The sequence below is a fragment of the Hyperoodon ampullatus genome (assembly GCF_949752795.1).
Source record: "Hyperoodon ampullatus genome assembly, chromosome: 3".
Taxonomy (NCBI): domain Eukaryota; kingdom Metazoa; phylum Chordata; class Mammalia; order Artiodactyla; family Ziphiidae; genus Hyperoodon; species Hyperoodon ampullatus.
Genome location: NC_136916.1, coordinates 84,569,464 through 84,713,642, shown reverse-complemented (window position 1 = coordinate 84,713,642; position 144,179 = coordinate 84,569,464). Strand labels below are relative to the sequence as shown.

Sequence of the window (144,179 nt, the reverse complement as noted above, 5' to 3'; positions counted from 1 at the left end):
TCTTTCTGGTGGATTGATCCTTTTTAATAACTTTTTAAACTCCTTTAATTGTCATTGAGCCCTTCATGGTTCCTACACCTCTTCGAGGTAGTTTTAATAATCTATATTTTCCCAGAAAATCTTCAATAGCATTGAAGTTCTCAAAATATTTTGTTATCCCAAAGCATATTATGTGTGTCTATGCATACAAGGTATTTTTATAATTACATAATATAAACAACTATGTGCAAACACTATATATACTTTATAGTATTGCTTTGGAAGATTTTATAATGTACATAAATGTGATTGTACCCTATGTATCCATTAGCCAATTGCTTTCCTCACTCAACATCATGTTCTCCAGATGTATACATGTTGACACATAAAGATACCTCATTGCTTTGAACTGCTGTGCAGTAACCTTTTGTGTGAATACACATTAACAGTTTATCCACTCCTATGCCTGGTTTTTCCTGTCTTGAGTTTTCATTATTCTGTGGGCCTGGGTAGGCTCTGAAGCTGAACAGTTGGCAGGACAGCTAATCAAGTGTTAGTCACTCTCTTCCCTACCTTCTGGTCTTTTCTCCTCTCCCCACACCACCCATCTCCCTTCTCCCTGTCCTCCCCACTAAACACCATACTCCTCCCGGGGCTCCTCTTCTTTTCTGAAATCTGTCTCTGCGGTTTTTCCATGCCAGCTCTTTATTTATACCTTGGGAAGCTTTCTCTACCCGTGTTGAATTTTCCTCACCCCAAGGACTATGATTTATTCACCTCTGTGCCCCATCTCCCTCCAGATCTACTCAGCTCCCAGCATTGTTCTAGAATCTGCTGGGCATTCAATCAACAGTTTTTTAAATCAGCACATCAATGAACAAAGCCTGTAGCCTTTAAACAACTTATAGAGACCACTCCCACTCAGCTAGGCATGGACTCATCTGAGCGTGGAATAAAATCCCACAGGGCACACTGTCTATTTTCCTGGAGAAGCTGTTCAGGGGCCAGGCTCAGAAATCCTCCAGTGCTGCCCTGGCCATGGCCCCCACTGCTTTCAGGGATGCTCGGGTGAGGGCCTGAGGGGTGAAGGCCCCTGCCCCCAAAACCCGAAGGGATCAGACCCCTAATTGGGACAGATGTTTCATGGGTGGCAAGCAAGAGGTACAGGGCTCCTGCCCCTCTATCTGGGGAGTCACCAGAGACTGCCTGTAAAGTTATGGAATTCCCCAATAATAATTACAATTAATTGAACACTTAGGGTAAGTAACCCAGGGACATTCCTTGGCACTTGACAAACACCTGGTCGTACTTGCAGCTGCTAATATTTTAGGGTTTATTAGGTCCAAGGCTCTGGGTTAAGTGCTCCTCACAGATTTTTTTTCTTAATTTCACCTTTTCAAAAACCCTATGTAGTAGGAACTAGTAATAGCAGCAGTAGTAGCAGTACCAGTAGTAGCAGCAGCAGCAGCAGTAGCAGCAGTAGTAGTAGCAGTGGTAGTAGCAGCAGTAGTAGCAGCAGCAGCAGTAGTAGCAGTAGTAGTAGCAGTGCCAGTAGTAATAGTAGCAGTAGTAGCAGCAGTAGTCGTAGCAGCAGCAGCAGTAGTAGCAGCAGTAGTAGTAGCAGAAGCAGTAGTAGTAGCAGCAGTAGTAATAGTAGCAGTAGCAGCAGCAGCAGTAGTAGCACCAGTAGTAGTACCAGTAGTAGCAGCAGTAGTAGCAGTAGTAATAGTAGCAGCAGCAGCAGTAGTAGCAGTAGTAGTAGCAGCAGCAGTAACAGTAGCAGCATCAGTAGTAGTAGCAGTAGTAATAGCAGCAGCAGTAGTAGTAGCAGCAGTAGTAGCAGTAGCAGTAGTAGCAGTAGCAGTAGCAGTATCCCCACTTTACTGATAAAGAAACTGAGGCTCAGATGAGGCAAAATATCCCGCTCAGGATCACACAGTAAGTGGCAGAGCCAGGATACAAACGCAGGTGGCTGTGCTGTCTCCAAATGCCCTTTTCTCTTCCCTCTGTCCCTCCCTCCCTTCTTTTCTTCCTCCCTTTCTGTTAAACATGATTTTTTATTATACAAAGAAAACCTGAGTATATTTTTCTAAACTTCCAGACCATATACCTAGAGTACAAATCTTTATTATCCTCCCTCTTCTCCCATCCTAATCTGTGCATAGAAATACAGGGCTTTATTTCATTTTGAAGCTTCTGACTGGTTTTCTTTTTGTTTTTTGGCCGTGTTGGGTCTCCGTTGCTGCACTCTGGCTTTCTCTAGCTGCGGCAAGTAGGGGCTACTCTTTGTTGTGGTGCACGGGGTTCTCACTGTGGTGGCTTCTCCTGTGGCGGAGTATGGGCTCTAGTTGCACGGGCTTCAGTAGTTGCAGCACGTGGGCTCAGCAGTTGCGGCATGCAGGTCCTAGTGCGCACAGGCTTCAGTAGTTGCATTGCACGGGCTTCGTTGCTCTGCAGCATGTGGGGTCTTCCTGGACCAGGGATGGAACTCGTGTCCCCTGCATTGGCAGGCGGATTCTTAACCACTGCACCACCAGGGAAGTCCCCTCTGACTGTTTGGTTTTTTTTTTTTGAGCTATATAAGTAACTGCCTTTATTATGTTTATCCTCATCATCATTAGATCCTGAGAATTCAGAAGTAAATAACCCACAGTCCTTGCTTTTAGGGAGCTGATAGACAAGTAGTATGGAAACACATGATAAACCATTAAGCCAATCAACATGCAGAACAATAATTAAAAGTTTTAATAAATGTAGTGGAAGAAACAAACAGAGGACTGGGGGAGATGATGTAGGAATAAGGATGATACAGGGAGCCTAACCAGGGATTAGATGGTGGAGAAGAGCTTTCTGAGGAGATGCTAAAACCTTGTGGTGGATTTGAACTGTGTCTACTTAGGTCTCTATTTTCCAGAATTTTCTTCCTTGCTTAGTTCTTCTTCGGGTGAGCCATAGAGACATTTTGCATAAGATTTGGAAAACCGAAGTAAAGCAGCTGCCTTTTTTTTTTTTTGAACGCTAGGAAGTTTGGTGCAGGGCTCTGGGACTGTCGCAACTCAAACGTGAAGTCACCGATCTGCCGGCTCTCATGCTGATGCGGGGCAGCAGCCCAGCCTGCAGCTCCTGCAGCACCTGCTCCGGCGTGAAGCAGCTCTTCCTTCAGCTGCTCCAGATGCTGGGCTGGTGACTACAGCCTAGTGATGAAGGGTGCTAGCTTTTCCTATACCACTTGCATTGTGGAAGTTGGTCCGGAGACAGTGAGAGACAAATGTGGACTCCTGCTCACCCCATGGGGTCTGATTGGTTTTTAAATGATTTTTTTCTTTTTGGGGGGTAAGCGATAGATTCCCACAGCTCAGAAATCAAACTCTCTAACTATCCAGCACTGTCTCCATCTCTGCCCCGCCTCATCCCACCTTCCTTCCTCACCCACAGGGGACCACTGGGCTCATTTTCCCCATGTCCTCCCAGGGCATCTTCATGTACATCCACTCATGGACAAGTGTCCTTTCTGATTTCTCCCAATTCGGGCCCCAAAGGTAGCACACTCTCCACACTGTTTTGCATCTTCAACAGTTGTTTAGGAACCATTGCTCCATACTGTGTTTTGCCTCTGGTTTGTGGGAAGGAAGGGAGTAGGGCAGGCCTCGGGCAACATTTCTCAAAGGAGGCATTTGTTCTGTGATGTTCTCTTAGCTTCCTTCCTGCAGCTCATTCCCACCCCTCTTGGTCCAGCTCCATCATTGCTGGGCCCTGGACGTCTGAACGTCCTCCCTGATGGCTCTGCACATGCCCGACCAAAGCCGTGACCCTCTTTGCCCTTCCAACACTGCCAGGATGCACTGCTTGGTACGGTAGCATGAGTGTCCCCCTGTGTCGAGTAAAGAGATAATGGTGGCGTTTCTGGCAGTGCGGGGAGAGTGCCTTTGGGGAAGGGGCTTCATGGGTACTGCCGAATGGAGCTCAGCAAGTGGCTGCAGCATCTTGGGATAGAAGGAGCAGCAAATCCGGAAAGCTTCTTCCTCAGGCAGTGCCCACACTGCCACCAGGCGAGGGCAGGACACCGTCCCGCCTCCCACAGCTTCTGTCCCTGCCCGCCCCAGCCCTGCCCTGCTCCTTTGTGCACCCAGAGCTGAAGTGATGACTCACCAGTGACCTTGATCCCAGCTGCTCCCTCAGAGGGGCAGTCTTCGCCTCCCAGCCTCTCCCTTGGGAACCAAAGCTGACAAAGCCATCTCCTGCCACAGCCTTGCCCTGGGCGGGCCCCACCTGACCCACCATTTTGGGGGAGCTTGACCAAAAATGGAAGATTTGATTGAATTTATCCAACACTGAGATCAGAAACTACTGACTTAATGGTGGCTAATACTGCCCCTAAAACTACCTGCAATTCATTCTGAATTCATTGAATACATATGTATGGAGAGCCTCCTATGAGCCAGGCACTGTTCCACGTCTGGAAATGGAGCAGTGAATACAAACCCTTGTTCTCGTGGAACTTACATCCTGGGAGAGCAGGCAGCCAATCACATCCTCCCGCACCAAATAAAGTGTGTGTGTGTGTGTGTGTGTGTGTGTGTATGTGTGTGTGTGTGTGTGTTTGTACTGCCAATATTTGTGTATTTGTACTGTCAACCAGGAATACCTATAGATGAACAAGTTGGGTTTATTACTTGTTGCAACAAAGGAGCCCACACACCATAGGGGAACTAAGGGCACCTCAGCACAAGGGTTTTAGGAAGAACCTAGAACAGGATTTGGGCTTTGGCTGGGTCGTGTGGGAGAGGGCCTAAGAAAGTGAGGCTTTGACCTGGATTGGGTGCTGCCAGAAAGCAGTGAGGAGTCTATGATAGGGTATCTTAGTAAATCTCATGTAAAAGGAGGGAGAGCAGATGGAGGTCAAAGCTGTAGTTAATAAAGAAACAGCAGTCACTCCTATTACCCAGGAGACACAGATTTGGGTATTTTGTGGCTTGGACAATGCTCATGTTTTGCTGCATTCAGACGTGATAATGGAGTGATCTTGTTTTTGTCTTGACACATCGTGGTCACAGAGGGACCTTGTCTGATGGTGACGTCCTACTAAATTGTATCCATTCAACGGGAGAAAACAGCAAAGCCTAGCTGTGTGTGCAGGGCCAGCTCCCAGATGTCAAGGCTGCTTCTCTGTCAAGCTCTCTCTCACTCTGTATAGAATATATATGTAACTCTAGGTGGAAGTAAGTGCTTTGGAGATAGAGAGGGCTAGGAGTTGCCAGCATGGGGAATGTGGTTACTTTGAAGCAGGTGGTCAGCGAGGCCTTAGGGAAGGTACCATCTGAGCAGAAACTTGAGGAAGCCAGGAGACAGCCACGTGGACATCTGGAGAAGAGCTTCCTGGCTAGAGTCAGCAGAGGCCTCCGTAGTGGGAGTGGGCTTGGCTTGATTGAAGGGGGCTTCTCTTGTTGCGGAGCACGGGCTCTAGGTGCGCAGGCTCAGTAGCTGTGGCACACGGGCTTAGCTGCTCTGTGGTATGTGGGATCTTCCTGGGCCAGGGCTCGAACCTGTGTCTCCTGCATTGGCAGGCGGACTCTTAACCACTGTGCCACCAGGGAAGCCCGCATGCAGCAACAAAACCCAACACAGCCCAAAGTAAATAAAGTAAATAAATTTATAAAGAATAAAAGGGGGTCAGTGGGCCTGGGGCAGAGTGAGTGAGGGGCAGGGCGGTGGAAGATGAAGTGTGAGGGGTGGTCCAGGCCAGATGGGGTCAAGCCTGTTGGCCAATGTGAAGAATTTGGCCTTCATTCTGAGTGAGATGGGAGCCATTGGAGGATTTTGCAGGGACAATGGACACAGTCAGATTATATTATAAAAAGCCTCCTCTGGCTGCTTTTGAGACTGGACTCTAGGCAGAAGAGATGGGAAATGCTTCAGGAGGCTGCTGAGATGGCCCAGGGGAGGAGAGATGATGCTGGTTTGGACCAGCTTGGTGGTGGCAGATAAAGTGGTATGCAGTGCTCGGACTGGACACGGATTGGAGGTAGGGTAAAACAGAATGGTGCCAAGAGTTTTTATTTGAGCAAAAGATTGAGTTGTCCTTTCCTGAGATAGGGAAGCCCACTGAAGGGGCAGGATGTCTTTTGCAAAGTAGTGCAGCGGGAGCTCAATGGAGGCGTGCTAAGGTGAGGAGGTGTCCCTAGACATCCAAGCCAAGGTGTCAAGTAAGCAGGTGCACCTGTGGGCCTGAAGTTCCTGGAGAAGTTTGGTGGGAGTAGAGATATGGGAGCTGTCTTATGTTTATCTGAACATAAGGCATGGGCCTGGATGAAATCACCTAGATCTGAGTGTACAGAGGGAAGAGGTTTTGTTTATCTGCACTCACTTCCCAGGCACTCCAATATTTGGAAATCGGGGAAGTGAGGAGAAATCAACAGAGGAGACTGGAAAGGAACATCCAGAGAGGTAGAAGAACCAAGAATTCAATCATCTATTGACAAATATGTATTGAATTCTGAACATCATCTCAGAATTTCTAAGACCTTAGATTCTGAACTACTGAAATACTGGACAGATGGCAATGCCAGGAGGTGAAAAAAAGGTGTGGGCCAAGACTGTTCGTTGACACCCGGAATTTCTTCCCTCTTTCTTGATAACAGAAACCTGACTCTGTTGGGAGAGGCAATGTACTCATATAAACGTCTACATAAGATATAAATGGAAGTATCATGTGAGACTTTTGAAGCTTGCTTCAATGGAGCTAACACGGTTGGGAGGCACACATCTGCTCTTCTACTCTTATTCCTTCCTGCTGTATGAAAGATAGATGTTATAGTTGGAGCTCCAGCAGCCATCTGGAATCATGAGGCATCAGCAAAATGAGACCAAGCATTAAGGATGGCAGAATGGAAGTACAGGAGCCCATGCTCTTTAAAACTGTGGAGTTGCCAACTAGTCATAGATTACTTAACTTTAGATTTATTTTTCATGAGCAAGAAACAAACTTCTGTCTTTTTAAAATTCACAGTTATTTTAGGTTCTCCGTCGTAATGTTGCAAAATCTGATTCTAACTGAGCTGAGATTTATTCATAGTTTTTCAAAACTGTGTGCACAACTTGTGTGAGGAACCAAGTTGCCTACACAGCTTGTCATGGTCTGTGCCCTCCCAGGACTCCCTGTGTGGTGGGAAGGATGAACAGGTACGTGGGTCATTACAGCATCGGCTGGTAGGGGCTATGATGGTGGTTGTGCTCCAGGGTCTACAGCAAGAACTGAGACAGATGGCAACGCAAGCTCCGTCCTCTCCATTCCTTTCAAATCATATCTAAATTCAATGACTCAACAAGTGTTCTCGGTCTGATCTTGTTCCCTTGCCTACATTTAATTTTAATTTATTCCAGTACCTAATTTAAGCTTGGAGTTGAGGAGGGGAAAAAATGATAATGTGGACCAGATTTTAGATGGTTGGCACTTATAATTTCACAGAGAGTCTCAATGGAATAATAAGCAATGGTTATGAACTTGCTAAGAATCAGTTTGGTATGTGGAGCTTCGTCCAACTAACAATTATATAAATACTCAAGCTCCAGAAAATTGGCAGGAGTCTAAAATTACAAACGTGATCTGTGTCATTTCTTTAATGGACCAATTATTTTGATGCCTCCTTTTCCCCTTGGAAGGCACCTTAGCAGCACACTTGGCTAGCTTCTTACCTCTGGCCAAGACTGCTCTTGACTAACAGAACCTTCGTGTCGTACCCATCTCTAGATCTAGGCCAAATGGAGACACAAATCTATATTGAGCACTTATTAGGTACCAGGCCCATTACATGCATGCTCTTATCTAATCTTTACAATAACCCTGCAAAATGGGTTCTAGAATCTTCCTTTCTCCAGTAAGAATCCAACACCCAGAGAACCTGAGCACTCTGCCTCCAGTCCTAAACAGCTCTTGAGGGTAGAGCTGGGATTCAAACCCTTTCCTCTACACCATGCTGTTTCTGCCCAAAATGCCTAGTGTCTTCCCTGTCATCTTACAGACTTTTAAGCCTGCAATCTCTTCTGTCCAATCTAAACAGCCTCCTACCCATGGGCTCTCCTTCCCAGTTTCCACGGGTCAAAATCCTACACCTCATCCAAATCTTTTGTGCAGTCACATCACCTCCCCAATAAACTTCCTGGCACCTCCCATCAGTGTGAACTGTGCTTCCTGGGAATTCTCCCCGCCCCATGCTTGGCTCTTACAACACTTATCATTTTCTGTACTTTACCAGGGCTTTTTGCATCCTTTTTGTATCCTACCTGAATTATCCATTATCAGCGGGAGGGAGGAAAGAAAGGACATTTGTTGCACACTTACTTTGTCATAGGAGTTTGTCTCCTTTAATCCCTCAGAAAATCCGATGAGGACTTTTTACCTGCCATGTTACAGATGAAGTTGGATACACCTGAAGTGGTGGAATGAGATGCAAACCCAGAAAGCAAGAAGGAGAAATTATAGATAATTTTCCCCACTCTTGAGCCTAGCCCATCGCTCAGGCATCCAGCAAATGTTTGTGGAGTGAATGAATGAATGGATGAATGAATGAATGAATATTTGAAGGTCGCTTTACAAAGGAACTTAGTGAGAAATGACACTGGTAGGAGAGCTGAAGTACCCTGGAAACTACATATTCCAAGCACAGATGGGGTTCAGTGGCTGAAGAAAATCCCAAACACTGAAAGGAGCTCAAGATAAAAAGAAACGGTTTCCTTAACACTTTCACAACTAAAGGTGTGTCTCCGCAGACCAGGTACAGAAGACGCACTTGCAATCTACAGAGCTCCCTGCTTCAGAAAGCTCTGGAACACAGTCGGGTTTTGTTCGCAAACTTCGGCCGCGGGGGCGGGCAGGGGCCTGCCGCTTTAAGAATCTGGTCGAAGTCCTTTTTCTCTCCGTGCCCCCGCGCCTCGCGGTGCCGGGGAAGCCCAGCGCCCGCCCCTTTCTCCTGTTGTTGGCTTAACTACGGGTTCGGATGCCCATCCATCACAGAGGCACCGCCTCCGATTGGCTTCGGGCCGGGAGGCGGGGCGGGATGAACGGAGAAACTAGTGTGTTGGCGGCGCCCCGGCTGTACCTCAGTAGCTGCGCGCTCAGCGGCTTTTGCGAGCTGGGGGAGGGGAGCAGCGGCGGCGAGGGCTGCGGAGCCTGGCGCGGGCGGCTAGGGGCCTCTGAGCGCGGCGGGTGGCGACGCCACGAGCGGTGAGTACCCGGGCTGGGCTCGGGGCGCCGTCCTCGGGCCGGTGTAGCCGCGCGCCCGGCCGCCGGCTTTGGCACTTGTCACCACCCCTCACCCCGGCCCGGGACCGGGAGCGCCGGATCCTGCGCGCCCCGCCGTGGGAGCCCCCGGCAGAGTGAGCCTCGCGGGACCGCGTGCCCCGCGAGCAGCACAGCGGGGCTCGAGTCCCTGGAACCGCCTCGGTCACCTCGGGGTCTCGGAGGGCTGGAGTCGGGGACAATGGTGGGGAGTGGAGGTCTGTAGAGAGCCGTCCCCTCCCCAACCCCGCTCCTCCCTCCTCGCGAGTGCCGGGGGACCCGGCGAGGGTATTTGCTGAAAGCTGTGAGCGAGAGAATGAATTGGTTTGCAAATGGATGTTGCGCGCGGGAGCTGCAACTCTTTTCCCTGGGAGTGCTTGATTGATTGAGTCCGCAGCCTGTCTTTTTAAAAAATGACTATTGATGCTGGAAAGAGGAGGCTGCCCGTCTTTGAGGATGTGAGCAGCCCGGCTTTGCGCCGCGGGCCGGGCGAAGTCCCCGCGCACTTGACGCCGAGGGCCAGATGGCTGCCTGCCTCGTGCAGAGCGAGGGCCGAGGGTTTAACCAAGGGAAAGGTCGTCCACGCGAGCCCGGCCCGGAGTGTCCTGTGCCCCGGCCGTTTACGTCCCACCTGACAGGGCCCCTCGTCTCTGTTTGGAGAGGTGTGGAGCAGCAGAGGAATGGTCACCCGTCCTAAGCCTCGCCCACCTGCCCCCCAGGGTGGCCGCCACCCTAGCAGGTCCAGAGCAAGCCTTCTCTGGCCCTGGCTGTCCTGTTGACCCCATGTTGCCCTGGCTCCGGGACCCCGCAGCACTTGGGCACGCCCCCCACTCCTTTTCCCCGTCGTGGTTGCTTGAGAAGCTTTCTGGTTGGGACTCTGTGCCCCGAGGGGCACCATACATTTTTGTGCTGGTGCTTCAAAGAACCCAAAGTTCATTTCCACTACCTTTGAGCAGAGAACTCTTTATAGAGATCTTAACAAAGGGGGTGGGGTGGGGGCCGACCCAGGTTCCCCGCAGGTTTAATGCAGCCACTCTTGATCCTGCTGGGTTGCTTTTGGGCAGGGGGAAGGCTCCCTGAGCTTTGGCCCTCCCTGGTTAGGGCAGAGAAGGCCAGGTGTCTGGGCCTTTTGGTTTCACTCTGGTTCTGGGGCGTGACTGAGGGAGGGAAGTTGCCAGGGGGAGAGGAGGCAGGAACCCCACAGTCTGATCACAGGCCCGACTCTGGTGACTCTGACTTGGTTCAGGCCCTTTGGGACCCTGGGCCTCAGTCTGCCCGTTCACAGGTGGGACCGATGCTCTTTGAGCCCAGGTGTGCTGTTCGGATTGCTAAGGGGCTGTTGGTGAAGGCTTGCATTTGGGGACTGGGGAGGAGTAGGACCCAAGGTCCACCCCACCGGGGGCAGGTTTGGTGTCCTTCTAACACGGGGTCCTTGAGTCCCCAAGCCGTGCCTTTGGAGGATGAGGGAATCAGTCTTCCGTGCCCGGCAGCTATCTCCGTTTTGAGCCATTCCCTTTGTCAGGAAGTGACTCCATGCAGGTTACTCAAAGGAAGGTAGAGAGAAATGGTAGAGACCTTCCTGCCGGGGCTCAGGCTGCAGCCGGATTTATGTATGCGGTGCAGAGAGAGGAGCTGCGGGCGAGTGGCACACTGCACCTCAGAGGCGGCTTCTGCAGCCTGATGCCCCTTAATAGCATCTTAAACCTGCGGGCGCTCAGTGTGGGAGAGGAGAGCAGGAAGAAAGAGGACGATTACCTGGGCCTTGGACTTCCTGGTCTGCAGCGAAAGCAGGCTTGGTCCTTCCCATCTGTTACCGTGATGCACCATGTGGGGTGGGGGGTGGGGGCGTCAAAGGGAGTGGTGGTTTGTTCATTCATTCGTTAATCGATTAATTGATTCATGGTTTGAAGGGGCTTGATTGGGACCCTGCCTTCGGGGAGCTCCTGGACCAGGTGTGCTGGCATGCATGTGGGTTAGAGGCCCTGAGACATGGAGGTGTGCACAGTACCCCAGTGACAAAGGCAGCAAGGGGAGCTGAGGGGACACAGGAGGTGCGCGGGTGGTGAAGGCTTCCTGGAGAGATGATGCCTTGATTAAGTAAAGATGAGAAAGGCATGTGGTGGGCTACCACCTCCCCCCACCCACTCACACTTCTCCCAGAGGCCACTTCATTGCCAGCCTCCAGGCAGGTGCAGGTTGAGGGCAGAGAGCATGCAGGTGGGAGGTGATGGAAAGGTTCACCTGAGACTGTGGTGGTCTGGCCCAGGAGTCCCCCAGGAAGATGGGTGGCTTCTGGATACAGCCGATCTGCTCAGGGGATCATGGGAGACCCCACCCCACCAGCCCCAAAGACCAGCCCATCGCCTGAGCCTTTAGTCCCAGGGTACCAGCCCTCAGTGTGAGTGTGGGCTGAAAACGGAGGGGGCTAGCAGAGCTGGCACAAGAACACAGAGTGGCCAGACACAAATGAATTGGCTGATTGAGATGCTCCTTTTCATCTGATGTGGTAAATTTCATAATTGAATTGCCTCAGGCAACCAGGGCTGTTGAAGCGTTTTCCCAGCCAGAACACACTTAGTTGGGACAGCTAGGGGCGGGGGTGGGGAGAGTGTATGCATCCACAGCTTTTCCTCACAGCATCCCAGCAGGCCTTTTCCCTTAGGAATCTGGGTCTGTCCCCAGGTGATGGAAGTCAGCCCAGCGTCCCCTCTAGGTTCCACTCCCTTTCCTAGACCATCTGGCCCCTGAGCAGCACTGCTCCCACCCCAGTGTAATATGTAGCTAAAGCTGATACCTGTCACCTTCAGGCACTCACCTTGCCAGACTTACTGCAGTTCCCTTAGCTGTTAGGAGCATGGAGGGGGGATTGTGGGATGGAGGGCTCAGGGATGGGAGGGTTCCCTGTTATTGAGTCTGTTCAGCACCAGGTTGGGGGTTGGGGGGAAGAGCATGGGCTCTTTGAACTGGACTCGGGTTCAGATGTTGCTTATGTGTCTGTGGGCAGCCCTCTCCTGGGGTCCCAGCCACCTGCACCCACCCTGCCCCCTCCCTCTGGTGCCAGTAGACGCTGTTCTTTCTTACTGCTAAAGCTTTCCTTCCCAGCCCTGTCAGTGACCTTTTGGATGAAAAATGGTAGGCGTGTGTGGCTCACTAACCTGTTTTTAAAAGTGCCAGCTCTGTGGTCTCAGAAATCCAGCTTAGTTGGGGAATATCACTGTATTTTCTGCAAATACATAAAAGTCTCCCAAGCCATTCCCTCCCCCAACGATGGTCTCCTGCACCTCTGGGACAGAGTTTAGATGAGGCTGTCTGGGCCCCACCTTGTTTCAGCGTGACTGAGGCCCAAGGCCAGCTGCACCTCTTCACCAGCTGTCCCACAGATGGAACCGTCACACCTGGACCGTGTCAGCAGAAAGAGCACTTAAGTGGGGGTCTGGGAGTCCTGCTCTGCCCCTACCTGGTTGTACGACTTCCTGTAGGTCCCCTTACCTCTATGGGCCTCGATTTGCTCTTCTGTAAAACGGGTGGATGTTCTTTGGTACAATGCTTCTATTAAATGTCTTGCTGTAAAATCTCAAAAGGTCTTGTGTCCTCTGGTATTAAGTAGTTTTATAAGGCTTGAGTTACTTGCATAGCTCTCTTGGGCAGGAAGAGGGAGTGGTGGCCGGTAGAGTGCAGAGGGGCTGAATTAGAAGGCAGGAATCTGGCGTCCTAGCTCCAGCTCCGCCTCTGATGGGTGCTGTGGGCCTTTGGGCAGGTCGCCTTCCGTCTCTGGGCCCTCATTTTTCCACCTGTAGAATGAAAGTGGTGTAGTAGGCAGGAGCCCCATTTCCTTTCCTTTCTTGGTGAGTGGAAACTGAGTCAGACGTTCCCAGTAACTCCAGAGGGACAGGGCTCTCTCCTCCCTCGGTCCCCTGCCTCTGTCCACTGCCTTGGAGTTTGGGGCCCAGGTGTGAAGGGCAGCAGGTGTGGGAGCACTTAAATTGACACCCCCCACCCAGCCCGGAACAGATGGGGTGAGACCTCGCCTGCGGAGTGTCCCCTGGGCATAGAGCCTAGGGCCACCTCTGAAAAGAGAGATGGACAAAGACTTCCTAGGGGACAAGAGGGATCTTGAGGGAGCCCAGGGGGACAGAGGAGGATGCCAGGCTCCCTGCCTCCTGCACGCAGCACTTTGCCAAGGAGGCGCCTGCAGGACCAGTCTGATGGCTCCTCCTGCGAGCAGGCGGTAGGCGGGGGCTGAGCAGGGCCCTGGGAGAACTGTGTCAGCGGCTGCCAAAGGGAGGACCCCTTTGTCGCTCCCCACCCACCTCTGTCTGCCAGGAAGTCACCTTGGACTGTCAGAGTAGGATTCAGGGATAGGATGGAAACTGAAACTCAGACTTGCTTACTTTCTGCCTGCTCGTGTTGGGCCCCCAGGGAGAGGCTGACCACAGATCAATCTAGGCTGAAAGGAATTACTTTCCTAATTAAGATAAGAAAGGCTTGGCTCATTCAAACCCCAGGATGAGCTGCCTGCCAGATTTGCAGTTGGCCAGGTCAGATCTGTCTGGGCAGGAGTGAGGGCCAAGAGATGGAGGAGCTCTTTTTCTAGAAAGCCATGGCGATTGCATCCTGCATCCAGAGTTCAAGTTCTGCTGCATCCCAGCTGGGCTTGCGAGACCCTGGGCAGCAAGTCCCTTAACCCGTGAGCACCTGTATTGTTTGCGGCTTTGGAAATGCGAGGGAGCGAGATATACAGCTCCATTCAGGCAACAGACATTTATTCAGCACCTTCTGAATGGCTCACCCTGGCCAAGAAACTGGGAAGGGAAAGTCAGGTTCAAAGAGGGTCTGTACTTGCAAGCTCGGCCTCTGGCCTGGGAGACAGACAAGTAGTCAGGTGGTTATGGGTCAGCGCTAGGCTGTGCGTGGCGTGGCCAGAGCCATTGGACACGTGAGGAAATGGACTGTCGTTTGTGTCTCGATTCCTAATGTGGCCAACGAATGTTTTCTGCCGTCTGTTTTTCTGCCAGGATCTGCGATACAGCAGAGAACAAGGCAAGGTCCCCACCCTCCTGGGGCCCCCATTCAACTGGGGGAGGCAGAGCACAGCTGGATAAAATAAATTGAGCTGCGGTTGGGCTGCAGAAAGCAGCCGGGGAGGTGTGAGGAAAAGGATCAAGGTGGGGCATCTGCTTAGACGAGGGGGCTCTGGGCTGGCGACATTTGAGCCGAGACCTCCAAGACGGCGAGAGGCAGCTGTGGGAAGATCCGAGGAAGGGGGTGCCCAGCAAGTGCACAGGCTGGGAACATGGTGGACTGGGGAGGGGGTTGAGACGAGACCCAGAGAGAGGCTGCAGCCATTCCATTCTGGAATCTTGTGATGCATAGGGAGCCTAAGGAAAACATGTTCCTTTTAAGTTGTTTTATTGTCTTTAATTTCAATCATACATCAGCAGGTTTCCTTTATAAAGAAACAATATAAGAAGAAATGGAGCATGGTATGAAAGTGGCCCCATCCTTGGTATCTGTCAGCAGTTTGGGGCATACTATTCTCATGCCCCTTTTCATATAGAGATTTTGTGCTTATGTAATTTGGATCACACTCAGTACTCCACAGTGTCTATCATTTACTGTGTGGTGGATCTCTTTCTCTTTTCACAGCAGTGTAGTATTCCACGGTGCGGCCAGACCACCATCTTTCAGCTCACAGTCTCCTAACAGGAGATGTTTCGGTTGTGTCTGATCTTTCTTCCCCCCTATACAATCCATGAAGTCATGCACATCCTTGATCATACGTCTTTCTGGTCTTTAAATTTTCATTGTCAAAACCGAGTGCCGTCTGCGAAGACTAATAAGCCATTTTTCTCTCCCGTTGATGGTGTCTGGGAGCCCACTTCCCCACGTCCTCACCACGCTTCTTATTATCCACATTTTCCCTTTTAGCTAATGTGATGGGGAAAAGGATCTCATTATTCCTTAAAAAAAAAAAGTGCTCCAGTTTATTCAGGCTTTCTCTTTTTATTGTAATCCATCGTTGTTTTTTCCAGGGGATCAAGGTTTAGCGAGCGCTGCCTCTCGCTGGTCTGACCGCGGCTGGGGACTCAACGAAGCCTTTGCCCTGTGTACTCATCTGTGAAATGAGGTCCTTTTAATCCCCGCCCTGCCCCCTGCCAGGCTGCTGCGTTTTGGGCATGGGAAAACATTCCTGAAAGTTCATTTTATGCTGAAAAGCTCTGCAGACATCATGGGTTTTACTAGTGAAAGGCAGATGTCTGGAGCCTGGAACATTTGAATGGATGTGAGTGTTTCTAAAAAGCCAGTGTGTCCAGGGGAGGGACTGGGCTGGCTTTAGGTGGGACGTCTGCCTTGCATCCCTGAGATGGGGAGGGCCTCACCCAGCCGAGTCCAAGAAATGAGCCAGGAGGGCAGAGAAAGTTCTCTAGCTGGTCCTCTAGCTGGTCTAGGGACAGGCTCAGAAAGGGGCATTGGTCACCACAGACTTGATTCCCCATTTATCTGTTGGTAGAGACCAAAGGCTGGGGCTCCTAGAACTTTGTGTATCTCCATGTTTGTTACTTTGGGGGTCCTTGTGTGTTTTCTTGTAACAGGAGGCTTTAAAATAAGCCAAAGATTGACAGAAGGGCCCTTGTACTTGATTTGGAGACAGAAGGAGGGGAAGCTGTGGGGATTGATAAAGGAAAGGTGGGATCAGGGCCAAGGAAAACCAGGCCCATGTGGTCCCTGGGCGGCCTCAGGCCCCATGATGCAGGAGCCAGGGAGCTGGCTGGGCCCCTGGAGGAATTCACCACTGCTGGGATTCAGGTGCCTGGGGTGTATATAGCTAGGCTCTCCTGTACTTCCCCAAGTGGGCTCTAACACAGCGGGTCCACACCTTGGGGAGCAGCATCCAGGCTTGGCTGCGATTGCCCTGCTGCTGCCTGGTACCTACTAAGCCCTGGTGGAGGCTTCTGTTATCCCCACCAGCCCGACCTGGTTGGGACAGATGTGGGGAGCTGGGGGGGACTAGGCCACAGACAGGAAGGTGGACAGACATGGGGGGGGCGGTGATAGCAGCGGACGAACAAGCAGGTGGACAGAGGGCTTTGGTCGGGAGGCATCCTGCCTTTGTACCTCTGCAGCCGGTGGGCAGGAGGAGAGAAGGCTGAGACCTTGGATGCAGGCACATCTTTGCATTTGCTAGGCATCCCATGGTTCTGAGGGTTGGGTTTTTCATGAAGGGAGTGAGGGGAGCATCTCACTCAGGAGCTGGCTCGAGGGCAGTCCGTGAGGGCAGGGACAGAGTGGGCTGCCCTTTCTGGGCCCCACCCCACTGCCACCCCCAGCCTAGCTTGCAGGGGTTTGTGGAGTCAGAGTGAGGTCGAGTCGCCAGGTTTTGTTTCAGGCACCAGGATTGACTGGTGTGTCCGTGTTGCAGGAAGTTGCAGCTGCTATTTCTACTGCTCCAACTAGGACTTTGTACAGGAAGGTACAATTACAAGCAAAATGTCAGGGTTTGGCTGGCCAGCTGATCCCTGGGAGGCTGCCACAGGCCAAGGCAGGGACGATGGTGGTGTCGGTGGGTGTGTAAAGCGAGACTCATTTGCACGTGGACACATCCCTACCCTGGGTGCTGGGTGGCTTCCTGTGAACTGCTTGCAGCGTCTATATAGTTTTCCTCTAGGCAGAAAAGACGACTTTGCCGGGATTTGTCCAAGTTAGTGCAGCTGGACACGTTATGATTGGCTGGTCATGAGATTATGAAGCCAATCTGGGGAGCTGTAAGCCATTCTGTTCCGGACTGCTCAGGAAGTTGAAATTTTGTTAAATGAAATTATTGAGACCCTACGGTGTGATAGCCACACTTCTAAGTGCTAGAGGTAGAGATGGATGAGACAGACCCCGCCCTAGAGCATCACCCATGCAGCATTAAGGATGCAGAAAGTGCCATCTCTGAACCCTTTGGACAAGCACCTGGTATGTTTTTAATTTATATGCCCTAGGGCCAGAGGCCACGCAGGGCTTACGTTACCTTCTGTTGTGGCCTAACGGATCACCACTAACTTAGTGGCTTAAACAATACCTATTTATTAGCTCACAGTTCTGTAGGTCAGAAACCTGGGCTGGCTCAACCAGGTTCTCTGGTTAGGCTTTCACAAGTCCAAGGTCAAGTACCAGCTGGACTGGGCTTTTATCCTGAGGCTCTGGGGGAGAATCTGCTTCCAGACTCGTTCAGGTTGTTGGGAGAAGCAAGTTCTTGGTGGTTGTAGGACTGAGGTCCCTCTCTCCTCCCTGGCTGTCAGCTAGGTGCTGATCTTGGCTCCTACAGGCTGCTGCATTCCATGCCAGATACCCCCTACCCCACCCCATCTCTAAGCAGCAGTGGAGCGTCAGATCCTTTCCTGCTTCAGATCTCTGACAGCAAGTTCTGCAATCAGCTGAAGAAAACTCTGCTTTAAAGAGCTCATGTGATTAAGTCAGGCCCACTCAGAGCATCTCCCTATTTTAAGGCCACCTGATTAGTTAGTAACATCATTAATTATATCTGCAAATTCCTTTGCTATGTAGGTAACATGGTCACAGGAGTAAGACCAGGGGTGGAGATCAGGGTGCCATCCTTGAATTTTCCTGCCAGGGGCTTGTGCCAACAGGGGCTACAACAGCAACAGTATTGATAACAGCAGGTCTCATGAATAGAGTGAATTTTGTGTGTCCCACCATACTGGGCTCTTTACATGGACCTTCTCATTTAATTCTCAGGATAGCACATTGACACTTATTCCACCCGCCCCATTTTCCAGATGAGTAAAACTGAGGCTCAGAGACTATAAGTACCTTGGGCCAGTTATACAGGTCGAAACAGCAGTGCTCGGATTTGAGACCAGGACCTTAGCGCCTAACCACCCCCTCAGGGTGCTCGAGGCCAGCATCTCCAGTTTGATTACTGTGATGTGCAGAACACCGTGTAGGACAGGGATGAGGGTTGCTCTTTCCCATCCAGCATTTAAAATACTTAAATGTGAAACATACCAATCATATTGCAGGTTAACACAGCAGACACTGAGGACCTCTCACGTGGATCTTTTTGATTCTTATTCCAGTGGGTATTTGTGGTTAATCTACTTCCCATTCAGCAGTATTATCGATCTAATGTATTCCAGGCAGCAAAGATGACACAGAATAGTGTCCTCGATGAGTTGAAAATAAAAATAAAGGCAGAGTACCCAATGCCCTGAAGGAATAAATAATGCTGGACTAGAGAAGAACCCTCACAGCACCGCGGCAAAGGGCCAACAGGTATTAGAATGTTAATTGTAGGCGACAAGACAAAAATGTTCTCTTTACTCTCTGCCGTGTTCCTGGTGCATAGCACAGTGCCCAGCACATGGTAGGTGCTCAGAACTTCCTTGTTAGGTTAATTTTCTCAGTATCTACTATGTACGAGGCCCTGTACACGTCAGACAGATGTCAAGTCCAGGGGAGGGTGTGAGCGTGAAAAGAGAGGGCTTATGGAGAGAGGGAGTGGGGATGGGAGAGCCAGAAAGTCCAGCATGTGCCCCAGTGAATGGTGGTGTCCCCAGCAAGTGGCTGGGGACCAGATTGCACAAGGCTTGGATGTCCAAGCCTCCTTGAAGCTTTTGAGCAGGAGAGAATGGTGGTTAAAAGTGAAGACCGGATTGCCTGGAGTGGAGGAGACTGGGGACAGGGCCTGTTCATAGCCCATTCCGCAGCTGTGAAGTCCTCACCTTGTTTCGGACGCAGGACTAGGTACACAAGGGACCCGAGAAGGAGGATTTAATGGAACTTGGTGGCCGAACGATATGCTAAAAATGTATGTATGAATGAGTTGCAGTTTCTGGGCACCCATGTATTTGGCTATAAATACACGTTACATATGTAATTTCAAGAGACCAAGAATCATCAACTGCGAAGTCCAAGGGCAGCAGCCCATGCGTGGCCCCTGTAGTTTGCCGTCTCAGGCGCTGCCCTCTGCAGACCACTGAGGTCTGTTATTTGGGGGAAAATGAGGGGTCCTGTGGCGAGAAGAAAGCATCCGATGATGGAGGGAGGCGCAGAGCAGGCTGGGTTCTTCGAGGGGAGGCCGGCCAGCGGGCATCAGAGGGCGCCAGCTCCTGTGCCCACACGTCCATGCAAGCTGGGGAGGGGCCGAGACCCTCCGGGCAGGTGGTTCCACTCTCACTGCCCTTCACTTTCCATGGCAGTTTCTTTTTCAAGTCCTTTTACAAAAAACATGGTTAATGTGTGGAGGATGAGGAAGTTTTGCTAACCCACTGTTCTCACAGTGTGGTCCCGGACGGTCCCTGGGACTTTTTCGTGGTCCACGGAGTCAAAACTGTTTTCATAGTAACACCCAGATATTATTTGCCTTTTTCACCCATTCCCTCTAAGTGCATAACCCCGTGACCCAATGTTTTCCAGATGACCATTGCATGAAGTTCCTAAATCATGCTCATGTAAGTGAGCCAGAGTGCAAGACAGACCCAGGAGACGGGAAGGTCATGGAGTACACAAGCACCACACGGGCTCAGGTCCCACACTGCAGCTAATCTTTAAGAAACTAGTGCTTGACAAGTCTTAGTGTTTTGTCAAAGAGGAATATCCAAAATGATCTGTAAAGGCTCTTAAAATCTGTTCCCTTTTCCAACTCCCTGTCTGTATGAGGCTGGATTTTCTTTTAGTCTTCACAATGAAAACATTTTACAATGTTTAGGACTATGGGATTAACACTTACACACTACTATATATAAAATAGGTAAGCAATAAGGATTTACTGTATAGCACTGGGAACTATATTCAGGATCTTGTAATAACCTATGATGGAAAGTCATCTAAAAATATATATATAACAATCACTTTGCTGTACACCTGAAACTAACACAATATTGTAAATCAGCTATACTTCAATTTAAAAAAAACACGGCATTTTACAACAAATTGAATGCCGAAGCAGTTAGAGAGTCTGGCCACTGTTCTCAATAAAATAAATTTTTTTTTTGGAAACTAGATTTATGAAAACCAACTGTTATTTGTGCTAACATATAATGAGTTTATTATTGTTCTTCAGGTACCTAGTCTACATGTCAATTTTGTCTCAGTTTTAATTTTGTCTGTGATAACTCTCAATAGGTTAAACCACGTAACAGAAGCCCTTTAGGGTCCTCAATCGTTTTCACATTGTAAAAAGGTCCTGAGACCCAACCATTTGAGAACAGGTGTGCTAGGCCAAGCCCTTGCAAGCTGGGGCCTGGGTGTGGGCCCTGAACCCAGCTCTGTTCATCTGTTTTCCCCTTTTAGTCCCTTGGCAATCCTGCGAGGTTGGTGTGATGATTTTCACGTCCATTTTACAAATGTGGAAACCGAGGCACTGAGCATTTGAATACCCAGCACAAGCCTCGCAGTATAGAGGTGGCAGTGCCAGCAAGCAGGGAGGTGCCAGACCGACGTCCCTGTTCCCCAGGCAGGGAGAAAGGCAGGCACCTGAGAGAGAGCTTGTAATGCAGGCCTGGTCTGTGTCCTCAGGTTATGTGCTGTTGGATGTAGTGCGAGCTCTTCAGGGTGGTACGGGCCCTGGCAGGTCGGAGGCACACTTCCACACTCTTCCTCCTTTCCTGAGGCCCAGGAAGGCAGACTCAGGTTTGCTAAGTGGCAGCGAGGCACTTGGGAAATCAAGTGTTTTTCATTAAAAACAGCATCTCTTGTTCAGGCACACACGGCGTTTACAGCCAGGAAGGTGGTTCTTTCTAAACAGCCCATGTTATGCCTTTCGAGCAGGGACTTTGGAGCAAAACAGCTTTGAATACTGAGGATGTGTGCGCATTTCTTACCTTCTCTGAGCCTCAGTTTGCCCACCTGTACAATAGGGACCGTGATGCCTCGAAGAGGTGCCGTAAGGATGAAATGAAAGAAGGCATGTACAGGGCCTGGTGCAAAAGCTCGCTCACATCCAGGTGTGAAAAAAAGTGACCCCAGGACTTCCCTGGCGGTCTAGTGGTTAGGACTCAGCACTGCACGGGGCACAGGTTCGACCCCTGGCCGGGGAACTAAGATCCCACATGCTGCGTGGCACGACCCCCCCCCCCCACCAAAAAAAAAGTGACCCTGCATCCGGCACAGCGTCCGGCAGGTTCAGGGGTGTGTGCGGTGGGGACAGCCTCCCCGCCCTCCTCCGCAGCGGTAGCTATCAACCCATTTCTCACCCAGCCTACTAGAGACAGTCTGCAACCCCAGCAGGGGGGGGTGTGTGTGTATTACGTGTCTATGTGTATGACTAGGTAGTCGGTTTTTAACAGATGTAAGAGATGGCATCCTATTCATAGCACTTCTCGTTTTAGCAGAGAAGGCCAGTTGCTTATTTTTTTATGTATAGAGTTCTGTAGTACTCCATTGTATGAATGAACCACTATTTCTTTAACTGGGCCTCTTGCCTGTGAACACTGATCCTGTTTCCAGCCTTTTGCTTGCAGCCAAGAGGGAACATGCAAGTGTGATGGAGGGCAGGATTCCTGGGCATGGAGAGGCTGGGGCAGAGGGCTTTTGTCATTTTGAAAGATCTTAGCAAAGTGCTCTCCAGCTCTCCCCTGCCCTCCTCCCTCTCCATGGGAGGGGAGAAACAGAGCTGTGTCTTGGGCTTTAGCAATCGAGGCACATTCCCATTCTGGTTCGACAGCAGCCCTGGCAGCCTGGAGTAGAACGAAGCTTCTAGAGCACAGGGAGAAAGAAATCCACGAAGAAGTAGCTGGTGCTTGACTTTTTTTTTTTTTTTTTCCTTCTGTCCTGTTGTGCGTGTGCATTTTCCTCCCAGGCTGTCACTCCAGGTGGCTCACTGAAAGTGATATCTAGGCCACAGTGCTTTTAATGACTCCATCTGTGGGCCTCTGTGACTCTTTCAGGGGACCAGACAGGAAGAGAGACAGCCTCCCTCCAGGCCCCCAGCCTCCCTCTGTTTGCCAAGGGCCCGGCCAGTCCTGCTGAAGAGGGAGGAACCCAGGACCAGGAGGCGATGTTTGCTTTGTACGGGGTCTGTTCTCTGCCCCTGCTTGTTTCTCTCTGTCTCGCTCTGGATAAATGAAAGGAAGCAAGTGATTTCAACAGATGGGTGAACCTGAGCACCAAGTTCTTTGTCCCGTCTGTGGTTAGACCAGGGATGTCCATTTCATTGGCCCCACTCCCGTCTGCAGCAATAGCTGGGCTTGCAGACCCCCAGCCTCGGGGGCCAGAGACAGTCCAGGCGGCCCCACTGAGTTGAGGGGCAGCAGGATGCGGCAGTGGAAGCCAGGTGGCAGCTTCTCTCGGCCCTTCCCTGCCGAATTTGGAGGCATCTGAGCCACTCCTCCCTTAGCTGAAAGAAGCCTCTTTGTTGCAGCGGTGGTTTCATTAAGCATGGTAACCAGAGCTTCTATGACAGTATGACGTCACACATCTGTAATTCTTCTCCAAAGATTTTTATCTCAAGAGAATACAGTGATTCATAATACACCACAGCAAAAACGTTATTTGTTCGTTGGATACAAATGCAAAACTATGGATGAATGAATTAGTAAGTCATGGTGCTTATATACTTCACAGACATTAAAAATTACAGCTGACAACCCCAGAGACGCTGGGATAAACCAACCGGTTCATCCCAGTGTCTGCATGCAGGAAACCCCTGATCAATCTGTGTTCAGTGGTGAATGAAGGATAGGAGCATGCAAACTCTATGAATGGTAAAAACAATCTGAAATTGTGTTCTATAGTTGCAACAATGTAAAATGTTTGTTATGGGATAAAAGCTGAAAATAATAAGCCAAAGTGAAAATAGTCATTGTGTTTGCAGTGCCTCTCAACCTTATCACTTCCCCCCACAAACCTTTTTGGACCTTTTATTCCTAATTGCACTCAACCCCCCTCCCCGCCATAAATTTGAATACCAGATACGCTTTAAGTCTGTGTTCTGTATCTATGTCTGTGCTTTGTACCTACAACAAGTAAGATTTTTTTCTGTCTTCCAAGAACCAGTTTTTGCCTCCTTAGGACAGTGTTCCTGCCCACCACCTCCTGACCCCCTCAACCCCCCATGAGAACGTCTGTGTCGGGGCTGTGATTCCTGGGGATTGTCATCATTTGTGTCTTGCCTTCACTTTTGTGTTGTCTTCTCAGTAAAAATGACTGAGCTCCTGGGTGTGCCTGTTGGCCTATCTCACTTGGTTTGTGGAGCTCCCACTCAGAAGAGGGGGTCCTGGGCAGAAAAGGGGGCGCCAACCATCTGTGGCTGCGTCTGCTGGGCTGGGCGTATGGCTGGGCAGTCATTACAGGGAGTCATTCCCACATCTCCCTGCCCGGTGTCCCAGCCTAAACAAAGCACTCAGACCATTGCCTAGTACATAGTAAGTGCTCAGTCACTATGACTTATATTGGTAGTAGTACTATTGTCATTACCATTCATCTCTGAGCTGCTGTTTTCTTGTCTGTAAATTACAAAACTAATAGGGCATATGGCAGGATCGCACCTCTGGTGCTGTCCTGGTGAACGAAGCCACGTGACTCGTTTTAGCTAATGAGATGGGGACAGAAGTGATGTGCGTCTTTCTAAGGCCAAGCTCCGAATTGGCAGTGCCGCTTTCCAGAGCGTTCTCTATTTTCTGTTGGCATGGTGACTGGTGACATGGCGACTACTCTGTCATCTGGGTCCCTGGGAGTGACAGTGATGAGAAGAGTACTCTCTCCTCCCCTCCCCCACCAACCACCAACTAACCCACGGTGCGTGTAGCGTAAGCACGAAATGTCTCTGTCCCCAAAGCCACCGAGATTCGGGGGTGTTTGTTGCTGCAGCACAACCTAGCCCATCTTGATTAAAACAGAGTCATAACCTTGTCAGGCTTGGTTGTGAGGATGAAATCTTCCATGTAAGATGCCCAGCAGAGTTTGGATACATGGTAGTCATGTGCTCCACGCGGCTCCCTTCCCGGCCAGAATTCCCTGTTGATTCTTTGCAGCAGGTGTTGCTTCTTCCTACAGCAGAGTTTCACAGACCTTGAGCCCTTACCCCTGTCCTCTGCCTTTTCTGGGAAGGCAGAGCCTGTTGCCTGGGAAAGGCCAGGGCAGCGCACCACCCAAACCCTTCCTCCAGAAGTGGCCCGCCCACTCCGACAGAGCTGGCATCCATCCCCATAGCATCTATCAACTCGGAATAACAGCTCTGGCTCCCCGTTGACCAGAGGCTGCTGGCAGCCTGAGACCTGGCTGTCAATCACAGGAGCTAAAGTGGCCACCCTTCCTCAAGTGTGCCTAACATTTGTGTGCATTGAGTAAAAAGGCTGGAGCGCGTCGAGAAGGCGCTGAGGCATTTGCCTGCCCCTCTGGGTCTGCTGGGACCACATTCCCCTTCCTGGCTCTGGGTGCAGGAAGTTGGGCCATGTGTAGGATTCAGTGCCCACCTGGGACTGTGTGTGTGACCCTTTTGAGAGGGTACAGTTGCACTGTTGCTCACGCCCTCAGGACAGCAGGTGGGAACCAGGCTGTCTCACACTGTGCCTTGTCAGAGGGTGTGGAAGGCTTGGGCTTCTGTCCAGAGGGGGCGAGCTCAGGGGCGGGCTCCACCTTTCGTGGGACATTCTGGCACTGCCTGAAGAGAACCCCATTTAGTACCAAGCAGGGTATGAAGCAGACACCGTCACCCCTTCCTGAACCTCACTCCATTCTAGAACCACCATCCGCATGGCCAGTGCATTCGCCTGCCAGAGGGCCCCGGGCTTGCAGCGAGGCAAGGATGGGGTAAGGCTGGGGGCTGGGGTAGGGCGGAGTAGCATCCAGCAGGCTAACCACGGGAGAGCAGGAGGCGTGCGTTACACAATTCCCGTGACTTCACTGCGGATTTGAAGTCTTTCAAAATCAAAAGCTGAAAAACAAGATCAAAATAAATAAATACACAGCAAAAAATATAAACAGTTTTAACCTGTTGGATTTTCAATAAAAATTCAGGTAATACGACTTCTGAATAAATATATATAAATTTGTTTTTTGTTTTTTTTTTTAAAAGAAAGGGCCATTGGAAGGTAGAAACATCTAGGGAAAGGACCCATTGTCTGATAATTCCCTTGTATCTAGAATGATCTGTGGCTCTGATTCAGTTACAGCAGTCATACTGATTTTACTTTCACTTAACGGTTAGATTTGTCTGCTTCATACGGTGCTTAGTTTGTTTTCCACTTGAAAATTGGACGGATGGCTGCCCCTGCACCCCGTGGGCTCCCTGAGGTGTGTGTGTCCCCCAGCCTTGGGCAGGGTGGGGATTTGAGCTGCAGTATCACGGGGCGTCCTCTCGGAACCCCGCTCCTGGGAACCTTGTTGTAGCACGCCGCCCTGCATAGCCCTGATATCTGATAGTGTTGGAATCCTTCATTATCACAGTTCTGGAGTAACCCAGATCCAGCAGGCTTGAAGAAAACCCTTAGTGTTTTTCCTGACTATAAAAATATTACATACTCATTAAAAAAAAATCAAACAACTTAAAAATGAATAGAGTAGACAGTGAAAATCCCCCTTTTTTTTTCAAAGTGGAGGTTGGGGTAATGTCTGCTGTGTTCTTTATTCAGTGACGGTGGTAATGACAACAGCAACAATAATAAAACAGCTGACCGAGTAAGCAGGAGAGGGCCAGGCCGTCCCAAATGCTTGTCATCGACGGTCTCATTTAAGTCTCAAACCTATAAAGTAGCAGCTGTTTTCGTCATCGCTTTATGATTGATAAAAATAGCCCAGAGAAGTGAATTAACTTTCTCAGGGTCACCAGTAAGGGCTGAGCTGTCTTCAGGGGCCCTGTTCCTGTGCACTGGCTTTGAGGAGCTGTGAGTTTCCCCGGGTCTGCTGTGTCACAGGTGTGTCAGTGGAGCTGGGGCAGAACCCCCGGGAGATACAGCTTCAAAATACTTGCTGCCCCTCCCCTCTGCGGGCTGGGGTTCACCTGCTGCAGCTGGAATGTCCAAGGCGAATTCTTCGCTTACACGACTGGCCCCAGGGTTCACATGCCACTGGCCCTGTGTGATAGCGGCCCTGCCTGTCCCTGGCCTTTCTCTTCCCTGAAGGGCCGATGGTTTGCACCCAGCCTTTGCACCTGCTGCTTCTCTGCCTGAACCCTCCTTTCCCCGCCATCACATCCGGGCTCCGCTCATCACTTGAAGTTTCATCCCACGTGTCTCCTCTTCACAGGGGCCTAAATGAGCCCACCGTCGTCTTGTCCCTCTGTGGCCCATTGCCATTTTATTTTCTTCATAGAACTCCCAGGAAGTGAAAGTGTCCTATTCACTGGTTTGGTTCCTTATCGCTGGTCTGTCTGCCCCCTTCTATACCGCCAACCACAGAGTGCAGCCCCATGGGGGCAGGAGCTCTGTCTCTGTGCATCACTGTCTCCCTGCCTGGCACGTGGGAATTGTTCGGGAAGCTTCTGGTGGATGATCGAGTCAGAACCACATTACCTGCAACCCCTCAGCTGGGCCCTGGGATTTTCTGGCTCCCTCTGGCCACCAGCGAAGAGTGATGGAGTTGACACCCTCATTTAGAAAATTGCTAACTCCTGGCTGGGGGTTGAAGGGGGTGAGGGCATTAGCGCTGCAGGACAGAGCTGGACCTCCCAGAGAGTGACCCTCAAAATGCAGCTTTGATTGCCTCTGGTGCTTTCTTCTCTGAGAGTGGAGGTCTTTAGATCTTAGTCACTGGAATCTTCAGAGAGCTTGGCAAGTTTTCTTCTGAAGGTCTTGCCTCTTGGCTAGTTTGTTTACTTATGTATTTGGCTAACTTTCCAAGGAGGATGAAAGGTGAGCTGGGCACCTTGCTATTTGGTGCTTTTTTTTTGCAATTTTATTTTCTTATTTTTTTAAATAAATTAATTTTGGCTACGTTGAGTCTTCGTTGCAGTGCGCGGGCTTCTCATTGCAGTGGCTTCTCTTGTGGAACACAGGCTTTAGGAGCGTGGGCTTCAGTACTTGTGGCACATGGGCTTGGTTGCTCCGCAGCATGTGGGATCTTCCTGCACCGGGGCTCGAACCCGTGTCCCCTTCATCGGCAGGCAGATTCTCAACCACTGCGCCACCAGGGAAGTCCCTTTTTGCAATTTTAAAACTGTATATATCGGGCTTCCCTGGTGGCGCAGTGGTTGAGAGTCCGCCTGCCGATGCAGGGGACACGGGTTCGTGCCCCGGTCTGGGAAGTTCCCAAATGCCGCGGAGCGGCTGGGCCCGTGAGGCATGGCCGCTGAGCCTGCGCATCCGGAGCCTGTACTCCGCAACGGGAGAGGCCACAACAGTGAGAGGCCTGCATACCGAAAAAAAAAAAAAACTATATATATATTATATTGGAGTATAGTTGATTTACAGTGTTGTGTTAGTTTCAGGTGTGCAGCAAAGTGATTCAATTAGACGTCCACATATATTCATTCTTTTTCAGATTCTTTTCTCATATAGGTTATCACAGAATGTTGAGTAGACTTCCCTGTGCTGTACAGTAGGTCCTCATTGGTTATCTGTCTTATATGTAGTGGTGTGTATATGTTCATCCCAAGCTCCTAATTTACCATTCCCCCCCTCCACGTTTCCCTTTTGATAGCCATGAGTTTGTTTTCGATATCTGTAAGTCTGTTTCTGTTTTGTAAATAAGTTCATTTGTATCTTTTTTTTTTTTTTTGGGGTACGCGGGCCTCTCACTGTTGTGGCCTTTCCCGTTGCGGAGCACAGGCTCCGGACGCGCAGGTTCAGCGGCCACGGCTCATGGGCCTAGCCACTCCGCGGCATTTGGGAACTTCCCAGACCGGGGCATGAACCCATGTCCCCTGCATCGGCAGGCGGACTCTCAACCACTGTGCCACCAGGGAAGCCCAATTAGCATGTTCTGTACAAATATGCCCTGGGGAAACACTTCTGGTGTGTTAAGAGAAAAGAAGCAGGATATGAAGCTCCAGGGAGTAGTGAAACAAATTGTATAAAACTATGTTTATGCAATTCACACTCACACATAAAATACATGTCCTGTATAAGAAAAGGCTGGAAATATGAACACCAAACATTTAATAGTAGCTATTTCTCAGTGGTACTATGTTTACTTATTTTTTTTCTTTTTTACATTATTGGATGTTTTCCAAATTTTCTACCACAAACATGTATTCCTTTTATCATATTTAAAGCACAAAAACTTAATTATCAGGCTTAGCTCTTCTGAGAATACGATTTGCCCCTCATTTCAGTTTATTCTTAATTAACAGCGAGAGGGAGAAGTCACAGCAGACCAGCTGACTCTGGCTGAGCATCTGTAGTGTATAATCCATGCTGGAATGCCTGAAAACCACTGCTCTTGTACTGTCTCTTATCTGACTCTTCTCACTAAATATGAGGGGAAAGTTGCCAGGTGAAAAAATCAACTAAGGGCTACTTTTTAAGCAGCACCAGAGCACAGCAACCTGTGTGGGAGCAGGTTTACTTCATTCAAGGATGGACATGCTGAAGGGGGTTACGATGTCAGCGTGTAGACTAACATGCCAACAAACAGAAGACAACAAACACCCTTCTGTGTTTTAGGGAAAAAAGGAAAGATTTCCTTAACCTGAAATTTCAAAAGAAAGCTCCTCAGGGATTTAAGGTATTCTATTAAAAGCAGGAAGAAACACAGAGAACACCCTGAGAGGTACACCCTAGCACCCCACTGTCCTGTGTCCAATTCCAGCCTGCTGACACAGTCACACGCTTGGAGTCAACTAGGTTTGGAGACAGTAGTAACCTTGAGGAGGATTTCCTAAGAGGGACCCAAGGAGACGGGGAAACAGTGAAAGGCGTGGGTTATCCTGCAGGGTCAGCGGAGCTCAGCGGAAGGCAGGTCTTAAGGACTTGCATGGGGACCTGATCTCTCGCTAGGAGATGACAAGGCTACTTCTAGAGTGACACAGAGCGAAAAGCAGTGCTCGAAAAAGAAAACTCAAGCTGAGTTGCAGGATAAGAAATTATTATGCAAAACTTTACCCACAAGTTAATTTGCCATGTTCCAGACTGTGGCTTTTGGTGCCAGGCTTGTGTTACAGCAAAGGTGGCTACAAATTCTACTCAGTGTGCGTAGATGGAAAGAAATCACCATGGGAGCTTCATGGCCCACGTTTAGAGAAAGCAAGGGGCTTCTCAAGGACAGAGAAGCAGAGGCAGTACTCTGGCAAAAGGGCAAGACGAGGCCCTGGGGCCAGGGAAAGGAAACGCAACTGCACAGATCAGCCAGGAGCCCAGCTTGTTCATCATGGCAAAACAGAAATGAGTATTCCTAACCTAGCAATTATAACAAACTCATATTCTTTTAAATAGCTCATAATGTTCTTACCTGTTTCTTTTAAGCATAAATACCAGGTTAGCATTACCACCCTATAAAACAAACAAAAAAAGTGCATTTAAAAACAACGGAGCTTCCCTGGTGGCGCAGTGGTTGGGAGTCCGCCTGCCGATGCAGGGGACGCGGGTTCGTGCCCTGGTCCGGGAGGATCCCACATGCCGCAGGGCGGCTGGGCCCGTGCGCCCTGGCCGCGGAGCCTGCGCCTCCGGAGCCTGTGCTCCGCAGCGAGAGAGGCCACGACAGTGAGAGGCCCGCATGCCGCAAAAAACAAAAACAAAAACAACGAAGACTCTGAGGCAAGAATGATATTCAGCATGTGTCTGAGTTATGCTGTGACTTCCCCGTTTTCGTTCTTTTCTACAATAGCTTCTCACTGCAGGGCAGTGAAGATTTGAGGCTGAACTGTTACTGAAGCCTTGCAAAGAGTTCAGGTGGGTGTGTGCATTTAAACAAGCCTCTCAATGAAACTGGTCCAGCCACGGCCACGGCAGAGCTGTGCACGTAGGCGTGGTGTCTGGAGACAGGCCCTACGGCCAAGAACGTGGGGCTCTGAATTGTACTGTTTGCTTAAAGACGTGCTTTCCTCTTAAGATAAAACAGGAAATCAAAACGGCAAATTGGGCGTCCAAAACAAAACCAAAGTAGGCTAATTTCAAAGACTATGAATTTAGAGGAAGTGTCAGGGAGGACTTAGGGAGTGTATTTTAGAAAGAAATACCTTTTTCAGACCACTATCCGATTCTGTTCTCCTAAGATCTTGGCCATCATCTCCCTCTTCCTTCTCACCTCCTAAACAAACAAACAAGGTTTTTTTGGGGTTTTTTTTTTTTTGCAGTTGTAAAACAGATTAGCCAAGGAAATACTATATACATAGCTTAGGGACAGAATATTTCTGAATCCTATTAATGCCAATGGCAGCTAAGTGACTGATTATTAATAATTTCACTGATGCAGAAGAACTAGAAGCAGAAAGGAAAAACAAGTGTTATTACCTCCCTTTGGCTATAGCTTAGCTGAGATCTCAGGAAAACCTCTTTTATTACTGAAAATGAACATGACATTCATAGCGGTTCCTGAGTGTTTTAGCAGCTAGATACTTACTAGGATCTCACTAAAACATTTACTGACTGATTGGGACAGAGGAGATGGAGCTACCAGAGTACAGATCATTTTTAGTTGTGATAGTTAAGGATTGCCCACAAGAACACATGAGTTCAAAACCACTGACCTTTTGAAGCATTCATCTGATGGCTGTCAAATCCTCCAAAGGTCTCTGCTCTCCGGGGCAAGGAAACGGGGCCTACCATGCCTTCTTGTTCAACAGGGCTGCTGACAGCCTGCCCAACTGTGCCTCCCAGGCTTCCACTCACCAAACCCTGAAGGATCTTCACTGGAAGAAAGGAAACATGCAAAACTGACATCTCCTCTTTTAATGGGAAAAAGAAAATCTCATGGTAATACACTGTATGTACAGGGAAGATGAACAGAAAATTCCAAAGTGACTACATGCCTTCCTTTGCTCAGAGAAAGCTCTCAGCTCAGGATACATGCGTTAGTTGGATTCTAATGGAAATGCAGAGATTAGCTCTTCAGCCTTATTCACATGAGACCTAGGAGATTTAAAAGGGTACAGGAAAGGCAGAGTAATTTATTGGAAGGAGCATGGCCCCTGGAGTCAGATCCAAAGCAGCCAAAAGGAATTCCCTAGGAAGTAAGGTGAGACAATTTGAGAACTGCAGTTCAAACTGGCAGGCTTTTTGCCCCTCCCATAGGGAGGTCAAGGGGCTAGAGCAGTCTAAGCATCTGAATTCTCAAATCCAACCAGCTAGGGTTCTCTTCTAGACCAGCAGTGTCCCACAGAAAGGAGAAAGTGCTGAAAGTGGAATAAAAATTGAGCGGCAGAGAAGCAACAGAGATAAAGGAAAAAGAAGGTCCAGATGGAATAAGGGAGGAAACAGAGGCAGGGAATCTCCTAAGACAAGCCATTGTTACTTTCTAAAAACACTACATGAAAACAATAGAAGAGTCCGATGAAGCAAAAAAGCTATCTGAGCCTGAAAATGTAGGAAATGTATTTCACGCAAAAATGAGCAACAGAAAAACATCAAAGTCAAATCCCACACAAAGTTAAGAAAAGGCAGAGAGAGAGAAAGAACAAGGGGCATAACTTCCCTACATATAATAAAAGCACATCAGAAGGACATGTCCATAAAATAAGTGAGCTAATAAAATAAAATGACACAAGACATGAAAGAACCTAAGTCAGAATCAGAAAACACAGAAAGGAGGTGGCAAAACTCAAGTGGAAATGAAAGGAAAAAAGGTATCCCTTTAAGAAATGAAAACAACTAGAATATGAGAGCAAATAAACCCCAAAGAAAAGGACTTAATAGATGGTGAAAGGATATTTAAACATTAAAAAGATGAAGCTATAAAAAGTACTATGGGAAAGCAAGAAGTATTGAAGACAGGCAAAGATGATCCAACATATGGATAGTGGGAGTTCTTGAAGAAGAAAATCAAAGCAAGGGTGTAGGAAAAATATGAAAAACTATAAGAATACATCTCTGAAATCTGAAAAATCTGAAACTATATGTCAAAATGGAACACTGTGAACCCAAGAACATCATTCCAGAATAACCAACACCAAGGCATATTCTAGTAAAACTACTCGGATTTAGGGGAAAAGAAATCCTTTGGGCGTCTAGGCAACGAGCACGTGCAAATACCAGAATTTCTGACATAACGGACTTGCACTCTGTTCCATTCTCCTGCCTCCTGTTTATTTCTCAACCCACACACTCTTCTCTGGCTTCTGCCCATCACTCTGCATCTGCTCTTTCCAAGGTTACCCTTCACTGCTGAATCCAGTGAAGTCTTTCATTTCATCTTTTCCAGCATGGATGACTTCCCCCATTTAAAACTGTTTCCCGGACTTCCCTGGTGGTGCAGTGGTTAAGAATCCGCCTGCCAATGCAGGGGACACGGGTTCGAGCCCTGGTCCGGGAAGATCCCACATGCCGTGAAGCAACTAAGCCCGTGTGCCACAACTGCTGAGCCTGCGCTCTACAGCCTGCGAGCCACAACTACTGAAGCCTGTGCGCGCCTAGAGCCCGTACTCTGCAACAAGAGAAGCCACCGCAATGAGAAGCCCCCACTAGCCACAACTAGAGAAAGTCTGCGTACAACAGCGAAGACCCAAGGCAGCCCAAAATGAACGAATGAATGAATGAATAATAAAATAAAACTGTTTCCCTCCCTATCCGCCTTTGAGGACACTGCTGGTTCTCTCTTCCTATCACTCTTACTCCAGCACTTTACAGACCAGACCTGCCACCTGCCGTGAATGAGTATCTGGGCTCCCCCCAACCCCCAGCCCCGGGCTCCATCCTAAACTCCTTTCTATACTTTACATGCTTTCCTCTCGGGGACCTCAGTCACTCCCATGGCTTCAATTACCTCTTATGTGCTGATAACTCACAAAAGGCACCCCAAATCCTACCCACTTTTTGAGCTCCAGACCGCTGAGTCCCACTGTCAGGCGGCTCTCTCCACCTAGACGCCTTGTTCTCCGCAGGTCAGAAACCTCTGTTCTCCCTTCTTGCCACCCCTCTTGCCTCCTCCCGGTAGCCTGTGGCCTCTTCCTCAGGCAACAACATTGTCATCCCCCAGTTACCCAGCTGGAAACCTGGGAGCGGTTTTGTCTCCTCCCTCTGTCCCACCACCCACCACAGTGGTTCCTTATTTCTTACTCATGTCCATCCCCCCTCCAGCCCATTTCTCACCAAACTTACCCCAAGAGTCCCCCAACTGGCTTTTCCACTCCCAGTGGGCTCCCCCAGCCCCCCAAGCAATTCTCCCAACTGGTGTCAATACCAATTAAAAAAATTTAAGTCTAAATTTTGCTAAAGAAATTGTATCATTCATTCCCTTTGTTGCCTTTCAAGATGTGGTGGCTTCCTGGCTTAATCTCCCATCACTCAGCCCTGACTCTCCAGACATACCAAACCTTCATTCCTTGGCAGACATGTCAAGTCCTTTTTCACTTTTCACCTAACTATTCTTCATCTGGTGAGGTAATTTTTTTCAGATGTAGCTCATGTGTCATCTCCTCTGTGAGACTCACCACAGGCAGGATTCGTGGGTCCTACACACTTTACATGTGTCTGTGGTCTAGATGGCCTGTCATTTATGTAGATCTCCCTTGCCAGAGTGTGGGTTTCCCAATGGCAGGGACAGTGTTTTAGGCTCGTTGCACCCCTAGCACCTAGCGTTATGCCTGGCCAGGTGCTTCATACATGTGAAAAGAAGGCAGTTCTTATCTCTGCCATCCCAATCACAGGCAGAGATTTAAAAATGTGATACTGGCTCCAGTCTAAATCTGTCCATCTCTTTTTTTGTTTTTCTCCCCATTGAAACAGAATGAAGTAATAAGTAAACTCCTTGGGCGCCTATATTTACTTGACTCTGGGCCTTACTTCTACCCAAAGCACAACACGTATTTACTTCAGAACACTCAGCAAGCACCAGCAAAGGGGCACGAGCACTGCGCCCTGCAGTTGAGCAGACAGGGAGCACAGCCCTGCTCTGCCATGAACTGTGTGTGTGTGACCCTGGCTTGCTTGGCCTTCATGGGCCTCAGCTTTCTCACCTATACAGTGGGGACCGCAATACAGGGCTTGCAGGGATGCCAACAAAACTACATGAAACAGTAGGGCCTTGACAGAGAGTAGTCAAATGTAACCCATAGGCACACTTCTCCCCAAACCACCTCATGACGGATTTGTAACGCAGGGCACAGTGGCGGGGGTAACTGACAAATGGATCAACTGGAAAATTCTTTCCCGCAAGTACCTTTCTCTCCTTGTTTTAATCTTAGATGTGACCATGAATTCTGGCAGATTCTTCTGTGACAAAGTACAAAGACTGTCACCAGGGTCCAAGGACACTGATACCGAGACGAGAGGCCCAACATCCCCTCGATCTAGTATCAGACACATTCCTACAGCCATTGTTCACCAGGACCTGTGCCAGCTCAGATTTGGTCTCTCTTTTGTTAGGAGCTATTCCCCTCCTCGGTTGATATGCCTGCCGGGACGGCTCTGGGATGGAGGAGCAGCGGGGACTCCATGGGACTGCAGACGCCCCCAGACAGGGCCTCAGACCGCTTCCACCAGCTTTACCTTTTAACTCCCGAGCTTTGGTGTCCAACATCTTCTTTTCTTCCTCATTCTCACTGGGAATTCCTTCATCTTCATCTCTGTTCCTAATACAACCACAACAAAACAGCACATTCTGAAGATGTCGATTAGTCTGATGGTGGCCCAACCACTATGAAACCACAGAAGTACCAGGAGGCGGGGGTGGGCCAGGGTGTGTGACTCACAGGGTGCTGATCGTGTCCTGGATGATCTGAATCCAGCTGTTCCGCTCCTCTTTGGAGCTGGCGTGGACTTCCACCATCTCTGGATCTTTCATCCCCATATTGATTAGGAACAAACCTTTCTCCTCGTGTGCTACCTCTCTTACAATCAGCTTCTTTAGGGAGATCACCGTTGACTTCTGGTCCTGGAAAATGGGGGAGAGTGCAGACGTTAAGACATGGATACAACATTCTAGCTCTTAACACAACCTCCGTCTAAGGTAAGACTAGATGCCTTTTAAAAGCATACGGCTCACTCACATTTTATGCAACAGAAAAAGATTTCCAAAAAGGAAACGAAAATTTAAGGTTATCAAGGTTCGAGTCCTGTTTTCTGCACGATGAGTCCTTTCCGGTTCGTCACAGAATCTGGTTGGCAATGTTATAAATTGGCAAGATTTGTAATACGTAATGTGTGAGACATACTCCAGTGACAGATTTCTTTTTAGATCAAATGCCAAAGGCTCTCAAAAGGATTATGAGGGAACAGAAAAATAATTGGTGGGGAGGGAGGTGGGCAGAAAATTGCAAGGGTATATAAGAAATGACTCGGAGGCATCTGTCCTGAGCCAATTTTAAGAAGGTGGGAGAGCAGTAATACAGTGTTAACGCTCACCCCCTCCATCACGAGTTTGAATACTATTAATTACAAACAGCAGAGACAAACAATTCAGCTTACCAATGACGCAAAGACGTATTTCTGGTATTTTTCTTGAAGGAAAACTAAAACGTCAGTAAGCAGGACCGCTTGAACCTCTGTAGAGGGGGAAAGGGAAGAGAGAACAATGACCACTGAACGCTGAAGCATCTTCAGCGCACTTCATTAGAGGAAAACTCAGCAACACACCCGCACAGCACATTATTACACTCCCCCAAGGCAAGGGCTTGACATTTCTGCAGGGTCCAGATATGGTCATTAGATTTTTAGAGGCATTTTAAGATGGGACTTGTCACCAAAGCCTTGTCTTGGGGAGGCTTAAGCACTCGGTGCTGGAAAGATATAACCCACAAGGCAAGATTTTTAAGAATAAATTCTTTAAAGCTGGAAAGCAGGACTTTAACAGATGCGAAATAGCAACACATTCTACAGGTCATAATACTCAGGTCATAGTATTTCTCAACTTCTGATCACAGTAATGGGAAAAAGGCGCGGGACAGCAGACAGGAAGGCTGCCAGAAGGTGATGTACAAGAATATCTCAGTCTAATGAAAGGCAGGCTTCATCCACACATCCTAGAGGACACGGATGGCTAGACAACACCCGCTGCCGTCACAGGTACATGGAGTACAGTGGCTCCGCTCCCAGCTCCAACACAGCACAGTCAACCTCAACCCCTCTGCACCGTGGAAACAGCCTTCTCTTCTTCTCAATTAAGACAAAACAAAAGCCAAATTAACATCTCTAGTTGGATCCAGGAATCAAAAGAATGCCACAAACTCTTGTTCTAATCCTCTAGGAGTATGAAGTGACATTTCCCATTATTCCCTTAAGGACAAAGTGGGACCTCCCTGGAGGTGAGCCGTCTACTGACACCTAACAGGTCCCTCTGTACTACCTTCACTCTGGAAAAGGGAGCCTACAAATCTCTGGGAAAACAACGGGCTGACTTATGCAGCCACCTCCTGGGTGGGCAGGACCCTCTTGGCCTTTTCTACCACTACTGCCAAAACTGGGGTGCCCTCTCTGTGTAATTCATTGCAAACCTATGAGGAAAAACAGAAGCAAGGATGTCTGATTCCTAGGGTGGTCTAGTTTTTCAGCCTAGACCACAGTAATTTTCCATGCACTATCACTGGTTTTGACAGGTTATTTTTTCTTAAACTTTACTTTTAAGTAGTTCAGGTGTCTGCCAAAAAAAAAAAAAAGAGCTCTAAAACATAAGTTTCAACTTTATTGAATCCTGAAGTTGACGTGATCACGGCGTCAGTAGATCAGAGAAAAACAATCCTACCCCTTTCAAGGGTTACCCGACACAGGACTGGCTGTTCTTGGCACAAGTCATTTTCACTTGGGGGTGAAAATGACTAAACACCAAATTCTTATTTCCACTGGAGACATTTTAGGCCAGAAAACCTATCGTTCTGCCATTGCTTTGACTGCAACATTATTCCAACAGCTGGCATCTATTAGTTTTTATTTCGGGAATGAATAAATAAACTGCCGTGTAAAGAAAATACAGCACTGGCAGCAACTCTAGGAAATCCATCCTTACAAGAGAGGGCAGGTACTTCTCTACCATCAGGCTACCTCCGACACGGCCTCACAGTGGCAGTGAGGCCAGAGCCCTCAACTGTGGTCTCAGGACATCACAGAGCATCAGGGCTGGAAGGAAGGAGCTGCAGGGATCGCACAGTTCAAGTTCATCATGGAGCAGTGAGAGGCACAGCTGGCTGGTGGCAGGAAGGGGCATTTCTTCTCTCTGAGATGACCCTGCCCGGAGGAGCCCTTCCCAGACCCCTGCGACAACGACTGCCCTCGTCTCAGTCCCTGGTACCTCCGCACCCCTGCTGTCCTCTACCCTGCCCCTAGCAGCTGAACTACACACACTCTAACTCACTCACCCCTTTCCTGCTCAAACCCTCCATTCTGAGCCCATTCTTCGCTCACTCCCATCACCAGCATCCCTGTCAGCCCCCTAGCCTGGAGCACGCACCCACCCCAACCTGGCCCCCGGCCGATTCTTCAGCCGTATTTCCTGCCTCACTCTGCTGCCAGAGACCCCGACTGCCCACCCTTCCCGATGGGCCAGACCCTTCAGCTCCACGCTTCCACGCTTCCTCCTCCCTTCTGCCTGGCTCCCTCCTCTTGTCCTCAGTTCACGCCTCTCTATTCTGGCAACCATCATACTGCAGAGCAAGAACCTCTTTACAAGTCTCTTCATTCTCAGCCCAACTTCTAATGCAGGGTGTCCTGCGACTTTCACCTTTGAGAGCAGCTGAATGCCTGGGATTTCTTTACTATGTGGTCTGAGCATGGTGAGACCCTAGCTAAGGAGTCCTGGGAATTCTCCCAGAGCAGCTACCTATAGCATTACTTATACCTCGGCGATGAGAGCAGCACACATTTTCACTCACCTGAGTTTTATGTCAGCGGGGCTGACAGCACTCGGCTGCTTTGTGTGCTCAGCTCACCGAGGCCAGGGAGGTGGGCTGGGTATACTCAAGGCTACTGCTGAGGTTAGAGTTACCATACAGGCCCAGAGGATACAGGTTTGATGAAAACAATTATTAAAAACAAACAAACAAACAAACCAGATGTACAGAAGAATGAACAAACCTCCTAACTTCTTTCACTTGATGGGGCTGATCATTTAAAAGGTAAAAACTAAAATCCAACAGAAAGTGAGTATCTTTTATGACCTCTTTTGCTTAGACAAAGATAAAAGATGAAAAACAAAGTTTAATAATAAATCTAGTTGCTGTGAGTTAAACTTTCGTTTCTCTAAGGTCTCGGGAGCTGAAAATTCCTCTGCCACCTCTTAGGAACGAGTGATGTATTTTTAATCTCAGAGAATCTATGAATTGTGCAACTGATGGTATTTCCCTCCTAGCAATTGTTTTGCCAGAGACCCTGACCCCAAATGTGCTGCCCCTCTTTCATAGGGAAAACACGTCTTCCTTAACACCTTGCTTTTTTGTATGAATCTTACCCTTTGCTTTGTTCTTTAAAAAAAATTATTTTTTTCATTTCCCCTGACTGCATCATTTCCTCGTTCTCTTACTGTATTCTATATGGTTTTGTAAGCCATCTCAAACCCGTCTTTTCTGATACAAGATTAAGATCAACTAAATGCCTGCTGCTCCTGTGTGACGTCTGGACATGGGTCCCTGGGAACAACCTGGTGACATCTGGATTCTGCCCGCTGCCCTCTGGCACACGCTTAGACTCTGACGAGAGTGAGCCTCACCTTTCCGCCTCCCTGTTGTGCTCTTCAGAAACACGCTCCCATCCCGCACGAGCTTCTTCCGCTTCAGATCCTCCTTGGCAAACATCTGACCACTCTTCATTCTCATGATCGACTTGCTATCTGTCTTTGTATAAATTTCATTGAGACGGACCTTCTTTTCATAACTCGCCACTTGGCTGTCCACAGCTCCAATCACATCCTTCACCAGGCCCAGGGACTGAGCTAGATCTTCCTGTTCCACTTCACTGTCTGAGAAAGAAAGAATAACTGTCTCTACTGGGCAGAAGGAGGGGCACGCTGCCTTCTTTTTTTTTCTTTTTTCTTTTCTTTTTTTTTTTGCGGTACGCGGGCCTCTCCCTGTTGTGGCCTCTCCCGTTGGGGAGCACAGGCTCCGGACGCGCAGGCTCAGCGGCCATGGCTCACGGGCCCAGCCGCTCCGCGGCATGTGGGATCTTCCAGGACCGGGGCACGAACCTGCGTCCCCTGTATTGGCAGGCGGACTCCCAACCACTGCGCCACCAGGGGAGCCCCAGGACCCTGCCTTCTTGCTCCACATCACTGTCTTCCCTCTGTGGGCATGCTGGCAGAGCGAAGCCAACACGTCGAAGGGCACGTGCCTACCCCTCGCTGTCAGAGTTTAAATCAAGTTAGATGTTTCAAAGATACAGATGACATGCAATTATGTGCCACGTTCTAAAGTGGAAGGAACCCAACATTTTTAGGGAGGGAGAGGAGCAACCAGTTTTTTATTTACGTCTTTGTTTTACCTAATCCTTAATGTAACTGTCCAGGAGCAGCATTAGCTGAGAGAGAAACTACTAAGTAGTGGTTAAACGAGAAACAGCGGTGATTGTAGCACTTGTAGGTGGAATCACCTCCCAGTCTAGGGACAAGTGACAAGTTGCTTAGGTCACTGAACTCTCACTGGGATCACTAAGTGGTTCCGTCCCTTCTTGCTCTCATTCACCCTAAGTCTGCTGATATAACACCTTATGTTTTCACTCAAGAAAACCGTCTTTAAGATAAAACACAGGCTCTCTTTTAGACCTTCTCGACGTAAAAGAGGTCTTCTACGGGGTCTCCAGTGCTGTTGGACAGACCGGAACAGTCCACTGGCAAACAAGACTGAGTCCAGAGACAGACGCACCTTTGGTACACTGCAATATTCTTTGGAACAAAACCGGGTATTTGGTGATCCGTTGGGTTACAAGCAATATACACTCTGGGATTCCAAGCCTCCGTACGACTGAACTGCTCATCTTCTTCTGCAAGGAAGTAAACCAAGTGTCAGGATCTACCCAAGGGAGAAGGCTCGAGCCAAAACTGACAGTGACACAAGGCTCTGGACAACAGGGAAATCCCCACCGTTTCACATCGATACCTTCACAAAGGCCTGAAAACGCTTATCCTTGGCATAGAGGTCTTTGAAGTAGTTTACAGACTGGTTGTGCTGCCCACAAAACTTGCCGTATGTCTTCTTTAAGCGTTCTGCGTTCTCTCCTGAAAACTGCAGAGGAAAGAGAACAGAGGTTATGCCATAACTCAGGGTGCTAAACTCCTATTACCATTTTGTCCAAAGTTTCCAGTCTACTTGTGAAACCCAAGAGAGCTCCCTCCAAAGATTGAAAGATTAAAATGGTACAGGAGCTTTGGAAAACAGTTTAGCAGTTCCTCAAAAAGTTAAATATGGAGTTACCATATGACTCAGCAATTCCACTCCTGGACATAAAAACATATGTCCACACAAAAACCTGTATATCAATGTTCACAGCAGCATTATTCACAACAGCCCCAGAGTGGAAATAACCCAAGTGTTCATCAGAGGATAAATGGATAACATATGAATGAAAAAAGCCAATCACAAAGGACAACATATTGCTTTATTCCATTTATATAAAATGTGCAGAATAGGCAACCCCACAGAGAAAGTAGATCAGTGGTTGCCTAGGGCTGGGGAAGCTGGTGGGGGTGACGATGATAAAAATGCTCTACAACGGACCGTGGCGACGGCTGCACAAGAGTCACAGATATACTGAAAATCACTAAACTGTGCACTTTAAATGGGATCACATGGCATATGAATTACACTTCAATAAAGTTGTTACATATATTTAAAAAATAATAAACACAGAAATATCTATGTACTGTGCACATAAGAAATGCAAGGTGTGTTTTAACTCCCATTTGTCATAACACAGTAATAAAACAGAGAGACTCACTAGAAGTCTTTCATGAGGTAGCAGTCTCAAAGAAGTCATCCTGATAAGTCAGAAAGACATCAGAAACGGCCGTCATTACCTAGGGATCTGTTTATCCTACTTACCTCAGGCCAGCAGGCCTAACAATTCTGCATGGCACTTACCTCATTCCCAAGCGTGTGCAATCTCAACCATTCATCTGAAGCTACGTTCACTGTGGGGTAACCGCTGAGTTTCTGTATGTAGTCCACAAGACACATGCTAAGCATCAATTCCCGCTGGACTAACAATCTCTGGAGGCAACACAACTTGATCCTTACCCCAAAACTTGAAAAAATGTTCAGCGTAGCCTTTCCTTTCCCCCTTTACCAACAGAAGAGCTGAGGCAGAGAGATTTTTAAGTGATCGGCTCCCATCACAAAGCAAGTGCCCTAAAAGGGTGACTCTGGCACTGGCGCTCAGAACCAACAAATGGACACCATGGGGCTAACATCTTACTAGAGAACATGCACAAATACAAGGAGCTACAAGGTCAGAGGAAGTACCAGTGCAGGTCTGAGGGTGGAGAGGAGGGGCAGAGGGAGAAACATGGAAAAGGACAGGAGGGGGATGTTCGGGGAGGAAGGGTCCTCACTTGCAGAGCTGACCGTGCCCACTTTGAGGCCCTGACCACCAGCGTGAACGCATTCACTACACTGCATCTGCATTTACTTCACGACATGCCTATCCTTCACTCCTAGAACATGAGTTCCATGAAGCAGAGGTCTACACTATACTTACCTTTGTGGTTCCACATGGTATTGAGTAAATCCCCAGTGAATACATGAAAAATGAATGAATGAAGGCACCAGTGAATTAATAGGGCAAGGGGTACAGACTCAAGAATACAACGAAAGGACAATATTTCCAATTCTCAGGCAAATGTTCCAGCAAGTAAGCCTCTGCTTCCACAAGGAGGCAGAGACTTGCCGGTGAGAAAGAGCTAGTCAGATGTGATGCGATCCCCTCTGCCTATAAAGGTTATACTAGCATTATTCATCTTTCAAAAAGAATGTTTTAAAAAAGAAACATTTAGAAACTGCCTATGACATATACATCTGAAAGTATCAAAACAACTTTTAGCTAAATTGCTTTTGACGTAGGATTGAAACCATACCATACCCTGATGAAAATATTAGCAAGAAATATTTTATGAATTATTTTACAGTTTCTTAGCTTCTTAGTCAAGTTTTTAGTCTCAAGAGGTTTTTAGATAAATGAGCCTTTTGATTTGAGGCACAAGTTGAAGTTGAGACTTCCAAAAACTATTTTTTGATCTCTTAAACTATAGTATCTCTGATGTTGGTACAGACTCTGAGGAAGAAAAACTGGCTTTTACTGCGTATCTACCATGTATGCTGGGTACTTTATATATACATTACCTCTTAAATTTTAAAATAGCATTGAAAGAGAAAATCTACTGGACTCAATTACAGAAGAAGAAACTGAGGGTCGGAGAGATGCAGTCACTTGCCTAAGCTCACAGAGATCGTGAGCAGTCCAGCCAGGATGTGAACGCACGGCTACAGGGCCCCCGGTGCGTGTGAGAGGCACCAGGCGCCCACCCGCTGCTCACCTGGTGCACAAGCACATCCCCAATCCTCTTGATGAGAAAGTCCTTTTCACTTTCATCCACCAGAGAGTCCTTCCTCCGCTCCAGGATCCTCTGAAAGAACTGGCTGTGGATACTGATCAGCTCATCCAAACAGGGGAAGAGCTTCTCCACCATCTGCTGCTCAAAGAGCAGGTCGGCCCTCATGCCACGGCTGTACACGTCGCTCATGATCTTGAGTATGCGGAGGTGGTGGAACTCCGTCTGCATCAGCTCTGGGGGAGGGACAAGGCTCAGTGGTCAGGAATGCTCTCCTGGAGGATTCTCCTGCAAAGTGTGTCTGCTGCTACTAACAGCCCAATTTTGTCTTAAGGCTATTTACGGCCCAATTTAAACTTTAAAACTGAGTCAACAGCTGTCTTTTCCCTAAGGTGTTTTCATCCTATTCCTCGGTTTTTCACGGGACCTCACACTATTTTCTGACAGGTGTACTGGATTCCATCACTCTTAAGTGGTGGTTTCCAATGTGGTCTTCATTGGGATTCAAGACCTTTCATAATTTACTACGTTCCTATTTCCCAGAAATGACTTGTGTTTAGTATAGTTTCTACTGTAGCTGAGGAATTAAACTGTACTGTCACAAGAGATCTCTTTTTAGGATTATCACATAAATAAGCACTCATATTAAATAAAATGTCCAATAAAATTAAAGAATATAATTTTACAGAGAGGAAAGGATAGGAATAAGATGTCTCTATACCTCAAAGTTTTCAAAAGAAAATCTTTGAGATGCTACATACTTGAAAATTGACTTGGCATAGCCCAATAAATCCCCTAATAAACAATGCCAGACAATGCACATCAAATATTAGCAGAGCACATGAAGAGTCTCACCATAAATCACTTCTTGCCGTATGACCACATCTTTCTTTTGCTGTTTCAGAAACTGGCTGTCCACTATCTGACTCCAGGACTCTGCTTCCAGCTGTTTGGACTCAATCTCAAAGTCTCCCATTAGCTGCCCTTCATTCATGTCTGTGCCTACTCCTCAAAATACAAAAAAAATCAATATCAGAATCCTGCATCTGTGACCTCTAAAAAAAACCCTCTGCTGGACATTCCTCATGGTGATAATTTCATGAGACATAAACACTCTACACTAATACAGGGATGTTCATAGAATATATATTCTATTAGAAAAGATCATTTTCTGTTCCAGAGTGACATACTCTATATTCAAGACTTCGGTTAAGGGTGATAACCGTCACATAAATCAAAGGTGATTAAGACATGATCAGGGTCCTGGTGACTTGACCTGTTTAAGAGAGTAGGCTTACAGCTGTGCCAAGAGAGCTAGAACTGAACGTGTACCAAAGTCTAGGGGAAGGAGAAGCGTTTGTACCAGAATCTGACCACATTAAAATCAATGACATCCTTCAGTGGACAAACATCTAACAACAGGGTAAGTGGGTTTACCAACTCATTATAAAGCATGTGATGCTTTACAGACAGTTCAGAGAAGTTTCACAGGAGTAAGGAAGAGGCAGGAGATGCGTTAGTGCTTGCATTCTAGGAGATGGCACAAAGTCTCTGCAGACACACAATACATGCCGTGATTTCTGCTTACCCTCATCAGTAAGGGACTCTGTTGACTTATTGACCTTGCTGATTTTATTTCGTGAGTCTGTTGAATGAGACAGGAATTTCCAGGTGTTTGATACGTTCTCATCATTGCCAACTCTGGGGGCAAAAGGAAACACATACCGTCAGATACATTCTGAGAAGCCATAGTTTCCGGTCTTAAGTGAAGATCTGAAAAACTATAAAGTGACAGCTGGCTGCAAGTACTACAACGATGGAAGACAAATTACTTAGGTCAGGTACCCAGCAATACGCAACACAAACTATTAAGGAAGGTTGCAGGCATTTAACATCACTGCAAGCATGAACTTTTTGAGCCTTGGATTTTTTTTAACGATAGGTAGCTAGGAGAATGCTCTTCCTTAAAACTGCATACACATGATATAAGAAATTTTTCTGTTTGAAACTCATGTCTAACCACTAGACTTTTCCCCTGTGTTCCCTAAATAACTATAGACCAAGCCCTTATATTAAACCATATTCTTCCAACTTTTCTTGAGCCCAACTCACCAGCTAGCACATTAGGCACCCAGTAGATGTTTGTGGTACAACACAAAAGTAAGCCAGAGTCATTTAAAACTAAATTTTATTTAAAGGCCAACTTTTAAAAGTCATAATATAAACTCATTTGGGTAACATCAAAACTTGGAAAAGAAAGCCTTTGGTTAATTACAACAGAAAGACAAAACGATATAAAAATCCCTGAAACTTTGTTTTTAATGAGGAGGAAACATTAGCCAGCACAGAGGTTAGGAAACACAGACAAAAGGAGATTTGCATCCTTCAGCTGGGAATTTTCCTCCAGCCTAGGTTAAGAGAGCTGCAAGAGATGTTTTGAGTCCTACATTTGAGATGACTTCTTTACTGGATGGGAAGGCAGGCATCTTACCCCAAACAGCCAGCAACATCATAATTGGCCCAGTGCTAATCACAGACAGCCAAGGCCTGAACAATCAGGGGCCACAGCAACTTCTGGAGGGACCATAAAAGGAACTCAGTGCAGATGAGGGATGGGGAACCTACTGTAGTACCCGGCCCATTATTCACTCCCATGACTTAAGAGTCAAGAGGCAAGTTTAAAAAAAAAAAAAAAAAAGCAAAACAAAACACAGTTACCCCCTCCCCCCAGGTTCATCTGACCAACAGAAAAGTGTGACATATGAAAATACAAGTGATTGAAACCAAACATTCAGAATTAAATCTTTTTTCCTATTCCCACTTCTTATTTTGATCTGAAAATCATCCTTTTAGAAGGCAGGTTCTTTAAAAGCAGGGCTGGGGCTTCCCTGGTGGCGCAGTGGTTGAGAGTCTGCCTGCCGATGCAGGGGACACGGGTTCGTGTCCCGGTCCGGGAAGATCCCACATGCCGCAGAGCCGCTGGGCCCGTGAGCCATGGCCGCTGAGCCTGCGCGTCCAGAGCCTGTGCTCCGCAATGGGAGAGGCCACAACAGTGAGAGGCCCGTGTACCACAAAAAAAAAATAAAAAAATAAAATAAAATAAAAGCAGGGCTGATCATGTATAAAAGCAGAGGACAACTGGCCTAAAAATGGTGTTTAAAGGGGATCCTTGCTACAAAATGGCGATCATGATGGTGCATCAAAGTGTAATCCTCACCCCACTCAGCTGTAGCACTAACCCATCACGTTATACATTTCTTTCTAAAACAATCTTTTTGTCAAATGGTATAAATTATTATGCTCTGTCACCTAGATGTCAACTGTGTTAGCTTTACATCCCCACTCACCCAGCAATGTTCTGAATGGAGACACTTCTGGAGAGCGACACACTCTGCTGGGACCGTCTGTTAGCAAACATGGGGGCGGCAGTGGTTTCATCGGCCAGGAGGACTGCGGACCGAGGGCGCTCCTTGGGCTGGGAGGCTGTACAGAACGAAAGGACACCAAATGAAGTATCACCGACACATGCCCACCAGCACTGACTCACCTGATGAATGCCAAATAGAAGCAAACTGCTTTAAAAGAGATTTACCCTGGGAGTGTAAATAGGTACAAAAACTCTATGGAAGACAACTTGGCAAGAGCTGTTGAAACTGTAGATGCCTATCTTTGATCCAGAAATTCCATTTAGGATATGTTTATTCTACAAGATTTACTTGTTTATATTTGAAATGACATATGTCCAAAGTTATTCAATGCAAAGTTTGGTAAAAGCAAAATGAGAATCAAAAGAAGATCAGTTAATAAATCATGGTACAGCCTACATGTGAATCCTAAGAAGCTTTAAAAAAAAATGAGGACACTCTCCATGAACTGACACAGATCTGCAGATAACATATTAAGGGGGAAAAAAAATCAAGGTGCAGGGCTTCCCTGGTGGCGCAGTGGTTGAGAGTCCGCCTGCCGATGCAGGGGACGTGGGTTCATGCCCCGGTCAGGGAAGATCCCACATGCCGCGAAGCGGCTGGGCCCGTGAGCCATGGACGCTGAGCCTGTGCGTCCAGAGCCTGTGCTCCGCAACGGAAGAGGCCGCAACAGGGAGAGGCCCGTGTACCGCAAAAAAAAAAAAAAAAAAAAAAAAAAAAAATCAAGGTGCAGAATAAAGTGCACAACAGACCACCTTTTATGTTTTAAAAACATAATTAATAATCCAAATTGGTATTTGCTTTATTTTGATAAAGAAACTTAAGGAAGATAAATATAAAACTAAGAAAAGCGGTTTACCTGTGGGCTGTGATGGCAGTGAGGATAAAGAATCATATATTTAAAAATGTAAACTAATTCAAAGTAAGAGAAAAGGAGACTGAGAGAATTTTAAGGATAAAAGGAGCCTCAGAGATAACTCAGGCTGGTGTTCTTTGGGAGGACCTACCAAGAAACGTGTCAGGGGCTGGTTAGATATGCAAATTCCCAGCACTCCTTGTTCTGTGCGGGTGGGACCTGGGAGCCTACACGTTTACCAGCTCCCCAAGCGATTCTTCTGTACAATGTCTGAGAACACAGGTTTTGACCAATTCCTTTAGTTTACAGATGAGGACAATGCAACACGTGTTTGAGGTCACATAGCTAATTTGTCCTCATACTGCATATTTCTCTTGAACTTGACCAAAGAGGAAACTGGAGCTCCAATTTCATGCTAAAGTAGTCACACTGCCATCTGGGTAGCAAATTAGTTTTCCTTGGTAGCTAACTAAACTGCTGCATTACCTGTCCATCCCCAGGAGCATCAGGAGCTGAAGGAAATAAGACTGGGGCAGCTGTTATGGCTTCACAGTATTACAGGATGTTTCTGACTTAATAAAATTAATAAAACCATTAATTTCCAATTCAAATTCTATTTAGAAGAAGGTGATATAATAAACACCAGAAACATGCTACCCTATAACACGACCAGACCCTTCCTGCAGAAAGCACACAGGAAACTAGGAGATGTGGGTCCCACACCAACAGGGAAGAAGGGCAACTGGCAGGGAAGAGAACATGCTCAAGTGTTCAAGAGCCTGGAGCACATCCTCAGTGTCTCAGAAGGGAAGCTGCTGAGCAGATAAAATCTGATGGAGGAAGAAACACCGGTTCTTGAAGAACAGTAGGATGTGGGTAAGTCAACAGGAAAAGAGGACATTTTGATGAGGAGAACTACATGAAGGAAGGCAGAAACACTCTATTAATGTGAAAGGGAGAAAACAAGCAAAAGAGGAAGTACGTAGAGGGGCGTATATAAGGGATCAGTGAAACGGCTGGAGAAGCAGAACCAGAACGAAGTCATGTCTTGCAGAGCCCTGAACCTTATCAAGAACAACCTGCATCTAAAAGGCAGCATGGGGGGTGAAAACAACAACTTTCCCTTGTTGAAACCAATCCACTCCACTCAGGGAAGTTGCTAACTACTCTCTGAGCCTCAGCATCCTTATTTGTGATGGTGATGGTAGTGCTGAAAGCAAACACTGAAGGAGGCCTCTCACCAAGTACTTCACTGGTGTGATCTCACTTAAACCCGATGACCACCTGCTGATACTATTACCATCTTTTCACAGAGGAGGAAAACGAGGTACAGGGGATTTAGTAAACGTCCGAGGTTATGCGGCTGTTAAGTGGGATGCTGGGACTCAGACCCATCCAACTTGAATCCACAATCTGTACTCTTACCACTACGTTACCTCAGGAATAAAACAGGAATAAGAATACATGCGGGGGTCAGACATAATAGGTATTTTTTGGAAAAATGCTATTTTATCTGATTTGAAAGAAAATAAAAGGTTTCTGAAATAAGGGATAATGTCACAGAACAAAAGTTTAAGGAAGATTAGACTTGTAAAAGGTGTTGGAATGGCTTGGACCATTGGTTAAAGTGGGTGACAGTCTGGCACAACCTTTCTTCTAGGAATCCACATGCAAAGATGGGCAATAATTGGACTTCTGTCTAAGGGGACTCCATACCCTCCTGGTGGCACAGCCATTCCGGGGCCATCTGGAAGCACTCAGAGCAGTCGGGCACAGAGCAGTGGTCCTCAAGCTCGAGTGTGTGCATCACCGTCACCTGGAGCATCTACTAAAACACAGATCACTGGGCTCTGCCTCTGGAATCTCTGACGTAGTAGGTCTGGGTAGGGCCCAAGAATTGGCACTTCTAATTGATCCAGGGTCTACCCTTTGAAAAACACGGCCTGAGGCTAAGTTTCACATGGGCTCCCATAGAGCAAATTTAGGTGATATTCATTACTGCATCTTTATGACAGGGGTTGGAAACAACTCAGACAACCGCTTTGGGGGAACTGATAATTATAATGTGGTGTATATTTATGAAAGAACACCATGCAGCGATCTGAGACAATAGCTTACCTATAGTAACACGCATAGATCTCAAAACCATATTGAGTGGAAAAAAACCCAGCAGAATGGATAAGCAAGTCCTATCATCTAATTTACATTTAACGCACAAAACCATAAGAGATATTTCCAGAGGTACACATATGTCTAAAGATACGGCAGATTAGAGAGGTTTACATTAAGTATACTGCAGTGCGTGCTGAGGAGGGGAAAGGAATGAGATAGGGAATGAAGAATGAAAAGGGGAAAATATTAAGTAAAACCAAAGTGAAGCTTTGCACAGACTGGAGAAGACAGGTTGATGTGAATGGGAGAGGTGTGATTTACCCAATTTGTGTACTGAAGTCCTTGGGGAAAAAAAGATTTTCATAACTCCACAGTTTGTCAAGAAGTTTATAAGCAAGATCTCATCTGATGCAACTGTAACGCTGCTAAAAGCAAGTTTCACTGTCGACTCACGCAAGAGAAATTTCAAGACACACAGGGCTAAGGTGCTGCCTTTTAAGCGAAGACACACACTATTCTAGAACCTTCCAGAGAGTTTGATGGTAGAATGGTAAGCTTTTGGTCAATGAAACTGCAGCCTTCTCTAAGTATTCAAAATAGGTATTCAAATCTTGCTTAAGAATAACAAATAAATACTACAGAAGTATGGGCAAGTCCTGAACCAGAGAGGCGAAAAGGAATCATGAGACGTGGGCTGAGCTACTTACACTTGTTTCTCATAATGACCGTGGGCGGCGAAGATGTGTCATGTGCTTGAAGGCTCCCTTTGGGCTGCTGAAAGGAAAAGAAAGCCTGAGTGAACCCTGCATTTACAATTTATCTTCTGTCAAGTTTCAAGAGGCCTAGAGCAGGAAGCCAGCTGCTCCTACTTCCCTGCTCTATTCCTGCCAATGGTCCTCAGCACCCTAGTCCTAGATAAGCCACCCACTCTGGCTCCCCTCTGAACCCGCCAAGCACTCTGATCCTGCAAATGCCGTCTCTTCTGCCTGGAATGCTCTCTTCACCTTCACAGGCATGACATTCTTCTATTTCAAGATAATCCCTCCTTGGTAGAGCCATCTGTTAGCTTCCTTCTTCTCCTCACCCGAGGCAGTGACTGGCACCCCTTAGAATCCTGCATGTGCCCCCGCCTAGTTTTTTCCTTACTTATGGTCATCGTCTGCTTGTCCATCTTCCCCACCAGAATGCTGATTCCTTAAGAGTGGCATCTGTGCCCTTTTTGCTTCAATTTCTCCAGTGACTCGCATTTATACGGTGTTAAATAATTCTTAGGTAAAGTGCTAATTTTAAGACTTTTGTTGTAGCATGGAACAGAGACACTGTGTGAGAAATTACAGACTGAAGCAATTAGTCTGAGATAAATCATTAGTGAAAAAGGGTCCATTTAAAATGGAACTCCCCCTTTCAGGTTACATTCTTTTCTGTGGGATATGCTGTATCCCTATCATTCTCCTTCTCTATAGCACATTCACAGTAACAGCAGTCTTACCAGAGATCACAAACTCAAATGCCTGTGGGGTCAGGCAGGTAACAAAGGACACAGGCGAGTTGGAGGAGGTGGGGAGTGGCAGTCTGGGGCTTGTATATCTTGTCTAGAGGAGGCAGCAGTCACTCAGCCCCAGTGGATTATCACCCACCACCCACCTCTCCAACATTTAAGGAACTACAGGCCAGATACTGTTCTACGTGCTGAGGAGCTATTGATGGATCACTTGGCAAGTTGAGTGCTTACATTCTAGTGGGGGGAAGGTACAGATCATTAAAAGTAAATGTAATACAATAAATACAGTTGTTAAGTAGACCCTAAGAAGGTGATAAGTAGTACTATGGAAAAAAAGAAAAAGAGCAAGGTGGGAATTGGGAATGCTGGGTAAGGGGAAATACCAGGGCTGTGAGATCTTCCATTTCTTCAGGAGAAATTGGAAATCCAAACTGGTGTGAAATACGAGTTTTCAATAAATACACTAACTTAAATAAAAAAAAAAATTACTCCATGAGCCAAACAAAATTTATGTCCATGGACTGAATAAGATCTGGGGTACAGAGGTCTGTCACCTTTACACTAGAGTTCAGTGCGTCTCAAAGTGTGGTCCTCGGACTAGCAGCATTAGCATCATCTGGGAACTTATTAGAAAGGCAAGTTCCTGCCCCCTCCCCACCCGCCAAATTGGAAGCTCTGGGAGTGGGGCCCACTGTCACCTTATAACAAGCCCCCAAGGTGATTCTAATGCACACTCCAGTTTGAGGCCACTGCACTAGATAAATGAGTTTGGTTACTGGAAGCACACAGCATGCTGAGCATCTGTGTAGATGGAGCTGGAGAGCACTCTTCTGACAAGGAACAAAGACATTTATGAGTGACTACAACACTGAAAACCACACAGGCCACCTAAACACCCATCTGCCCCCAGCCCCGTACTCTTTCTTTAAGGGCTCTGATATGCAGTGCCTGTTATCACACAGCTGCATACTCAGAGCATGTACCATCATACACTTCCTGTTCCTGTCATGTGATCCACACGAGCCTGTGGAGAAAAGTGCTGCCAGACAGGCCCGTTTAACCCTGACACTCCCCAGCCCATCAGCGTGTCAGAGCCCCTGATTTCCACCTGCTGCCCTCATGGTCCTGAAGAAGGAAACCAGGCGTGTGAAAGGCGGAGGAGGTCTGCAGACACAGTTAAGAAGAAAACCACTTCAATGGCGACACAGATTAAAATCACAGAGAAATGTGCATTTAACATGGAGAAGCTCTGAAAGCATTTTACCTTCCAAAAGCCACAAATTCCCGAGTGCGTTAAGAAGAGAAAAATCATTTTTGGTTCTTTTAGTCTCAAAGTAGGTACCAAATGATGAAAAGAAACAAAAACTACAACCCCAAATCTCCCATCTCTGAAGATCTTATTGGTTTAGCCAGAAATGTCTTACCTTCATTTTGACCTTTGCACAGGAGGCCAGACTTTCTCTACAGCCTTTGTGGACAAAAGCACTGCAACCTGAAAAGAGAGCAAAACCCCAGGTGACATTAAGACACAGCAAACAGATCCCCCAGACTGATTTTTCCACTGCCACAGCAACCGACAGACTGCCAGGTGAAGTCGCTCACAGGTCAGAATGTGACTAGCCCAAATTACAGACTGCAGCCCTCTTCTAGGAAGCAGGCATGCGATGTCATTTGGAGGAGGAGAAACAAGAGCAGATGTGATTTCTGATTAATGAAAACTAGAAATCGGAATCTTCTCGGGCAGGAAGCAGAGAGGCTACAAAACTAAAGTGAAAGCGTCTGCTGTCAATATGTAAGTCTAAGTCACAAATAATACATAAATGATATGTATTTACATATATAGACGTTTACATATACGTTTAATAACACCCACAAATAATACATAAATACAGCCCCTTAACAGGGGCTGTGAAATCTGTATGGCTGTGTCAAAGGTGGAATGTGAATCTGAAAATCTACCTATTTATGTCCTTTGACTTGGAAACCTAACTACCCTGAACTTTTTGCAACACCCCGAGCGAGTCAAGAGCCGCAGAAGAAAGGTCATCAGAACCACCCTAATACAGTACCTCTGGGAGCCCTCACTCGAGAGGAGGTAGGAGACTTCCTGAAGATGAACGGACATTTCCAGAAAGATGGAGCACAGCCCATAATCCTCCAAGGACACGAACTTATTTCAACTCTTATTTCTCACTCCTTGACCCACAAGGGCCACTTATGTAAAACCCCCCACTCTGTGCCTCACAAAGGTCATCATCAGCTGCTACTGTTGCTACGAAGTCATAAAGCAGAACTGTGCCAGGACGTCAGAGGTCAAGCATCTCTCCAGGAAAGGACTGCCTGAGAAAATCAACAGATACCACCCATCAGGCAACGCTTCACACCCTGATTCAGGAAGCACTATAGGTCCTGCCCATGGTAACCCACGAATCATGGGCCAGGATGCTCTCCTGGTTCCTACGTACGGATTACGAGGATACTAGAATGGAGACTGCCAGAACCCCAGACCCCAGAGGCTTTTCCCCATTCCTTCCTCAATGCCTACTCGGTTCACAGGTCTCTTCTCTAACACCACCAGTCACAATGCGTTGGATAATCTTATGGTTTTCTCCTCCACTGAGTGCTCCTCTAGGGCAGGGTCCCTTCATCTACTGCCGAATCCTTAATTAGGTCTCCCTAGCAGAATGCCTGGCTCATGCCACCTACTCAAACGTCTGTTTGAGATCTTATGTCTATTTTATCCAAAAGCCAAGTGCCCTGACACAACCTACGTTACAGTATGTCAAATATCTTATCAACACTAAAAGGAGTACTACAAGAACAACCATCACACTAAACGTGATTTAGGTCCTGGCTCTCCTAATTAGTTAATGTTACTCTATGCAAGTTCCTTCTCTATAGGCCTCAGTTTCCTCAGACCTATAAAATGAAAGGAAGTACCACATCTTTCCCCAAGTTCCTTTTCTCTGTGATCCTATAAGACTCCTTAGGCTACATCTCTTCAAGAAAGAGATAATTTTCCAAGTAAATCCACTAGATTGTTCTATAAGGTTCATGTTGCAGAAGAGTTTTCAACTTAAGTCATCTGAATTGTCACTAGGACAGACCCATCCTTCAGGGCATGGTTAGGGAAAGTTCCAACTGGAGAAATCTCGGCTGAAGCTATTTCCATAAAAGAGGCGATAGGGAACAACTCTACTTTTGTTGACAGGATGGCCCAGAGCGGGAACTTGTCTGGAAGTGGGGTGGGGTGAAGTATTCTGGGCCTTTTACTCTCAGGCCTACCAAGCCTTCTATCTAGCTAAGCTCTTCTAGCTCCACCCCAAGTGAAATTCACTGTCTGGTCATTTTTCTGATGTTAAACCATCAGAAGAGACATCCATTTACCAACGGAAGCATGAGAGACTCTCTGGGGAAATCAAAAACAGGGTAAGTAATATCTCCTCTTACCACTTCTATTCAATAGTATATTAAGAGTTCCTGGGTAGTATTATAAGGCAAAAAAAAGAAAAAGATACAAAATGTAAAACAAACAAGCAAAAATTCCTGTCTTTATCCACAGACAACTTGCATAAGTTATTTGCTAAAATTAAGAAAGAAAAAGAAAGAAACACGAGAAAAGCTACTAGAAGTAAAAATTACAGCAAAGTCATGGGACTCAAAGTTGATAACACAAAAATCAATTGTATTTTCATATACTAGCAATAAAAAAATGAAATTTAAAAATTATCATTTACCATAGCATCAGAAAGTGAAATACATGGGGGACTTCCCTGGTGGCACAATGGTTAAGACCCCGTGCTCCCCGCAATGCTCATTGCAGCACTGTTTACAAATAGCCAGGTCATGGACGCAATCTAAATGCCCATCGACAGACGAATGGATAAAGAAGATGTGGTACATATATACAATGGAATATTACTCAGCCATAAAAAGGAACGAAACTGGATCATTTGTAGAGAGGTGGATGAATCTAGAGACTGTCATAAGAGTGAAGTAAGTCAGAAAGAGAAAAACAAACATCGTATATTAATGCATATATGTGGAACCTAGAAAAATGGTACAGACGAACCAGTCTGCAGGGCAGAAATAGAGATACACATGTAGAGAACAAACGCATGGACACCAAGGGGGGAAAGTGGTGGGGGGGTGGTGGTGGTGTGATGAATTGGGAGATTGGGACTGACATGTATACACTAATATGTATAAAATGGATAACTAATAAGAACCTGCTGTATAAAAAATAAATAAAAGAAAATTCAAAAGAAAAAAAGACCCCTTGCTCCCAATGCAGGGGGCCTGGGTTCGATCCCTGGTCTGGGAACTAGATCCCACATGCATGCTGCAACTAAGAGTTTGCGTGCCATAACTAAGGAGCCGGTGACCTACAACTAAGGAGCCCATGAGCCGCAACTAAGGAGCCTGCCTGCTGCAACTAAGGAGGCCACGTGTTGCAACTAAGACCCCACACAACCAAATAAATAAATAAAGTGAAATACATGGGATACATCTAAAGATTACCTATAAGAAGTTTACACTAAACACTGCGTAACACTAAAGGGAAAAATTAAATAAGGCCTAAATAAATGGAGAGGTATATCATGTTCATGGGTAGGAAGACTCATGAATTACGAATATAGTTGGAGACGCTCAAAAAATAATAGGACAGACTCAGGTACCTACCCATCCAGATTTAAATGTTGTTAACGTTTGGTTGTATTTTCCCTAGAACTCTTTTTCTTTAAGAAATACAAACGCCCCCAAAGATTTAAAACCCATTTCCCTTTCTGCTCCTCCATCTTCAGACAGAATCACTACTTTGAATCTGGTGTTATCTTTTTTTCAGCACGGTTTTATACTTTTTCTATACACGTTAAGTATCCATAAACAAGAAAATGTATTGTCCTGTTATATTAAAATGATAGGTAATTTTAATAACAAATTCATGGTCATGTTGTGAGGCTTCCATGAAATATATGAATCAGAGTACAATCTGGTTAGCGCAGCCTGGTAATCTGAGTTTGACTATTATGGGAACTGGCAGGTTGGTGGTGACCCACACTTGAGAGCATGTGTTGGTAGGTAGAGAAGCCTTTGCATCTGAGGCTAGAAGACAAGTGAGGAGTTTGGGTTAGGTTTTCATGTCTTAGTTGCAGGGACTCTGAGAGAGAAAAACATCGGAACAACGGAGACATGGGTTGTCATCTGGTCCCTGCCCAGGCTGTGAAGAAGGAGCTTCTTTCATCGGAAACTTAGGGAGCTTTGGTGCCAAGCAACACTGAGGTGTGGTACAGGGTTTTGGAGAATGCTAATCCATCGCCCCCCCCCACCCGTCTTTACATGAAATCCAGCAACTCTCTGAAAACCCAGCAATGGCAGTAGCAAGAGTCCTTTTAGTAGCTGCAAGGACAGCAGACAACCACCAGAAGAAGCCTAAGCGTCAGGGAAGAATGGACTGGCCCATAAGGGTGACTGTAACCAATGGCTACTTTATGAGTACAATTGAGGCTACCCGTGGGTACCCCAAGAGATACCTAGGAAAGAAGTAACTTTTCAAGAGAGGTTTAAAGGCCCTGATTGTGAGGAGAAGCAAGAATAGATGCAAAGTTTTCATTTATTTGCTCAATAAATATTGAGTGTGCACCAGTTTTGCGCAGGAACTGTTCGTTCCCAGAGATACAAGAGTGAAAAAATACAGCATATAATCTGTGCCCTCATGGAGCCCAGTAATAGGGGCTATGAAGAAAACAGAACAAGGTATGTGATAATGAGGTTCTGAGTGAGGGAACATTACATATGGTGACCCGGGAAGGCTTCCTCAATCTGAGCTAGGATAATATACGACAAGAAGAAATCAACATGCCAAGTTATGGAAGACAAGTATTCCACTCGAGGGAACAGCAAATGCAGAAGCCCAGGGGATATAATAAAGTTGCTATGTTCAAGGAATAGAAAGAAGATTAGTGTGGTTGAGGGTACAAAGTGGTAAAGGGGTAACATACAAAACAGAGGGGCATGCAGGGTCTTGCAGAGGCAGTAAGATTTAGATTTTACTAAAATTGCAAGGGTTATTAATACTAACATGACCACATGTGTACTCACACATTGGAGAAGCCTAGAACGTATTACTTGTAGTATAAAGAAATATTTTTACATATAGGGAATTGCATCTCGAAGATAAAGGATTTTCTCTCATTACTACACAGCTGAAAGAGGTCATAGAATTTGGGGGTTAGGATTATGACGCTTAAGATTCAGAGAGTTTGGGGATAAATCTGAGCTTTACTCTTACTAACCATAGGAATTTTTAGGGCCTCAATTTTATCATCGAAAATTGAAGACCATAAACGCAATTCTTTTTTTTTCTTTACCTCAGAGTTGTTGTGTGGAACAGTTAATCACATGTAAACACTCTGTAAACAGTTAATTCCCTTAAAAACATATAAATTGTTATATCTCATGAACATATTTATAGGACAGAAGGTTTGGCATTGATTCTGATGCAATATATTACATGTTTCTGCTACAGTAACCACTTAGAGTCAATTTTTAGTATCCTTGTTAATTGAGAAAATTATTCAGGTAATGCAAACTTTGTTTTATTTCCCTCTGAAATAGATTATGTTTTATAGGATACTGGCTCTATAATTATGTTTAGCCTGAGTTCTTATATAATTTGCAGGCCTCTGGAAATGAACATTCCCGAAACTGAACTCAGTATCTGTCCACCACAGTCTTACTCTCTCATATATTCTTCTGTTGGCATGAAACCGTGCACCCATCACCCAAAGGAGAAATACTTCTACTCCTTCCCCTTTATCCGTACGCCCAATCAATCGCCAAGACCTCTCACTTGTAACTTAGACATGTCACCTGTATTTAGACCCTTCCCTCCCATTTCCATAGACTTATCTTCCTTGGAAACCTCATCGTCCAGATAGAGGACTAACAGTTGTTATCATTTTTTTCTTTTTTTAAACACCTTTATTGGAGTATAATTGCCTTACAGTGTTGTGTTAGTTTCTGCTGTGTAACAAAGTGAATCAGCTATGTGCCAGGCACTGTTCTAAGTCCTCTACAAGCTTCAGATTGCCCCATGAAGAAGGTACTACTGTTATCTGCAATTTATAAATGGGGAAACCTAGGTGTGGAGTATTGAAGCATCTTTTCCAAGGTCATGAAGCTGCTAAATGGCAGAGTCAAGATTAGAACCCCAGTGAGTCTGAATCTAGGCGCTAAGCACTTAAGAACTCCTCTGTGCTGGGCAACATGTCACCATGTTCTCACTCCAGACTTCCCCCACATTACTGCCATAAAATCTTCCTCCAAATCAAATCTGATCTTGTCATTTCTCTGCTTTTAATAACATCCTGTTAGCTCATCACTGCCTTCAGGAGAAAGTAACATGAAAAATAAGGTTCTTTACCACTCAGCCCAAATTACCTTTCCAACCTTATGGTCTGACCCTATAATCAATCTACCATCCTGTAGTCCTGGCACCCTGAGATGTTCACAGCATCATTTCCAGGTCTCCCTGTCTCTGCAAAAGCTATTTTCCTACTGGAAAAGACACTCCTCCATTTCTCTGCACGTAGCAGTCTGACTTCAACAAGAAGATCATATGGCATTGGCACTGAATCTCAGTTTCATCATTATAAAATGGGCATCATAATTACACTCTTCCTCAACTCACAAGGGAACTATAAGGACAAAATGATATAGTATGTAAAAACTCTGTAAGAGTAAACTACGTGATTGGGTATAAGCAAACCTATTCAACTGTAAGGTTTTACAGTTTTTCCCATCCCCTCTAACCAGCCTTGGAAGGAGAAAGAATTCTTAACCTTCCTTTTCTTGGGCCAAAATGGGAAGTAAAAAGGAGGTACTCAACTGGTCTAAATGTCATAGCTCTGAGGGGTTGTACTGAAAAAAGGTGGGATTACTGTGAACCACTATTTGTGTGTGCAGATGGATAACAGTAATATGGAGGAGGAGGAAAGATGAATTTACGATGGTTTCAATGGGTTTTACATACTCCCCCTTTCATGTTTTCTGAAGAAAGATTCAAATAGTTCTTTAAATGGTTTTGGGATTCTCCACTGAGGTTTCTCTGAAAGCAAAGCTGTCAATATAGGATCATTGTGCACATGGGATTTACACAGCTTCCCCTCGTGGTTACCAGTTCCCCTTTGATTCTACCATGAAGACAAATGCGCTCTTTTCTGTGCTACCACTGAACTTTGTTCTGGTATAACTTGCTGTACCATAATGACCTGTTAACATGATAGTCACACACAAATACACGCACACATGCAATGTCAATCATGGGTGTCTCAATGACTAGGATCACATACTATTCATCTCTGTATTCCTAATATCTACCATGGTTCCTAGCCCTGGTTGCCTGAAGAGATGGAAATCTCAAAACAAGAAAAGGGTACAATTCAGTTTTTCTAATTCTAAATCCTTTTATTAAAAATTTCCATAGAGAGGTCTTTTCATACTCTTGTAGTTCTTTTTTTTTTTTTAGTTCTAACATTTCTCAGAAGCAGTGCTTTACAAAAAAAAAAGAAGCACATGATTTAACCAGGAGACGAGAGGTCTGAGGTCTAGAACCCCATCTGCCATCAATCAGCAAGGTGACCGAGACAGGTCAGTTCATGCTCCTGACCTTCAATCCCTCACTAGCAATTGAGGAATCTGGACTCCATAGACTTCACGGATGTTTAAGCTCTAGAATTCAATGATCCCTTAGTAATACTTGGCTCCACGTGCCTCTGGGGGTGGGGGCATAAAAGAAACAGGAATTCCCAGGAGTGAGCGGTTTCCACTTTGGCTTTCTGTTTTCCTTGGATCACTACTGTCCCTTCACCCTCTTGCCACGGGAAAGCTCTGTTCTTCATACCTGATCAGGTGTCTCAGAAACAGACAAAGGCCAGAGAGGATGGAAAATGATTGGCAAAGAAGCCAAAAGGGGAATTCTGTAACTGTGTATTTTTCCATTGCGTTTTAATTTAAAACCACTTACAAGTGACAACTCCCAACCCGAGGCAGGTGCCGTGGGGTAGCTCATTACACCCTCGGGACTCCGTGTAAATCTTTTTTTCTGAGAACAGCTATTGTCTTCCAAGGAAAAGCTTTTAGCATAATGTCAAGCTGAATAGAACACTGCTTTCCTAAGAATATTTTTAAGAAAAAGAACAAGAGAAAGGTATTCTTTCACAACTGCAAACGCAGCCTTTTGCTTCCTCCACCTCAGGCCCCCTGGAAAGAACAGCATGTGAGCCATAGGAGGCTGAGGCAGTGCCATGAGATCACCTCACCTCCTGGGACACAGGAAGGTTACACTCTGCTCCTTCAGGTTACAATAAATGCAGGGTGGAGGTGTCTCTGAGGGCAAAAACAGCAGACACAGCCCCCTTCCATCCACCTTTGTTGTTTCTTGGCTTCTCACCAGTCAGTGAGTCGGTCAGCCACTCTTCACCTGGAGAATGAGAGTTTCTAACAAGAGAATGACATTTGCCGTCAGAAAATTCCCACAAATTAGCTCCCCTCTCAGGTCGTTCTTGAGGGTGGTCAAGACAATACTGCTACAGGGTCTGTATGGATAGATATCCAAAGGGGAAAAGAATGAGCAAAAAATGCTCCTGAGAAAAAAAATGAAGCATCCATCATAGAGATGTAGTTCCCCAGACTAAAAAGGAACTCAACTTTCCCTGGACTGAAATGGTTACTGAAAATGTGAAGGACCTCGCTGGTGGTCCAGGGGTTAAGACTCCATGCTTCTACTGCAGGGGGCGCAGGTTTGATCCCTGTTCGGGGAACTAGAATCCTGCATGCCGCAGAGCGTGGCCAAAAAAACAAACCAAAATTTTTAAAAGATTTAAAAAAAAAAACTAAAATGTGAGGTGATGGGGGAAATGTGGAGAAAATAGAAAATTTAACAAAATGATGATGGTCTTTAATAAGCTGTGTGTTTGCATTGTGTGCATTTCTGGGGAATTTCCCAGTGAGAGCAGACCCTAAGGAGGGGGACATTCTGGAACTGTGGGGTGGAGACCTGGGGTCTCCTCCTTGAGTAATCACTTACCATGGGGCCTCAGGCTGGTTATTCACCCTTAGTGAAGCTTATCTTGGCCACGTGCAAACTGGAGATAATGACAAGTACATGGAGGCCCATGACAGCAAAGGCAGCACTTGTGCCAAAAGCAGGAAGCAGGCCTGAGTTGGAGAATGGCTGAGCCTTGGTAAAGGTAGAACTACTCTCCCTTCTAGGGTTTTCATCCACCTCCACTAGGGTTTAAGGAAACAACGCTCCCCACTCCAAGGCTTTTTTTTCTTTCTGAATTGTTCTCTAGTGCTGCGTAAATTCAGTATCTTTTCTCTGTTCAAATCCAAAAAGCACACACGTGCATACACACACACACAAACATACACCATTCCTGAAGAGTACACAAACTAAAGAAAATATGACTTCTCAACTCTTTACTTGGAAGTTGCATATTCAAAGGCTCTGCTAATCAAAGTACCTCTTGACATACAACGTGCGAAAGGATTTAACTAGGCTAAGTGCAATTATGCCAGAACACCATTAACCAATGGAGAGTAGTCTAGTAGTAGCACTAGAATCCACACCCTGGATGGATCTTGCCTACCAAACCTACCCCCAGACCTGCTCATCCGTTGCCTTCTATTCCAACCTGTTGGAGCCTGTATCCCATCTTCCTGGATTCTATTCACTCCTCACTTACTCTCTGCTCTGCAAACTTCAAAAGTCCAGGGTTCCTTTGACCTCTGGAATCCTACCGGTTAAGAAGGGCCTGGACTTTCTAATTCCTCAACGCCTCATCCACTGAGAGTCTCTGAGGCTAGGATGAGCCGTTTATCCTTTGGTAACAGCTCCCTTTTATCGTGTTTCTTCCATTATGCCATCAATGACGATCTCTCAGAGAAATTCCCTTTTCACTGTCCCACTGAAAAGGGCAGAAAGTGACTCTGCTCTTGGTGACCTGCCAGCATTTTGGCGCTGAGGGCTCAGATATCCAAGTGTAAAGTGCGCCTTCTCTCTTGGGACCATTGTGAAAAGGTACCCACCCTCAATTCTCGGGAGAACAATAAAGCATACGCCAGGCAAATCTGGGTACTACTGAACTGGAAATATATTTATCAAGAAGGTAAGGCTAAATGTTTCCAGGAAAATATCTTTTTTAAAAAATGCTTTTGAAAAATAAATCAAACCAAATGAATCCTTCCAGGAGACTCTCTGGAGCCCAGACCCTAGGAAGGACTAAAAGTAATCAATAAACTGTTCTGAACAATCCCCTGGTCAGACTTTAGGCCAGACCACTAGGGAATCAGTCTCCAGCAGGGGCTTTCTCCCAGGGCCCCGTAGCCATGCTCTTATCTCCTGGGGTTCCAAAATAAAACTGAAGTGATAATCCTGCACAGTGGAAAGAAAGTCTTTCAGTGAACAAAACCTCCTTATGAGGGGTGACTGGCAGCCACTGAGTCGGAAACTAGCCATATCACGGCTAAATACAACTGCAAACTGAAGCTGGCCTGGTCCCTAGGAGGGAGGAAGTGAGTAAGACAATTGAAGTTCACATGCAGGGAAGCTTGGAGGCAGGAGAGTCTTGAGCTGCTGACTCATTTGCTATTTTCTTGTCCTAAAACAATGCATCATATTTTGCGGTTCGAAGAAACTTAAGTGGTTTCATTTCTGATTTATAGGCATGTATAATTGCATTTTGGAGGGTAGGTGATGTTCATGTTGTGTGTTTTTTTATATTTATCTATCTATCTATCTATTTATTTATTTATTTAAAAGAAACACAGCAATGGCCTGGGTTCAGGTATGTATTGAAACCTGCTAAACAAATTTTTGATTCTGCAGCCCGTCTGGGACTATGTTCCCAGCACTGAGGGCCAAGACATGCAATCTCAGCTCTGTGCTGGGATCTGAGAGGTCTGGACGTTCTGAACCTTCCCTCCCTCTTTCCTTCCTGCCACAGTGTCTGAAACATCCACCATGAAAATGCTTCCTTTGGGTTAGGAGAGGAAAATAAAATTCACTGTGAGCAAGAAGAGGGTAATACATTCATTTGTGGTCAATTTAGTGTGAGTTGCTTTAACAACTAAACTAGCTTGCAATAGTGTGAGGACACAGAACAGGGAGGAGAGGAAGTTCTGGATCACAGAGGAGCCTGAATAGTGATGCTGAATACTTGTTCTGATGATTGCGTTAGCACATTTCTTGTGTGTGTGGACCCAGGAATCAGAAAAAGAAAATCAGAAATCAGGCACCACCACTGACTGTGGTATTTAACCTCCCTGAGCCCCACTTACCTCATTTGTAAAAACGGAGAGTCCTGAATTCAGCCCCATTATGAAAGATACCAATCAGCTACATAACCGATAACACATAAGACTTTCAGAGTATGTGCAAAATAGGTTGGAACTCTTCTTGTATACTTAGCAGTAAAGGATAGTAGCATGGGAAGGGCACTAGCCTTTTCACTTTTTAGCTAAATGACCTTAGATTAGTCCCAGGACCGGCTACTCAATGTGAGGGCCCAAAGCAAAATGAAAATGCAAAGCCTCCTTCAAAACTTTGAAGATTTTCAAGTTGGTGACAGAAGAACATTAAACGAAGTTCGAGGCCCTTCTAAGCATGGGACCTGTGCAACTGTACAGCTGACACACCTATAATGACATCCCTCATTAGTCTTCTCTCCTCAGGATTCAGCTCAACGATTGTCACTTGCAAGTCAATTATGCCCAAAAGAAAATGAACAGCATTCATTTCACCACTTTCTGGGTCCTCTCCATGCCTGCCCATCTTGAGATGAACAACTGCTGACATGTTGGCACACGTTTAAGACAGAACACTGTAATGATGCATGAGAAGGAGGTACAAGATAGGTGGGCCCCAGGCTGAGCAGCTGCAACCGGTCCCCTGTTGACACTTCGACATAAGATACTAGCAGGAGCATCAGGTCTTGATTGGGTGAAAGACAAATCGACCACATTTTTTTCATTCTTGTGGTCAAGGGGATTTCCCAGCTTGCACATGCACAGAGAAGGTCCTCAGTCTAGCGAAGGGGTCAAAGGGAGAAAGAAACACCAGTCCACAACATCTCCTGTCAAACCCCCCAGAAACCTTCATGCCGGAATCCATCTTGGCTGAGAGATGTGTATGCCACCAGGAAGGACCCCGAGTCGGGCCAAATATGGGCACAAGCAAGATGGTTGGCCAGAGACAAACCCAGAAGACTGCCCCCATATAAGCTATCTAAGCCACCATTATTGGGAGCAACTCACTCCTCGAGTTTGCCCGTGTGGTTTGCTTCTAATAAGTGCTTTATCTGTTTCACAATCTTGGTCTCTTTACTGAATTATTTCTTCAAAGATGACAAGAACCAAGGTCCTGCTTCCAGCCACCTCACCACCACCACCCAGAATCACCACACCAGAATCAAGAGTATACATTTATTATTACCAATCTTAGACCATAAGCAGAAAACAGCCTCCTTTGATTCATATGAAGGTGTGCTAAGAGATATTTTTTCTCTTTTTTTTAAGTGAACTATTTTGGAGTGCCAAATTATTTAGGGGCTTTTACTATGTTTCAAGTCCTCTCCTTACAGTAAGAATGATCTCTGTGGTTATAATATCAACAAAAGCACCATTGTCGGCATAAATAAAAATGCAAAAGCAGAGGCAGCTCCATGTCATAATTACACACTGGGTACCACTCAGCTCCTATTCAGAAACTGAGCCTGCACAATGAAGACATACATAGATCTACTTTCTTAAATAAATTACTGTTCTATGAAGGTTGTCCTGGAAGGATTACTGTCTCTAACTTCCAAGAACTTCTCATTTGCAAGGGAAGGACTTGGCAACGATTACAGAAATTGCTCTCAAAAGCATAAAACACATAAGAGAATTTTTAGAAAATCCCATATCATTCATTAAAGCATTTTAAGGCTTTATTAATTCAGATAATGGGATAATCGGTTGTTGATTAGCCGGATAGTTAAGCATTCATTGTCATATGCTGATGAACTGTGAGAAATTACATTTCCTATCCACCAAAGACTCACCTAATGCAGTTAGCACTTCATCAGGTAAGGCTGCATCTGGAAAAATTAGCTAGATTTTTATTCCCCAGTCTTTTCTTTCATCTCCCAAACTTTTCCTTAATGAAAAGTATTCCTTATTCTGCTTGGTCGAAAACTACATCAGGAGCAAACTTTAAAAGCTGGCTAGCAGGGGGACCTTCAACATGAAGGAGTAACATGCGGAGATCACCACCCTCCCCACAAATACATCAGAAATACATTTACATGTGGAACAACTCCTACAGAACACCTACTGAACGCTGGCAGAAGACCTCAGACGTCACAAAAGGCAAGAAAATCCCCACGTACCTCGGTAGGAAAAAAGAAAAAACAGAGACAAAAGAATAGGGATGGGACCTGCACCTCTGGGAGAGAGCTAGAAGGAGGAAAAGTTTCCACACAGTAGGAAGCCCCTTCACTGGCAGAGACAGGGGGTGGCGGTGGGGGGAAGCTTTGGAGCCATGGAGGAGAGTGCAGCAACAGGGGTGCAGAGAGCAAAGCGGAGAGATTCCCGCACAGAGGATTGGGGCTGACCAGCACTCACCAGTCCGAGAGGCTTGTCTGCTCACCTGCTGGGGTGGGTGGGGGCTGAGAGCTGAGGCTCAGTCTTCGGAGGTCAGATCCCAGGGACAGGACTGGGGTCGGCTGGGTGAACACAGCCCGAAGGGGGCTAGTGCGCCACAGCTAGCCGGGAGGGAGTCTGGGAAAAAGCCTGGAACTGCCTAAGAGGCAAGAGACCATTGTTTCAGGGTGCGCAAGGACAGGGGATTCCTTCCCTGTCTGCCCACAGAAGGCAGAGCACCACCTAAGTGAGATCCAGAGGTGGGTGCAAGCCGTGGCTATCAGCTTGGACACCAGAGACGGGCATGAAATGCTAACACTGCTGCTGCAGCCACCAAGAATCCTGTGTGCAAGCACAGGTCACTATCCACACACCCCCACCCCCACCCCAGGAGCCTGTGCAGCCCACCACTATCAAGGGACAACTTCCCCAGCAGAACACACACTGCGCCTCAGGCTGTTGCCACGTCACGCTGGCCTTTGTTGCCGCAGGCTCGCCCCACATAACAATTATAAATACCACACCCCTCCTTCACCCTGGCATAAGTGAGCCAGAGGCCCATAGTCAGCCGCTGTTTTAATCCCATTCTGTATGGGTGGGAATAGATGCCTGAGGGTGACCTACATGCAGAGGTTGGGGCAAACCAAAGCTGAGCCCCAGGAGCTGTGTGAACAAAGAAGAAAAGGGGAAATTTCTCCGTGCAGCCTTAGAAGCAGCAGATTAAATCCCCACAATCAACTTGATATAGCCTGCATCTGTGGAAGACCTGAATGGACAACAAATCATCCCAAAATTGAGGCGGTAGACTTTGGGAGCAACTGCAGACTTGGGGTCTGCTGTCTATGACTGATTTGTTCCTGATTTTTATGTTTACCTTACTATAGATTTTAGCGCTTGTTATCACTGGTGGATTTGTTTATTGGTTTGGTTGCTCTCTCCTTTTTTTAATTTTTATTATTATTTTTTTTAATAATTTTTTTTCTTTTTTTCTCCCTTTCCTTCTCAGCCGTGTGTCTGACAGGGTCTTGGTGCTCCAGTTTGATGTCAGCCCTGAGCCTCTAAGGTGGGAGAGCGGAGTACAGTACATTGGACTACCAGAGACATCCCAGCCCCATGTAATATCAATCTGTGAAAGCTCTCCCAGAGATATCCATCTCAACGCTAAGACCCAGCTCCACCCAAAGGCCAGCAAATTACAGTTCTGGACACCCCATGACACTCAACTAGCAAGACAGGAACACAAGCCCAGCCATTAGCACAGATGCAGCCTAAAATCATACTAAGTTCACAGACACCCCAAAACACATCACAACATGTGGCCCTGCCCACCAGAAAAACAAGATCCAGCCCCACCCATCAGAACACAGGCATCAGTCCCCTCCACCAGGAAGCCTACGCAAGACACTGAACCAACCTCACCCACTGGGGTCAGACACAGAAAACAATGGAAACTAAGACCCTGCAACCTGTAAAAAGGAGACCCCAAACACAGTAAATTAAACAAAATGACAAGACAAGGAAATATGCAGCAGATGAAGGACCAAGGTAAAAACCCACCAGAACAAACAAATGAAGACGAAATAGGCAGCCTACCTGAAAAAGAATTCAGAGTAATGATAGTAAAGAGGATACAAAATCTTGGAAATAGAGTGCGGAAAATACAAGAAATGTTTAACAAGGACCTAGAAGAACTAAAGAGCAAATAAACAATGATGAACAACACAATAAATGAAATAAAAAATTCTCGAGAAGGAATTAATAGCAGAATAACTGAGGCAGAAGAACCGATAAGTGACAGAGAAGAGAAGATAGTGGAACTAACCACTGCAGAGCAGAATAAAGAAAAAAGAATGAGAAGAATTGAGGACACTCTCAGAGACCTCTGGGACAACATTAAACACACCAACTGGGCTTCCCTGGTGGCACAGTGGTTGAGAGTCCGCCTGCCGATGCAGGGGACACGGGTTCGTGCCCCGGTCTGGGAAGATCCCACATGCCACAGGGCGGCTGGGCCCATGAGCCATGGCCACGGAGCCTGTGCGTCTGGAGCCTGTGCTCCGCAACGGGGGAGGCCACAACAGTGAGAGGCCTGCGTACCGCAAAAAAAAGCAAACAAACGAAAAAAAACCAACATTCAAATTATAGGGGTCCCAGAAAAAGAACACAAAAAGAGTCTGAGAAAATATTTGAAGAGATCATAGTTGAAAACTTCCGTAACATGGGAAAGGAAATAGTCAATCAAGTCCAAGAAGCGCAGAGAGTCCCATACAGGATAAATCCAAGAAGAAACATGTCAAGACACATATTAATCAAGCTATCAAAAATTAAATACAAAGAAAAAATATTAAAAGCAGCAAGGGAACAGCAACAAATAACATACAAGGGAACCCCCACAAGGTTCACAGCTGATCTTTCAGCAGTAACTCTGCAAGCCAGAAGGGAGTGGCAGGACATATTTAAAGTGATGAAAGGGAAAAATCTACAATCAAGATTACCCTACCCAGCAAGGATGTCATTCAGACTCAACAGAGACATTAAAACCTTTACAGACAAGCAAAAGTTAGGAGAATTCAGCACCACCAAACCAGGTTTACAACAAATACTAAAGGAACTTCTCTAGGCAGGAAACACAAGAGAAGGAAAAGACCTACAATAACAAACCCAAAACAATTCAGAAAATCATAACAGTAACATACATGTTGATAAGTACCTTAAATGTAAAAGGATTAAATGCTCCAATCCAAAGACAGACTGGTTGAGTGAATACAAAAACAAGACCCATATATATGCTGCCTACAAGAGACCCACTTCAGACCTAGGGACACATACAGACTGAAAGTGAGGGGATGGAAAAAGATATTCCATGAAAATGGAAATCAAAAAAAACCTGGAGTAGCAAGTCCCATATCAGACTAAATCGACTTTAAAATAAAGACTATTACAAGAGACAAACAAGGACACTACATAATCATCAAGGGATCAACCTACGAAGAAGATATAACAATTGTAAATATTTATGCACCCAACATAGGAGCACCTCAGCACGTAAAGCAAATGCTAACAGCCATAAAAGGGAACATTCACAGTAACACAATCATAGTAGGGGACTTTAACACCCCACTTTTACCAATGGACAGATCATCCAAAATGATAATAAATAAGAAAAAACAGGCTGTAAATGATACATTAAACACGATGGACTTAATTGATATTTATAGGACATTCCATCCAAAAACAACAGAATACACATTCTTCTCAAGTGCTCATGGAACATTCTCCAGGATAGATCATATCTTGGGTCACAAATCAAGCCATGGTAAATTTAAGAACACTGAAATCATAGCAAGTATCTTTTCCAAACACAATGCTATAAGACTAGATATCAATTCCAGGAAAACATCTGTAAAAAATACAGACACATGGAGGCTAAACAATATGCTACTTATTAACCAAGAGATTATTGAAGAAATCAAAGGGGAAATCAAAAAATACCAAGAAACAAATGACAACGAAAACATGACAACCCAAAACCTATGGGATGCAGCAAAAGCACTTCTAAGGGGGAAGTTTATAGCAATACAATTCTACCTCAGGAAACAAGAAACATCTGAAATAAACAATCTAACCTTACACCTAAAGCAATTAGAGAAAGAACAAAACAACCCCAAAGTTAGCAGAAGGGAAGAAATCATAAAGATCAGATCAGAAATAAATGAGAAAGAAATGAAGGAAACAACAGCAAAGTTCCATAAATCCAAAAGCTGGTTCTTTGAGAATATAAACAAAATTGATAAACCATTAGCCAGACTCATCAAGAAAAAAAGGGAGAAGACTCAAATCAACAGAATTAGAAATGAAAAGGGAGAAGTAACAACTGACACTGCAGAAATACAAAGGATCATGAGAGATTACTACAAGCAACTATATGCCAATAAAATGGACAACCTGGAAGAAATGGACAAATTCTTAGAAAAGCACAACCTTCGGACTGAACCAGGAAGAAACAGAAAATATAAATAGATCAATCACAAGCAGTGAAATGGAAACTGGGATTTAAAATTTTCCAACAAAGAAAAGAACAGGTCCAGAGGCTTCACAGGCAAATTCTATCAAACACTGAGAGAAGAGTTAACACCTATCCTTCTCAAACTCTTCCAAAATATAGCAGAGGGAGGAACACCCCCAACTCATCTATGAGGCCACCATCACCCTGACACCAAAACGGGACAAAGATGTCACAAAAAAGAAAACTACAGGCCAATATCATTAATGAATATAGATGTAAATATCCTCAACAAAACACAAGCAGATAGAATCCAACAGCACACTGAAAGGATCATACACCATGATCAAGTGGGGTTTATCCCCAAAATGCAAGGATTCTTCAATATGCAAATCAATCAATGTGATACACCATATTAATACACTACAGGATAACAACCATGTAATCATCTCAATAGATGCAGAAAAAGCTTTTGACAAAAATCAACACCTATTTATGATAAAAACTCTCCAGAAAGTAGGCATAGAGGGAACCTACCTCAACATAATACAGGCCATATATGACAAACCCACAGCCAAAATTGTTCTCAATTGTGAAAAACTGAAACCATAATGCTATAAAATCAGGAACAAGGTTGCCCATTCTCACCTCTATTATTCAACTAGTTTTGGAAGTTATAGCCACAGCAAGCAGAGAAGAAAAAGAAAAGAAAGGAATCCAAATCGTGAAAGAAGTTAAATTGTCACTGTTTGCAGATGACATGGTACTATACATAGAGAATCCTAAAGATGTTACCAGAAAACTACTAGAGCTAATCAATGAATTTGGTAAAGTAGCAGGATACAAAATAAATGCACAGAAATCTCTCGCATCCCTATACACTAATGATGAAAAATCTAAAAGAGAAATTAAGGAAACACCCCCATTTACCATTGCAACAAAAAGAATAAAATACCTAGGAATAAACCTACCTAAGGAGACAAAAGACCTGCATGCAGAAAACTACAAGACACTGATGAAAGAAATTAAAGATGATACAAACAGATGGAGAGATATACCATGTTCTTGGATTGGAAGAATCAACATTGTGAAAATGACTCTACTACACAAAGCAATCTACAGATTCAATGCAATCCCTATCAAATTAGCAATGGCATTTTTCACAGAACTAGAACAAAAAAATTCACAACTTGTATGGAAACACAAAAGATTCCGAATAGCCAAAGCAATCTTGAGAAAGAAAAACAGAGCTGGTGCAATCAGGTTCCCTGACTTCAGACGATACTACAAAGCTACAGGTATCAAGACAGTATGGTACTGGCACAAAAACAGAAATATAGATCAATGGAACAGGATAGAAAGCCCAGAGACAAACCTACACACATATGGTCACCTTATCTTTGATAAAGGAGGCAAGAATATACAATGGACAAAAGACAGCCTCTTCAATAACTGGTGTTGGGAAAACGGTACAGCTACAGGTAAAAGAATGAAATTAGAACGCTCCCTGACACGGATACAAAAATAAAGTCAAAATGGATTAAAGACCTAAATGGCCAGACACTATCAAACTCTTAGAGGATTACATAGGTAGAACACTGTGTGAAATAAATCACAGCAAGATCCTTTTTGACCCACCTCCTAGAGAAATGGAAATCAAGACAAAAATAAACAAATGGGACCTAATGAAACTTAAAAGTTTTTGCACAGCAAAGGAAACCATAAACAAGATGAAAAGACAACCTTCAGAATGGGAGATAATATTTGCAAATGAAGCAACTGACAAAGGATTAATCTCCAAAATATAGAAGCAGCTCATGCAGCTCAATATCAAAAAGCAAACAAGCCAATCCAAAAGTGGGCAGAAGACCTAAATAGGCATTTCTCCAAAGAAGATATACAGATTGCCAACAAACACATGAAAGGATGCTCAACATCACTAATCATTAGAGAAATGCAAATCAAAACTACAATGAGGTATCACCTCACACCGGTCAGAATGGTCATCATCAAAAAATCTACAAACAATAAATGCTGGAGAGGGTGTGGAGAAAAGGGAACCCTCTTGCACTGTTGGTAGGAATGTAAATTGATATAGCCACTATGGAGAACAGTATGGAGGTTCCTTAAAAAACTAAAAATAGAACTACCATATGATCCAGCAGTCCCACTACTGGGCATATACTCTGAGAATACCATAATTCAAAAAGAGACATGTTCCACAATGTTCACTGCAGCACTATTTACAATATCCAGGATATGGAAGCAACCTAAGTGTCCATCAACATATGAATGGATAAAGAAGATGTGGTACATATATACAATGGAATATTAGTCATCCATAAAAAGAAACAAAATTGAACTATCTGTAGTGAGGTGGATGGACTGAGAGTCTGTCATACAGAGTGAAGTAAGCCAGAAAGAGAAAAACAAGTACCATATGCTAACACATATATCTGCAATAAAAAAAACAAAAAAAACCCACCTGGTTCTGATGAACCTAGGGGCAGGACAGGAATAAAGACACAGACGTAGAGAATGGACTTGAGGACACGGGGAGGGGGAAGGGTAAGCTGGGACGAAGTGAGAGAGTAGCACTGTCATATATACACTATGAAATGTAAAACAGACAGCTAGTGGGAAGCAGCTGCATAGCACAGGGAGAGCAGCTCGGTGCTTTATGACCACCTAGAGGGGTGGGATAGGGAGTGTGGGAGGGAGACGCAAGAGGGAGGGGATATGGGGATATATGTATACATATAGCTGATTCACTTTGTTCTACAGCAGAAACTAACACAACATTGTAAAGCAATTTTACTCCAATAAAGATGTTTTAAAAAAAGAAAAAGCTGGTTGGTTACAAGCAAATCACATTTGTGCTCAGGACTCTAATATTAAATGGGCATTTGTGTGTCTGTGAGAGTGTGTCTGTGTGTGTGTGTATGCCTGTGTGTTTTGGTTTGGTTTTACAGTTCTTGGCTAGAGCCTCCTCCACACTGTCAGCTCTTCTGATCCAAACTGTAATCCAGGTCATCAAGGGAATTCTTCAGCCAGTCCTCCAACCCTCAACTTCCTTCCTTTCCTAACCTTGACTGACCGTGAGCGTAGTATAACGGGAGTGAGCATGGTGAGAAAAGTCCCTGGATTAGAAGTTGCAAAATGTGATTCATTTCCCAGTCCTGGTTCTGTTTTAGCAGAAGTGACTGTCACTTGTAAACTGCTCTCAATTCCAACAAGTCATTTCATCTTTCTGACAATTTGCAATTTATTGTTTTCTCCCTTTGATAACAGAGCAACATGAATATTTACCCTTTTGTCATATCAAGAAGAGTTGGGTTTCTATAAAGGTAGACCAGTCCCCAACGCTTTATGGAGCTTCTGATCTCCAAGGGACAGAGTGCTTCCAAGACTCTGAGGACCCCCACCCTCACCACCAAATCTTCAAAGAAGAGGGTCTGCCGTTTACTCACGGAGCTGCTCCAGGTGGTCAGTGCTGTTAGATTCGGGCATGGCAGTGACGGTCACCAATGGACATGAATTCCCTCCTAGTGTCTGGCAGAGAACCTCCTGACGGAAGTAGACCTGCTTGGGGTTCACGCTTTTTTCCAGAACGTCAAGGTGAGTCTGGAGCAGAGATGAAACAGAAGTGCATATTAAGATTTTTGATAATAACAATAGGTGAAAACAGCAACAAAGCTTATATTCATTTAACTCCTTATAGTTTAGAAGTTTGTTTGTTTGTTTTTGCCGTACGTGGGCCTCTTACTGTTGTGGCCTCTCCCATTGCAGAGCACAGGCTCCGGACGCGCAGGCTCAGCGGCCATGACTCACGGGCCCAGCCGCTCCGCGGCATGTGGGATCTTCTCGGACCGGGGTATGAACCTGTGTCCCCTGCATCGGCAGGCGGACTCTCAACCACTGTGCCACCAGGGAAGCCCCTAGAAGTATTTTTGTTAACCTAATCTGCCTGACCGTGGGCATTAAGTGATTTAAAAGGGTGCTCTTCCTACTCCCCGGAAGAAGTTCAGTGAGGCTGAACAGGAAGCAGCATGCCTGCCTATGTCTGCACAGTAGACTATCTGTTTTCAAGTTGCACTGAAAGCAAAAGAACAGGGGCAGACAACATTCTTCCCATGACAGTTGCATGTAAAGAATGCTGTTACCATGAAGACAGAGTACATGCAGGACACTCGGGAACATGAGACAGAGCTTCAGCAGTGCACATTACTTTAGAATCAAGCAATATAAGGAGAGCTGGGAGCATATTGAAGGAAAATAGAAAGCAACTGATCCAGGGAGAATGCTAAGCAAAGAGAACCACTAACTGGTAGCAACTGATTTTCCCTACCCTACCTTCCCATTTAAACACTCATTTAAAATGCAGAAAGATACCAAAATGGGGTAACCACTGAAAATAGGGTTCTTGGTCAACAATCTTAAAGACCTCTGAAGATACTTTCCATAACCCAAACAGTGGAATTAGTCATAAAGGTGTTAAGAGATTGCCTCCCAACCACACTGCATACCCTAACAACAGGGACTCCGTGACTTCAGTAACCAGTGAAAGGGAAGCGGTCCTTCTCTAACACAAGAACGCCAGTGCACACAATCGTCCTTCCAGCTAAAGATCAAATAGGTATTAACATATTCAAATAGGTATTAAGAGGGCCGAGGAAAAACTGCCCACCTTGTTATTTGACAAATAACATGTCTGCTAGACAAATGAAACAAACATGACTCCTATGAAAATATTTATAAAAGATTCATAATATATTTTATGAAAAATGGAGTAATGCCTTCAAAAGGTAGAGGAAGTGTTTACATGTGAAAAAGATATACTACAGAGGTGCTAGGCAGAATAAATGGCTCCCCCAAAGATGTCCATGCCCTAATCTTCAGACCCTGTCAATATGTTACCTTACATGGCAAAAGGGACTTCACAGATATGTTTAAGACTGAGGTCTATCTGACGTGGGGGGATTATCCTGCATTAACCAGCTGGGGCCAATCTAATCAAAAGTACTTAAAAGCGGAGAACATTCCCCAGCCACAAAGGACCAGAACTACATGCAAAGGACTCAGCCTGCCATGCTGGGGGGTAAAGGGGTAAAAAGTTGAGGAATGCGGTGTCCTCTAAAAGCTGGAAACGGCAAGGAAATAGATTCTCCTCCACCATCCTCCAGAAGGAACACAGCCCCAATACCTTGATTTTTGCCCAGTGATTTTTATCCATGTTGAACTTCTCACCAAAAGAGCTGTAAGTTATTTTTTTTAATTGTTTAAGCTACCAAATTTGTGATAATTTCTTACCGCAGCAATAGAAAACCAATACACTGGGAAATAAGAGAAAGAATTTCCTAAGTTAAGTAAAAATCTTAGCATCTGGGTAGGAATAGACTAAAATCTACTTGTATGCTATTGAAATATCTGACTTACAAGGAAAACGAAAAAGTTCCAAGGAAAGAAAAGATTACCAGATGATTCTGTGGCCTTTCCTACAGCTTCAGGGATACCTGAAAATTTGACCCTGAATCATATCCTCCTTACAACTGAGACCCCAAATCATCTGCCTCCACACAGCCTGTTTCCTAGATTAATATGAATTTATTATTCCCTGTCTGCATCAACATAAGTTTAATGTCCTAGGAAACTCTTGCCCAGGAAAACAGAAATTACAAATAAATCTATTTTTCATAAATTTATTATTTTTCAGGAACATCTCATCAACTCTTCAATAGAAAGTATCAATGAATTGATCCAAGACCCTCTGAACCCCTCTCAAGATTCTTGCCTTACAGTGTCCACCAATCTTTAACCATTTTATCATGATCTTTACCCAATGCTAATCAAGCCCCTACATTAAAATACCTGACCTTAACAAAACTTTAAAGTCTTAATAAATACTCCAGCTTTGCCCTTCCCTCTTTGAGACACTATCAAGACTCTATCACATTCTCCCTTATCAAATAGATTACTTTCCTATCACTTCTGTAACAAATTACCACAAATCTGGTGGATGAAGACAACACGAGTTTATCGTATTACAGTTCCAGAGGTCAAAAGTCCAAAATGGGTTTTACTGTGCAAAAATCCAAGGTCTTGGCAGGACTGCGCTCCTTCTGGAGGCTCTATAAGGTAATTCATTTTCTTGCCTTTTCCAGCTTCTGGAGGTCAGCTGCTTTCCTTATCCCATGGTGTCTGCCTCCACATTCAAAGCCAGCAATCACATCATTCCTACCCTGGCTTCCGTGCTCAAATCTCCTTCTCTGACCCTGACTCTTTTGTCTCACTTGTTCATGGCTAAGGACCCTTGTGATTACATTGGACCCAGTCGAATAGTTCAACATAATCTCCCCATCTCAAGAGGCTTAACTTAATCACATCTGCAAAGTCCTTTGTGCCACATAAAGTAACATCCTCACAGGTTCCAGGGATCAGAATATGAACATCTTGGGGTGGGCGGTGGGCACTATTCTATCTAAAACACCAAGGTACACAATACACTTAGGTCTATGTTAGAAACAGGTTGTTCTGGTGGTATTTCTTGGAGCCAGCATTTGACACAATACTAAGAAAAGGAATTAGAAGGATCATGGCTACCCCAGGTTCAAGATGAGATTCAGCAAAGGCCCATTTATCGGACCAAACCTTTGTACTTCAGTCTTCTGGTTGTTTGTCAAGTGCTAATGAATGCCACACATTGCTGTGATGCACCAGCACTGGAGATCAAGTGGTAGTCTCACACCCCTGAGGAGACAAGGAGGCTAACTAATGGTATACACACAAACACAAAGGCCCTGCTTAGAGTTTGAAAGTACACAGGATTATAATCAAGTAAACCTATAACCAGCCAAGGTTTTGCTCATGAATTTCTGCTCATACATGCTCAGTTAGGCAAGAGCTCAGAAAACATATCATCTTATCTTTATTGACAATAATAACTTGAAGACAAATTTCAGCTGCCCCAAATCAAACTAAAGAATGGTATCAAGGGACAGTTCAGTTAAACAAGTTTTGTCTAAATGACTATTGGAAAACACAGTTACTACATAATACAAATATAAAACATAATTTTTGAGGGAGAAAACACATATTATCAAATGTTAATCTCATCATCTGGTTCTAAAATGAAAGTGAAAAGAAATGTGTAAGTAAGGAATAAAGTAAAACAAAATACTAACTTTTCAACTTACATGAACATAATATTATTTAATTCTTGAAAATGGAAAGGCAGAATAGCAAGATGACTAAGTGGGCAGGCTCTGGAATCAGACTGCCTGGGTTCAAAGTTTGGCTGTGGATTCTAGAAGAGTCGTGGAAATTCTGTACTTAACCACTCTGTAACTCAGTTTTTTCTTTTTTTTTTTTGCGGTACGCGGGCGTCTCACTGTTGTAGCCTCTCCCGTTGCGGAGCACAGGCTCCGGATGCGCAGGCTCAGCGGCCATGGCTCACGGGCCCAGCCGCTCCGCGGCATATGGGATCCTCCCGGACCGGGGCACGAACCCGTATCCCCTGCATCGGCAGGCGGACTCTCAACCACTGCGCCACCAGGGAGGCCCTGTAACTCAGTTTTCTCATCTTTAAAATGTATATAAAATGGCATTACCTATGTCATTCAATGATTCCTATAATTTAGCAGTTTATTGTGTATGAGAAGTGCTGTCATACAGGAAACACTCAATATTAGCTGTTACTTTTGATGAGGAAATGTAGGTTCAAATTTTTTTTAAGAACTAAAAGGGAAACACTAGTAGAATTATAAACACTGTAGAAAAAAAAATCAAAGAAAATATGGTCACTCCATGTTGCATAAAAGAGAAAGAAAGAAAGAGAGAGAAAGGGAAGGAAGGAAAGAAAGAAGGAAAGAAGGAAGGAAGGAAAGAAGGGAGGGATGGGGGAAGGGGGAGAGAAAAAAAGAAAGAAAAGCAGTGAAGCATGAAAAATAGCACAAAACCAAAATGACAGAAGTAACACCAAAAATTGTCTTGAGTATAAATAGGTTAAACAGCCTTATTAAATGACAAAAACTTTCAGATCAGTTTTTTAAAAATCCCACTGCCTATTGTATATAAAAGGAACTTTCAAAGAGAATTAAAGAAAGACCCATGATGTGTATGAAAAACACTCCTGAATTATCTTCTTGTTCTGGTTGCCTCCACTAAAATATTTTAAAAGAGAAATATTGAAACTAAATGGTTAAGCAAACATAAATTAAAGCAGGCCTGGCAATAGTGATCTATGACAAAGTCATAGTCAAGACCAAGTGCATTAAATGGGATTTAAAAATCTTATTTTGATAAAGGGCACAATTCACAATGAACATAAAAAGCTCATAAATCTTAAGAATCAAATAACACAGAATTGAAATGTACAGCACAAAAATGGCAGAAAGGGAAATAATTGTACTAAGAGTGGGAGGCTTTAAAACAGTACCTCAGTCTTGAATAAACCAATTGCAAAAAAAATCATATAGAGTATTTGAACACTATTGGTTTTTATGATATGTCAAGCTGTCTTTACAAAGAGCATCCTTTATTTTTTCTCAAACATTCAGGGAACTATAACAAATATTAATCATATGCAGGACTATAAAAAATATTCACTAAAATTTTTTGAAAAAGCAGATATTATACAAGCCACATTTTCTGACAATAATTGAATGAAATTAGACTTAAAATGGTTTTAAAAACAGGAAAAATAAAACCATTAAGGAATAGAAAAACATCCTCCTAAAAGAAGCTCATGAAAGAAATTCATATATTAAAAAGAAAATAAATATTAAATCAGTGTAATGAAAGCGCTAATAGAAGAAGTGTCCATCTGGCATCCCAGGAGAGAAGGCACAGGACAAGAATGAAAATGATCCCTTCAGAAAGTCGGCCCGTCTCAGCCACGCTGGTAAAAGGAAATTCCAGCACCCTCATAAAGAGTCAACATCACCCTGGATTTAAATGATACTCTGTGGTCGTAAACAAATTATTTTAATCACTTTCATACATTTCTGGGTGAAAGTTGCTCCCAATATTAATTATTGAAATCTGAACTGAGTAGACGCTGCCTCACAATTACTATCAAGATTCCAGGCCCCCAAACTAGGAAATCAATACCCTTTCCTGAAGCATTTCCCAAAATGGAATCTTCAGGATGTTATTAAGTGCTGAGGTATAGAGGGGTGGAGATTCATAGCCAAGGCACCTGGAATATGGTGAATTAAAGAAAATGAAAACATTTTCATGGCTGCAGAATTGTTCAGATTCTTTAACATGCCAATACACATTTTGAACTCTTAGAAGAAAAACTAGCAAACAGTGTTTCAAGAATTTATGTGACTCTTCAACCCTCTTTCTCTAAAGATCTCAGGATCGTGGAGTATTGCAGAATACGCTTTGGGAAACACTGTCTGCTGAATTGAGGGGTTTTGCTTTGTTTTGTTCTTGCCATCAAAGCTATTTGTTTCACATTTTATTATGGCTACAAGATGTGGGGAAGATGGGGGAGAGATAGAGACGCTTCTCCAGAAAAGTACTGGCCATCATTCTGTGATGTCACAGAAGTTACGAACAGGCCGTAGCTCTTCTTGCCAAATCTTGAAAAAAAATAAAATCTAGATTCTATACATCAGATAAGGGGAGGAGGCTTGGAAGCAGTTTTGTCTGTAGAAGTTATCCAACACAATTAGATACAAAAGAAAAAAGTAAAAAAAAAAGAAAGAAAAACCATCTTTTGCCCACGTACATTGTCCTTTAAAACAGGGGTCCCCAACCCCAGGGCCATGGACCGCTACCGGTCTGTGGCCTGGTAGGAACCGGGCCACACAGCAGGAGGTGAGCGGCAGGGCGAGCCAGAGAAGCTTCATCTGTATTAAAACAGCTCCCCATCGTGTGCATTACAGCCTGAGCTCCGCCTCCCGTCAGCATTGTGGTGAGCTGTATAATTATTTCATTATATATTACAATGTAATAATAACAGAAATAAAGTGCACAATAAATGTAATGCGCTTGAATCATCCCGAAACCACCCCCACGCCCCCAGCCCATTGAAAAATTGTTTTCCACGAAACTGGTCCCTGGAGCCAAAAAGGTTGGGGACCACTGCTTTAAAACACTGTCACGTTAACGGGCAATGCTGGAGGAAGCAAAGTTTGAAAGTTTTCTTCTCCTATGAGCTCTTTATTAATTTCTTATTATGACACTTTTCATGATTACTATAAATATTACAATTCAACAAATGCCTAATATCTTTCAGCTTAAGCCCATTTTCTGTAATTGCTCATGCAGCCATCTCCCTGTGCCCCTCAATGAAATCTGTCCTTTTGACCATTCCACCTGCCACCGGATACATGACACCTCTGTGCTTAGTGCATTAGTCTAGCTCCAGTCACACAGACAACTTCCAGAAGTAAACCAATTATAAACTTCTGTTGGTTTGCCTTTTGCGAAAATGGCTTTGTATTGTTCTCCTGAAGATGATTTTTAGGTGAACGCCCCCATCTCAGGTCCAGCAAGGCCGTGTCTAATTGGATATTGTTGGGATCACTGATGAGAGAAGCAGGGCTTCTGAATGTGTGTGCCAACAACCAACCGTAATAACAGCCTTGCGAAGCCACAGGGGTGGGTTTCTTTATAAAAATGGGAATGAGCTCAAGGCAATTATGGAAACCCCCAGAGAGGCTGTCTTAAAAGAAAATCCTACCTACCCATGAAAGACATCCGGCTGATAACTCAGCCCCCAGCCTCACGGGTGCCTCTCGGCAGGAGTCTTCTGCCCCCTCTGCTTTATCAGCTACTCCCTTAAAACTTCCACAAAAGGCTTCACTTGACCTCAGCAGGTTACCCTGCTGGTGGCTACTGATAAAGTAAGAAGCACTATACACTCAAAAATCGTTTTGTTTCTCATTGTTATCCCCTAAACTGCTACACTCCCTGTCCCCACTAATTCCGAAGAAAGCTCACCCCTAAGGAGATGGCCTATTTTATTTGCGTACTGCCTAGTTCTCCGTTGTCACTTAAACACACTCATCAGAGAATCGAAGGCTTCTCATCACAAGAGAACAAAAGACACCTTTAAGTTAAATAAAAAACAAGAGAACATCCTGTAAGCAGGCTCTAATGAGCTTTCTCAAACTGCCCCAGTCTGCCAATACCATTCTCCCTAAGTTACATAGATTGACTTTGAGACTGAGAGAAGTGATTAGTCTCTAGATGTGTTTTCACAGATTTGCTGATTAGTGACTTTAATACCCTTTTTCCACTAAAAATAAACCAAGTTATATTGCTGATGATTTGGAAAAGAAAAAATAATTATAATCAACCACCCTAAGAAAACCATCAGTAGATTTTGTATTTATTTTTTGGGGTCCTTTATTGGGATTTTTTTTTACATAATTTTAATATTATGTATTATGAATGGGTATCTTCCAATCTGTCCAACAGAGAAACTAATCAGGCATCATCATAAAAGAGAGAATAATAGGGACTTCGCTGCTTGTGCAGTGGTGAATAATCCACCTGCCAGTGCAGGGGACATGGGTTTGATCCCTGGTCCAGGAAGATCCCACATGTCGCAGAGCAACTAAGCCTGTGCACTACAACTACTGAGCCTGCTCTCTAGAGCCCGCGAGCCACAACTACTGAAGCCCGCACACCTAGAGCCCGTGCTCTGCAACAAGAGGAGCTACCGCAGTGAGAAGTCCATGCACCACAATGAAGAGTAACCCCCACTCGCCGCAACTAGAGAAAGCCCGTGTGCAGCAACAAAGACCCAATGCAGCCAAAAGAATAAATTAATTAATTAAAATAAATTCATTAAAAAAAGAATAAATATTCTAAGGGTCACCACCTAATATTGTTTACTAGTTGTAGGCACTTGGCTAACACTTGCTATGTATCAAGTCATGTAATCTTGATAACCCGTAGAATAACCACTTCAATGGTTCCAATTTTACAGATGTGAAAACTGAGGCTGAAAGAAGTTAAATAGCTTGTCCATGACTACACTGCAAGACAATACAGAGCTTAGACCCAAATCCAGGCCTGTCTGACTCCAAAACTTGTTCTTACATTGTGCTCAAAACCCTGGAATTCAGGGGTTCCTGTGGTCAGTGACTTCACCATCCATCCACACACACCTCAGCTCCTCCAGAATGGCTCTTTGTGTTCAACTCCTCAACATCAGGACCCTTTACTGGTGCCTGTCCTTTCCTTTTACCCACACAAAGATAGGTGTCTGTCTATTGATTAAGTGACAACACTGATTTATGACTTGCTCATTGCATCTTTGATCTACCACATGTAAGTTGATATTTCCTACTGGACACATTTTAAACGTGAGCCCTTTAGAAGAGATTGTGAATATGGCATTCTAATTCTCAATTCTTTCTTTTTCTCTCCCTCTCTCCCCCTCCCCTCCCTTACTCTCCCCACAGTACACTCCATTTTATCTCTCAAGATCATGCTGGTAGCATCTACCACAGTGGGTATATGCATCTGGTGAAAACCCTACTCTACCCTCCAAAAGCCTTAAGCTCTCCCAACACATGGATCCTACTTCTGATCACTTTTCTTATCTCTTGCCAACTCATGTAGTTATAAGTTCTCAGTGAGGTCCCATTTTCTTACTCTCTAAAATGTCCATCAGAAACTCTCATGGGGTGCCATTTTCAACCAATACTCTTGGCTACCTAGGGGCAATCCAGAACATAATCCAAATACTTTAACAAGTATTGCTAACAACACTTTAACAATCACTGCAATTATTGATACCTTGAGATGGATGATTAAATAGAACTCCTTTTGCTTGCTTCATAATTACAATAATATTGTATTTCTTTCTTTCAGCTTTATTTTAATACTATAATTTGGACAATTATCCAACAGAGCTCCTGGCAAGCATCTGGAAGATAGCAATTTGAAAGATCCAAATACTAATTCCCTTATTACAAGAGAATAATAAAACTTTTAAGGTTGCAAAATTATATTCATGTTGAAAAACCTCCAAAATACATGTCCTCTGCTATAAAAATTTACACAATTGTGAATTCCACACAGAAATATATTTTCCACCCCTCAGCATAACCCCCAAGTAACATCCAGTTAATTCTGCCCTTGGGGTATCATTCACATTTATCTCTGATCTGTTGGAAGAAAACTCTTTCTCCTTAGGACATGTCCAAAAATAAAAATGACCACTGTGCATTACAGAATGTACTTATTTTGTTCATGATGGGAGGAGGAGTTTTTTAAGAGAAGTGACAGAGTCAATTATTGTCTTAAACCTGGAGAACACAAAGCCCATGCATTACTGGAAATGTAAAACCTAAAATTGAGTATATACATTTTTTACTTCAAGGAACAAATCGTCTTTCTTATTCTGTTCTACTCATTTAGAAGAAATGAAAAGCTACCCTTTTCCTGTCTCTCTTTCTCATTAACTCTCCTCTTCCTAGTGGGAAGACGTTCAGTCAGTAGGCAAAGTAACAAGCCAATAAGCATCAATGAACAAGACCTCTCTCTTCCTCTCACTGAGATCAAGTGATGGTGAGGTCTTCTTTTCTTGAATTTTTGTCCCCCCTCAATATGAAATTATCCCCAACTTGACCTCAGTGGCTCCTAAACTATTTGTTGATTGTAAACTTTAGACCTTGTGCTTTAGTCTGACAAGAGTACTGAGTGGTCCCAAAGACAAAAGCTATGACATACAGTAGTTACGGCAATGGCAGCCCACTTTTATAGGTGCATATAATCATCAGGTTGTGTGATTATATAACCTCGAATGGTTGAGTTCAAGTCATCAACCCAAGATTTTTGTCTGTAACTCTGGGTGCTATGGATGTGGTTCAGGTGAGAAGAGTGTTGTTCCCCAAACACGATCCCGTTTTTATTCCAAGATGCTTTGATGGGTCCTTGCTAAGTGCCTACAAGCTGATTCAAAGTCTGAAATTCAAAGTAAGAAGCCAGATGCAGTCAAGGCCGGCTGAAGGAGTTTCAGACTTTCTATTCAGACAGGAATAGATGTCAAAGGCCAGTACTCTGTTCCCTGCTTGGCCACTAGCTAAATGTGAGATGTCTAGGCTTCAGTTTTTCCATCTATAAATGATAAAGGTGAATTAGACAATTCCTCAAGCCCCTTTGTATTCTAAACTTTTATACTAATTGCCACTGAGAATCTCCAGGAGGTCAAAGATATTCTAACAAGGGTAAAGAATAGTGTCTTGGAACCATGGATCATTCCCCCGACGGAAAAGGCAAACACGCATTCAAAAAGGAATCCTCTTCCCCAATAGACTTTTCACGTGCAGGGTTTCACAGGCGAGACAATAAGAACAGCTGTTGAAGGGGATCATGAATCTTGCCTGTTGTAAGTCCCTAAAGGCAATGAGCATGTTTTACAACAACATGCCTTGTTACAGCAAAGGTTGTGATGCACATTTCTTGGATTAAGTTCTTGAGATCTCTAAGTGCTGTACGCAAATAATACTAGTCGTATATCTTTTCCAGTCTGGGAAATAGTAAAAAAAAAAAAAAAAAAAAAAAGGAAAAAAAAAAAGAATCTCTCTTTAGGCAAACCAACCTATGGAGAGAAGGGCAGATGTCCTTTTATGAAGCAGTTAGCCAAGTGGTTGAAGGTACGCCTTCTCAATGCAGAAGAAATTGTATTTATACTTGAACATTCCTTCTGAGGGGAAAGATGTTCTTGGTTATCGTCTTTTCCAACTCCCATCACAGACTTGCAATGAAAATGCTCATCCTTCAGGCTAAGTGATACATCTGTTTGCTTATACACATATTATTATGAATATGCTAAGAACATTTTGCATTAATGAAGAGGGTGAAAGTATTTTATAAGAGATACTTTAGCTCATTAATCCTCAGGATATCCATGAAATAGCTAGGGGAAAGGGATGGTTTGCCAACTTTCTCAAATGACAGGAAACTGCATGGTTTAAGCAGTTTGCTCAGGTTGGTCAAATGAGCCCTGTGCAGGGTCTGATAGGACATCGGAATGCTGACTTCGAGTTTGGACAGGTTGACACTACCCTCCTCTCATAAAAAGACTGTGACCCTCATTTGCAGTGATTCAATACTTTATTGTTCCACCCTTCTTGTCTGCCCTGGATCCTGCTAACAGCCTCCAGCCCGTGGCCGTGGGAACCACTGGAAATGGGGAAGCAGCTGTCAGGTGAACTCAGGGAGTTTTTCCAATCTTCACCTCCGCAGCTGTCAGGTGAACTCAGGGAGTTTTTCCAAGCTTCACCTCCTCAGCCTCTGCTTCACTCCTCTCAATGTGTCTATGTCCTTTAAATTTGCATCTCAGCTGACCTGCATGGTTTTACCCCATTTCAACGGAATAATCTCATTCCAATCTCATTTATCCTTGCTTAATTTGAGGGCTTTTTAAAGATAGAGCCCCTAAGAAATGTCCCCCTGCCCTCCACCTCCCACACTCAACCTACAGATGAAGAGCACTATATGCCACTGGGGCCTCCAGAATGTCACTGGTCATGACCTCAGCCTCAAACTCTGTCCAAGGAAGGAAAAGGGACAAATAGAAAGCCACCAAGTTAGTGACAACAAACCCTGGATCCCTTGGAAGGCTGAAGTCCCCACCAGGATGACAGGGTCTCCTGAATGTTTCCAGGAAAACCTCCAAGAGCCCCTTCAGTTGGGCCGCCATAAGGCTGTAGAGAGGAAGTTACCATGAGGGCGCTGTAGGTGTAGGGATAGTGGTAGGCCAGGTAGCAGACATCCTCGGCATGCGGGAAGGTGACGGCAAAGGTGAGGGTGTAATAGCACTTCCCAGACTCTGCCCCTGTGATGGCTGCGCTCTGGCCATAATGATTTCTACAAGAGAAAGGAGAAGAGCCAAGAATGAGGGAAAGGTGGGGAAAACAGTCATTTAGGGTTCGAGATGCCATAAACCTTTGGTGTTATATACTAGCAAAACGTCCTTCACTTGAAACACCTGGTGAGCAAAATTTAGAAAACGGAGAAATAGAGAAGTGAGCTTACTGCCAGGTCATGAGCCCAAATCACCAACATCTAGGCTAATCCATCTGTCTCCTAATTGTGGCATCTAGGCCATAGGCCTTTCCTTGCTGTGTCTGAAAATGAAGGCTAGAGAGTCACTGAACTAGAAAACAGAGGAAAATGTGAATAATTCTGTTCTTCCTGGGATTTTATTAGAGACATATATTTTATTACCCAAATCTGGGTTCCTCAACCCCTGCCTCTCTCCAGATAACACAGAGTCCAGCTCCTCCTTTCCTTTCTGCCTGCCAGATGGTTTCTTAGCAATCACTACCCTATACAGAGTTCCAACTCAACACAATGTATGTCAGCTTGTTATCACTGTAACAACCCATTGTGTGGATGAAAGAACAAAAGCTTAGAAAAATCCATTTGTCAAAGGTCAAAAGGCTAATAAGTGGCCAATACAGGACTCAAACCCAGATCTGCCTGCAAGGCCTTTGTTCTTTCCACTACACAAGACTTTCTTCCCAAAGGAATACATCTGTCACCCCAAATGTGCTTCAGCTTCTTACAGCCTGACAATCCACATTTTCCTTTGTCAAAGATGAAGCACCAATGTTGATACTTCAGAGAACACTATCAAAGTAATTTGCACCCAGAAGTACATTCCAAGCAATATTTTCCCCATACGCTGCCAGTTACGCTCCCTCCTTGCCTCTTAATACTGAGACAGCTGTGCAGGCTTTCCTGAGAAATGTTATCCTCAAGGCTGCATTATAATGCAAAATACACCAGGACACCAAAAGATGTAATTCCACCTTTGAACATTTACAACGTTGGCTTTCTTGTCCATTGTGCTTTGGGGTTTCATTGGGGGAAAGGGTGGGGAGAGGGAAGAAAAAGCAGATAATTATTCTGTGCGTTCTTGCAAATATAAAAAATATGGATTATTCTTTTCTGCCTTTTTGGCTACCTTCATGACACCTGCCACCAAAGCAAAAAGATCAAGTGAGCAAGAAAGGACAAAATAGAAAATCTACTGCCTGGTTTTGTGGGTTTTTTCAATATTCATAAAACTAAGAATGGGAGTAAGAGAAATTGGTAGTTCCATGCACTATGACCTATCAGGCTATACATTTCTCTTGCATCAGCTTCTGCCAATATGGCACCCTGGATCCTTGGTCATCCTAGGGAAAGAAGGAAATCCCCAACGATGAACCAGCTTTTCAGCATCCTATTAATAGGACCCATATCCTTTGTGACTACAGGACTAGAAACTTCAAAAAGGCAACTTTTTTTTTGGTTTTTCCTTGACCGCACTGCTCTGCATGCAGCGTATTGGTTCCCTGACCAGGGACTGAACCTGCACCCGCTTCAGTGGAAGCAGAGTCTTAACCACTGGATCACCAGGGAAGTCCCCAAAAAGGCATCTTTACCCATGGTGCCATCTGGATCTTGCTACCTAATTCAGTCTATTTTCTCCAGATTTCCCCAAAGTTCTATAGTTTCTCCGGAGCTAAGGCTCTGATTATTAGCAAGTATGGAAAGCAGCAGATGGTAACTCAGAAAGCATGCAAACCACATATGCTCTACCTTTATTCATTCTGATTTCAAGGCTCCACTGCAAGCACACATTCGGTTTACACCTAGCTGAACCTAGTCAATTACACCTCTCTTCTAAGTGAAACGAGCCAGTCAACATTTTGGTCAAATAGTCAACATTTTGACAACCAATCAGAATGTGGAATTGAGCTTCACGTGCATGAGTGTGAAAACACACACACCATACATATATATTCATGAAGGTAAAAGCAGGTGGAAACATACATCTAGTGCCTTGCCATCCCCAAGTTTTTCACCTACATGCAGTGGAGACAGAGCCTGCATCTTTCCTCAGGATTCATAAGATACCCCCGAGGCCAGTGGGGGTGGTCTCATCTGACATGAGCCTTGCTTAGTTCTAGGCTTCCCACTGTACTAAGTACACTGAAGTCACATCACAGGCACATTCATCCTAAGCAAATTCTATGCTACCCCACCAGCCACCACAGAGAACAAGAGAGAGAGTAAAAGTAAGAATATGGAGACTAGCTGACCGGCCGACGCGCGAGCGAGGCAGAATCTTGAGGCACAGCCATGTTCCTGGTTAACTCGGTCTGGAAGGGTGGAAGAGGCGGCGGGGGAGGCGGGGGCCGCGGCGGGGGCCTTAGGGAATGTGCTCGGAGGCCTGGTCAGTGGGCCCGAGGCGGCGGCGGCGGAGGCGGCGGCGGCGGCAGAAGAGAAGGAAGGGGCGGCTGCGGGGAACTGCGTGGAACTGCGTGCGCATACTGGGCGGGGTCATTAGCGCCGTTAGCGAGGCGGCGGCTGCGCAGTACAACCCAGAGCCCCCGCCCCCTCGCACCCATTACTCCAACATCGAGGCCAATGAGAGTGAGAAGGCACGGCAGTTCCGGAGGTCTTTGCCCAGCTGGCTGGAGAGGACATGGAGGTCAGTGCCACAGAACTCATGAACATTCTCAACAAAGTCGTGACCCGACATCCTCATCTGAACACTGATGGTATTGGCATTGACACATGTCACAGCATGGTGGTGACACGACCGGCAAGCTGGGCTTCGAGGAATTCACGTACTTGTGGAACATCAAAAAGTGGCAGGCCGGGCTTCCCCGAGGGTGCAGTGGTTGAGAGTCCGCCTGCCGATGCAGGGGACACGGGTTCATGCCCCGGTCCGGGAGGATCCCACATGCGGCAGAGCGGCTGGGCCTGTGAGCCGTGGCCGCTGAGCCCGCGCGTCCGGAGCCTGTGCTCTGCAGCGGGAGAGGCCACAGCAGCGAGAGGCCCGCGTACCGCAAAAAAAAAAAAAAAAAGTGGCAGGCCATATACAAACAATTTGACATTGACCGTTCAGGGACCATTGGCAGCAGTGAACTCCCAGGGGCCTTTGAGGCAGCAGGATTCCGCCTGAATGAGCATCTCTACATGATCATCCGACACTACTCAGATGAGGGAGGGAACATGGATTTTGACAACTTCATCAGCTGCCTGGTCAGACCGGATGCCATGTTCCGTGCCTTCAAATCTCTTGACAAAGATGGCACTGGACAAATCCAGGTGAACACCCAGGAGTGGCTACAGCTGACCATGTATTCCTGAATGGGAGTCCCAGACCTGCCCCCTCATCGCCTCGCTGTAGGAGTCACCTTGGACTCTTCGGTCTCCCCCAGGGTTGATCCTGTTTGCAGTCACATCTTCATGGCTCCTGCGGACCCACAGGCCTTTCTGTTCTCCTAGCCCTTGGCACCCAGATTCTCAGTCAACAGCCAGGGCCCAACATGCTTCAACACACCCTGCCCCAGCACACCCATCTCACATCTACTCCATAACCCCTCTCTTGCATCTGTGCCAAGCCCAACGTTGGTGTTGCTTGCATACCCCAAGGGCCCTTCTCTCAGTTCTGGGAGCATCACTCCAGTCCCTACACACCCTGGCACACCCATTCAGTTACCACCCAGGCAGCTAAACTCCAGGCCATAACAGGCCACATGCCCCAGTGCCTCTGTCTGTATTCTGCTCCCAGCCTGCCAGGCCCAGGAGGAAATAAATGCACCCTAGTTGCTGCTCTCTCTGAAAAAAGAAAAAAAAAAGTATATGAAATTCCCATCCCTAGGCTCTTTCCACCATTCAAACCAAAACTGGACTCCAGGCAGGGAACAGCTACAGTGAAATAGAGAGAGAAATAAAATAGAATTTTTAGCTTTTGAGCTTCTGTGGACCAAGGTTCTAGTGATTTAAGGAAAGTTGGTAGTTTGGGCTATAAAATCTACCTCCTCACCCTCCCAAAACACACAAACACACACACACACACACACACACGCCTGTTGTACACACACCCTTGCTTAGCTTCATGGGCAAGATTGTCGTGGGCAAGACTAAAAGCTCCCCACTAATAATCCAGCCCTCTTCAGGATGGTTGCTGATGGCTGGAATTTAAGAAAAATGAAAATCACCTGATTTAGGATGAGTTTCAGCTAAAGGAGATTCACTTGCTACCCTAATCCAGGGTCTACGCTGTAGGTGAAACTAAAGCAAACGTCAGGCTTCCCCACTGGAGTCTCCTGGTGGCTACATTGTAGTGGGAGAGTCCTGGAGATGACTCCACCTCTAGCAAAGTTTTCCTCTTCAGAAACCTTTAAACTTTCCCAAGATCACCTTCTTCAAAGTGAAGTGTTCCATAAATCTCCAAAGTGAAACACTTGGCTTGCTACAATTAGATCTGTCCATGATAAAGTGAGATCCTATCAAGTTCTTTTTGTTTTCCCAATTATGATATGAACATACTGAGGGATGTTTGCAAGGCAGTAACATTCATCCTTTATATTTCAAATGGTTCCCATGTTCTTCCTTTGTATGGAAATGCTTTCCTTCTTCCTCATTTAGCCAACTCTTCTTCCTCCTTCAAGACTCAACACAAGTGTTTCCTCTTTCAGGAAGTCTTCCCCAATATCCACCCTTTTACATAATTCTTATCACATTGTGCCTCTCCCTCACTGCCCATGCTTTATGGCAGGGATTATGCTTATTTGTCTGTATATCTTCACGCTTGGCACAGTACCTGGACTTAGCAGCTGTTCAACTAAGGCCTGTAGAATAAATGGACCTAAGACTCTAGAAGTAATCATTAGAATACTTGGCATATCTTATCTCTAATCCTAATTATATCCTTTCAAGGTATTATTATGCACACTCTACAGACTGGGAAACTTGAGATGTTAAGTGTCTTGAGGAACTCCACACAACAAGCACAATAAACAGGATTCAACCCTAGGTGTGGGCTTACCCCAAAAACAAGATTATTTTTCATTTTATCACCTGTCTCATAAGAATGGAGAAAAGGACAAGAGGTCTTTTGGTTTACTTCAGCAAGCAAGAATTGGAAGTTTCGGTTTTCGTAAATCAGAGATACCTATAAACCTGAAGTCTAAAATAACAGAAGGAATGTAAAATAATCCAGATGATAGCTAGTGAGAAAATTATTCATACCACTATGATTCTTTATGTCACTGGTATTTGATGCCACTAAGAAGCTTCTACTAATTACTAATAACTGCTAACACTCACTGAACATCCACTATGCACCAGACACTGTTGTAAGATTTCCATGTGCTTTATCTCATTTCACTTCATCCTCAGCACAGATTTATCAAGTAGATACCATTATTATCCCCTTTACTGATGAGGAATCTGAAGTTGAGAGAGGCTGGAATGATTTGCCCCAAGGTCACATCATTAATGAGTGGTAGAAGTTTCACTCCAGAAACTTTCTCTCCTTGATCTGCTCTTCTAGGCGGAGAAGAAGCCTGGTGAAAATCAAGTGTGCTCTCAAATATGCCAGATCCTAGATGCATGTTGGGTCAAAGATGATATGGGTAGATGAGCCATTCCACAGCTAAAAGGCTCCCCTTTGCTTTTCCATTCTCGGAACAATTTATCCTCGGAAGGGTCTGCACTTTTAAAATCATAAAGCTTTCAATGAAGCAAGGAGCAAAGTACACAAATGCATGGTTATGAACTCAGTCTCCTTCCATTTGTACGTTAAAATATGCTGGGAAGTCATTTTTTAAAATTTTATCTTTTAATTTTATCTTTTTTTTTCTGTGTGTGCATGAAAGAAGCAAATGCCAAGATAGAGAGTGAATTAGATAAACTTATAATGACGATGGCTCTGTTTAACATGGGAGCATCATTTCACTTAACAGGATCTAATAAGGCAGGGCAGTCAAGTCACCAGGCTACCCTGTGTCTACAGAGTTTCTAATATTCTGTATAGCACCAAATCTCTCTCCTGAGATCCCTGGGAAGGATGCATGATGGCAGAGCTCTTGTATGACATTCATCTTCATGAGTGAGCTGTTCCATCTCCTCTCACGAGCAGAGATAAATGTCAGAAGAGATCAGCTGTTGTGTATTACATGGCCACTCTGAGCATGCAGCTTCCCTCCCTCTGCCCTTCAGCACCAAAATTACTTTAGACCAGAGCTGGGAGAAAATTCAAAAAGGTGTGAGGCTGTGTACATTAGAGGGAGAAGCAGACCGCAGGGAAGTAAATAAAGCAGGAACTAAAACAGTCCTTGCTTACTTTTACAAGAGGCATGGAAAAATAAGCCTGCCCATTTCTGTTCTTCCCTCTGGAGGATCCCTTTTGATTTTCTAGCTCAGGGATCTGCCAGGTGGGCGGGCGAGGGGGTGGGATGCGGGGGAGCAGGTACCCCAGGGGCGGGGCAAGAAGATCAGATCTACTGAACACAGGGAGAAGATATTAGAATTTCTCTTTAAATTTATTATGATCTAATAAGGAAGAAAGAAAGTTGTCTAAGGTTTAATATGGGGATGGACAACGCTGCCCCTATGCTGTCCAAGTCAAGCTACTATGATGAATAATTATAAAACAAGCTAGATTACACTATAGCAGTCTTCTCTGTTGTTTTCCAGGGCTGGAATATGAAAAATACATTACATTTTATATCTATGGTTTTCATAGGTCAGGTAGTTTAGTATCGACTGCTGTACAGTAGGCTTCCTGAGGGAGGGATGAGAGTAGCTCACCATCTCTCTCATTCTTTAGATTTCAGCTTCTGGCAAGGTATTTAAACTTGCAGAAGACTTCTCTAGTGGATTTACAGATTATATTATCTAAATTAAACTAAACCCTGCAATATAGATAATTAGTATTTTCTAAATTCTGCTTGGAATTCAGAGATTGATAATAATATTACATTTTAAACACAAATGACCGAGAAAATGAAAGAACTGACATGGCCTACTTCCTACCTTAATATTAGCTCTTTCTCAAGAATTCTTATTTGTGTAAAAATTATCTAATTAGATTGGAGAAGTTAACCACCATTTTTCAAAATTAGCCAAAAGGCAATTTACAACTATATTTTTCATGGTAAACCTTAAGGGTATAGGATGCCCTGAGTTACCAATAGTAAAAAAATATATAACAATTTGACATTTAAAATTTAAAGATTTAAATTGAAAATTATTTTTCTCATCTTTTCCCCATGTCTTAAAATTCTAAACTTTCTGCATGTTTTCTAGTATGCATAATATATTAGTATAGTAAGGCATGTATAATTGATTTTTTTTAATTATGAACAATTCTATATTAAAAGTACATGGATTAGTATATCTTATCAAAATAGTTTGGAGATCACTTTCTGAGTGATGAGGCTCCGACCCACAAAGCAGTTGGCCCACCTCCTTAACTGATCACTGTTGCTATCACTTTTTGAAGGAAATGGATATCCCATTCTTTCTGAGTACTCTTTTCTTTCACCCTCCCATAGATATACTCAGGTACCATGGCTCATGGTTCTCTCCACAATAAGCACCCTGGCACCCCCTTTAGAACATGGTACTAAATATAAGAATGTAATAGAAATAAGACTTCTGAGTTCCTGATGACATATTGGAGACAAAGAAATAGGAGGTAAAGTTCTCCCAAATTAATACATTAGAGAGCATAAAGTCAGGGATGAAGCCAAAAAATCTTCAAAAGCAGATCAACTCAAAGACTGTGATGGGTAAAGGAGAGAAATAAATACATTGTATAATCTAAGGCATCTACACTAGGGAAAGGCACTCTGATTTGCAGTTGAATAGAGATACACATAACATATCTATCCTGTTGTTAGATCCCATTATTGGAAATATGTTAACACAATGTGGTGAATTGGTGTAAAACAAACTATGTTATAATGTAGCAATCTTACCCATTCATCTCTGTTGTATTCATGGCTAGAAGATGAAAAATGAATTACATTACACATTCATGGTTTTCATGTTACCCCTCTGTTACTCTTTAATCACATAACAATTGTCTTGTTCATGAATCTAAAAGCTATTAACATTAACATTGTCATTCTTTAGGCCAAGGCTCCGCTTTGGGATGTTTGATTTCTTCCTTTTCCTCTTGGCAGATCCTAAATCCCCTTAAGCCCACGCCTTATCCCCCACCTCCAAGGAAGCAGCCTCCAGGGACAGCTGCCCACCCCCCAAAGGATGCTGAATGTTATGTTTGTCCAATCTCTTACTAACCTCCAGATCCAAGCCCACTGCAAGCTGGGTCTTTCATGTTTATTTAGAATTACTATTTCTCGAGGACACTAAAAATTATTCTTGACACACCAAAGTCCAAATTTATGCTTCCATTATTTTCCCCTACAGCTGTGGCCCCTGTCACCTTGAGATGATTTTAGTCTCAATCTCTTTGGACCATAAGAGGATCCTGAGAGTCTGCAGATAGGTGGGTCAGAAAGTCATTGCTATGGAAAACCAACAACATTGTATGGCTTTGCTATTGTTCTGAAGAATATAATGAAAATACTACCCAGGTCCATATTCTAATACATCCAAGACTAAAGACTGCTGACTCTTTCATTACAAACTGTTAGCCCATCTCTGTGCTTTATAGACTATCCTTACTTCTATGGTGATGATTGCCCTTGTGTCTGATAGAGCAACAAGATTCTTGACCTTCTTATCTGTCAACGCTCCTGTCCTTATAGTCTCAAAAGCCAAGAGGCATAAGCATTTTTACTCTTTCTTTTTGATATTTGCAACTATCCTGAACTCAAGAATGCCTGATAATATTTTTAGGGGCTTCCTGTCATCTCAGAAAGAGATATAAATTACTTTATCCAAGAAAATAAGCACTAGCATATCAGTTTTTAATAAGAAACCAGCAACAAGCTAATAATTAGCTACATAGTTTCTACCTGTCCACACTCCCTATCCTTTTTTTGTCTTATGAATTTGTATTTTATTTTCTAGCGAAGGAAAGTGCACAAATAGGCAATTCATGGGTCTGGAATGCATGCATGTATTTTATCAAAATATATGGATAATTCAAATTTCATCACACCTTTACAGGATACATTGATGAAAGTGGCTACTGATCAAGAGTTGAAGATGAATTCTGAAAATACCTTTCTCTTCTATTTTTTCCAAAATGTATCTTTCTGTGGAGCAACAGTTACTTAAGTATATTTCTCGCATATTCATGTTTATCTGCTTTGGAAAACTGAAGCATGGGATGGGTAAGAATTAAGTTAGAATATCTCGCACTTGTTGTTCACTGGGACCAATGGAAACAGGAAAAGAACTGAAGCTTGATGCACTAATCATAGGTTGAGTCTATATAATAATATCCAACAGTAAGGTCTAAAGGTTTTAAGGTGTTTAAATAAGAATAGATGACTTTTCAGAAAACCAAAAGATATTTCTTGAGGTCTACTGTGGGTGCCATTTCACACGCTTAGGCTTCTGTTTGCCACTGGAAGAGTGACAAGTACAGCAGACAAGCACAGATTGCTCAGGTTTGTAAGATTAACATGGAGAAGCAGGAAACTGAGAGAGGACAGAAGAGCAAAGGAAGCTAACAACACTCTAACTTACTTGTAATAACAGATTTCACAGCCTGTCCGTACCCAGGCAGGTCTACCAAGAAGAGCCTCCTTGACAGAATACAGAGTTGGCTGCATCCCTACACAAAATAAAGGCAGGATTAATCCATTAGGTGGGGGGTGGGGGGAATAGAAAAGGAGAGCTGTGGTAGGTTGAACAATGGCCCTGAAAGATACCCAGGTCTTAATCCATGGAAGCTGTATATTAACCTTATATGACAAAAGGGACTTTGTAGATATGGTTAAATTAAGTATCTTGAGATGGGGAGATTATCCTGGTGGGCCCTAAATTCAATCACACATGTCTTTCCAAGAGGGAGGTAGAGGGAGGTTTGACTACAGAGGAAAAGCAATGTGGCCGAAGCAGAGAGATTTGAAGATGTTATGCAGCTGACTTTGAAGATGGAGGAAAGGGCCATGAGCCAAGGAATGTGAGGAACATACCTCTAAAAGCTGGAAAAGGAAAGGAAACAAATAATCCCCTAGAATGTCCAGAGGAAGCATGGCCTTTCCAACACCTTGACTTAAGACCAGTGAAACTGATTTGGGACTTGTGGACTCCAGAACTGTAAGAGAATATATTTGTCTTCTTTGAAGCCACAAAATGTGTGACAATTTGTTACAGCCACTGCATCAAGTGAATACAAGAGCCAAGGCTCACCTTTTCTCTTTCTATACCAGCAAGAGTCTATTTAATCAGTACAAAATAGAGGTAATGTCCTATGCTCGGACCTGGAGCTACGGGAAATATTTTTTCCTTACTCAGAGCCACTAATACATTAGTATGTGAGCCAGCAATAACACGCAGAATTTCCCATTTCTAGAAACATTCAAAATAAATATGGGCTACTAGTCAGTCATTGTCCCTTGAACGCCCCCTCTAAAAGTGCCACAGGTATTCAGGAGAATTTAAACTTTCTCCAGAGTTTTCTGAGAGTGTAACTCGGTGTTGTCCAATGGAATTGTGCCGTTTGCCTGTCTGTGACAAATATCAACAGATCAGTACATTTGCTTCTATGGGTTTTAGGAGGTGGAGAGAAGGAATAAATGAGAGGGCTCACTGGCCTCAAAAAGTTCAAGGTGGGGCAAGGGAGGCAGGAAGCGGCAGAAAGTTATGTGAGGTATTAACATTTCATAGCACAGGGAGAGTTTCAAGCTTCCCCTCCCATAGTAGCAATTTACCATAGGTTGGCGGCCGTCTTGCCATACCTGGCAACCAAAACATGTCAGCCCAACTTCAAACCCTCTGCAACCCAAGCAGGGCTTCTGATAATAATTCAAGCACTCAAAAGTGACATCATTTTTGGTGTTATTGAGAAAGTCTCTATTTCCCAAGAGCTCATACCATAATTGAACTGGCTGTTGGCCTTCTCACAGTTGATAATGTTGACGCGATAAGGGACCGCATCCCTCATACCGCTCACCTTGAAGTAGAACCACTGCTGGTGCTGCGTGCTATTCACATCAGCATTGATCAGTAAGTCGTACTCCAACCTGCAAAGTCAGAAGCAAGATCAGAGGGTTAAAAGCCTTTAAGAGAACTTCCAACACTGAGAAATCTATACATCTCAGGTTCTGGATGATGGATGTAAGATCCAGGATCTTGGTTGGCTGGTAAGTTATAGTTATCATCCTTATCTCACAATGTTGGACAGAGGCTTTGGAAATTTAAGGAGGGGGGAGCAGTGTCCTGGTATTAGAAGAGTCAGTTATACAACGATAGCCTATCTTTTTATTAAATGGTAATGAAGTTTCTGTCCAGCTGGAAAAATGCAAGTGTGTTATATCCCAGAGAAAATGTGGTCACATCTGGTTGGATATGCCATTACTATTTGATGTTAGACATGACTTCTGAGCATCAGTCTCCGCAAATGAAAAATAGAAATAGTGTCTAGGGACTTCCCTGGTGGCACAGTGGTTAAAAATCCGCCTGCCAATGAAGGGGACATGGGTTCGAGCCCTGGTCGGGGAAGATCCCACATGCCACAGAACAACAAAGACCATGTGCCACAACTACTGAGCCTGTGCTCTACAGCCTGCGAGCCACAACTACTGTGCCTGCGTGCCACAACTACTGAAGCCCGTGCGCCTAGAGCCCATGCTCCACAACAAAGAGAAGCCACCGCAATGAGAAGCCCGCACACTGAAATGAAGTGTAGTCCCCCACTGGCCACAACTAGAGAAAGCCCGCACGCAGCAACAAAGATCCAACACAGCCGTAAATAAATTAATTAATTAATTTTAAAAAAAAGAAATGGTGCCTAAACTTGCAGTACTGTTTGTAAAGATTGAGTAGTATAATATATGTAAATCCCCAGCAAGGCAACAAACATGAATTAGACTAGCAATGAAAGATCTGTCTGTTTGTTTTTTCCCTTTTTAACTGATTTAGTTTACATGAAGTAAAGTACACAGATCTTAAATGTACAGCTCAACGAGTTTAAGCAAATTCATCCGGATACACCTGTGTGACAACTCCCTGGATCAATATGTAGAACAGTTCCAGCACCCCAGAAAGTCCTTATGTGTCCCCACCCAATCACTATGTCTCCACAAAATTACTTTTTCAAGCTTGAGCAACAGAATTAGCAATAAAGCTTTGACTTAAACATTATCATCAGGATATTTCATTTTCAAAAATATTCTTATCCCATCCCCTTGGCATGCTCTTTGAGTTGCTCTTCTAGAAAGGGCAATGGTTTTGCCCTGATTCGTTCATACTCTCCTACTCTGGCCCTCTGATTAAATGGCAGTGTATAGTGAGATTTGTGGAAGGGGAGAGCTTTGTTGAAGCCGTAGCAGAGCAGATGGTGTCCCACCCCTCCCACCGTCACTATAAGCAACACACTCTAACCACTGAACTCACCATACAATGAATGAAGCTATAGTTGGCACCATAGGGACACCCATGAGAACAATTCCAGGAAGTCTATGACCCTCCAATTGTCTGCTATGCCCACAATGCTCTCGCTAAAAAGTGATCATAAAAAATCCTTGCCTGTAAGTAGGTTTGTTTTCTGTCATTTGACTCTGTCACCCAGACCACAACTGACGAGTTTAGGATTCTACACTCTGGCCAAAGGCAGATATAAAGAGAAAGACCTGAGTAAGGCCAGGACCTTAGGCACATCCTGGACTGCTCATTTTCCCACTAGGAGATTCCTAATCAGGTCTTCCCTCCTGGATCCTTGGAACATGATAAATGAAGAGAATAAATAATAAAAGCGGGAGCTGTAGGAAGAAGAAGCTGAGATAGCAAACATGAAAGAGAAGGAGGCTGAGGAGGAATCTTAACATGCCTGCCTTTCCCTTCTCCATACCAAACAGCTCCACTTGTATTTGTTATATGTTGGGCTTCCTTGAAATATTTCACGTACCAAAAAAAATGACTTACCACTCACCACGTCCCAAAAAGGGAAAACTTCAAAAATGTCTCCTTGGCGGGGGATACAAAACAGGGCTGAGCCATACTGAGTATGGCCCCTGCAGCTTTCCTTACTTACTCACGCACTTGGATGGCTTTGCGAAGATTTCCAGACTCAAACTTGGAGAAGAACCGTAAGCAGTCAGAAGTGGTGTCTTGCAAAGGCCTGTAATGAAATAGAGAACCTTTGAACATAGTACTTATTGCTTTTCTTGGGCACAGTTTAACATTTCTTAGAGATAAGCTTTCTCTTACAGATCTTTAACCCGAATTTTCACTGTGCTGATTTTAGGAGAAGGAATGGATTATTAACTTAAAATATTCTTATGCTCGTGCCATTAAAAGGATATTCTATACTCCCACCCCCCTCATTCCACTGAGGTTCAAGACCACCTACCAAGGCTCATCTAGACTGAAGACAACTTTATTTATAATATCGCTGGGCTGGATGAGCCTCCGGACATCCTCAAATATTTTGATCCTGGAAAGGAAAATTGAAAACATTTTAAGGGTTGGCCCTCACTCCTTACCCCATTCATCCTATGGTCATGTGGGAAGGGCCTTGGGACTCATCAGAGAATTATGAAAGAAAAATGTAATCATGATCCAACCTTGAGCTGAATGAGTACAAAAAGCACCACCCCTCCTTCCTTTTCTTCTTTATCAAAAAATAAAACTACACTGAGCAGTAGGAATGTAGGAAGCAGTGATGCCAGATTTTCGTTTTAGGAGGATTCTCTACTCAAAGGAATTTTGTCAAGAGCATTTGGGCTGAGGGACTTTGAAGCCTCTGGTTGTGTGAATAAGAGGGCCCTCTGCACTAAGACACTTTTGAAGGAGACATTAGGAATGCTGATGGTCTGGGAGGCTCCAATAAGCCTTTGAATTCTTGTGTCATTTATAGTCCTTGGTTCTGTTTGCTCCAGAAGACTACGGTCAATCTTCTCTCTGAGAAACACCAATATCTGGGAGACTTAAGTAAGAGGGAGGAAGGATACCTAAGGGATATTTCAGATTCCCTCCTTGAATTTCTGATCCAGGTCTCTGGGGCGGGGAGGGTAGGAGAAGGGGGAGGGAAGGTCAAAATGAGGCCTAGACTCAGGGGAAAGATGTCCTGTCCAGTGGGGAGCTGTTGCTGGGCCAGCCCCTGTGGTGTGTCTCTCAGGAACTTGAGCATGGAGATAAGGTCAGAGGGGTGAGGTCAGAGATGTCAGCCAGGAGACCAAGTGGAAGCAGTTCTTGGGATCCACCATCAATTTGCTGATGAACTTGCTAACAGTTAAGAAAACTTACTGCTATGCACACTTTGCTCCATAGACTTAGTGTATGCATACTTAGTATATTTTCTGGGAAAATAGTTTTCTCCTTGAGTTCAGTAATTTTCTTTTTAATCTCGCTATGCCTATCCAAAGGCAAAGCTCCGTTTCATGAATCCTGGGAATAATCCATCACACAACATTTCTTCCCTGCAGGATGCATTGTTTTTTTCCTTACAATCCTCAGTGATGCAGCAAAACTATTCCCCAAGCCAAGTCAGGTTCTATAAGGTTGGGACTGTGGGATGGAGGTCCACCACCTCCTCTCATTAACAAGAGATCAGATTCCAATTTGCAGTAAATGAGAAAAGTGATCCCAAATAATCCATACTTGTTTCTTCCTGAGAACCTTCCCTTAAGGAATGATCCCAGTATTTGGAGAAACTGGATAATCTTTCCCTTTTGTAGGATTTGCAATGGATACGGGGTAAGGGGTTGCATTAGAATCGTCTAAGAAATTCTTTTTGTGGAAACACATGTCTACCACCACCCTACCCTTGGCTCTGAAATGTCCTAGTAGGGAGGCAAGCTTGTATATTTGGCGAAAATTTCCTTAAGGTTTTTTTTTTTTTTTTTTGGTCGGGGGGGTACGCGGGCCTCTCACTGTTGTGGCCTCTCCCGTTGCGGAGCACAGGCTCCGGACGTGCAGGCCCAGCGGCCATGGCTCACGGGCCCAGCCACTCCGCAGCATGTGGGATCTTCCCGGACCGGGGCATGAACTCGTGTCCCCTGCATCGGCAGGCAGACTCTCAACCACTGCGCCACCAGGGAAGCCCTCCTTAAGGCTTTTAACATGCTGCTGACTAATGCTCACTTTCCTGAAGATAACAGAATTATCTGTACAAACCATTCCACCTACAAAAATACTAAAGAAGAAAAAATATATATAGCTCCCAAGTTAGTAGCACCATCACCTTTGGACTCCACATTTACGTTCCAACACGGACTGGGCAGAGAGAGGTGGACAATGCCCCCAGTAATCAGGAAATGCCATCATTGTGAAGTCAGACACAGATCTGGTTCTTCTAGCTTTGGCCATACAAAGATAGGGGTCATGGAAGGCGATATGCGTCCGATGTGTCTGCAGGAGCTTATCTATTAATTCAGTAGTTTCTCTAGGTCTAGTGGAATTGGAAAAGGAGGCACTTATCCTTGGGCAGGAAATCGCATCTATGTCCCAAGCATCCTCTTTGAAGGACGCCTGAACGTCTGAGATTTCACTTCCGGAAGAACCTATCCCAATACCACTGGACTGTGCATTTCGGTGTGGGTTCATTCCAGGTCCTTTTTTGGAGGTTAGATGTATGTTGGACCTCCCCATCTTCACTCTGCTCAGAAGGGAGGTCTGGACAGGGACTTCTCTTTCTTGTCCCCAGGAGATTTGGTCCTTATTCAAGCAAAGCCCTTTTGGGGAGGCAGCAGTCAGAATGTGGTGGTGACTGGCATACCGAGTCTCGTCAAAGTTCAAACCATCTCCAGGTTTGGACTCCAGTTCCTTCAGGTTAAAAGTGGAAAAGAATACGTCAGTGTTTCTTTCCAAGTAGAGAATACAATCTGATCCCTGTCCTCACTCTCTGGGCACAGAGCTAAGCATAAATCCTGTGCACTGGAAAACTTTTTCCAAAGTCAGTCAAGGAAAGACTAAGCTTCAAGAGTCAAAGAAATGGCAGAATCCTAGAAACGCACACTTGGAAGGGGCATTTGGTGGGTCTAGTATGAGTCTATGCAGTACATGAAAGCCTCCTACAACACCCCCAAACATTTACAGCCTGGTTGAATGACTCATTTACAGAAACTTCCCTGTATCCCAAGGTGGTTCCTTTTATTTGAGGATCATTCTGATTGTTTAAGAAAAATTCTTGTTTACTCTGAATTAAAATTTCCTTCCCTGAAACTTTTACCCACCAATGCCTTTCTGCTTTCTAGAGTGAAATACAATATGTCAGCTCCCTTCTATAAGTGACTTAGCGTGTACCCTTAGATATGGCCAAATTCATGGTTTATTAAGAATCATAAGAAAATAATGGAGGTCCAAAAGCAGGTCTAAATTTTGGTGGGAGCAACAGCAGAAGAAGCAGCAGCAACCAACCACTGGATTAACATGACCAGGTATAAGGTGCTTGATTTGTTTCTGCTAACAACGAAACCCTAGAATCAGGCTGGTCACCTTCAGAAAGCCATCTCATACAACCATCCCACTCTCACAAGAGAATGATTAAGTCACCATGAATTTTCACTTGCTTTCCCAGGACATGAGAGTAAGGCACCTTGCCCACCAGACAACAGGCAGCAATGTGAACCTTCATCCTACTTCCTTCCAAGGTGATGGGTGTCAGATTGTATTGATAGGACCCTTGCATGCATCCTATCTCTGCCACCTTCTCATATTTTTGTTTAGCCTTTTACTTCCCTCTCAGAAAGATCCCAGAAGCAGAATGCTAAAGATGAGCAATGCTTTCCATCTGGAGGCCAGTTTGGATGCCCAGGGTCTGCAAAGAACCCATTAGCATCACCGAGGAGTAGAACCACGGCATACATTCTACCTCAAAACTGCAGGAGAGCTCAAGACACATCGCCTCATATTGCATCAGTTCCTCTGCAGGTCGATCAAGACCAGGTTTGGAGCTCAGCTTGTTCACATCTGTTTCCAAGGCATCATCCTACAATGGCACATTCAAAAAATATGTTACAATCAGGAGAGCCATCCTGAGAAATATCGAGACAAGCTACAGATGGGACTTTTCAGAATCCTGGGACACGGTTTCCTTGCCTCCAAGTTATAGTGCTAGCCTAGTCAAGGATAATTTAATATGTAAGGTTGTATTTTTTAAATACTAAGAAAGATGATAATTTTTCTCAGTGTTCATGTTAGTATTTATCAGCCTTCATCATAAATAATTTATGTAAAATGAGATGAACTATGTAAACAATGAAGCACAATACCAAAGAATTGTTTTTATCTCATCACCACTGTCTTTGCCATAACTGTAACTGTTGTACCTATTCATCTATCTCCCTATTTAGGTCACTCTTTTCACAAACGTTTAATGAGCCCCTACTATGAGTGGGCACTCTCCTAGGTACTAAAGACTCATTGATAATTGAACAGACCAAGGTCCATGATTCCATAGAACTTGCCTTCTAGTGAGAAAAGGAAGACAGTAAGAAAGCAAACAAATGAGCAAGGTAACTTCGAACAGTGATAAATGTCATGGGAAGAATGAGAGGTGGTGAAGTGATGGTGAGTGAGGCTGGGGTACAAAGAAGCTAAGGAGGTCACTTTTTTTTTTTTTGCGGTACGCGGGCCTCTCACTGTTGTGGCCTCTCCAATTGCGGAGCACAGGCTCCGGACGTGCAGGCTCAGCGGCCATGGTTCACAGGCCCAGCCGCTCCACGGCATGTGGGATCTTCCTGGACCAGGGCACGAACCCGTGTCCCCTGCATCAGCAGGCGGACTCTCAACCACTAAGCCACCAGGGAAATCCGGAGGACACATTTTAACAATAACGGCTAAAAAGGCAAAGACTTGGGGGAAGAAATTACTAACAGAAAAAGAAAACAAAAGAGCAACTTAAATTTGCTTACAGAAAGAAGGTGGCTGAATGTATACACTCATATACACGAATTCATACATATAACTGAATCACTGTTGTATAGCAGAAATTAACACATTATAAATCAGTTATACTTCAATAAAATAAATTTAAAAAATTTTTTTAAAAATAGAAAGTGGCTGAAGCATAAAGAATAAGAGGAAGACTGTAGGAGTCAAGATTCCATACGCAGGTATGATGCTGAGCCTTCCAGGCTCTGGGGAGGAGGTCGTAACCTCCTACTATACCTGTATCCCTTTGTACATTTAAAAGTTTACCGAGTCACCATCAGCCTTTTCTTCATTGAGATGAATAATACCAGGCCTTTTATTTCTTCTTCTAGATCATCATTTCATAATAGATTAACAGTGATGGTGACTCTCCTCCAAACACTTCTGTATTTTTCAAAGGTTATAGAATGTTACAGAGAAAGGACATAGTTCAATCTCTTCATCTTTCTGTGCCTCTCCCAGATCAAGTTTCCCTAATAAAATGGGGGTGGGAATCCACCCTATATTTTAGGAATTTATTTTGTTAGTTAAGGGAAAACATGATAGTCCTGAAAGCCTGGCTTATTCTTCCTGAAATCAAATAAATGTGGAAAATAAATTTTATATTCCTGGGCTTCCCTGGTGGCGCAGTGGTTAAGAATCCGCCTGCCAGTGCAGGGGACATGGGTTCGAGCCCTGGTCCGGGAATATACCACATGCCCCGGAACAACTAAGTCTGTGCGCCACAACTACTGAGCCTGTGCTCTAGAGCCTGTGAGCCACAGCTACTGAAGCCCACGCACCTAGATCCCGTGCTCCTCAACAAGAGAAGCCACCACAATGAGAAGCTTGTGCACCACAACAAAGAGTAGCCCCTGCTCCCCGCAACTAGAGAAAGCCCGCACACGGCAATGAAGACCCAACGCAGCCAAAAAAATAAATAAATAAGAGGGTTAACATAAATTTTTAAAAAAATCATTTAAAAATGTTATATTCTTGATTCAGGGGATAAAGTGCAATATTCCATCCATCTTCTGCAATTTTTCTCCAAGCTTTAAATTAAAAGAAATATAGATCCCATGAGGTTGATATAAGGATATTTTCAGACACAGTGCATACCAGGCCCAAACTCCTTAGCCTGGTATTGGAGGTCCCAACACTTATCCTTTCCAGCTTCATCTGTCAGATCTTCCTTCCTTTCACCATCTCTGCTACAGCCTCAGACATGCCCCAAGGTGGCACCAATAGAAATGCAACCTGGCAGGCCTTGAGAATCATCTCCCCACCAGCAAGTAAGGTTGGTTTCTCTGGAATGAGGAGCGTCAGGTAACCCATGAGCTTCAGCCTATCTAGGTGCCCTACTCAGCCTTAGAGCAGGTGTTAGCAAACTATAGCCCACTGCTTGTTTTTGTAAATAAAGTTTTATCGGAGCACGGTCATGCCCATTCATTTATATACTGCCTGTGATGGCTTTCTTAGTATAACAGCAAAGTGGAGTACTTGTAACAGAGATCATCTCTGGTCCTCAAAGCTTGAATCTTGGCCTCTGAATCTCCAGGCACTCAAGCAGGTTGTCAACTACTTCTGTATTTTATAAATACCCTTATATTTATTTAGGAGGGGACCAGCTTCTCTGTCCTCGCAGCAACCCAGAGAAGCTTCATCATTTAGGATTTTGGTACCCATCTAACCCAGATAACTCCCTCCCTCCTCAGGTTCGACCCTTCCAATATTGACTTTCCCCAGCCTTAGATTTGAGTTCAACACCCTTTTGAAGGTGCCGATTCAAACTCTGGTAGAGACAATCCCCAAGTTTACTAGACTGAATTCTTTGAAGATAAAAACTACGTCTTATTTGCTTTTGTATCATATTAACATCCGTAAGAACTTAGCATGCTGCCTCACATATGGATCATATCCAAGAAAATACCTGAAAGAAATAAAAAATTTAAGAGGAGGAAAGGAGGGAAGAAAACAAGGAAGAGCTTGAATTCACCCTTTCTGTCCTCCTCTTCTTCAGAGTCTGTCCAAATCTAATGTTTGTGTTCCTTAAGAAAAAAAAAAACAAAACATGGCCAACCTCTAGTTTATATTCGTTGTAAGTTTCTCTTTCCTTATGATGACATTCACAGTTTTCAATCAAAGAACAGCACCCAACTATACACTCTCAAGACGCTTTACAGATATAAGTTCCTTTTAATCATTCTTTCTAAGAGGCTTCTCCCAATTGTTAACTAAGATTTTCAAAGGAAAAGGCCACAAGTTAAAGGCCTGCGTCCATTCTCTGACCAGAAATAAATACTCTTGGCTTCTTGCCCACATAACTTGCAGCAAATGCTGTTGGGTTCTCCAGGGGAAAACCCGGTTCCCTGTCTCCTGCTACACCCCAGAATCAAGCCCTTACTCTGATGTTCCTCTGTTTCTCTATAAGGCATGCTCGCACACTTACTTCTCACCTTCTCCTCAGCTCGAAGGCTCTTGATGAATTATTTCCAGGCCCTCACTTATTTGTCTTATGCTTCCTTCCCAGCTGGATTGATTGATTTGTTTAGATTCCACTCCACCCCAACCCACCATCATCTGCAGAGTGGGGGTAAGGAGACGGTCTGAAAGCTCTCCCCTGACCCCAGGCTGTGTGAAGTCGAGCACCAGCCTGCAGCTTGTCCCTCCACATCAGATACAAGAGGTGACTGATGCTACACATCAAACATTCAGTTATCAAAGAGCCAGCAAGAGGGGTGGGAAAGTGGCATTGGTGAATGACTGCAGCAGCCCAGTATTATTCAAATAATTCAGCACGTTCTCCATAGGCCTGCATCGGCAAGTCACAGCAAAGAGCCAATTTGCTACTGATGACTTCAGAAATGATTCTATTTATCACCAAAACCCTGAGCACACCAGAATAGCAACAGCAGCCTTAACCTAGAGACCTGGCTAAGAGGTAGTCCCTCTAGGTCTGCTACTACCATTAGCAAGGTGAGTGATTATTACGACAGAGAACGCAAAAAGTCTCTTTCTCCCTAGGCAGATGTGTAGATGGAATGGTATGTAAAAAGAAAGGAAGAGAGGGAGGGGGAGAGGAGGATGGATGGATGGATAGTAGATAGATAAATAGACAAGTAGATAGATAGATAGATAGATTTTTTAATCCAGATTTCATCTCCAGGAATGTCATAAAAGGTAGCATTTACTTCTCAGTCTTATTTTGCAGATGTCAAAACTAAGGAACTATAACTTGAAGGGACTTGTCCAAGTCGATGTCCACCAACAGAGATGGAGACAGAATTATAACTCGTAGATAAATTATCATTATTCTAGAGCAGTGGTTCTTAACCACAGGGTGATTTTTGCCCCGCAGGGATATTTGGCAAGTCCTAGAGACAGTTTTGATTCATGACTGGGGGGCAAAGGGGTGGATGTCACCAGCATCTTGTGGATTGAGGTCAGGAGTGCTGCTAAACATCGTATAATGCACAGGACAACCCCCCATGACAAAGAATTATCCAGCCAAAATGCCAAGGTTTAGAAACCTTTTTCTAGAAAGGCTGTCAGTAAACTATGCCCCACTGTCTGCTTTTGTGGAACACGGGCATGCTCTATTGTTTACACATTGTCTATGGTTGCTTTTGTGCTACACCAGCAAAGTTGAGTTGTTGTGACAGAAACTGTATGGTCCACAAAGTGTAGAGTAATGATTATCTGACCTTTCATAGAGAGTTGGCTGATCTCCATTCTATAGCATAGGTTATTATTGATAGAGACCAAAAGACACTACTTCCTTGCTGGCCAGGATATGTGCCATACAACCCAAAGGAGCACAGTTCACATACTCCAAGGTAAATGGAATTGTACAATGCAGTGGTCCTGTGTAGAGATTGGGTAGATAAGAAGAGTGACTTACAAAGACAGTGCAGATCTACTAGAAAAAGTTTCCTAGGAAGTCTTTCCATGGTCTCTTTGCCTGAATATCCTTCACAATCATTAAATACACCAACCCTAAATGTCTACCTCAGGCTTATCCTGATGGAATATTAGTGCCTTGATAATAGATAGCCTCTGATTTGACGATGGGATTGTACTGGGCCTACCAAGACAAAAATGACAACTTGGAAATCAGTAACAGTAGCCATCATTTAGTGAGCATCAGTATCTGCCAGGACTTAAAGTGGAAATGCAAAAGTCCATCCTTAAAATTTACCCTGGGCGGGACTTCCCTGGTGGCACAGTGTTTAAGAACCTGCCTGCCAATCCAGAGGACATGGTCCGGGAAGATCTCACATGCCATGGAGCAACTAAGCCCATGCACCACAACTACTGAGCCTGCACTCTAAAACCCATGAGCCACAACAACTGAGCCTGCATGCCACTATTACTGAAGCTCGTGTGCCTAGAGCCCGTGCTCTGCAACGAGAAGCCACTGCAATGAGAAGTCCATGCACCTCAATGAAGAGTAGCCCCCGCTCACTGCAATTAGAGAAAGCCCACGGGCAGCAACAAAGACCCAAAGTAACCAAAAATAAATAAATAAATAAACAAAAATTTCTGAAAAAAATTTTACCCTGGGCTTAGCTGAACATAGAAAGGGACATTTTCCTTTGTAGAATTATGAATGTAGAGATCATTAGAAGCAAGGGCTAGTGTAACTACTTCCTCTTTCACATCTTCAGAATCTGAGTCTTTGTCCTCTTCTTCATCTCCATCATCTTCAAAATCTTCTGAGTGGAAAAAAAAACAGAGGTGAAATGGATGAGGCTTCCCCTTTGCCTTGGATTGAGATTCTCGCCACCCAATGCTTAGTACTTCCCACAAGTAAGGGGCCATTATTAAGTGTACAGGATCCCAACACATGCTTACACTTATCATATGTGTAAATCATGTGCACATAGGTACGTGAGAGCACTATATCATGATGTCTAAACTGCTGTCCCACACTGAATGCAAAATGAGTGCAGAATAAAATGACACATGAATACCATTCTGGCTTCCTTCACCCAATATAGAAGTATTTATGCAACTACTATGTAGAAGTATTTATGCAACTAACATTGCCAGAGTTTAGTGATCACATAGATGTCAAAGCTGTTGTAATGTAGACAGCACTTTGATTGATTCCCTAATTTTAATACGAAGGAACTGATTTAAAACAAAAGTCCACAGAAAGCACCCAGTGTCATTGTGACAAGATGATGCCTGTGGAAAATCTGTTCCCTGGAAGGAGGACAAGGTTGAAAAGCACTAGTATCTTCTGACAACAAAACCTTCTCGGAGATTGGATAATCATACTTTCAAGTATTCTAAAATGACTTGCATGGGGTGGCAAAACAGCAAAAGTTTGATTTCAATTTCATCCTGAGGGCAAATTAATTCCAGAACCAGTCTGTATGGTGGAGGGACTCTATCATGGGATTGCAAATACATTTTTTAAAATCAGCTGAGATGACTCTACAGGCATTCCATAGCTACCAGGCAAAGTGCCAACAGTTAATAATTAAGGACAAAATTAATAAGCTTGGTATTATGAAAAACTAGCTTTCTCATACATGTCTCTAATTACTTATTAGATAATCACAGTTGATCTGTTAAAAAAATTCATTCTACTTTCATCCACATTCCTCTGAAATATTATCCAAATGCAAAAGTTCATCATAAAGCTCATAACTATGAGCAAAATAAGTACAGAAGAACTACCCACATACTTTACCTTCAGTAAGAACACATGGAGGTTCAGAGGTGGTGCTCCCAGGGACTGGGAAGGAATAAGCACTGCTGGCTGTGACCAAGGCAAGTGGACTCTTAGGGTAGCATTGCCTCAGGATCTGAAGCACAAGGGAGATGACAGGCACCACACTTTTGTCATCCAGGCAGTTCTGAACAAAGAGAAGATCATATCAGACACTGACATCTTGTGTGGAGTCCCTTTGCTATAATGTTATTTTAAGTAATGGATTACACGCAGCCTAAATGGACAGTAATAGCCTTAATGTAGAACATCTAATCTGAACATTCTAATGTAGAATTTTGTCTAACACAGGATCTGCTTTGGTCCAGTATGTAATCTGCATTTTTATTTCTCTTTTACAGCTAATATATTATTGGAATGAATTTAGTCTGAAAACAGACTCCAGAGACTTTCAAGGGATGCTGCACCTAAGGCAAAACATGGTCCAGAATAGCTGAGAGAAGAGGAGGTAATGGCATCTTCCTTCAACCATCCATGTGTCGTTGTGAATTATTACCTAAATTAGAGAATGAGTAGCTGAATTGATAGAAGTCTTACTTTTCTCTTTTAGCTATGATCTGAAGAGAAAAATATCAAGGAAAAAGATAAAATATGAAATCAGAAGAAAGACTAAGAGAATCCCAAGTACCTAAATCAAATAACATGCTTCTTCTCAAAGCCCACAGTGGTGATCTCTCTTGGTATCTACACAAAGCAAAGAAAAATTGGGTTTGCAGATATAACATTTTGATACTGATGGAACATGACAAGGCCCTTCTTTTCAGACACTGTGAAAACTGTAAGAACAAGTTTACTAAATTGAGAGACAGAGAGTTGGGAGTAGTCAGTATGTCTTTGGCAAAAATATGGCCATTTTCTGCAGTCTCTTAGTAAATGTTTTGTCTACTGACTTGTTACAGAAAGTTGACTAATGTAAGCCTCCAGTTTGGTATTCCTAAGGGGTTTCCACTAAGCTCTAAGGCCAATAAGTCATAGTAGGAGATATGGAGGATGCTTAGAACATGCCACAGGGCAGTGACTGTCTACAATTATGCCATGCATGGTACCTCCAGGCCCACATCATCGGCTGCTCCACAGGAAAGAACATGGAGGAAAAACATTTAATAAAATTTAAGCCATGGTTTCAAGCTACCCAAATGACTCCAAAGTAAAAAAAAAATGTAAGCCAACTTTCAAAACAGAAATTTCTTAATAAAATCAACAATGCTATTTCTGAGGAGGAGCTTCAAGATGGCGGAAGAGTAAGACACGGAGATCACCTTCCTCCCTACAAATACATCAGAAATACATCTACACGTGGAACAGCTCCTACAGAACACCTACTGAACGCTGGCAGAAGAACTCAGACCTCCCAAAAGGCAAGAAACTCCCCACGTACCTGGGTAGGGCAAAAGAAAAAAGAAAACAGAAGAATAGGGACGGGACCTGCACCAGTGGGAGGAAGCTGTGAAGGAGGTAAGGTTTCCACACACTAGGAAACCCCTTCGCGGGCAGAGACTGCGGGTGGCAGAGTGGGGAAGCTTTGGAGCCGCGGAGGAGAGCGCAGCAATAGCGGTGTGGAGGGCAAAGCGGAGAGATTCCCGCACAGAGGATCAGTGCCGACCAGCACTCACCAGCCTGAGAGGCTTGTCTGCTCCTTTGCTGGGGTGGGCGGGGGCTGGGAGCTGAAGCTCCGGCTTCGGAGGTCAGATCCCAGGGAGAGGACTGGGGTTCGCTGCATGAACAGCCTGAAGGGGGCTAGTGTGCCACAGCTAGCCAGGAGGGAATCAGGGAAAATGTCTGGAGCTGCCAAAGACGCAAGAGACTTTTTCTTGCCTCTTTGTTTCCTGGTGCGCAAGGAGAGGGGATTAAGAGCGCTGCTTAAAGGAGCTCCATAGACGGGCGCGAGCCACGGCTAACAGCACAGACACCAGAGACGGACTTGAGATGCTAAGGCTGCTGTTGCCGCCACCAAGAAGCCTGTGTGCGAGCACAGGTCACTCTCCACACCTCCCCTCCTGGGAGCCTGTGCAGCCCGCCACTGCCAGGGTCCCATGATCCAGGGACAACTTCCCCGAGAGAACGCACAGCGTGCCTCAGGCTGGTGCAACATGCCAGCCTCTGCCGCTGCAGGCTTGCCCCACACTCCGTACCCTTCCCTCCCACCCCGGCCGGAGTGAGCCAGAGCCCCCGAATCAGCTGCTCATTTAACCCTGTCCTGTCTGAGCGAAGAAAAGATGCCCTCAGGCGACCTACACACAGAGGCGGGGACAAATCCAAAGCTGAAGCCTGGGAGCTGTGCGAAAAAGAAGAGAAAGGGAAATCTCTTCCAGCAGCCTCAGCATCAGCAGATTAAATATCCACAATCAACTTGATGTACCCTGCATCTCTGGAATACCTGAAGAGACAACAAATCATCCCAACTGAGGCAGTAGACTTTGGGAGCAATGATATATATATATATATATATATATATATATATATATATATATATATATATATATTTTTTTTTTTTTTTTTACTTTTTCTATTTTCCTGAGTGTGTATGTGTATGCTTCTGTGTGTGAATTTGTCAGTATAGCTTTGCTTTTTACCATTTGTCCTAGGGTTCTGTCTGTCCATTTTTTGGTGTGTGTGTGTGTGTGTGTTTGTGTGTCTTGCTATACTTTTTAGTGCTTCTTATCATTGGTGGATTTGTTTTTTGGTTTGGTTGCTCTCTTCTTTCTGTTTTATTACTTTAAATTTTTTTTTCTTATTTTTAATATTTCTTATTTTTTATTTTAATAACTTTCTTTTACTTTATTTTATTTTATTCTTTCTTTCTTTCTTTCTTTCTCTTTTTCTCCCTTTTATTCTGAGCCGTGTGGATGACAGGGTCTTGGTGTTCTGGCCGGGCATCAGGCCTGTGCCTCTGAGGTGGGAGAGCCGAGTTCAGGACATTGGTCCACCAAAGACCTCCCAGCTCCACATAATATCAAACGGCGAAGATCTCCAAGAGATCTCCATCTCAACACCAAGACCCAGCTCCACTCAATGACCAGCAAGCAACAGTGCTGTACACCCTATGCCAAACAACAAGCAAGACAGGACCACAACCCCACACATTAGCAGAGAGGCAGCCTAAAATCATAATAAGGTCGCAGACACAACAAAACACACCGCCGGACGCAGACCTGCCCAACAAAAAAGCAAGATACAGCCTCATCCACCAGAACACAGGCACTAGTCCCCTCCACCAGGAAGCCTACACAACCGACTGAACCAACCTGAGCCACTGGGGGCAGACACCAAAAACAACGGGAACTACGAACCTGCAGCCTGTGAAAAGGAAACCCGAAACATAGTAAGTTAAGCAAAATAAGAAGACAGGCACACAGCAGATGAAGGAGCAAGATAAAAACCCACCACACCTAACAAATGAAGAGGAAATAGGCAGCCTACCTGAAAAGGAATTCAGAATAAGGATAGTAAAGATAATCCAACATCGTGGCAATAGAATGGAGAAAATATAAGAAACGTTTTAAAAGGAACTAGAAGAACTAAAGAGCAAACAAACAATCATGAACAACACAATAAATGAAACTAAAAATTCTCTAGAAGGGATCAACAGCAGAATAACTGAGGCAGAAGTATGGATAAGTGACCTGGAAGATAAAAGAGTGGAAATAACTACTGCAGAGCAGAATACAGAAAAAAGAATGAAAAGAATTGACGACAGTCTCAGAGACCTCTGGGACAACATTAAAGGCACCGACATTCGAATTATATGGGTCCCAGAAGAAGAAGAGAAAATAAAGGGACTAGACTGTGAAAATATTTGAACAGATTATAGTTGAAAACTTCCCTAATATGGGAAAGGAAATAATTAATCAAGTCCAGGAAGCACAGAGAGTCCCATACAGGTTAAATCCAAGGAGAAACATGCCAAGACACATATTAATCAAACCTTCAAAAATTAAATACAAGGAAAAAATATTAAAAGCAGCAAGGGAAAAACAACAAATAACATACAAGGGAATCCTCATAAGGTTAACAGCTGATCTTTCATCAGAAACTCTGCAAGCCAGAAGGGAGTGGCACAACATAATTAAAGCGATGAAAGGGAAAAACCTACAACCGTGATTACACTACCTGGCAAGGACGTCATTCAGATTCAAAGGAGAAATTAAAACCTTTACAGACAAGCAAAAGCTAAGAGAATTCAGCAGCACCAAACCAGCATTACAGCAAATGCTAAAGAAACTTCTCGAGGCAAGAAACACAAGAAAAGGAAAAGACCTACAAAAACAACCCCAAGAAAATGGTAATAGGAACATACATATCAATAACTACCTTAAATGTAAACGGATTAAATGCTCAACCAAAAGACATAGAATGGCTGAATGGATACAAAAACAAGACCCATATATATGCTGCCTACAAGAGACCCACTTCAGACCTAGGGTCACATACAGACGGAAAGTGAGGGGATGGAAAAAGATATTCCATGTAAAAGAAAATCAAAAGAAAGCTGGAGTAGCAATTCTCATATAAGACTAAACAGACTTTAAAACAAAGACTATTACAAGAGACAAAGAAGGACACTACATAATGATCAAGGGATCAATCCAAAAAGAAGACATAAAAATTGTAAATATTTCTGCACCCAACATAGGAGCACCTCAATACATAAGGCAAATACTAACAGCCATAAAAGGGGAAATGGACAGTAACACAATCACAGTAGGGGACTTTAGCACCCCACTATCACCAATGGACAGATCATCCAAAATGAAAATAAATAAGGAAACACAGGCTTTAAATGATACATAAAACAAGACGGATGTAATTGATATTTATAGGACATTCCATCCAAAAACAACAGAATACACTTTCTTCTCAAGTGCTCATGGAACATTCTCCAGGATAGATCATATCTTGGGTCACAAATCAAGTCTTGGTAAATTTAAGGAAATTAAAATCGTATCAAGTACCTTTCCTGACCACAACGGTATGAGAGTAGATATCAATTACAGGAAAAAATCTGTACAAAGTACAAACACATGCAGGCTAAACAATACACTACTTAATAACCAAGAGATCACTGAAACAATCAAAGAGGAAATCAAAAAAAAACCTAGAAACAAATGACAATGAAAACACGACAACCCAAAACCCATGGGATGAAGCAAAAGCAGTTCTAAGAGGGAAGTTTAGAGCAATACAATCCTACCTTAAGAAACAAGAAACATCTCAAATAAACCACCTAACCTAACACCTAAAGCAATTAGAGAAAAAAGAACAAAAAACCCCCAGAGTTAGCAGAAGGAAAGAAATCAAAAAGATCAGATCAGAAAAAGAAATGAAGGAAACAATAGGAAAGGTCAATAAAACAAAAAGCTGGTTCTTTGAGAAGGTAAACAAAATTGATAAACCATTAGCCAGACTCATCAAGAAAAAAAGGTAGAAGACTCAAATCAATAAAATTAGAAATGAAAAAGGAGCAGTAACAACTGACACTGCAGAAATACAAAGGATCATGAGAGATTACTACAAGCAACTATATGCCGATAAAATGGACAACCTGGAAGAAATGGACCAATTCTTAGAAATGCACAACCTTCCAAGACTGAACCAGGAAGAAATAGAAAATATAAACAGACCAATGACAAGCACTGAAATTGAAACTGTGATTAAAAATCTTCCACAAACAAAAGCCCAGGACCAGATGGCTTCACAGGCAAATTTTATCAAACATTTAGAGAAGAGCTAACACCTATGCTTCTCAAGCTCTTCCAAAATATAGCAGAGGGAGCAACACTCCCAAACTCATTCTACGAGGCTACCATCACTCTGATACCAAAACCAGACAAAGATGTCACAAGGAAATAAAACTACAGGCCAATATCACTGATGAACATAGATGCAAAAATCCTCAACAAAATACTAGCAAACAGAATCCAACAGCACATTAAAAGGATCATACACCATGATCAAGTGGGGTTTATCCCACTAATGCAAGGATTCTTCAATATACACAAATAAATCAATGTGATACACCATATTAATAAATTGAAGAATAAAAACCACATGATCACCTCTATACATGCAGAAAAAGCTTTTGACAAAATTCAACATCCATTTATGATAAAAACCCTTCAGAAAGTAGGCATAGAGGGAACTTACCTCAACATAATAAAGGCCATATATGACAGACCCACAGCCAACATCGTCCTCAATGGTGAAAAACTGAAACCATTTCCTCTAAGATCAGAAACAAGACAAGGTTGCCCACTCTCACCACTCTTATTCAGCATAGTTTTGGAAGTGTTAGCCACAGCAATCAGAGAAGAAAAGCAAAGAAAAGGAATCCAAATCGGAAAAGAAGAAGTAAAGCTGTCACTGTTTGCAGATGACATGATACTCTACATAGAGAGTCCTAAAGATGCTACCAGAGAACTACTAGAGCTAATCAATGAATGTGGTAAAGTAGCAGGATACAAAATTAATGCACAGAAATCTCTGGCATTCCTATACACTAATGATGAAAAATCTGAAAGAGAAATTAAGAAAACACTCCCATTTACCATTGCAACAAAAAGAATAAAACACCTAGGAATAAACCTACCTAAGGAGACAAAAGACCTGTATGCAGAAAGCTATATGACACTGATGAAAGAAATTAAAGATGATACAAACAGATGGAGAGATATACCATATTCTTGGACTGGAAGAATCAACATTGTGAAAATGACTATACTATCCAAAGCAATCTACAGATTCAGTGCAATCCCTATCAAACTACCACTGGCAGTTTTCACAGAACTAGAACAAAAAATTCCACAATTTGTATGGAAACACAAAAAACCCCAAATAGCCAAAGTAATCTTGGGAAAGAAAAACGGATCTGGAGGAATCAGGCTCCCTGACTTCACACTATACTACAAAGCTACAGGTATCAAGATACTATGGTACTGGCAGAAAAACAGAAATATAAATCAATGGAACAGGATGAAAGCCCAGAGATAAACCCATGCACATATGGTCACCTTATTTTTGATAAAGAGGCCAGAATATACAATGGGGAAAAGACAGCCTCTGCAATAAGTAATGCTAGGAAAACAGGACATCTATGTGTGAAAGAATGAAATTAAAACACTCCGTAACACCATACACAAAAATAGACTCAAAATGGATTAAAGACCTCAATGTAAGGCCAGACACTGTAAAACTCTTAGAGGAAAACATAGGCAGAACACTCTATGACATAAATCACAGCAAGATCCTTTTTGACCCAGCTCCTAGAGAAATGGAAATAAAAACAAAAATAAACAAATGGGACCTAATGAAACTTCAAAGCTTTTGCACACCAAAGGAAACCATAAGCAAGATGAAAAGACAGCCCTCAGAATGGGAGAAAATATTTGCAAATGAAGCAACTGACAAATGATCAATCTCCAAAATTGACAAGCAGCTCATGAAGCTCAATATCAAAAAAACAAACAACCCATCCAAAATTGGGCAGGAGACTTAAGTAGACGTTTCTCCAAAGAAGATATACAGATTGCCAACAAACACATGAAAGAATGCTCAACGTCATTAATCATTAGAGAAATGCAAATCAAAACTACAATGAGATATCACCTCACTCCTGTCACAACGGCCATCATCAAAAAATCTACAAACAGGGCTACCCTGGTGGCGCAGTGGCTGAGAGTCCGCCTGCCGATGCAGGGGACACGGGTTTTGCCCCGGCCCGGGAGGATTCCACATGCCGCGGAGAGGCTGGGCCCGTGGGCCATGGCTGCTGAGCCTGCATGTCCGGAGCCTGTGCTCCGCGGCGGGAGAGGCCGCAGGGGTGACGGGTCTGCATACTGCAAAAAAAAAAAAAAAATCCACAAAAAACTAAAAATAGAACTACCATACGACCCAGCAACCCCACTCCTAGGCATATACCCTGATAAAACCATAATTCAAAGAGAATCATGTATCACAATGTTCATTGCAGCTTTATTTACAATAGCCAGGACATGGAAGCAACCTGAGTGTCCACCGACCGATGAATGGCTAAAGAAGATGTGGCTCATATATACAATGGAATATTAATCAGCCATAAAAAGAAACGAAATTGAGTTATTTGTAGTGAGGTGGATGCACCTAGAATCTGTCATACAGAGTGAAGTAAGTGAGAAAGAGAAAAACAAATACCGTATGCTAACACATATATACGGAATCTAAAAAAAAAAAACAAAAAAACGGTCATGAAGAACCTAGGGGCAGGACGGGAATAAAGACGCAGACCTACTAGAGAATGGACTTGAGGGTATGGGGAGGGGGAAGGGTAAGCTGGGACAAAGTAAGAGTGTCATGTACATACATACACTACCAAATGTAAGACCGATAGCTAGTGGGAAGAAGCCAAATAGCACAGGGAGATCAGCTCGGTCTTTTGTGACCACCTAGAGGGGTGGGATAGGGAGGGTGGGAGGGAGGGAGACGCAAGAGGGAAGAGATATGGGCATAGATGTATATGTATTCACTTTGTTATAAAGCAGAAACTAACACCATCATAAAGCAATTATACTCCAATAAAGATGTTAAAAATAAATAAATAAATGTTATTATTAAAAGAGGAAAATAAATATGTTACTTAGCCCCCTCCTCCCCGCAAAAAAAGAATGTTATTTCCCCTTCCATGTACTCAAATAATACCAGTCAGGTCTCCTGAACCAACAGCAGGAAACACTCTCCAAGGAAAATAAATTCCTTGAGGCTATTTTATCGCTGGCACTGGTCAAATAGTTTTAACTGCTTACTGAAAAGTATGAGTATTGGAAAAAGAGAGAACTGAGCATGGAGGATGAAGAATGGTAAGGTAGATGACTGATCAGAGATAATGCTCTAAGCTTCAAGCTTAGGAGGTAGTGAGCCAAGTCCAAGCCAGGCAACTCAGTCAAAACTGCCAGCATTTTGGAAGCCAGGTCTGTCTATGATTGCCATTGGTACTATTGCTGATGATGGTAACAGTGTAATGTTTTACTTGGTGTGGGATTATTATGCATTATAGACAATCTGATCCTCTGAACGTTTAAAGGATGCTCAGAGGATCTGTGCAAGGCTGTGGGACCCAGGAAACAAAGAGGTGGAGTTATTGAGAGAGAATCATGGCAAGCAGTGGCCTCAGCAGGAAGGCAAAGAACAATATGATGGGCGAAGTCTGTGGGAAGGACTCAAAAACAGTTCTTTCTCAGTCACTCTCATGCCCAGTAGGCTTGCAATTACACCACAAGCACCGATAAAAACAGTAAAGGACAGTGGTTTTCAAAGTGTGACCCAGACCAGCAGTATCAACATCACTTAGGAATTTGTTAGAAACACAACTTCTCAGGATCTTCCCAGACCTACTGAATCAGAAACTCTGAGGATGGGGCCCTTGCAGCCATGTAGGTGGCTTTGATCACAGTTAACTTAGAGAACCTCTGGTCCAGTGGACAGAAATACGGACTGTTGAGGAAGACCATCAGTTTCAAATCCTTTGAAATGTTGAAATCAGAAAGTCTGCATAAACTGCTATGCCAGCCCTAAGCCATAGTAAGCATTCAAGACAAATCTCATTCCCTCGTCCTCTTCCTCCTCCTCCTTTATTTTCTCCTTCTTCCTCCTCTTCTCCTTCATTTTCATTGTCATCTCCATCAGTTGCAGCAGCAGCAGCAGCAGCAGCAGTAGAAGCAGCATAATTTGCAATAGCTACTGAAATGACATCACTAGATCCAAGGTTCCCCATTTGGCCATCCTGTGACTTACGCATCTTCTCTGGCAGGAGAGGGGAGAGAATGGATGGGCAGCTCTAACTCCAGCACAGCTGCAAGGGCATCTGTGCTCACAGCACTCAGCCCGGGTGCTGGGAAGCTTTTCAGGCAGGAGAAACCTGGCCACCAAGTGCAGATTCTGCCTCTGCTCACATCCTGCTTCCATTCCCAACAGTAATTGGAGGCTGGGAGCTCATTGTAAATTTGCTTAATTGAGCAGTTGAGGTCTTTATTGTCCTGCTGAGGAACTGCTTCTAAAAGCCTGCTTCTGGGCTCACAGCCCCTTTCATGCCTGTGCTTCACTTGGTATTTTCTCCACTCTCTTCTTGTCATAGACCTGTACCTCTGGGATCACCAACTTTTCCCTGTATTACTCTTTTAATTGTTTTTTTTTTTTTTTTAACGCAGATCAGAAAAATAGTCAATAATGCAGAGGGCAGGGGGCAGAGGAGCTGGCTAAAGCACACGAGCCAGAGTTGGGGGATTCTAGGCATCAGCAATACGGGGGGAGTTTCACAAAGGCTGGGAGAGATTCAAGATATGGGGGACACAGGCTTACAAAGTATGGTGAAGCTCGGAAACATTCAAAGCACTTCCTCATCCAGAGGAATAGAATGGAAAATGTAGCTATTTCATGACCAAGAAGCTCTGAAAGCTTTAATGATGGAGAGAAACCCAGAGGCGATAGCAGACAGAAAATTAGATATTGGTTTGCAGTGCAGTATTATGTTATTGTTTAGAGGAGGGGGAAAAAGCTTTCTTAAAAAAATGGTTAGTCTACTGATGCCATGGTTGGAAAACAGCACTCTCGTTCATTACCTCAGATGTACTCAGGTACAGAGAAATTGGAGGGTGTCTAGAGAGAAGCAACGAGATCAATGAAAGTAGTGCAGAGACTGACTAATACGAAGACAGCAAGGAACATGATGTGTGTGAAACACGGCTGCCTCGGTCCCAGGAGAGGTTTCGTGAGCAGATGATGGGTATTTGGGAGATACTCACATCATCCATGGAGAATGTATAGGTAGCCTCGCGTGATGGTGTTTAAATTAGCCCTAATCAAGTGAAATTAAGGAATTTATTATTTGGTTGAAATCCAGGAAACCCTAGACACTTATTCCACTGGGGTGCAGGTAAGTGACAGCCCTTATAGGTGCTACTCCCTTTGCCTGGGATGCTCTTCCTCTTAAACTTGGCATGGCAGACTCTTTCAATAATTCAGGTCTCAGCTTAGGTGTCACCTGCTCAGAGAAGACTTGACCTCTCTAAGAGAAGGTCAAGTCTCCCTGCATATGTAAAAGTCACTGTAGACCTGTGCCCTTCCTCTGTTGATTTCACAGAGCAATATGAAATTATCTTCCAGATTGAATTCTTTGCTTCCTTAGTGTCCAACTCTCTGGTGGAATGCTTGCCCCAAAAATCAGCGGTCTCGTCTATCATATTCACCACTACGTCCCAAAAACTAATCATTATTCCAATAACAACTCACACTCATAAAGCAGTTAAGTCATGGCAAGAACCCTGCTAACATAGACGTGTCTATGTTAACTTATTTAGGCCATGCAAAAACCTAGATTATATCGCTTCTATTTTTTTTCAGAAGAAGAAACTTGAGTCCCAGAGAAGGTGGGTGACTTCTCTAAAGTTGCACAGCTATAGGTGCTAGGGCTGGGATCTGAAGCCAGGTTCTCTAGCTTGAAAATCAACACTCTTAATCACTGCACTACCCAGTGTGTACCCAACTAATATGTACTGAATAAATGAGTCAATCAGTACATGAGTGAGTGAAGGAATGAGGATCTGAGTCCAGAACATCTGCCCAGAGCAGGAAGCAAGAAACGTACTGAGGTTTCCCAGCTTTAGTGAACGTGAGTCCTAAATGACGGCCTTCAAGAATCATCCAGATGTCATCCAACTGCAGAGATAATCCCCATGCTGATTACCTGTAGAGTGCTGAAAAGGATCTCCATGCCCTGAGCTGCCAGGAAGGCCTCCCTGCCAGACCGGAGGTTGGCAATATGCCTGAGGCAAAGCAGAAGCGCCCTGCGGATCAGCACATAGGAACTGGTTGTGTCATGGCTGTGCCAGTCCTGATGCAGCCTGAGCAAGATGGTGACATAGCCTCTGTTCAGTGCCCTGCGGCTGTTAGACTCCGAAACCAATGGGAAAGGACAATGTCAATCACAGGCTGGCCATACATGCCTGAGGATGTCCCAGTGTACCTCCCAAAAGATACTAATTCATCATAAAGGGAATGAAAATAACTTTCCATTGGAGAAAACTGGCAGGTATCACCTTCATCAAGTGACCAAAGTCAACATCAGCAGATAAGATGCCCTGAGAAAGACACACCATCACTTTAGGATCACTTAAGCACCACTTTAGCATCACTTTAGCATCCCTTCAGCATCGCTTCTATGATTTTCCTGCCCCCAAATGCATAACCTAAATGTTACTACGAGGAAAATCAGCAAACCCAAAATGAGGGACATGATGCAAAATATCCAATCTATACTTTTCAAAAATGTCAAGGTCATGAAAAGCCAAAAAAAACAAAACAAAACAGGGATTGAGCTAACAGAGACTAAAAAGACATGGCATGTCAGTATGATATATAATTATAATTTAGATCCTGGACCAGAAAACATTTTTTTTCTTTTGCTACATAAGGCGTTAGTGATGCAATTGGTAAAATATGAATAGTGTTTAGATTAACCCATAGTATTGTATAAATGTTTATTGTCAGATTTTGATAAACTATTATATGTTTACATAAGTGAATATTCTTGTTTTTATGAAATTCACCATTGTGAATGTCTATAACATTCTCAAATAGTTCAGAAAAAGGATAATAGTGTGCGGGGAGAGAGAAGAAAGGAGGTGGGGGGAATCCACAGGATTCCCATTCCTCTTTCCTAAGCTTCAGTAGACTTGGGATATTGTCATTTGGGTTGAGCAAACTATAAGGCTTAGGTTGAAAAGGAGAGGACCCTGAGTGACAGACATAATGTCAGGAAGGCTGCCATGTGTAACAGATGCGTTGGGTGTTTTCCCTGAAGAGAACGGAAGCCAGATCATCAAGGGGTTGGCTCCGTCAAGGAAAGGAACTCCTCAGGCTCAAGGATACCCAATAGGGAGCTGGTATCTATGTGGTAATGAGCAGCGTGGCACCAAAAATATCCAGAAAGAGGTTGAAAGTCCACCCAGCAAAGGATATGAGGACAGGGCTTCCTTACATCTGACAGGGAGCTGTAATAGCATGCTCTTACAGTTCTCTTCCCCTCTTTCACACCATGACAACCCTTTGTTAGTTGAATGGCCCTGCATGAGACCTCCCATGAGACCCCTCTGATGGGTGACTCATTTCTTCCTTTTTCCATTATGAAGAAAGAAAGGGGGAAGAATGGTCCAAGATACCTCTCTCAACAGTCCACATACACCACTTTTCATGTTAAGCTCCTCCGCCTACAGGGTTGGTGGACAGACCAGTTCAGGTCTACCCAGTAGATGGGGAGATAGATACTCTCTGGATCCTGGTCCTCTCTACCCCTGTGGACTAGGTACCCCGAAGAACTCTAACGGGCTGACTCTCAGGAACAAACGCCCACATCTTGCAGCTCTGCCCTCTCACGACTGCATTTCTCCATTATCCATACTGTTCATGCTGGTTTATGAGACAATCTATGTTTCTGGATGAGCATGTGAGACAGAGATCCCCTGAACTGTAACTGGATAAGCAAAATTTCAGCTCCAAGTCAGATTTTTTCCTAAGACCATATAAGTGCACATGAGTCAAACGATAAGATGAAAATTCAGTGCTTTATTCCAGAAGGGTTTTTCTCATAATATTAATGGAATTCTCCTTTTCTTCTACTTGTTTGTCAAATTCTAAATTGTCAGGCTTGACTGAGCCCCACTGAGATTTCTGACCCATTTGTGCAGTTGGTTTTATTTTTTTTTTCACTTTTGACATTTCATTCAGCCATGACCCTAAATTGAGAGCCATGAGCTTTATTCACTCCATGATGTGTTTGTGGAAGGTTTAAATCACCTTCATTACCTCCTTTAATGAATTATTCTTTTGTATCAAAAATATTTCTCTCCTCGGCTGGTCCCAGCCACAAAGCACTGGACTTCTTTACCGCCTAAATGAGGTTCCAGCCTATCCAATATCTGATGTTTAAAAGAAAATTCAGGATTAGGTAGGAAGTATTAAAGGAAACTATCACCTCCTGAAAAGAAGACAGAATGGCAAAAACAGTGCATGGAGGCCGCGTGGGCAGTGGGACGTTAAGAACTTTTGTCTTTTATCTATGTTAAGGGTATGAGACTAATAATGTGTTATCCTCATGACGTTCATCTCCCACTTCTGGGGGAGGGGGAGGGAGATAACGAGAAAAAAGTCTTTGATTGTCTGAAAGAAAAATCCCTTATCAGATCCCAATGATTTTATTCACGATTTCCTGTAAGATCCCAATGATTTTATTCACGATTTCCTGTTAATCTTCAACGAGCTGTCATGTTTACTAACATCGAAAATAGCTACACCTCCTCCCCCAACCCCTACCCTAAATCAGTCAATCTTTCTCCCTGAACGGCTTGGGAGTTTTGAAAAAGTCAATATGCACCTGAAACCCGACAAGAGATCCACCAAGCTGAACAAATGGAGAGGGGAGCCGAAGAATGAAATGAGGGTCACTGGGATCTGCAACTTGCAGAAGTTTGAGAAGATCTGAGGGGAGGACAGTGCTTCTCCCAGGGAGGCCAAATAGGAAGGAGAAGATGTGGGGTTTCATACATTCCTTTGGGTGGGCTCAGGGTTTGGAGGCCAGAGAAGATCCCCAGACCAGCTGTACTTTACTCTCTTTATGTAAATGGCTTCTTCCTAAGAATTTCCTTGGAAAAAGAGTTCCTGTTCCTTAATTTTTTTTTAAATTTCCGAAACAGATTGGTTTATGTTAAACTGGTTGGATGGGGTGGAATGGACAGAGAGGACTTCTGAGGACCTTTAATAGCTCACCTCCACCCCCTTCCCCATCCAAAGGCGCTCTCCATGCCCCCTTGTCTCCATCAGCCCCTCCCTGGCAGCCTCCTGCTGAAGTTCTTATCTGGCCAGTTTTCCTGTGGCAAACCTGCATCCTTGTCCTCACCTCCAATTTATCCTCTTAAGTTCTACTCTTTCTACCTACCTTTCCAGATTTTATCCTCCTGAAGTCTTATTTGTAGCTAATTCTCAGTCTAAAATGTGACCTCGCGCTCTCCTTAGTTTTACCCCACGTATTTCTTCACAGAGGTTCCAATGTTTTCTTTAGTGCAGACCCCACTGATGCAGCAGATTTTTACATTCAGGAAGAAAGAATAAAAAAAGGAAGGGAATATGCCAAGATATCAATAGTACTTATGAGGGAGGAAAATACGGATGATTCTATTTGCTTTGGGTTTTTTTAGACTCGACTTAGACTTTTCTGTACTTTTTATTCTCCACATCCTCTGCAATGAACTTTGACAATCAAGAAGAAAAAAGACAGGTTACCCTTTGACAGGAAGTCCGTAGTCTATAGGCCATGCCATGTTGTAAATGCCTGTGGGCAGGACAAGCAGTCCCCGGGTTGCCAAAGCAACCAATTCACCTTACCCCACCCCTTTCGAAAGTGAATTACCTACCTTGCCCCTGAAGGTATTTGAGAGCATGATCATCTCTATAAAGATGTTTGTCTTTTAACAGGAAAGCCCAGACACCTTCAAGACTCAAAGACTGGATTTCTCATGGGGAATTTCCAGCCCCATGACAGGTTGGTGGAGAAGTGCTTGGTGACCCAGATTATAATACCTGCAAGCAACCCAACGCTCTGCCACTTTTATTGGGCAAAACCAGAGGAAATTCCCATGACTGCTCTTTGTTTCCCATATCTGAGAATTTCATCACCCCCTTCAGAGGAAAGAGATAGCTTAAAGTGGAGGAAAAGTGGGAACCTGCAGCAGAGGAATGAGCTGGATGCTTTCACAACCACAGCTCTAGGAATGAGACATACAAATTAGTGCACACCTCCAAACTCATCTTTACTATCCTCGTGTACCCTTCACTGCCTTGCTGGGCAGAGCCTTCAGCTGTCAGCTTTCTTTCTGGAGTCCTTGCACATGGCTGTGACCTCCCCTGCTTTCTAGCTGTGTGACCTTGAGCATGTTACTTCACAGCTCTTGTCACTAAGGCTTTATCTAAAAAACAAACAAACAAAACTGATAACAGTCCCTTCCTTGTGGAACTGTTGAGAAAATTAAATGAGATAATATATATAAAGTAGATAGCTTGATGCCTGGAACGTAATAAGCACTCAATACCTGTTGCTTATTATACTTGCCATCATCAACATGATAAGCATCATCTATTTACTATTCCAACTCCCCCTCTGTCATTTTGGACAACAAACTGCCAAATGCTCAGGACATGAACAGATTCCTTTGGACAGCCTCACACAAGAATAGGAGCACTAGGATCACATAGTTGTTGATCTGCATTTTGGTTCTATCATTTACTAGCTGTGTAACCTTGTTTAAGTTACTAAGCCATCCTGGACTACATTTCCATCATCTGCAAATATTAAAGCAAGATAAAAGAGAGATAACTAAAGCATCACCCTTACAAGTCCATTATAAGGAATGAATGCATAGCGTAGCAGCTGGCATCAAGTATGTGCTCAATAAATGATAATCCCTTCCCCATAAGGATGACATTCAAACTTCAAATTCACTTCACTAGTGAGAATAGCCCAAGGAAAAGTTTCAAAATAAGTAAAATTTATAACCACAGTCCTTCAATCCCCATGTAATGGAATCGACTTCTCACCCCAAATGCCCACACATCTTACATAGCTGCCTATCTGTCCTTAGACACCCCAAACATACATACCGAGGACCATTCCCCCACATTATCCCAGGAGCCCTTACAGACAATGTCCATAATGGAGAACTTTTTACTTCCCCTCTCTGACCAACTTTACCCGAGTTGGGTCCCATGACACTAAAGCTTTTTTAGAAGACTGGGTAGTGCTGTAAGATCCTCTTGATTGATAATGGTTAAGTGTTTAATAATTCACCCTTGCTTTTGATAAGCACATACACGAGGAAGAATAAATACAAGGATTCGAGGCTCTCATCATTCTTAAGAACAGAAATCATCTTCAGACACATAGCATAGTAGGCCATTACTATCCAAAGAAATTCTTGCCCAGGAAGATTAAATAATTTTATTAAACAGATTTATTTCCTTCTGTTTCAGGAACTTCATGAAAATTCATTCATATGAACTACTGACAATTCAGTGAGCCCTTTACAAGACTGTGGCCCCCTTCTCATAAGAGAAGACCACTCAGCTGGGCTTATCAAACACCCCTCCCCAAGGCTTGCCTCCAAACCCTCTCCTCACTGGATCCCCCAACTGAGCAATTATATCACAAACACTGCCTGACCTTCATCAAGACTCCACATGCAAATACCCACCTGGAGCCACAGCACTCACACTGTATAATATCCCACCCTAGAAATCCCCCCTTGGGGACAATACTACAACCCAAGATAATGGTGACCTTAACTACAGCAAACAATCCACTGGCCTCTGCAACAGTGCTCTTTCCAGGGAGTCAATTTAGAAGATGTTTCTGGACAAAGCAGGCTTTTACCAAGACTTCTAAATCATATTACATGAACAATAAGCTACCTGTTTTGCCACTGTAACACCAGTTACAATTACTGAGTATTTATTTACTGAATGTTTCCTATGTGCTCAGCATTGGGCTAATCATTTTACATGGTCATCTCATTTATCTCATGGAAATGCTTGAAGATAAGCATTATTTGCCTCCTCTTACAAATGAAGACACAGAGGCTGAGAGAAGTTAAATAACTTATTCAAGTCCTGAGAGCTTATAAATGGCACGTGGAGAATTCAAATGGAATCCCCCATCTGCCTCCAAAGCTGACATCCCACATCATTATCCCCAGTGCCGGTTTGTACAGATTACACTGTTTTGCATTCAGATAAAGACCTTTAACGGTTACCAGGAGAACCAGCTTCTTGAGGAGGGTTTCCGAAAGGCTGAAGGAGATGAAGTCTGCGGAACAGCTGAGGTGCTTGAGGGGCGTGGCTTTCAGCCAAATGGAACCTGGCACCGTCCCCCCGGCCAGTCGCCCTCCGTCGCCCTCCCCCATCTTCTCTGCTCCCTCCCAGGCCCTTAAATTGTGGCAAAAGTTGATTTTTAATAGGAGACTCAAGGAGGTTTAAAGAGACAAGGGCTTCGCTGGTGGCGCAGTGATTGAGAATCCGCCTGCCAATGCAGGGGACACGGGTTCAAGCCCTGATCTGGGAAGATCCCACATGCCGCAGAGCAACTAAGCCCGTGCGCCACAACTACTGAGACTGCGCGTCTGGAGCCTGTGAGCCACAACTACTGAGCCTGCGCGTCTGGAGCCTGTGCTCCGCAACAAGAGAGGCCGTGATAGTGAGAGGCCCGCACACCACGATGAAGAGTGGCCCCCACTTGCCGCAACTAGAGAAAGCCCTCGCACAGAAACGAAGACCCAACGCAGCCCAAAATAAATAAATAAATAAATAAATTTAAAAATAAATAAATAAAGAGCCAAATTAACAGCCAATGGTGCCTCAGCTCCCTGGAGGAGATGTTCAGGACCCCTCCTGATGCCCGGCAGGGACCCCTGAGGCCAGCCGGGAAGTCAGGCCCAGTATGTGGCTGCAGGGCTGCCGAGGCGGAGTCGCTCTCAGCCTCCCCGGCAGCTGCTTCGACGCTCCTCACAAGGGAGAAGCCGCGCTGTATGTACCGAAACATAACTGATCTTAATGTCAGCAGTAATGGAAATTACACTCCATTATCATTAGCTCAAATAAGAATAATGATATGGAATTAGCTTGCAGGTATTTTTTTCTCTTTGTAAAATAGATACTTTTCAGTAAACTTGGCTCTAAAGGAAATTTGGGTTTCAAGCAAATCTTGTTTTCACATTGACTGCCTTTTGAAAATGAAAGATGCTTTTCCTAAGCTTCAGAAAGAGTGGCTAAGAAGGCTGAGAAACCATCCTTCAGAGCATTGTTTTAAACCTAGACTCGCCTACTGCTGGTTGGGTTTTTTTGAATCACCAACTGCTTCTAATACCTTTCCACAGATACATTCCCAAGCCATAGAAGTTTCTCCACTCTTGAGAAAGCCTCAGAAGCCATATCTGCCTCTTCCTCCACACACCCAGCTCTTCCTCTGGTCCTTGGAGAGTACCATGTCCAAGGTATTAGGCTGCAGTGCTACAGGGGAAGGGACCACTAACAAATAGGGACATACTCCAGACCAGAACCCCCTGCCACTTCCCTGTATCCCATATGATGAATCAATCTCACCTTGTACTTTATCAATTCTAAGGCATATATTTTTTCACATTTTAGCATTTCCAGAATTAAGATGCTTCTTACCAATGATGATGTTTCAATGACAACTGGCAGCATTTTTTCGCTCTTCATGGCACATAAAAATTGGAGCATCTTATAGTCAATGACATCCTAGATTTGAGGAAGTAGGATTAATTTTTCAATATTTAGTTTGAAAATTCTCTAAAAGGAGCTTGTTCCCAGCAAGAAATGATTGCTTGAGAGGTTTGCTCAGCATATGGGAATAAGCATAGACAGTTTGCCCTGAAAGCCAGATCTTGCTGTGGCTAGGTATGCGGTGAATTACCAGCTAAAACCATACTCATACCCCCTAAACTCCAGGAACCACCATTCACTCTTTCAACAAACACACTTAACAACTATTACGTGCTAGTATGTGCCAGGCAGTATTGTAGGCACTGGGGATATTAGAGCAGGAAATGAGATGCACAAAGTCTCTACTCTTAGGGGCTTGCATTCCCATGGGGGAGCTGGGGAGACTCTCAGATCCAAATAGATGCGCACACACACACACACACACAAATTAGGTAACTTCAGACAATGACGAGTGCTACAGTGAAAATCAAAGAATGATTCTAGAGGGACTGGTGGGGCTGCTACTTTAGACTGGGTGGCTGGGGCAACTCTTTGAGGAGGGGGCATTAGCACTGAAACCGGAATGTAGGAAAGAATCAGGCTGCAGAGATCCGGGGACAGAAAATTCTAGAAATCTGGACAGCAGAGCAAGTAGAAAAGCCCAAATTTGGTGAGTGCAAATAACAAAAAGTCTGGAAGCTAAAGCCAGGTGAAGAAAGTGAGGGGAGAGCAGTAGGGCAGAGATCAGAATGCGGGACCCCCACCGCTTTGACATTCATCACAGCGGGTTGTGCAAACTCAGGTCGGGGGGGGGGCAGATATGTCGGTCAGATTTTCTCACTCTCCTTTTTGTTATTTGTTTTTGACATCTCTGCAAGAAAGCCCTTAGGAATGATCATCTTTGCCTGGACCTAAAATTTCCCAGGAGTTTTCCTATCCATCCAGAGTTTTCTTTTGAGTCTGGATTCTTCGTAGGGAAAGAAGCACCTGCTAAGCCCTAAGACGAGTCCCAGTCCCTTCTGGGTTATTGTAGAGAACCTTCCTCCTAGTTTCATTTTGCCATTTCCACTGTTTACTCATCAGAAGGCAACACTTAAAGAAGAAAGCCAGGATTTATACCTGGAAGAAGAAAAACAGAGCACTTCCCCGCCTGCCTTTCTCTGTCAATGGACGAGGGAGACACCTGTCTGTCAGTGGCGTTGCCTGCTTCTGGCCAGAGTACAGACAAGCAGTGTGGACTACAGGAAAACAAATCTGCACGTGCAAACATCACGTGCAAATTGGTTCACACTGCATTATGCTTCCAGGCCTTGAGCATGCGCAGAGCAAGGTAAAGAGCTCAGCCTCTGTGCTCCTGGCCCGCTGTCCTTTGGCCTGATGTCATACGGTAGCACAGCACTGAAAAGTCCCGAAGCAAGCGTGAGCCTTGCGCTTCCTTGTTTGAACTCCACTCCTATCCCCCGTGGTCCTCCGAGTGCCCCTTCCCTACCGCCTGGACTGTGCCCGCAGCAGCCTCCTGCTTGACCCGCATGCCTCCCCTCCACTGCCCAACACATCGCACTAAAACACACACTCAGATGCTGTCATCCTCTACTCAGAAAAATGGAACAGCTCAGGGAAATCCAGAAGATCTATGGATGCCAACAGGAGCCTAATGTTCTCTGGGTCTCCTTGTATGGGCGTAGCAGTTGCCAGGCAGCCTGGGTGTCCCTGGGATTAGGGGGAGGGGCTAAGGAAGAGGCTGAGCAGGGTCTCTGACCCCTGCTGCCACCAGAACAGCTCCACCATCAGCTGTTTACATGCAATGGCTCTGCCAAGGTTTTCATTTCAAGTTTAATACCTACAGTTTATTTCTTTAAAATAAAAATTAAAGATTTGAAACCCTCTGGTAGTGAAATGAAGTGGGATTTCAGTCCCACTGTGCCAAGTACACATCATGCAATCTTGGGCAAGTCAGCCAACCTCTCTGAACCTCAATGTTTTGTATAGAACAGTTTCCCAGCCTGGAACTATGGACATCTGAGGCCGAATATTAGGTCGTAGGGTCGGGGGCAGCTGCCCTGTGCACTGTAGGATATTTAGCAGCATCCTGCCCTCTACCCACATGATGCCAGGAGCGCCCACACCCCCTGCAGATGTAGCAATGAAAAATGTCTCCAGACCTTGTTAAATGTTCCCTTGGGACAAAATCACTCACGCTGAGAACTGCTGCTCTAGAAGAGTTAAATATTTACCTGTCTTGCAGGACTACGGTGAGCATTAAATGAGATAATATATGAAAAAGTGCTCTGCAAACTGCTATTATTAGAAGTCTGTTGGAAGCATCTGACTTACATCCTGACATAAACGAATAACTGTACAGTCAATCCTGAATGGGATGAGGAAGCTACTGTGCACTTTCAGAGCTCTGAGATGTTTATCTTTTTGTCTATCTCTTTCAATCTTTGTGATACCTTATCTTTGTCAATCCATAGCCAGTCATTCATTATGCCAGGGTGACACAAATTCTGAAATCCAGAACATTTAGAGCTCAGCAATCCTGGATGTTAACCCGATTCCCCAGAATGAAAACAAAGTACGTAAGTGTGTGTGGATCAACCTTCTAGAGTAAGAGGTTTGAGCTTTTAGCAAACACACACGACCTTCACACACGAGCCTGAGCTTCCTTGAACACATTCACCCTGTTGTCAAAGCAACATCATGGCCCAAACCTACAGGCAGACAGATAATCAGGCCAGAGGGAAAGCCCTAGAGATAGAACCAGGTCTTTAGTGCCAGAAAACAGGATAATCTGGTTGAAACACAGCAGCCTGCTTAGTTGTGAGAACCAGGATTGGCTGCAACCTTATTACAACAAGGTTTTTTGCAGACAACAGTTTATGTCAGGCAAGGAAAACACACCACCGCCATCCACAGTTCTGTTAGACCCCGTGTGGGTGCCTGGGAACATCCTGGCCATCTTGGGAAGGTAGTTCACCATCTTGCCTATACTAACAACCATTGTCATTTCCACCGGAAGCTGACCCTTCTCATTTAATTAGGTCCAGTTTAATTGTTTAATTCGGCGTCTTAATCCCAAGAGACTCAAAAGTTACTTGACTAAGGCTCAAGGATGAAGATAACAATTTTACATCTCTCTCTGAGTCAAACTTGACTAGCTCTTCCTTAGGACCACCACACAGTAAAAACGAGCACGTGTTCCAAACCTCCTAAAGGATGCATCAGCCCGTCTTTAAATTATAATCTCTGACAATTTACCGAGCTCTGAAAGTGCCCCATGAGAATATTTATTTCAGAGGTTTTCAAACTTGATTCTTTCGAGCCCTGAGGAACTTCCATGGAAGTTTCTCAGCATCAATCACGAGCCAGGGAAAGAAGAGGTGAAAAGGGAAAGGCCAGGCTGTGATTCGCTGGGATCTCCCACTTCTGCTCCCGTTTTATCTGCTTTAGATGTGTCATCTCCTCAGAGGATTTATTTAAAAAAAAAAAAGTTTCTTCTACTAAAGCACCCTCAAACCACTCAACTTGTACAGCCCTCCCATTTTTGGAAAACCAACTGAAGTCAAGTACAATAACAAAGAACTAATTTCAGGTCCCATGCCCATCAGCCAAGTCCACGTTTCCTGACTCCATGTGGAAGGTGAGACTCATCCTTGAAATAGGAAGATTTTCTGCTTTGAAGACAGTCACAACGAGGTTTGAATTTCAGCTCTCCACTTACCATTCATGGGATCTTGGGGAAAAAATGATTAACCTCTCCTAACTACAACTTCCTTGTATGTAAAATGGGACTATAACGTGCCTGGCAAGTGCCAGGGCTCTGTAATTAATAGTTATGATCATTATTCCCTGAAGGTACTCTCATAAACAATAATTCTCTTATCACTCCCCACCTTCCTGCCCTCTTCCTTGAGGGATCGCAGAGAACAGTTCATGAAACATATTATCAGTTGGGATGTGGGATGCCTGTGAACCATGGGAAGGCAGATGGGCATCTTACTTAAGTCGTGCCTTTGGCCTTGGCAGCAAAGGTGAAGAAGGTAACAGGTTATCACAAGGGTTCAGGGGAGATGGGGAAAAGTAATTGCAGGATTCTCTGCTCTCTACCAGAGGCAGCCCTCAAAAAAGCTGCGCGAGATGCGAGATGCTTCCTACCCTCGGTTAAGTCCCTCTCAACCCCGCTAACCTCACTGGGAGTGCAACAAATTCCAGCAACTTTTCCAACACCGGGCTTGGGCTCCGCTCACCCTGCCTCCTCCCAGCTCCCTTAAATAATGGCTGAGCGAATGCCTCCGGGACCATCTTCAGCTAATTTCCTTCAAGACATGCAAGCTGCTAACGCTGGGAAGCACAGATAGTGTGGAATAGCAAATATGGCCAAAATTAGATTAAAATAACCTCCTGATAAACAAATTACTCACCGAAAATAAATATTGGACTAGCGCGGCCAAGATAACTAGAAGAACAGCACCACCACATGGCAGGAAGAGGAAGTACATGAGCTGCGGTCTGTGGCCAGGGACCATCAGCACCCACCCCCAACTCGGGGGGCCTGACAAAGCCAGCAGGGAAAGGGAACTAGCAGCTGTAATCCTTCCCGGCCCTCTTCCCTTCTCCTCTCACTCACCCCGTCATTCATCAGCCTCGCCTGATGCTCAGCCTCACAGCAGAGACTCTGGCCCTTTGCACAGCCATGTTGGTGTATTGGCACCTCTCACTGGGTCCCCTTCAGATGCTTGTATGGGATGGACCGTGTGATGCTCTTTCCTAAACTAAATGACAGATGCTCCCACCACACACACACGCACACAAATCCTTCTAATACTTAGAAAGGATTTATTTAGCTTCCTTTCAGATTTGGATCTTATCTTCTTTGGGCTAAATAAACCTACCCTTGTTCATCTCTCCTTGGTGTGCACAGAGCTCAGGTCCCAGGGTCTACAGCAGGTAAGCTCTGTAGCCCAACCTCTCCAGGCCTCAGTTCCTACACCTGTGAAATGGTGATGATGATACCCCCTTACCAGGCATGTACATGCAGTGGTATATACAGTGGTTGACACGCTAAGCAGTCGATAAATGGTACACGTGGGCGTTGTCATTTCAATCCCACCGTGTGACGGATGTAGTTTGCTAGTCTGCATTCATACAAAGTCCATCACAGCAGTCCATCCCAGTGTGACAAATGCAAAATTCTAGCAATATTACTTGAAGCAGATTTCTGGATCATCACAGAAATATAGGGCCTGCTTCTCCAGAAGTTATGATGGCAGAAAGGACGTCGGGTCTATAATCACACCACAGTTTGATTCTTTCTGGGGACAGGAATTGGGCTGGCCTCTTCATTAAGGCATATTGGAAGCAAATGTATGAGGCTTAAGTCACGAAACTGGAATCCTTCTTTACTTAACATTAGTGTGTTAGAGGTTCTCTGGGTACAGCTCAATGTGAGGTGTGCGGGCTATGACAGGGACCCCAGTGCCCATGGAGGTAGACCCTGCAGGGAAAATACGTGCATACGTACACAAAAATGCATACACACAAACATATGCAAAAATATAGGACTCACTGATTACAGTACAGTTACTTCTTAATTATAGTTAGTATATTTAGAGTTAGTATAAATATAGTGAAAAGGTTTAATTGGAAACCTAACCCTGGGCAGAGATGGGGGGTTGTCAATACCCTTGACAGAGACATTTGTGCTGAGACAAAAGAAAGAACCAGTGTTAGCTGGACAAGAAACCTTCTAAGTCTCAGAGATCTGGGTGGGTCACTCCCTCTCTCTGGTCCTCAGTTTCCCTGTGTGAAAATGCGGAGAGGGGTGGATAAGACCAACAGTTTTCTGGGATCTAGACAACAATTTGTATTGTAGTCATCAAACTCACTAAGAGACTCGATCTTAATTATTCCAACCACTAAAAAGAAATGATAATTATGTGATGTGACAGAGGTGCAAATGATTGCTCTAATAGCAATATAGCAATATAGATGTAGCAAATCTAGAATGTAAATCTATAACGTAAATGTGTTACATGTACACAATGTTAAGTGTCAAATATATTTCAATTTTTAGAAAGATTAGTAGTTTTCTGGGTTCTCAGGGAGCCCTATATTTTTGTGAACGTGTCTCAGAGGCCACCTTAGGGGAGAATCATTGGGAAATGGACAGACAGGGCTCTGAGTTCTCAAAGAAAAAAATGTTTGAACACCACTGCACTAAACAACCTCGAAGGTCTTTTCCAGCTCTGATGGTCTGACTCCATGGCCCTCCTCTGGAAATTGAAGGGGAAACACTCCGTGGGCAGAACCCTGGGGCACCAGGCTTGTCCAGGCAGCCTGGGAAGCCAGGAGGACAGATTCCAGGCCCCGTGGGAACACAGATTGTACATATGAGCCCTGTGAAGTCTGTGCCACCCTACGGCTACTGGTGTATGTCAGAAGTTCAAAGGAATCACACTGCCAACCATCCTAAAACACTGATGCCATTCTGAGAACTCCTCAGTGCTCCTAGAATTCCTACAAAAGCCTCAGTTGGGGCTTTTCAAACATGGCCCCTTCTCTGACATTTTGCTGTAGAGCAACTATCTGGCCACCAAGTCCTCCAGTCCCTACACTGCTGACTGCCAGGCCATAGTAGAGGACCGTTGAGAGCTTGAGGTGTCTGTCCATGATCAGGACTCTAGGCGCCAGAAGTCCCCTCCTTCCTATACCCCTGCCAGCAACAGGCTGCGCTGACCCCGTGAGCCAGCCGGGCAGAGTTCACCGAGGAAGACACCAGAGAACCTCCTCTTCCTGCCAAACTTCCCACGAGCTCCCTTGCATCTCTCCCTCCCTTCTTTCTTCTCTGTCTCCCTCCCTTTACTAACTCACTTTCCCATTCCCTGCACCCTCCCCATTGCCCCAACTTATGCAAACTCCCAGGCTCCTCTGAATGCTCATGCTGAAGTTGGAGAGTGGTCTGAAGTAGACCCATCATCCTCTTACTAAGATGTAGGGCCTGAACCAGAAAGTGCTTCAGGTCTTTCCTTGTTGCGAGAATGTGACCTTTAAAGCTGGGCAGCAAGGTTACTACCAAGGCGTTACGTGAAGATTCATCCCTGGAGCCAGTACAGATCAGGCAGAATCCCACGGTGCACGCTCATTCCAAGCACCACTGCCAGGCCACCACTTCTCCAAACTGCATTTATACCTAATGCTCACAAAAGGGTGTTAGGGAGCAGAAAGAAAAAGGGAGAGGTGGAGAGGCCAATGAGAAAGGAGAAGAAGATGAGGGAAAAAATAGGAAGAAGAGACACAGAAGTCCAGGTAGAGACACAGATAAAAGAGAGAAAGGCAGAGTGGATGCAGATAGAAAAAGGGACAAGGGCACATGGATGGAACTAGAGATTATCATACTAAGTGAAATGAGTCAGAAAGAGAAAGACAGATACCATACGAGATCACTTATATGTGGAACCTAAAATATGACACAAATGCTGTATAGCACAGGGAACTCGACCCAATACTCTGTAATGACCTATATGGGAAAAGAATCTAAAAGAGAATGGATATACGTGTACGTGTAACTGATTCACTTTGCTGTACAGCAGAAACTAACACAACATTGTAAATCAACGACAGTCCAATAAAAATTTTTAAAGTATATAAATAAACTAGACATAACTTGGTTTAAAAATAAAATAAAATGAAATATGAAACAAAAACTGACTCACAGATATAGAGAACAGACTTGTGGTTACCAAGGAGGAGGGGGCATTGGGGGAGGGATGGACTGGGAGTTTGGGGTTAGTAGATGCAGATTATCACATACAGGATGGATAAACAATAAGGTCCTACTGTATTACACAGGGAACTATATTCAATATCCTGGGATAAACGATAATGGAAAGGAATAAATAAAAGAATGTATATATGTGTATAACTGAGTCACTTTGCTGTACACCAGAAATTAACACATTGTAAATCAACTATACTTCAATAAAGAAATTAATTTTTTTTTAAAAAGGGACAGGGGCAAAGGACCATGTCTTATTTTTATTAATTAGAGAAAAAACTGCCTGCAATAGAAGCATTATTTATTAATCAAAGCCTTATTAAGTTTTGGTAATATAAAGCTAAATGTTTTTGTGCAGGGTAAAGCATAAAAGGGCAAAGCTTTCAATACAGGAAAATTTAGTGTTTGTACATGCGTAGGTAGAGAGAGGGGAACTGATACAATCAAAGTATGGAATCTGGATTAGACCGTTCTAGCCCACATACATACAAAAAGGACCCTTGAATGAGCAATGACTTTAATTTTTAGGATTCTAAATTTCGGAAATAATTGGACAAGAGGCCTAGGACTTCCAAGGCTTTATTTTGCATGCTGTTCCTCGGAAAAGGAAAGAGATGAGACCTGTCTTTTGGTTCGTTCCTCTCTGTCCGCCATCTACCTTTCCTACATTGGCTTCTCATGCAATAGCTACTTGATGGAAGAAAGGGCTGAGACAAAATAACAAAATTGTTCTTACGCAACCTGGTGCTCTTTCCCTTTCTTTCTGTTATGGTGGGCAGCTCCAAGGCTCCCAGATCCCTCAGCCCTGCTCTCCCTGTTACTGGTGAGGGTTGCCTCCCACCACCCACTACGTCATAGGGCCTTGTTGACCTAAGATTCACAAGCCCACCCATGTTTACTGCCCCCAAGGTAGTAGATATGTCCTCCTGGCTCTATTTTAACTGGGAAATGTTCTCCTTTTGTAATGCAATTATAGAGATATACTAAAATGCCCAACTTTTATACTGATAAGTATCAAGGCCAGAATAATCACCAGCTAAAAAGAGTTTGCTTTCAGGAGATAAAGGTTCACATAAATATTCCCAGATATCAGTGCCAGATGGTGAGGGTTTGAATTTTAGACAGAAACTGACTTCCTGCATTTGGGTTCAGTGGACACAAACTCATCTGGGATGTAAATTGACAGACATTCGATGTCAAGTCTTACTTATGCATGAAGGCATTTGAAGCAACTAGAGAATTCCATGACACTCATCCCCCCCACAGCAACCCCAGCCTAAGTGCAGTGGTACCATCCATACCCAGACCTTACATGCCACACAATACTTTCGTTAGGCTGGTAGAACAAAGATGGCAACTGCTCCTCCCCAAATCCATGAAAGACTTTGCTATTTAAACACAGCACTCTTGAACCTTCCTACATTGTTTGTGGGAACTGGTGCAGCCACTGTGGAAAACACTATGGAGGTTTCTCAAAAAGCTAAAAATACAACTACCATATGACCCAGCCATTCCACTCCTGGTGTATATCCAAAAAGAAAACAAAACACTAATTCAAGAAGATACATGCATCCCAATGTTCATAGCAGCATTATTTATGATTGCCAAGATATGGAAGCAACCTAAGTGTCCATCAACAGATGAATGGATACAGAAGATGTGGTATACACATATACAATGGAATACTATGCAGCCATAAAAAAGAATGAAAATTTGCCATTTGCAGCAACTTGTATGGACTTGGAGGGCATTATGCTAAATGAATAAGTCAGACAGAGAAAGACAAATACTGTATCCTATCACTTATATGTGGAATCTAAAAAAAAAATACAACAAACTAGTGAATATAAAAACAAAGAAGCAGACTCACAGATATAGAGAACAAATTAGTGGTTACCAGTAGGGAGAGGGAAGTGGGGAGGGGCAGTATAGGGATATGAGATTAAGAGGTACAAACTTTTAGGTATAAAATAATCTACAAAGATATACTGTACAACACAGGGAATATAGCCAATATTTCATAAGAACTATAAATGGAGTATAACCTTTAAAAATTGTGAATCACTATATTGTATACCTGTGACTTGTATAATACTGTACATCAACTATACTTCAATAAAAAATAAATTTAAAAAAGAAAAAACAGCCCTCTTGCCTGCTGAGCTCAAATATGATCTCAGAATCCTACCCACACATGGGAGTTGGCAATTGCAATGGAACTTTCTTTTTTTTTCTTTTTGCGGTTCGCAGGCCTCTCCTGTTGCAGAGCACAGGCTCTGGACGCACAGGCTCAGCGGCCATGGCTCACAGGCCAGCCGCTCCGCGGCATGTGGGATCTTCCCAGACCTGGGCACGAACCCGTGTCCCCTGCATTGGCAGGCGGACTCTCAACCACTGCGCCACCAGGGAAGCCCTGCAATGGAAATTTCTGCTGTCCTTGTTCTAAGATCCTCTAGATCTCTAGAACCTCCTCTCTCCCAAGTAACTTCTGCATGTTCATAAAGACTTTCTGACATCGTATTCTTACTTCATGTGAACCCACAGGAATGACACCAGTGCTGGGGAATTTAAGATCAATTATGCAAGAAGAGCATTTCTATGAAATACCAATAAAAGTATTTGGGAGGGATCATCTGAAACCCTGAATGAGCTTCAGCTAATGTGTGATCAAATATGCAACAGTGATTCTCAGAAGGAGGCAATTTTCACATCCCAGGGGACAATTAGCAGTGTCTAGAGACAAATCTTAGTCATTATAACTGGCAATCTCACCTGGTGACAAAAGGCCAGGGATGCTGCTAAACATTCCAAAATGCACAGGACAGGCCTCAACAACTAAGAATTATCCAGTTCAAAATGCAAGGCTGTTAAGGTTGAGAAACCCTGATAGACATGAAGGCTCAGTATTTAGTGGTAGAAAGACCATAAGAGAAGTTCTCATCCAGCTCTCTTGTGTTAGGATGAACCTGAGACTCAGACAAAAGTCTATGTGGACAGCTCAGCAGAATTAGCAAATAACCCTATACATCCTTCTAATGCGACAATAAAACTTGTTTTATACGTGGAGGATGGCAGGCTATCATTTCCCTGACAGTCTATTTGTATAGTTAAACAGAGATTAGAACTAATATCACTGCTTCTATGCATGGGTCGTTGGATTCAGTAGTACAGGGTAGTAGGGGGCGGTATTGCCTTTTTTTATACATGTAGATATTATAACTCATTCATTCACTTAAGCATTTAGTACACAAATATTTATCTTAGGCTTTTTATTGTGCTGATGCAAGTAATACAACAATCAGCAAAGATGACCCTTGCCCTCAAAAGTTTGCAATCTGCTGGGAGAGATGGGCAACAGCAAATTCAATGCAGCATAATCAATGTTGTGTTGGGAGAGCCTATGGGAGCATAGAGGAGGGGTATCCAGCCTGGTCTTGGTAGCCAGGGAAAGTGTTTTCAGAGGGAATGAGGTCTGAGCTGAGCTCTGGAGGGAGAGTAGAAGTTAGAAACTCTAAAACTGAGCCCCTAGTGCAGTGTACTCCATTTGCTAAGCACAACTAGCACGTTGGAAACCCACTTAAGGCTCTAAGCCTGAATCAGACGGTATTTGCACAGGCTATTGGTTTCTCCTGGGCCCATGCATCATGTTTTACACAGAAATAGTTAATAACTGTCATGTGACTACATTCAGATTTTTACACATGGTGTATCAGGACACTCAACTCTGAGCTTCAGGGGGGTGTGTGTATGGGTAAAAAAATAAGTCAGCCTTAGCTAGTGTAAACAGCTCTTTGCAGGAAACTGCTCTCAGCAGGAAGCCACTTTCTCATCACTTTAGCAAAGCTAGATTGTAACTAACTTTTTTTTTTGTATTTTTATTGGAATATAGTTGATTTACAATGTTGTTAGTTTCAGGTGTACAGCAAAGTGAATCAGTTATACATATACATATATCCACACTTTTTTAGATTCTTTTCCCATATAGGTCATTACAGATTATTGAGTTCCCTGTGCTATACAGTATGTCCTTATTAGTTATCTATTTTATATATAGTAGTGTGTATATGTCAATCCCAATCTCCCAATTTATCCCTCCCCAACCCTTTCGCTGCTGGTAACCATAAGTTTGTCTTCTACATCTGTGACTCTATATCACTTTTGTAAATAAGTTCGTTTGCACCATTTAACTAATTTTAAATCAGGCACCCCAATTCTCTACAATCTCCGGCCCAAGTACACCTTTCAAATCTTTTAATCACACAATACCTTGCCTAACTCATCGGTTCTTTCCATAGATCAAAGAAGTAGAAATGAAGAATAAGTAATTAACAGATGACCAGACCTCTTCCCTAGCTTCCCCGTCAGTAATCTCCCGAACGGACGGTGTGACCAAACTGCATGAACAAGGTAACATCTTAGAGGAAGATCACCAGAAGTCTACAAGCCTGCACACAGTGAGGGATGGTGATGATTCTGACCCCCTATCTCAATGACTAACTGAGATTACTTCCCTCCTTCCCTTTAAAAGTATCATGGACGAATCTTCAGAGGTGGTTGTGGGGGGAGGCTGAGTCTACCATCTCCCCAGATTGCCAGCATTCTGATTAAAGGCATCTTTCCTTTCTACCAACATTTGCGAGTATGTAATTGATTTTGTAAGCAGCAAGCAGCGGGACCCCCACCCCCTGCATTTGGTAACACTAGCAGGGCTCTGTCCCCATGAAACATCAGGCCTCTACTGCCAAAGTTAGGCAGGGAGGATCCAGGAGAAAGCTACTTTCCTAAGGCACAGCACTCGCCGGCTGGCTTACCCAGCCGTTCTCAGCATCTTTACCTCCTGCAATCCAAGAACTTCCCCACCTTGCTTCCTCCAACACCTGGTGTTATAATCAGGTGAGCAGACAGAGTGAGCAGGCAAATAATGAAAACCCAGATGCCAAACCTGAGTCAAGTTCAGTATGGAGAATGAACCGTTCTCTCCCCATAACCCGCAGGTAACACTTTCTCCCCCGCTCCTATCTCGAGGGCTTCCTAACCCCTCACTCTTCATTCCCCAACCTGCTCTAACTTCCTTCACTCTCCCTGCAGGTCAGGCAGCTGTGGATAGACTTGTGTACTGTATCAAGTTCCAACAAACCAAATGAATTCAAGCTTCTATTATTTTTTCAGTCTACAAAGGGAAGCACTATGTGATGTGACTCTTTCTCTGCACTTAGAGTTGACAGAGATACATGGTTGGGGGAGAAGGTGTTTTGATTTTCATTTATTTATTTGTAAGTTTTATTAAAGTTCACCTATTACCCACATGGCTCGGGCTCCCTATAGAGGAGCAAATATCACAATTGAAGCAGCTGGTTTCCAAGATGCCAAATTGAAATAGATGAAGAGGTAAGGAGGGGAAAAAAAATAAAAACATTAAGCTGAAACTTCTTCACTCCTAAGTGCATGGTGCCTTCTACTATATTGCACACATGAAATTGACTCCCAATGTAATTAGACCAGAGCTACAAGGCAAACAAACAAAAACAGTTCTCAAATTATTCAGACTCCCAGAGCTATTCTTTTGCAATCACTCAAGTAATTGAGGAAAGAGCCAATTTTTAATATAAATTGGTTATCAGCATCTACACTCTCCAAGCGATTCCAACACCCCATCTGCCCAAGAATATAGTCACTAGCTGAGTTGTGAATCAAAGGCAAGAATCATGCTTCCCACCCACTGTCATAAACCTTTCTTCCATAGGACAATCCCACTGGAACCTGCAGTTTATTCCAACAGTCCTTAAAAGCTGCTGGTCCAATTAGAAGGAGCTGGAGAGTTCCTCGGGTCTGCAGTAGACAACATACTCCACTTAGAGTCAGTTGTCTTGGCAGCATTATGAATGGCACCGCCACAGAGAGAGAGATTAACTCTCTCTTTGCAGCCCCGAGTTAGAACTGCCGTAATATCCTCCATCTCACCCCAAAGCTCCAGGAATGGCTCTACTGCCTTCCAGGTTGAAAATGAGCCATGGAGACAGAAGAGCATCTTTCACTGAACTCAGAGGGGAAAGAAATAACCACGTTTCAAAAGAGGCACTTACTGGATTTCAGCAATGCTGCCAGAACTTCAGTGGCTGCCCTGGGGAAAGAGAAAGAGAAGTGGAAAAGTCAATGTTCAATGGTCTTTTTGTCAGCCCATGGATCCCATAGCTGGCCGGCTCATTGCTGCCACCTAACTGCCCCAATATTAACCAGGTAGCAGGCACTCCATTGATTCTACTGCTGACCATTAAAGGGGCACAAATGTAGAAATCACGCTGAGTCAAGTGTCTATCTTGCAAATGGGTCTCAAGAGTCCCTTCCTCTGCTGGAAGTCTCTTCCCCTCCCCCTCTTGCCTCCCACCTTCCACCAACTTCCTCACGCTGTGCTCCTTCCAGCCAGAGCTCTTGCAGTCCCTTGATTTATACCTGGAAACCCTGGGGACTCTGGAGAATGGGTTGGGAGGGGGTGGGACTTGGAGGTTGAGTGAGTACAGCAGTGCACTGCAAACTTCTTGAGACATCACGGCCCTGGGAACACACTAGAAAACATTCACACATTGGAAAGCGAAGCTGGTTCCTTAGGGTAAAAAATGGTTACATTGCATTTTCCTTCCAAATTCATTGTTTTCTTCCATGAAGGAATTTGACAGCCTTTGTAGTGAGGGGAGGCATACAGAATGAAAATGCATTTGGCTCAGGTCTTAGTGACCCTTCAGTCTACTCCCTGAGCCTGGGAAGGTCACACAAAGACCCACTTACACGGCAGAGGAAAACTTCATGGCACTGAGGACACTGTGGGAGGGAGAATGTGTCCTTTTTTTCATTAAAGAAGAGAAGGATTCCGCACAGCCCTACTAACTTATGCTTAAGGCCTGTTAAACAGTGATATGTCCCCAGCACCCTTCTGAGAACTGGGGGAACAGGCCAAAGAGGCTAGATCACCCTTCCAAGATTATATAGACATGTGAGCAGAACTGGGGCCCCAAACCCAGGAATCTCACTTCCCATCTTTGCTTCCTCCACATCCATTGTTCTCCAGAATCTCTCTCGGTACTTTCTTTGCCCTGGTCTCTGCCCAGTTGATAACGGACAATTCTCTTTGCAATACATTATTTACTATTGAGCAATAGAGCTGACAGTAAAAATAATAATAATAATAACAAAGGAATGAATAAAAATAAACTAAAACAGAAAATAGGCACTTGAAACCTTACTGCTTCCCATAACCCACGAGGGAATCCTGCAAAGCAGTGGCCTGAAACTCACTGATGCAAACCCATGTCTGGGATGACCCCCAGCTCTGTGAGACCAAACAACTGCAGGGCAGTCATAAAGAAGGCAAGGCTAGTTTTCACCGATAGACTACATCATTTCTCCTTCCCAACCATGATTTCCTCTAATCAACTTTCAGCTTCCTCAGCTACGCTCTTTTGTAACACGACATAGTGCTGTTGCAGGAAGGAGGACCTCTTCCAAGGCCCTGAGAAGGGGACCCCTTCTTGTCTAACACTTGGAAATAAATGTCCAAGGAGACAAAGTTGTCTCTTGCTGGGAGACAATCCATGCAAGTGGTTACCATCATGCCTGGCTAAGGCGGGCAGTTTTGGCCAAACAGCGGGGCAACAGTGGATTTAAGAAAGGGCACGTTGAAGGTGTTGCTGGCAGCCCAAGCCAGTGTGGAAAATCTGTGAGCCACAGTGCAGAGCGCCTGGCTTGGGTTGGGAGAAAATGAATATCAGTACTTTGGGGAAAAGCAGAGTAGCCATATTGAGTTCATCAGAGGAGGTTAGCAGAGAAGAAGGAAGCCACAGAAGCAGGAAAAGGAAGAATGGGGATGTCCCAAGCAAAATACCTACCCAGGTCCTTAGATCACAGGTCAGGTCTTAGGGCAACTCTGCATTTACGATTTGCATGGCACATTTGTTTGGGCGAGTTCACCATGGAGGTAGGGCTCTGGTAGATAATAGTTTTATAAGGGATACACTGGTGGTGGGGAAGTACAGGCTTCAGGCAGGTCAGTTAGGAGGATCTGAGGTAACAGGGTCCCCAGCCAAAAGAGTGACATAGAGGAAGAAGGAAGAGAGAGGGGTTAAAGGGAAGTTTAGAGTCTTGCTACTCAAACCATGGGTCTCCCACCTGCACCTTCATATTTCCTGAGAGCCAAATAGAAATGCAGACTCTCAAGCCCCATCGCTGGCCTGCTAAATCAGTACATTTATTCTAGCAGATAATTCATATGCATATTAACCTTTGAGAATA

General features: G+C 44.4%; 2 protein-coding genes and 1 pseudogene across 3 annotated transcripts; 1 reads left to right on the top strand and 2 right to left on the bottom strand.

Annotated features, from left to right (window-relative positions):
- Positions 1-9,090: 9,090 nt before the first annotated feature.
- LOC307049552 (A-kinase anchor protein 13-like) lies at positions 9,091-52,770 on the bottom strand (the record flags this gene model as incomplete). Its single annotated transcript, XM_079699111.1, has 20 exons — positions 9,091-9,440; positions 22,455-22,556; positions 24,282-24,478; positions 24,930-25,052; positions 29,585-29,625; positions 30,312-30,382; positions 30,822-30,983; positions 34,777-34,859; positions 34,980-35,161; positions 35,695-35,771; positions 38,924-39,172; positions 40,071-40,188; positions 40,305-40,430; positions 42,737-42,987; positions 43,607-43,753; positions 44,340-44,452; positions 46,099-46,234; positions 49,852-49,918; positions 52,070-52,137; positions 52,731-52,770. 20 exons carry the CDS (start codon positions 52,768-52,770, stop codon positions 9,091-9,093), a joined length of 2,703 nt encoding a protein of 900 aa, XP_079555237.1.
- Positions 52,771-72,795: 20,025 nt separating this feature from the next.
- On the bottom strand, positions 72,796-126,804 carry LOC307049551 (cytosolic carboxypeptidase 4-like; the record flags this gene model as incomplete). Its single annotated transcript, XM_079699110.1, has 12 exons — positions 72,796-72,957; positions 85,029-85,173; positions 94,762-94,849; positions 96,115-96,263; positions 98,273-98,359; positions 98,591-98,674; positions 100,424-101,004; positions 102,053-102,169; positions 107,740-107,807; positions 108,794-108,959; positions 120,543-120,749; positions 126,655-126,804. 12 exons carry the CDS (start codon positions 126,802-126,804, stop codon positions 72,796-72,798), a joined length of 2,004 nt encoding a protein of 667 aa, XP_079555236.1.
- On the top strand, positions 87,439-88,455 carry LOC307051006 (calpain small subunit 1-like; annotated as a pseudogene). Its single transcript has 2 exons — positions 87,439-87,957; positions 88,177-88,455. The product of its transcript is annotated as a calpain small subunit 1-like (transcript).
- Positions 126,805-144,179: the final 17,375 nt, after the last annotated feature.